This window comes from Lepidochelys olivacea (genome assembly GCF_965140295.1).
Source record: "Lepidochelys olivacea isolate rLepOli2 genome assembly, chromosome: 2".
NCBI lineage: Eukaryota > Metazoa > Chordata > Testudines > Cheloniidae > Lepidochelys > Lepidochelys olivacea.
The window spans coordinates 263,767,765-263,911,943 of NC_140412.1; the positions used below are offsets into that span (position 1 = coordinate 263,767,765).

General features: G+C 46.8%; 1 protein-coding gene and 1 pseudogene across 2 annotated transcripts; both read left to right on the forward strand.

Moving 5' to 3' along the window:
- The first annotated feature begins 33,365 nt into the window (after positions 1-33,365).
- Positions 33,366-101,786, forward strand: WNT9A (Wnt family member 9A). Its single transcript, XM_084621044.1, has 4 exons — positions 33,366-33,482; positions 79,377-79,636; positions 88,104-88,366; positions 101,100-101,786. Exons 1-4 carry the CDS (start codon positions 33,388-33,390, stop codon positions 101,571-101,573), a joined length of 1,092 nt encoding a protein of 363 aa, XP_084477170.1. The 5' UTR covers positions 33,366-33,387; the 3' UTR covers positions 101,574-101,786.
- On the forward strand, positions 53,594-54,026 carry LOC311515668 (small ribosomal subunit protein uS12 pseudogene; annotated as a pseudogene). The gene has a single exon. The product of its transcript is annotated as a small ribosomal subunit protein uS12 pseudogene (transcript).
- Positions 101,787-144,179: the final 42,393 nt, after the last annotated feature.

A 144,179-nucleotide genomic window follows, 5' to 3' on the forward strand; every position in this document is an offset into this window, starting at 1 on the left:
GTACAAAAAGGTGGGCAGGGGAAGAGGGAAACAGGAAGATGTGTAAAATTTTTATATTATGAGTGTAATAGTACATCTTATGTTCCGGCATCAGGCAGATTACACAGCCATGTCTACTCAGCCGCATAGCATACTCAATATTTGTTCTAAGCATGTTTGCCTTTAGAGCTCATTGAAGCCAGTCTCCCCTCACTCTTTCTGGGTCTCAGGAACTTGGTGACTTGGCCCTCCAACCAACTGAAGAGTCCTTCCCTTCCGGGGAGGAACAAGAACCCAAACCATAAAACGATCCTTCTGCCCTTCCCAGACAAGATCCTCCTTCCTGCTTGGTTGCTGGGGAGGAAGTGTGTCCTTCCTCCCACCCTCTCTGGAAATCCAAGTCCAGGGCCCTTAAACAAGAACGGAGACATGCTCAAGGCAAGTCCCACACTGTTATTTTATCAATCCAGGCCTTTTCTTTCACACCTCCCCAGGGTCATTCTCCATCCTGTCTCCAGGCCTTACAAGCTTCTTCAACCCATCCCCTCCGAGGCTCTGCTCCCATCAGGAAGGTACCTACTAGGTCCTGAACCCTTGGGGGCTTTCAGCATCAAGCCATCACTATAGCTTTTTCACCAAGACTTCCCTACCCCTAACTCCATCCTAACTAAAACTCTATTACACTTTTCATTGCTCTTCTGCTGCTTGTGTTTTATAGCGAAGCAGACCCACTTGCTGAGTCTATGACTGCCAAGCACTGAACACCATATATAATTCAGCAATGAAAGTCTTTCACAGTATTCTTAATGCATTGAAAAATTGCTTTTTTAAAAAAATAGGGCCCCATTTTCCTGATGCTCTTACTAGGTGTTCAAACAAAATTTTTGATAATTTAAGGCCTCAGAGTCTTTCATATAAATACCCCTTTTCAATGGTAAATGCTTGACCCTGCCACAGGAGATGATCAGTTGTTTCCTGGACCTTGCACGTCCCACATAATCCACCTTTATGTTTATTAGAAATATATTACTATTCAATCCACAATGGCCAGTTAAATTCTAAATATAGCCATTTCAATCTTCTCTCAGGGCCTTGGAGTATAACAGCATTTTCAACTCTTGGGCATATTTAATGGATCCTTTTCCCCTTTGTTTCTTTTGCCCATATTTCCTGCCATTCCTGTCCTAACTCGTTTTTCAATTAGATTTTTAAACTCCAGTTTACTGAAAGGGATTTCTAAATCAACTTGCTCATGTTTGTGAGCATATTTTTTGCCACTTCATCTGCCAACTCATTGCTCACTACCCTCCATTGTTCTAAGCCACAGGCAACTCTTTTATAGCCTGGCCCCCTTTCCCATCAGGCTTTGCTGTAGTTTACAATCATGGGATTCCTCCAGGGAACCACAAGTCCCAAAATGCCCGTCCTTAAAGGGCCAGAATTTAGAGCAGAGGTAGGTTCACCCGAGGGCTAGTCCATCCAGTGACAATGCAAATATACATTTGCAGGTTTTAAAAGCGCATCACACATAGATAAAATAAGAGAAAGCTGTTTTTATCTGCCCCGAGACCAGGGCTGATTGAAATATATTTTCTATGGAAGGTGGGCTTTTCAACAGCATTAAATTTTTCATGGAAAGTCTCTTCTTCCCTTGAGAATTTTTGATTTTTTTTGGAAAACTGAAAATTTCCAACTGCAAAAAACTGAAAGGGTTGAGTGAAAACAAAACGAAAAAAAAAAAAAGAAAATCAATTTTTTAAAATAAACAAAAGTTGATTTTCTGTGGCAGATAAAAATTATTCAACCATCTCTGCCCAGGGCATGGGGTCTGTTAATTAGCTATGCCAAGGGGAAGATTTGTCCCAATTGATGATGGATGCTTTCCACCCACATAAAGACACAACGTTTGCCCCATTCAGTTGCCCCTTTACTGCAAGTGATACCCCTGCGGATGGTCCTAAATAAGGGTTAGATCCTGTAAACTCTTTCTCATGCAGGTAATTCCACTGAAGTCAACAGGATGCACTAGAATAAAGATTTTTCTCCCTTCTTGCACTGATAAATTTTGCAGACCTCATATTCCACGAAGAATGTGAATTGTTTTCGCTAATGTAGAAGGGTTGTTACCCATCAACTAAAACTATTTCCCGTGGTTAATTAATCTTGGGATAACAGTGGAGCACCATGTCTACAACATACCCTTCCTTATGCTCTTTGGGCCAGAGTCTCCTTTACAACAAAGAATTGGGAGGATAATCAAGTAACTAAACCATTTAACTGGTGTCAGGAAAACAAACTTTCTGATTGTTATGAAAAGATACATCTGGAAGCTGCAGGTCCCCACTGTCCCTCCCAAATTGCCAAGGCCTGGATGGGGGTGCAGGGCGTGGCAACCACCCAAAATTGGGGACACACAAAAGTTACTCATGCAGGAAGTTTAAAAAGCTGTGTGGTTCCTTCCTTTAATGTACATGTCCCTTTATCTCACGTCAGTTTCCTAGCACCCTAGTAGCTCTGCACCTCACAATCTCTAAGGTATTTATCCTCACAACATCCCTATTGAGTAGGAAAATACCCTTCTCTCCATTTTACAGATAGGAAACTGAGGTACACAGATAAATGAGTTGCCTAAGGTCACACACAAAGTCTATAGTAAAGCAAGACACTGAACCTACCCCCCCCCCCCGACCCCAACACATAAGACCGAGCAGGACTAGAACATGGGACCATGAGGGTTCTCTGCTGTTGATGTGGCTGTTTTCTGCATTGCCAGGGGAAGTTTAAGCTAGGTTTCTGTGTGGGGGGACCCTCTGAAGCTAGACACTACAGAACGTACCGCCCAGCAGAGCCTGAGTGGCAGACTTTATTTGGGAGACTCTCAAGATTGTTTGAACAGTTTATGTTATTAAACCAGCCCCTGAGTGAGGGTATGGTTAGCCCCAAGAGAGACTCTGTGGCATGCTTAAGGGGCCTGCAAAAGGCGGCTCACAGGGGCAGGATACCTGAAAAGCATCTCCTGGCCACGAAGGGATGCTCAGTAAGCTGCCATCCTGGTACACCCCCTTTTCCTTACTGCTGCCCAAATTGATAGCACAGAAAGGTTCAAATTTAAAATTAACAAGCCCAGTCCCCAGACACGCTCTGCATCCTATCTTGTTGCATGAGGGTAGTTGTGTGAGGCAAATGTAGGGTGACCGGAGGGCAAGAGTGAAAAATCGGGACGGGGGGTAGGGGGTAATACGTGCCTATATAAGAAAAAGCTCCCCAAACCAGGACTGTCCCTATAAAATTGGGACATCTGGTCATCCTAGGCAAATGTACAGCTGGCAGGAAATGGAATTTCCATTCCACATGAAATTCTGACCCTTGACATTTGTGTTTGTTCCAACCTGGGACCAAAACCACCAAACACAACCCCTAAAAGAACAACTTCTTGTAGACTTGAAATTTAAAAAAAAAAGTCCATTTCATTTTGAGATGGTAGAGGCATTCTGATAATAAAATATTTATTTTAGTGTAATATTCCACTAGCTAGAAGTCAAGATGAAATGAATCAAAAGGATAAAGTCAAAATAAAACATTTGTGTTGTACTGGTTTGAAATGAAACAGGTTGATGCTCTTGAAACGAGGAGGTCAGAACAATTTGTTTTGAATTGCTCCAAAAGGTCAGACAAATTGTCGCGTTTCTGCATCTGGGTTCAGTTTTGATGAAATGACAGTTTCGGACGGCACGCGGTTCTGCTGGAAGTTTTTCAACCAGCTCTAGTCAAATGCATTTTGGATCCTACAGCTTCAGAACTAGGTAAGCAGCAGGGATTTCCTTTGGATTGCTCTGCAGGGGCAGCGGAGGGTGTAAATCAGGGCTATGATGCCACGTTTGAGAGGGGATGCTTCATTAGTTAGTCCCTGAACTGTGGCCTAATATGTGTGTGCATTGACAATGATTTACAGGCTATGGGTGGTTGGTGCACACACAAACAAACGCACACGCACTGACAGACACCTCCCCCAACACACATAATGGGATCCAGCGACAGAGGGAACCCGGGCTCTGGGTCTATGTGGCTTTGCCCCTAGCGCAGTCACTTAGGGATGTGCAACGTGGCCAGATCATTTTACACTGACTTGGCCCTGGTGCAAATGACAACACGAGCAGGAGGCCGGTGGAGAATCAGGCCCAGGATGGTTTTGGGGTGAAACTCATCCCAGGGCAGAGGATTTGTGAAAGCCTGAAGCCCCTTTTTAACACTGGAATGTGGGGTCTAGGAGGTACAGAACACCCTGAGAAGGGATAAATTCCACCCTTAGTTCAAAAATATCGGCATCGGGCTCAACCTCACACCTGTTTGGCACCCTTTTATTTATTTTGCCATAGTGGTGAGGAGCCCCGGCCATGGACCAGCGCCCCATTGCGCTAGGTGCTGTACAAACACAGAATGGGAAGATGGCCCTTGCTCCGAAGCGAAGTACCTTCAGGGCTGCTCTACTTGGCATCAGGTACGTCGGCCCTCGGCACTGAAACACAAGGGTGCTCCTTTCCCCGGCTCTGTACTGAGGACTGTGAATGGGAGGTGATGTGGACCCAGCCATGCCGGCTCTCCCCCAGCTGGGAACTCCAGTGCCAGGGATATCTGGTCATTCTGGCTTCATGGGACCATTCCTTTGGTAGGGACCTGCCCAGTTCCAGGCAGCACCCACGGTTTTCACTGGGGAGCTTCACGCTAGCTGCAGGAAGAAGTTGGCCCATTATCACTGGGAAAGGATTTCAGTTCACCACTGAGAGTGCAGGTATGGTAACCCTTTCAATACTAGTACTTCAGACGAAGAGACAGAGGGCCAAGGCTCTTTCCATTTATACTGCTTCTGACTGGAATAACTCCATGGACTTCCCTGAAGACTGTTGTGAGGAATAGCCACAGTGAAGTGGTGCCTAATGGCTAGAGCACTGGACTGGGACTTGAGACTCTGGCTTCTATTCCTGGCTCTGCCACTGGCCTGTTGAGTGACCGTGGCCAAATCACTTCCTCTCTGTGCCTCAATTTCCCCATCTGCAAAGTGGGGCTACTAATACTGACCTTTGTAAAGTGCTTTGTGAACTACTGATGAAAAGCATCATATAAGAATTAGGTTTCATTATTAGTGTGACCTGGCAAAGATTTGTGCTTATTTTTTCCCCTCATCTGGGATGTCATTTTCCTTTGAGTGGTGGGCAGGAGCGGGGGAAATGAGAGTCCCACAGGGGGAAAAATTGTCCAGTGTGAAAGTCAGAACGCCGGACAAACATTTCCCCCACCGAACCAGCAGCCCTGTGAGACTATACACACAGCTAGTGTTGTCGTGTGACCCTGTTACCGGGCAACCCCTTGGACTAGGGCACCGTCGCTCATTGTCTGCGGTGTATGCATCAGAAAGTGTTCCTAACTCCATGCCTACAGGCAGCCCGACATTGGACTGAAAAGGCAAATATAGGAAGGACAGAACTGAAAGTCAACTGTGAGCTACATACCAACTCTCTCCTCCCCCTCGGAGAGAAGAAATAGTAAGAGAGTGGGAGTCTGTGTGTTGTGGCACAGACTAAGGGACAAGACAGTTATGAGAGCTGGCTGCGGGGTGGCAATTCTGTCTGGCAGTAACTTGTGAGCGGTCAACATTGGTCTTCATGCCACACTGGAAGACAAACGAAACCTTTCCCTCGCTAATCGAACAGTCAGGGTATAGAGTTTGGATCAAAATCTGAGCTTTGCAATGCAGGAAGTTTCTTGGGGTCCAGGGTTCCCTGGCCACTTTTCATATCTGTGTGTGTGAGAGAGAGATTCTCACACTCTATAGCAGGGGTGGCCAACCTGAGCCGGAGGAGGAGCCAGAATTTACCAATGCACATTGCCAAAGAGCCACAGTAATATGTCAGCAGCCCCCCATCAGCTCCCAACCCCGCTCCCAGTGCCTCTCGCCCACCGGCAGCCCCCACCAGGCAATGCCTCCCCCTCCCTCCCTGCACCCCCCAATCAGCTGTTTTGTGTCATGCAGGAGGCTCAGAGGGGTAGGGGGAGGAGTGAGGGTAGGGCAGGCTCAGGGGAGGGGGCGGGAAGGGGTGGAGTGGGGGCAGGGTCTGTGGCAGAGCCGGGGGTTGAGCAGTGAGCACCCCCGGCACATGGGAAAGTTGGCACCTGTAGATCCAGCCCCGGAGTCGGTGCCTAGACAAGGAGCCGCATGTTAAGGTCTGAAGAGCCGCATGTGGCTCTGGAGCCCCAGGTTGGCCACCCCTGCTCTATAGTCTGGTGGTGAAAGCATTGTCTGGGCACACCCAGCTTCAAGTCCCTACTCTACCCCATTCAGAGCAGAGCTCTCCGCCGCCCCTTTGAAACGGGCAAAGCAGGGACTTGAATATAGGTCTCCCATGCCAGTAGCCTCCCTCAGACAGGGCCACAGAGCCCTAGACCCAGGAATCCTTCCAGATGAAAACTTAATCAAAACTGCACCCCAGCGGGGTTCACACAGGCCAGTCAATGTAGACACCTGCTGGTGCGAAGGCACCATATAGACTAGGTGACTTGCCCAAGGTCACACAAAGTTTGAGAGAGAGCTTCAACTCCCAACTGTGCCCCTTAATCCCAAGACCACTGGCCTCTCTCTAAACACCAGTGGTTTATAATGAGGTTTTGCTTTCTAAAGTGACTATTTAAGAGTGTCATCATCTTAGCCTGCAGATATGAATGGACAGGGGCCAGATTACGGACTAGTTTTAGCACTCCAGCAATGGCAGAAGTAGCTGGACTTTATTAATTTGTGTGCATCATCAATCGCATTGTTTCATGCTAAAGACAAGGTGGTTGCAATAGGGTTTATGTGGGAGGGGGACAGGGGATGACTGGAGACAATGGGGTGTAACGGAGGGCTTATTTTGGTCTGCAGTGTCTTTACTGGTGATGGTGAATGAGAAAGAAAGAACCAGGCTTGACTCAAAGCCCAGCTGAATTTGCCAGGACCACAGTTTTGTTTCTTAACTAACAAGACATGGTTTTATTTGTAAAAAGAGCTTTTAGGTTGGTGGGGGGGGGGGGAATCACTGAAACAGTTATCGTGGAACTCCAAAATGCTACTTTTACAAAGTCACAATTCAGAATAAAACCCACAGTTTAAAGGAACACTGTCAGCTCCAACCTTTGTCTGAAACTTCTACTTACAATTATTTTGAGTAGCACCTACAATCAGTAGAACTAGGCTTGGCAGAATTTGATTTTCTTACAATTTCATTAGATAACATTGCCCTTTATTTTTTAAATTATTTCAGTTTTCAAGTTGGGCAAAGTTATGGGTTTTAAGCAATTCCCCTCCTCCCCAGTTTTAAATCACTGGAAATTTTCAGTTATGGGGGTGACTGACAATTACTTTTAGTGACCATAGATGTTGGGATTCAAAAAGTTAAAGCTTGCTAATGGTTAAGGCACAAATTGTCATCATATGTCCACATATATCAAGTAAATAACTTTAAAATCACACTAATGAGTTCAAGCATTTTTCTTACTTTGCCTATCTGTAAATTTCTATTGTCACTGGAAATATTTTCTCATAGTCTGTGCGTACAGTGAAATCAATGTTTACTGATAAAAATCTAACCTTTCCAAGCCTAAGTATAATGGAGAGACCATGGTTTACTGGGTGCATTGAACAGCTTGTGTCTTCTCAGTTTCCTGGTTTCCCCTGTCTTTGCAACAGAGAAAATGGGATTGTAAAACAATTTTCTTATTTTTTTTTAAAGCACAAAAATGTCAGAGGACTCAAAGGCAGGCATAGTACCTAAATCTACATTAACTCATTATTTACAACAGCCTCCACTTCAACTTAGTGTCTCCCTTTTAAGGGCACATCTTCCTTGGGATGAAGTTAAATTCTTATCTCTATTTACCTAACAGGAGTTAAACATCCTAATAAAGAGAAGGCAGTTTGCAGTTTTCACTTGAATTAAACTCTAAGGGAGTCAAGGGTTTAAACCTTATCTACTATTCATATTCAGACTACAGACTGCCTTATCATCACTGGGATTTTAACTCAAACTAACAGCACACCTTCCCCCCCCTGCACACCCCGCAGAGAAGACAAGGGCTAAAAAATTTCTCAAGCTTTGTGGCTTCCATCTCTGATCCTTTGCTCTCATCTCAAGACCATGTTCTTTCCCTGTCCCCTTGCAGAGAGAAAACTCACTGCTTGACAACAAAGAAAGCTGGGGAGGCCAAGTTGTTAGCTTCCCTCTCCAACCCTGAAGGAGACATTCACTTCAAAGTTTGCCACCTGCCCTCTAAAATGCTAGAAGCACTTCCCTGTGACAGAGGATTTGCAGCTCAGGAACAAACACTCTGTCTTTATAGAACGCTCTGGAGTGCCAATGCTAACTTTGTGTGTGCCGACATTCAGCCAGTGGGATCAGTGAACTATTGTGCCGGAGCAGACTTGAAGTGTGACTGTATGGAGACCCAAGTGTTTCGAGATTTCCTCTGAATATTTGTCATCCGGTACTATCTGCCTTTATTGTCTGAGACATGTCTTCACTTTTCACTTGGTGGCAATGTCTGATGCCTCGGTGTTTCCTGGGTGTAGTTTGAGAAGATCACCACGGAGCTGACAGGACAGTCATTGAATATACCAAGTGGAGAGAAGTCAGAGAAAAGGGTTGAGTTTAATTTTCATGGCATAAGAGGTTCCCACAAACCATATATTTATGTGATAATCGTCGGGTAAAAATCTTCAACCACACCTGGTGTGGTTAAGAGTCCAAGTCCCATTTTCAGAAATGAACTTGGGTGCAGATCTTCAGAAGGTATTTAGGCACCTAACTCCCACTGAAATCCAGTGGGAGTCAGACACCTAAATACCTTTGAGGAACTGACCCTTGGGCACATAGAAGCCTGAATGGAATTTAAGTTCCTATACGGCTAAGTCACTTTTAAAAATAGGTCTTTGGAACCTAAGTCACTTAGATAGTACAATTTTAGCCCTGGTCTACACTAGGACTTTAGGTCGAATTTAGCAGCGTTAAATTGATGTAAACCTGCACCCGTCCACACGATGAAGCCCTTTTTTTTGACTTAAAGGGCTCTTAAAATCGATTTCCTTACTCCACTCCTGACAAGTGGATTAGCGCTTAAATCGGCCTTGCCGGGTCGAATTTGGGGTACTGTGGACACAATTTGACAGTATTGGCCTCCGGGAGCTATCCCAGAGTGTTCCATTGTGACCGCTCTGGACAGCACTCTCAATTCAGATGCACTGGCCAGGTAGACAGGAAAAGAACCGCGAACTTTTGAATCTCATTTCCTCAAGAAAAAAGGCGCGAAACGATTGTCTGCTGCTGCTTTCACGGAGGGAGGGAGGGAGGGAGGGAGGGAGGGAACGGGGGCCTGACGATATGTGCCCAGAACCACCCGAGACAATGTTTTAGCCCCATCAGGCATTGGGATCTCAACCCAGAATTCCAATGGGCAGCGGAGACTGCGGGAACTGTGGGATAGCTACCCACAGTGCAACACTCTGGAAGTCGACGCTTGCCTCGGTACTATGGAAGCACTCCGCCGAGTTAATGCACTTAGAGCATTTTCTGTGGGGACACACACACTCGAATATATAAAAACGATTTCTAAAAAACCGACTTCTATAAATTCAACCTAATTTCGTAGTGTAGACATACCCTTAGTTACCTGATATTTCTTAGTTATAGGGCAAAGATAGATCAAAATGAACAGAGACAAGTTTGGCTCACAACCATGGCTGTACTTCATTAGTGTCACTGGATGTACTGATTGAGAGAACATCTTTTAGAAAGTCACCCAATCTTTATTTAAAGTAATGGCGAATCCTCCACATCCCCGTGTAGCTGTTAAAATGGCTAATTAAGTGACTTACCCAAGGTCACACTAAAAGTCAACGGCATTTAGGATTAGCACTCAGGTCCCCTGACTCCCAGTCCCATATCCCACTGCTGGATCAAACTGCAGTACAGCTATTCAAAAGTTAAGGGGCCTGTGTTTTGAATCTTGCCCCTTCTGACAACCGTTGAGTCCAAACAGTCACAACAAGAGGTACTGACTGACAGATATGGCAATTTACTGCAGTATCTTTGGGAGATCTTATTCAATAGATTTTATTTTTCGAGTCCATTGTGTTAAATGCAACGATTATGTAGTATTGTGGACCTGCATGATCAAAGGCATAAACTGAACATTGTGGTAGATTAGAATGAACTCTTGGGACAACACCTGCCAAGTGAATTTCCTGGGAATTATCTACAGGGAGGTGAATACAAGCACCTCCCCTCCCCCCCGCCCACCGCCAGTTATGCAAAAACCCAGCCCTTTGAAGCTACAGTCTGAAAGGAGGATGATTGTCTGTTAATTATCTGTTCTCAGGGTCCCAACACCAAAGATCCAAATGGCATAAAGAAATGACACTCAGATTCATGGGGGTGCTTGTTTTGAACTTAACAAGTGTTACGAGCTTTTAACCACAGAAAACCTGCTGTGTGGGGTTTGAAGGACGGATCACCTGCTGAAGCCCTGCCTGGAGTGGAGTGATCTCTGGTAAGATCACTCGCATGCCTGCAGGTTCCGTTATTGTTTAATATATTTTCTCTGTTATGCTTTCACCTTAAAAATAAATGCACTGAGAAAGGGCAGTGTGATTACGTCTAACCACGGGCATTTACACTGTTCTTAGCTTCTGAGGAGAAAGCAAAGCAGGCCTGCTTAGGCAGTCTGACTTGCTGGGGAATTCACAGTGTAGTCAGGGAACTATGCAGCCTGGAGAAACCACAGTCAGAAGAGAGAGAGACACAGGTTTCTGTTGAGGAGCTGGGAGCCTGGAGAGCCCTCCCTTGCTGGACCACAAAGGGGAAAGACAGGTGTAGTTGCCCTGAACTGTGACACTGACAAAGACCATGAATTCCTGAACTGCTATGAAATCATGACCCATCTCCACAGCTAGTCAGTTACAAGTGGTTGGAATGAAGGTTCCAAGCTAATATGCAGACACACATTTGGGTGGTATTAGATGGGCCAGTGGAAATAGAACAGCTTGATCTTACTTTGCATTTAGGAAAATGGTTTGCCATTGTCTGCGTGTAATTATATAAATAAGTTCTCCAGATGTTTCCACCATTAAAAAAAAAAGTCTGATTTTTTTATCCTCTTATTCTCACTGTCTCAATCACCTTCTCTGATCCCAGCTGTGAATTCAATCTCACATGCTTTGCAGGCACAGAACATTATCTGAGTGGGTTTACTTGTTTAACAATGCAGGTAAATGATTAACCATTAAAGCAACACAGTTTGCTGACCCATTAACCAAAGAGGAAGGACTTCTAGTTTGCTAGACAATGGGTTTAATACAAAAAAGGCACCCCAAGTTTTCCATCTGATGTCACTACATGTCCCAACCCATGCAATTGTTACATTGGTCAACACGACTGTTAGCCAGTCAGATGCTGGTATGCTCGCTTCCACGCATTTTCCTAAATATTCCAGAGGATCAAAATCAGGCTGCGATTTAAAAATTGGTGAAAACATCTGGAACATTTATATATAAATTGACTTTGTCACTGAAGTGGCTCTTGCTGGATTTAGGTCCAATTTTTCCCTAGCTTATTCACAACTGTCACCCAGTATACACCCCACATTTACAGTCAGTCAATGATGGTGCAGTGTCACTGATACGAGCAAACGTTGTATCTATTGTTTAGTTATTGAGGCTGAACATGTACCACGACTGAACTGAGCAATCTCAAAAGAGAGTTGACCCCTGCTCTTTTAAGGTCACTGCAAAAACTCCCATTGGGCCTTGTGTGGCCAAGTTAATCACTCCACTCCAAGGCAGGCTAGTATTACTGAGCCAGTTGGAAATGTATCAAAGCAGTTTTAGATGAAAAATACATTTTTGCAAAAATTGAAGTATGTCAATCTCACTTTGGAAAATGTCCAAAAAAAAAAAAAATTGACCCAAGCATTTTGATGATGTCAAAGTGAAAGTTCAACATTTTGATTTTTTGAAGATGGCTTTTCACAGTGAAATTCACGGAGATGTTCATTTTTAAGAAAGCCGGAGTCAAAACTGAAGATTTCAATTTGATTGAAGAGTAGTGTTTCAAGTGACACAACATGAATTTTTGAAATTTGGTTTAGTGAGAATTTTGAAGTGGTTTTCATTCTGCTTCAGGGTCAATTTTTTTTTCAAAGCCACAGTATTTCCCACAAAACAGAATAGCCAATTCCTGCCCAACTCTGGTAACTAGCCATACTCTGCTGATCTAGGACCTCCATGATTTCTTCCTTTGCCTTCTCTGTCAAACTTACTCCCAGTCAATCAACTGGCCTTGTCCCCTTACTCTGTGCATACTCAATTATCTTGTGCTTATTACTATGACCCTGCCGTCTATCTCTGAGCCTAGCATTGGAAACCACAGGTAACTGGAGTTGTCACCTCTGAAGATAGATTTATGACACCACCACAATGTGTGCGACTCAAGGACCTCCCCTCGGTTCACCAAGTTCTCTAATGAAAGTCTGTGTCACACTGGGTCATCGTAATCCTTGCAAGATGTACGTACAGAAAATACATGAAGAGTTGTGTGTATATCCACACACACACTAAAGATTACATACTCTAGGTCTGTGAGTTAAGACAGGTCCCCAAAAGATAATCTGCATACCTCTTGGCAGGCAGAGGGGAAGAGATGCTTATCTCACTCTGGCTGGTCATATGCCAATTGAGCATTGTATGGTTTACAACGGACACTCATTTACTGTCTGAACGAAATACTAATCAATCCATGAAAGGGGCTGGAGAAAAAAACACACAGCAGGAGTTAATCCTATTTAGTGGTAAGAATGAACTTTTGAACTATACTTTGGGTACAGATCAACCCCTCATTATTCCTTCACTCTGTGATGATAGGTTGCTAGTGGGCTTGATCTTATGAGACGGGGTCTCAACCAAACAAGTTCAAAATGCTGGGGAAAGCTTTCCCACAAGCTAGAACTTGGGGCAGACAGGCGAATGCCATGTTAGTTAAGTTTAGGCTCTAGAAAGCACATTGTGATTTTGTTTTACATGTCACCCTTTGTTTCCATTGTCCTTACTCACTAACTTGAATCTCTGTCCCTTGCTAAACTTGTATCCATATCCTGGACAGAATAATAAGGACGGGGGGTTAAGCAAAGTGATGCTCCAGAGTTGAATCTTACAAGTTTGGGTGTACTCTTCCTTTGGCAGTAATGGATCAAAGAGTTCTGAGAGTGTCCAGTGGAACAGGGGCTGGACCCTGCTGCTGGGGCAGAGGGTCACTCGGAGGTCTCAGGGGTTGGAGAGTGCTTATCGCTAACCTGTACAGAGAGAGTGAGGCCCGCAGAGGCCTGGCAGGCAGTGCTTGTGTTGCCAGAGACCAGTGGCTTCAGGGACCAGATCCACAGCAGGCACAGACAAGACTCCCTAATGCTAAGGGCAGGTGGTAGTGCGGTGCCTCACAACCCTGGGTACCCCTAGGAAGTGTCGCACTAGGTTGTGTCAACATGTCACGACACCATGCAATGACCAGCCAACATGACAGCAAGGCAACCCAGCTGTGTTTCATGGGGCCCCCTGAAATTATGTTAGGGTGTGACTGTCCTGCACGTGGGATGTGGGATCTTAAGAACATCCTGGCGGTCCTGATAATATTGGACCACTGAGTAACCCTAGGTGGAACAATCAGACCCTTCATTACAGTATGTGTTACTCAAAAGGTCTTACAGCCAGAGTTTCAAAAGTATTTAGGCACCTAGAGATGCAGATAAGCACTTCTGAAAAATCTCACTAGGTGCCTAACTCTCATGGACTTAAAAAAGTCCCACCGCCCACTGAAATCAATAGGCATTAGGTGCTTTTGAAAATGTCACTTAAGCACCTAGAGACCTGTGAATACTTGGCCTTAAGAACAAAATGTCTATTTTGGATGGATTACTCAGCGCTGAGCAAGACCAAGCTACAAACTACCACAGCTAGGAGGGCCTAAGCCTAATCTTTGGAACCCATGGGACAGTCCTCTCTACTATGACCTAATTTCTAGAGCTGGGAATTTCAAAGGCTCTGCGTTGGCTTAACCATTCTCCTGTTTTAGTCAATGGTAGGATTCCCTTTGACTTCAATAGAATCAGAGGTGGGCTCAAATCCTTAAGAGGTATTTAGAGGCCAGACTCCCATTGAGATAGTGGGTCTAACTGAGATCAGCTATACGCTAGTGCTTTTCCACTGAGGTTGGTTGAATTATTCCTACTTACCATATACCAAGTTTTAGCTTAGCCTGGAATTATTATAATTTTGATTTATTACAACAGCACCTAGAGGCCTACACAGAGAATAGGGGCCTATTGGGCCAAGTACTGTACAGACACATAGCAAGAGACCATCCTTCTCCCGAAGGACTTGCAATCTAAATAGGCAAGACAGAATCAACATCCCATTTTACAGACAGGAAACCAAGGCAAGAGGTATGACCAAGGTTAGAGGAACTTTGTAGTAGAACTGGGAATTGAAGCCAGGTCTCCCAAGCTGAAGACTTAACCCACAAGACCATGCCCCCTCTTCCCTCAAACTTGTTTACTAACCCTTGCTCTGGGTTTGTATTTATTAGTATTCCAACCGGACAACTGATTCCAAACATCTACAAATACATACAAACAGCCTCTGCAGATGGCTTTAGTGTCTTTTCAGTCAATGGGCTATCCTTTTCCTTCCATCAAAGGATGACCTCTCTTTATTTTAGTAAGCCTTTTGACATATTCCCACATGATAGTCTCCTAAGCAAGCTAGGGAAGTGTGGGGTACATGAAGTTACTGTAAGGTGGATGCACAACTGATTGAAAGATCATACTCAAGAAGTAGTTATCAATGGTTCACTAACAAAATGGGATGGTGTATCTAGTGAGGTCCCACAGGGGTCAATCCTGGATCCAGTACTAGTCAGTGTTTTCATTAACGACTTAGATAATGGAGTGGAGAGTACGCTTATAACATTTAAGGATACCACCAAGGTGGGATGGGCTGCAATCATTTTGGGGGACAGCAACAGAATTCAAAACAACCTTGACAAATGGAAAGTGGGTCTGAAATCAAAAAGATGAAATTCAATAAAGACCAGTGCAAAGTACTTCACTTGAGAAGGGGGGAAAAAAATCAACTGCACAACTGCAAAATGGGGACCAAATGTCTAGGTGATAGCACTGCTGAAGAGGATCTGGTGGATCACAAATTGATTATGAGTCAATGTGATGCAGTTGCTGAAGAGGCTAATATTCCGGGGTGCATTAACTGGACTGTTGAATGCAAGACATAGGAGGTAATCATTGGAAATATTCAGCACAGGTGAAGGCTCAGATGCAGTACTGTGTCCAATTCTGGGTGCCACACTGCAGGAAAGATGTGGACAAATTGGAGACAGTCCAGAGGAGAGTAACAAAAATTATCAAAGGTTTAGAAACCTGACCTCTGAGGAAAGACTAAAATAATTGGGCATATTTAGTCTTGAGAAAAGGAGATTGAGGGGGGACTTGATAATAGCCTTCAGATATGTAAAGGGCTGTTATAGAGGATGGTGATCCGTTGTTTTCTATGTCCACTGAAGGTAGGACAAGTAATGGGCTTGATCTTCAGCAAGGAAGATTTCAGTTAGATAGCAGGAAAATCTTAACTATAAAGGGTAGTTAAGCACTGGAACAGGTAACAAGAGAGGTTGTGGAATCCTCATCACTGGAGGTTTTTAAGAACAGGTTGGACAAACACCTGTCAGGATGATCTAGGTTTACTTAGTTCTGCCTCAGCACAGGAGCTGGAGTAGATGACCTCTTGAGGTCCCTTCCAGTCCTCCATTTCTGATTCTAAGCCTGCTGGCCTTTTTTCCTAGGTTCATTTCACTGTCTGTTATTCCTTTGAGTCATCTCATTGCCACTGAACGTTTTCTTAATTTGTTTAATTTCAAAGCTAGAGGAGGGCTGGAGAAAGTCACCAGACTGGAGGCCTTGGAGGGAAGAGAAAAGGTCTCAGTCCCCTGCCTATGGCAGATACAGCACCCACAGTGGCAGTACCAGCTTCCTCCAGACTAGAGTTGGGGCAAAGAGAAAAATAAGGTCATGAAATATCTGGTATTTCATTGTCTCAATTCTGCTGGAATCAAAGTGCAACTCTTCCTCCTGCCCCCGCAACACATGTTGAATTTTCAGAATTAAATGTTCCCCCTTTTTGCTACTGCATAAAGTGACCACCACCCAGGGTCCTCTCCTCCGCTCCTTCCCATTCTGTAACTTCTCAAAGGTTCTTTAACTTTGTGAATGTGCTGCTTTGTCACTTTTCCAGAGTTAAGGAAGTTTTGAAGAGTTACAGAGTGGAAACAATGAAAAAAGGGATATAAACAATACTTTTAGGCAGTATCTACTCCACAGCATTCAGCACCAGGAAAGGCAAGGGGGGGCGGAGAACAAGTTTCCCAGTTTTCAAAAAACTTAATAGTTTCAATTCAAATCAAAACAAAAGTTCTCACTTTGATTCATTTCAAGATTTCCCTTTAACAGCACCAGCTACCCCATCTGGCTACCGGCTAACCATGGCCTTATGTTTCTCCTCTGTCAGCCCAGACCCGCTGCTGGCCTTCTATTCTGGTTTGGGTGGAGAAATAACTAGGCCCTCTGGCTAAATCATCAAAAGAAAACCTCAAAATAAACATGGAACACAAAAGTCTTCCACTCCAATCTCAAACTGGTCACAGCCCCCAAGGGTATGTGTTCTCATGTCAGTCCTGCCTGGGCTTCTTTGACGTGCTCCTTACATGCTATCAAGCTGTAACTCTCAAGGCTTTCTACCTGGAGTTATTTGTCACCCTCCGAGTTCTCCACAGGCTTCTCCTAGCTACCCTTCAATGGCCTGATTTAACCACATGATCTGCCTGTTATGTGACATTGCTCATTTTCTCCACCTGGGGAGGTGAGCTAAGTGTATCACAGGTATGTCTGGACCCAGTTCTCTTTGAAGGGCCAGCCACCCTATCAGCTTTTCATTGAGAATTACAACCCTCTCTCCCCAGTTTTTGGTTGAAAAGTTTCAACCAACTCTACACCCCTCAATGATCCACACATGTGCCTCAAACCTCATCTGAAAAGCCCATCTGTAGGGATGAGAGGTTAACGGGGCTCTGTGCTCACTCATTCTTTGGCCTCTCTACTTAGACTGCCGATAGTAGAGGGGGTTTGTGGCATGGACACCTGCCCCATGACAACTAGTTGGAGACCAACTCGTTTAATGTACGACACCAAACCCCCCCCAAACTGTCAGTCAGTTTTGGTCTCTACCAATTTGAGCCGATCCCTTCATATCCCCTTAACACAGCCAAAGTCTGAGTTGCCTCCCATTTGCTAGCCTGTTTTTTTACACACTTATGGTGGATTTCCAAGATCAGAATCTGGCCCCAAGTCTTCTTCGCTTGTTGCAAGTTTATTCATTGACTTTGATCAATCAAGTTCAGGAACACAGGGTTCTTTTTAGAAAGCTAGAAAGCTGGGCAGACTTCCCCAGAGACTTGCAATGGGGATTTGTTATGTAAGGAAATGTGCTTACCCATGCAAGGGGAAAACAGTGCCCAGTAATACTCAATGCGTGTGAAAGTCACAGCTTGCATTGTATGCCTCGGTGTATATCACCATTCCCCTTGCAGATGGCTGCTGCCTCCTGACATGACACTGCTGGGTTCTAAAGCAGAAGACAGGGTCCATAGGTAATACAAGGACCCATTAATCTGGAGGGACTCGCTAATGACCCAAAGGTAACTCACTGCTCTGTGAGCCGCCTGTTATTCTCAGTGGATCAGGCACAAAGTGACCATTACAGCTGCCAGCAAGCAAAAGTAAATCTTTACCTCAAGCTATAGAAGCTTATGCTCTTAGTTCTTGAAGGCCTGAGCTCAGCCCTTACCCCGTAATGGAAAAGTAGGTGCAAGACTGCATCCCACTGACAGCTTGAAGTGTTGCTGTTTCAACCTCAAGTCAAGCTTCCTCTGTCCAGTGCGGTTAGGAAACCCTACTGTTATAGAGGTTAAGTGTACCCCTTTGTGCCTCAGCCACAGGCAATGCAGCTGCTGCATGTGGAAGCTAGAAACTTGGCCCTTTGCTCTACGTGGTAGCAGCTTGAGTTCTCCCTCTGGAGATGCTGAGCTCAATCCCCAGAGAGGATGGTTGCTGTAGGCATCAGCTTTGAAGCACCTACACTAAGCCCCAAGGTGCTGGATGCCTAATTATTCCTTCAAGTGGCCATTGTGACACCTGCCCTCTTGCCTGACTCACTGGGAACATCCAGACCAAGAAGCATGAGCTGCTTGAGCGTGAGAGCCCTGTCTAGGGATGTAAGAGACTCATCCTCTGTGGATCGGCACAGGAGGAGACGTGTAACACACAGAAGTGTAGGATAGTGTTAATACCAACATGAATTACTGCCTGTCTAGTTCCTGTTAGAACTCTTTTCACCTTGGTCACCAAACACACAGCTGGAAGCTTCCAGTCACTAGCCACCCTAGGCTGGGATAGAACTGGGGATTTCCCTAAATATCCTCTTCCTTATTTTCCCTTGCTTTGATTGAATTAAAAAGCCCACCTGGGAAGCAGGGAGTCTAAAAGAGATTTGGGGGCCATGGTGGATAATCAGCTGAACGTGAGTTCCCAGTGTGATGCTGTGTCCAAAAGAGCTAATGGGATTCTTGGAGGCATCACCAGGGGATTCTTGAGAGGTTGTTTTACCTCTGTAATGGGCACTGGTGTGATCACAGCTGGCACACTGTGTCCAGTTCTGGTGCCCACCATGCAAGAAAAATGTTGATACATTGGAGAGGGTTCAGAGAAGAGCCACAAGAATGATTAAAGGATTAGAAAATGCCTTATAGTGACAGACTCCAGGGGCTCAAGCCATTGGATTTAACAAAAGAAAAAGTTATTGGGTGATGTAATTCATCTGTTAAATATTTGTTCCCTGTGTGGATGCTTATAATAGTGCCTTCAATCTAGAAGTTGAAGCTAGACAAGTTCAGACTGGAAATACTCGATCAAAAATTTATGCCTTAACCACTGGAACAATTTACCAAGGGTCGTGGTGGATTCTCCAGGATTCGCAACTTTTCAGTCAAGATCCAATAACTTTCTAAGACATATCCTCTAGTTCAAACAATTTAATTCAAGGAAGTCCTGTGGCCTGTGTTATACAGACTAGATGGTCACAGTGGTCCCTTCGGAATTGATAAGAAATGAATATTCAGATCTGGTGTTCGAGACTTAAATGCTACAGATCAAAAGGCCAGAACACCAAATCTGGCTTTATAATAAATCAATATTCAGAAGCGATCACTGTGACCATCTAGTCTGACCTCTGGCATAACACAGGCCACCAACACCACCCAGCACTGGCATGCTGACCCCCCCAAATCAAAACTAGACCAAACTATCACAGCCCAAAGGGTACTAGACTGTTAGGCATCCACAGTCAGAGATCAGGAGGGACCAAGGTGCCAGAATGCCTGAGGCCCCTGCAACGGGAGGAATTGATTAAGTGCAATTCTCCTGGTGACAAAGGAACTGGTGGCAGAGATTGGATCCAGAACAGAGCTTCCCCAAAGTTCAGATGGGATAAGGGTTTGTTTTGGGTCCATTTCTCCCTCTGGGCTTAATGGTGGCTGCAGCCAGAGGACAAGTGAAGATAGAGCTGCATGAGGAGCTCAGGGAGCCGCTACAACCTCTGGAGCACCCTGGCATGCTTTGGGGGCTATGGTATGCGTGGTTGGCTCTCTCTTGGGAGCACCTAAGCCCAGGAGAGCATTAGCAGGGCATCATCGTTGTACCCAAAGAGGAGGGGTGGTGCAGAGGCTGGTTTGTACAAGAATGGGTGGGGACTGATTCTATCCTTGGAGTGGGCAGGCATTATCTGTCCCTCTGATATTAGATTTGGGATTGGCACACAGTCAATGGACTACATTGACTAGGACCCATGCAATTCACACACTCAGCATAGGACTGGTGCATCCCAGACATGTGTATGTTTCACGCCCACTTAAAACAAGCCCACTGAAGAGCAGCTTGTTTAGCCCAGAAGGGATGGAGAGAAACAACATGACCGAAATTGCCCTCTCTCTGAGAATGAAGAGTTTTCAGCAGTCCTGGAAAATACTCGACACATATTCGGTGGGTGGGCTTGATAGTGTGACAGCAAAAATATTTTTCCTCAGTTTGTTTCTGGCTCTTTTGCAGCCGACCAGAAGCCAGATCTCTTGGCTGGGTCCGGTAGACCTCAGGATGTGTAGGACAGGCCTGCTAGCTAAGCCAGCTGACGTGAACAGAAGCAGTGGATGCGGGAAGTTCTGCTACAAGCATTTCAACTTAATTTGGTTGCTTTTAAACACAGTTTCAGAGAAGGAGCTGCCCCGGAGCTCCTTGAAAGACATCCCAGGGCTCCTCCTTCTGGGCGCTGAAGTTTGAAGCAGGCTGTTGGGGAGTGCAGGGGGAACTAGGGAGGGGCAGTTTCCCCCTTGTTCAAATAAATGCACCTATTTAACATGCAGAACATGGAAGGAAGGGGAGATCCCCTAATGAAGTGGTTGCCATCTGAGCCCTGACTCAGAGCGCTTTCTGAGAGTTCTCTAGGCTCCCCTCTCACAAGTCAGTTCAGCTAATCAAAGCTCACCACTCCCGGACCAACACACATTCCAGTCTCCCTCACTCCTCCACATACATATACAAATCACGACTGGTCTATAGATGGTAAATCAGGTACTGCCACCTGCCCTTTCTCATGGCACCAGTACAAGAGGCCATCCAATGAAAGTGAGGTAAGAAAATAAGAACTGATTTTAAAAAAGAGTGTGTTTCCTTGTTTTACATGGTGCATAATTAACCAAGGGAACTTGCCTCACCGTGAAAATACTGTGGCAGAGACCTCAGAAGAATTCAATGTTTCTATGTGTTTCTCATCAGTGCGGGGGGCAGGGGGAGGAATAGCTCAGTGGTTTGAGCATTGGCCTGCTAAACCTAGAGTTGTGAGTTCAATCCTTGAGGGGGCCATTTAGGGGTTTCTGGGGCAAAATTGGGGATGGGCCCTGCTTTGAGCAGGGGGGTTGGACTAGATGACCTCCTGAGGTCCCTTCCAACCTTGATATTCTATGAATCTATGACAAACGAAAGCTTCCACAATTCTACTAGATTGGATCAAAAATGTACATAAACCCACATTACATGGCATAATGCAGCTAACTTACCAGCAATATGAAGGAACTTCTCCTGTGGGTGGAGGGGGCAAAATTGCTGCCCTCATCTGACTGGCGGTGGAACTTTGACTCAGTTTCCCCCATCTTCTTTTGACCTACTCCAGCCATAAGAGTGTCCAACCAGACCACGTTAGTGGCCAGCCCCTTCCAGGGTCATAGAGTCCTTTGTGAAAGTCCAGCAAAAACAGACACAAACTAAACCTTCAGCCTGGCTGGGCTCAGGGCAGGTGTGTGTAGATTGCTCCTGCTGCATTTCCTGCCCTGTGGTTTGATCATCCCAGGAGCTGCACGCTACTCCTCTTACTCAGGCTTTCCAGATGGCTCTAACTTGTCAGGATCCCTCTCTCAGACAGGCTTCCAGATCACCCCTGGAGGAGCATCTCTGGTCTTTTCCCCCCTTTTCCCTCTTTGTTTCCTTTCAGGTTGCTTTCTAGAGAGAGGGCACTTCCCACCTTCTCCTTCCCGGGTCCTTTCCTCACTGGGCCTCACCCAGCTGAGCTTTATTTCTAATTAGGGTTGCCAACTTTCTAATCGCACAAAAAAACCGAACACCCCTGCTCCGACCCCTGCCCCTGCCCTGCCCCTTCTCTGAGGCCCCACCCCCTGCTCACTTCATCCCCCCTCCCTCCATTGCTCACTCTCCCCGACTCTCACTCGCTCATTTTTATCAGGCTGGGGCAGGGGGTTAGGGTGCAGGAGGAGGCGAGGGCTTCAGGTGGGGGTGCGGGCTCTGGGGTGGGGCTGGACATGAGGGGTTTGGAGTGCAGAAGTGGGCTCTGGGCTCGGGCCAAGGGGTTCAGAATGTGGAGGTGTGAGGGCTCTGGCTGAGGGTGCAGGCTCTGGGGTGGGGCTGGGGATGAGGAGGGGGCTTTGAGCTGGGACGGGGTTGGGGTGTGGGCTCCGGGTGGTGCTTACCTCAGGCAGCTCCCAGGAAGCAGCTGGCATGTCCTTTTGGCTCCGCATGCTGCCCCTGCCTGCAGGCACCACCCCACAGCTCCCGTTGGCCATAGATCCCAGCCAATGGGACCTGCAGAGCCAACGCTAGGGCCAGGGACAGTACTTGGGGCCCCTATGGCCACCCCTGCGCCTAGGAGCTGGACATGCCAGATGCTTCTGGGAGCCCCACTGCGCTGCCAACCGGACTTTTCACGGCCTGATCAGCAGTACTGACCGGAGTCACCAGGGTTACTCTTCGACCAGGTATTCCAGTCAAAAACCGGACACCTGGCAACCCTATTTCCAATTAGGCCTGGCCCACCCTCCAGGTGCACCCAGGCTGGTGAATTGGCCTCTCGGGCCCATATTAACCCCATCACTGCAGGTTATTCCATTATGGGGTTTCTTGCTCCTCAGTCTGAAGCGTCTGCTGCTGCCCACTGTCGGAGACGGGATAACGGACAAGCTGGACCATGTATCTCACCCAGTCTGGTAATTCCTTTTCTTTTGGTTGGTTTTTTAAAATTTATTTATTGCTCTCCCTTCTCCACCCTGCCACTCATTTTTCCACTTCTCTTTTCCTTTGTGGGGCCCTGGCATGTCCTTCACTTAGCTTGTTTCATACATTTTCAAGGTCAGTGACCCCTGCCTTGGTCATGCTATCAATAACAGATATACAGGTAAGGTGGGTGACCTTAAGATAGAGGTACAAGTTGCCAGGGGCAACTGTCACTCTTGTGGGTGTGTTAAGCAATGGGCATCCTTAGAAACTTGCCTGTAAATATGTGTTTTATTTTTATTGGGCTGGAACAGAAACACATTAAGGCCCCCGTCCCCTTACTTGCTTAACTGTTTGGCTGGATTGGAACCGCCAAGGCCCCGGGAGGCTTTCTAGAATGAATAAAACACGATTTCCTCCAATCACCAGATACGACAAAGCTAATCAGGACCCTATCTTGCTATGAGGCTAATCACAGTAGTAAGCATGCTGGGCTAGATTTTTAAAGGTATTAAGGTGCCTAACTCCCATGGGAGTTAACTCCCTATGTCTAATAAGGGCTGTTTGAAGGTTTGAGCCCATAGAAAGTGCTAATTAAGACCCCCCTAGTCCTGCAAAGACTTGTGCACCTATTGAACTTTAAAAACAGGTGTAGTCTCGCTGACTTCACTGGGCTTACCCAGGTGCTTGACCATAAGAGTGGTCATACTGGGTCAGACCGAAGGTCCATCTAGCCCAGTTCCCATCTTCCGACAGTGGCCAGTGCCAGGTGCCCCAGAGAGAATGAACAGAACAGGGAATCATCAAGTTATCCATTCCTTGTCGCCCAGGCATGGGTCACTTGATGTTTGCCTGTTCTATTCATTCCCTCTGGGGCATGAGTTAAGCATGAGCATAAGTCTTCAGAAGATCAGGGCCCAAATCAATAAACGACCTATCTGAGCTCATCCAAGTGAACAGGGGTCTCTGCAACGGGCTTTGGATCAGCTCGCTATCGTCCACCACAGTCAAAGGACAGACTCCTGGTGATGTCTGTGGGACATGGATCCAGGCTGAAGAGGCCAGGGTTCGGTAAAGTGTTTAGGCAGCTGCTTAACTCTGAGCATGTGCTGCAGTGCTGTGCGACATGCATCTGGAACAGGATGTTCTGCCGCTTTCGGAGCCTGGGGCCAGCCAGCCCTGTTCAGAGGTAGATAGCCCTGTTAAGAATAGGTTGGGGGCTGCTAGTTTGCAAGGGGTCAAGTGCTGAGCACCTGATTCCTGCAAAGGCTGAAAGCTCAAGTGAGGGGAAGAGCTGTTAAGAACCATGGAGACTCTGGCAAGGAAGCCCTGGGGCAGGAGAATTGTTTAGCTGTTGGATCGATGTTGAACTGTTTTGTTTTGGAGTTTGACTGAAAACTGATGAGGCATTAAAGAAGTGGTCTGGACAGACTGGTTCTTTGCTGGGCTGGGAGGACAGCCAGGCAGCCTGCAGGGACCAAACACAACGGCTTGTGGCAGGTCACAAGGATCAGAAGTGAAACTGGCTAGAGATCATCACAGACTAAACGAGTTCAGGTTTGTAATTCACTTTGATCTACATAGGTGCAAAGTACTGTTAGGGTTATTACTGCAGATCAGCCTGCACCCTGAGTGAATACCTAGTGTAAACCAGACTAATGGCGAAAAGTCAACTAGAGCTTTAAAATTTGTTCGCTTTTAGTAAACTAAGGTCCATAGTAATACACTGTGATAATAGTTAACAAGACACTAACTAAAATCAGATTTCTGTGTCAAAATATCTTGCCTTCTGCTGTTACCAGTACTGCAAAAGGCTCTGATCCTGTAGCTGGCTTTGATAGCGTAGACTCCTGTACAAATGTGAAGTTCAATTGACTGAATTGTGGCTGCAGGAGCATAGGGGCCCATGCTAGGGGATCTCATGTAGGATCAGGGCTTATAATAACTGAAAGGTATTAGAGGAAAAAAATCTATCCTCTACTTTTTTTACCTGTTTACTTTGTACATTTGACAGGCCATCAGTGTTTGCCTGCTTCCCTGCCCTTTCAGCAGGTGTTGACCTTGCTGGGAAGCATTAAGTGTATACTGCTGGCTCACAATTGCAGATGGCTCCATTTCCCCACTTGGCTATAAGGGAGATGGGGAATAGATCTCTAGAAGGAGAGGACCTAGGGTGTGAGCTGAGCAGTCCTTGAGGAGGACCCCTGGAAGCAGCTAAGCCTTGGGATGGATTTTGTGTTCCTTCCTTTGGAGCCTGTGTACACCCAGGGAAAGGTGCAGGATGACCCAAACTCATTAAAAAGCGAAAAACCCAACTGATAAATTTTCAAGCTGATGGTCTCATCTTAAGACACATGATGCACACGACTGTCCTTAAGGTGGAGAACTATCCTTCCCGGGATATAGCTGATATGAAAGGTTAGAAACCAGGATGGAGGAGCTGAGCATTCTCAAAGGTCATACTCCCCTCAGCCCAGACTCCATGAATGCAAGGCGTGAGCCATTCCAGAGCTTCTTTGGGGAATCCAGTAACACCCCCCTCTCAGTTCCTCTCTGTGGTACATCTGGAAAACAACATTGTAAACAGCTGTTCACAAATCATGAGTCAGGCCATCACCCCCCACCCCCGAAAATGAGATTGGCTTAAAAATCATGAGCCTAAAAACTTTTGGGTTCTCTCTACTTGCCTCCAGGTTCACATTTTCAAGCCTTTCTCTGCAACCATGAGAATAGGAACTTTCGGACACTAAAAAGACCCGGAAACCTCACCTCACTGTCTGACTCCAGGAACTGGGGCTTTAAGAAAAACCCTAATGGTCGGGAGACTTGGGATAGAATGGAGAGAGCTTGCAACACTGGGAAGGGATCTGAGATAGTCCATTATGGTGACGAGGAATAGTGATTGCTTGTCAGCAACATTTAATGAGGTTTAACAACTGTGGAACAGACACTCATTTAGGAGTGTCACCCAGTTGTTAAGCCTCTTTGGATGTATCCTAATATTCACCCAGTAACAGCTGCTGTAACACATGTTGATGGTCAAGGAGGTGGGTCAGCCCCCTCTGAGCGTGGCTGGTAAGGAGAGAGAAAGTGGTTCCATGGCGCAAATTAGGGATGGTCAAACCTCTGGTGCTTTGAGGTTGTGTGAATGAGGCCCTTGCAAAATGACTTAGACTCCATGTAGCTTTGTCCCTGTTATGTACATCTGATAGGCCTGATCCCACTTACAGGAGACTCACTTACACCTGTGCAGGTGAGATCAGCTCAGGCTCTGTGCCTTGTTACTAGAGGCAGAAGAACAAGCCAAAAAGCTGGGTTGACACAACTGGAGGATCAGATTGTGCCCTCTGGATTGGCTTTGGCAGGGTTCCCTGGGGTCCCCTCCCCAGGCGAAAAGAGCATGGGGGATCCTGGAATTTGCACAGAAGGTGACATTCACTCCTGTGTGGAGGGCTTGCATAAAGCCCAATGCACCGCTTAAAGTCCTTAAAAGAGGGGGTTTTAAGTGCTGCATGATGGTGAATTTCAATGGGAGGAGTGAGAGCGGGGAGTGAAGAGGTTGGAGCATCTGGGGAAGGTGATGTGAGGTAGCCATTTACAGCTCCCTGATTCACAGGGCAGATATGCAACATCTTCAGCCCGGGCATAGGCTAGAAAAGCTTGGCTCCTACTCTAATTTACCCCCACCGGCAATGGTCCCTTAGGGACAGTACACCAGATGGGTATAACTGGAGTACAGCACATTCTGACCGGGTCCCTCCTCAGACCCCCCTACCCTTGGCCCTGAGTGCGTATACAGGGAGGTGGAGCCCAGAAGTGTGATATGCTGGCTTTGCGCCAGCTCAGAGCTCCCTGCACTGGGGAAATTCTTAGCTATGCAGATCTGGCTGATTGCTGCTGGAAAAGAACAGAGAACCTTTCTCCCATCAATACCTGTCTATGAATATTTGAATAGTGGAAACACCCTGGAGGGAGCAATTGTTCAGGGTTATGAGCAGGCGTCACGGGGTGAAAATAAGCAAACAGATATAAGATGAAGATCAGGGAGAAAATTCCTAACTGCGAGCTCCATTAGATTGTGGAATAAACACTAATAACTTTAAAATAATTACTCATTTGGCACCTATGGGCTCATTGACACCTCAAACACAGCATGAACGCTCTCTGAGGTAGATAACTGATCTCTATTTTCCAGCTGGGGAAACTGAGGAAGGGAAGTGTGAGTGATTTGTCTCAGAGGGAATCTGTGTCAGGGCAGGAATGATAGCTCAGGGCTTCTTGGGATAACTAGCCCTCTCCATCCCTCACTAGACCGCACCGCTAAAGTCATTGCAAACTGGAACCTAATGCTAAATATACTGTAGGAAATCTTACTGGATTGGCAACCAGGGATGAACGACGTGACCTCATAGGTATTTCCCTTTTCTCTGACTTCTATGACTCAACCCCCCCACTCCCCCCATTGAGCTGTAGTCATTGAATCAGTGAGGTTTGGTTCACGCTGTCAGAGCTCTGGCTGAGTGGCCACTTGTAAGAGCTGAGTGGTTGGCACTTTGGTTTCTGCCAGGAAATGCCTTCAGAAAGAGAGAATGTTTTGGGGGAGCTCGATGAAAAATAAACCAAGGGGAAAGGAACGAAACAGGAAGTGAAAATAAAAGGATGGAAGTTCAAGCTAATGTTTAAAAATGGTAGACCAGTTCAAGTTTCATGCAGTAAAAGAGAGCAAGTCAAGGGTTCATTTAGTAAAAGAGACAAGATGGAAAGAAAAATTGCTTCGATCCTGCAACTGGCTCTACACTGGCTGAGCCAGGAGCCTGAGAGCTGACTCACAAGTCACAGAGAGGGAAAACTTGAAGTCACCCTGGTCATTCCCTGTGATCTAATGGGGCTCCTATAGGCACAGGGCGTGTGAAGCAGCTGCTGGTGTTGTGTAAGGACATGGTTGCAGAGATCAAAGCTCACCCCCCCCCATTTTGGAAGGCGAAGTCTGGCCTACAAGGGGCAGATGTGACAATGGCTTATCCTCTTCGGGGCAAACCTCTAAACAGCAATCACAAACAATTGAAAAGAGCTGCCATTCCATTCCATCCAGTGGAGGGCCATAAGATATGTGCTCTGTGAAGTAGGAAGTGAGACCAAAGGTGTGGGTAGGGGAAGATTCTAGGCAGAAGCATGACTAGAAACAGGGTCGCTTCCCGGACAGGACTGTTTTCTTGTTACTAATATAGTTCCTTGTTCAGTGTCAGAAGAAAGTGACTCTGTGATTCTTCACCATTGTTATATGACAGGCAGAAGCATGTATACACACACACACACAACACACACACACACACACACTAGCTAGCTAGCACATTACAAATGAATTCATCACTGGTGAGTGGACCACGTTCCATGCCTTGGTCCCCAGTCATTCTCCACGGAGCCTTCCAGCTCCAGTCCGTTATTCCAATGATAAAGGACTGTCTCTTTATCTTACAATTCCCTAGCAGCACCACTCGCAGGTTTAGCTGTGGTTGTAAGTGTGTGGGGGTTGTTTTTTTTTAAATGCTCTTTCTTGAAATGCGGAGTGCTTGTTTGCTCAGTCTATTCGTTTCGGGCAAGCTATTGCGTGCCCACTGAAATTCTGCAAAACACAATCAATTAAAAGGCTTTTTAAAAATGGCTGTGGGTTGTTTTAATGGCTGGTAACACCTCTATTAACGCTGCGCGGTATGTCTAGGCAGCGGTGCCCCCTTCTGGGTGGAACGTCAGACCTGCTCAAATGAGTGTCCCATAGGTGCTGAGCTGGGAACAGGAAGACCTGCATTTAGCTTTGGACTGCGACTTTCTAGGGCAGTGATACTTTGAAAATCCTGGTTAGCCACAGGTCTGTTTCAGAATGGCACCATTCATGCTCTATATGTGTGGTGCATACAATGCACCCTAACTGTATTCGTCCATGGTTAGACTCACCAGATATAATGCTGTAACACTGTTATGTGCTATATTGAAGTCATTATATACTTCCTTTTTTAATAAGGGAAAGGGATCCGATAGATGGCTTATGTTAGCAAATGATCATGAGAACAATGCACATCCACCACCTAAACATTCAGCAGAGTATTTAGTCAGGAAACACATTAGTTTGGGCAAAGTTGTAGACACCTTGCATGTGCTTTACATCTGCCTCCCGAAAGAAGAAATCTTCTTGTCAGCCCCTGTTTTGCAACTCCTGAAAATGCCCTGTATTGTCTCATTCATAAAAGAATCACGTGCAGTCTGGACTTCAAAGTGAATTAGCTTCATTTCCCTACTCAGCTTCAAGAGCGAGGAAACAGCGAGATGTTATGGCCACTCCACCTTTCCAAGCACTCTTGCTATTTGCACTGACTGGCCATGTAGATTATCATTCCTTTCCACTATCAGAATCTCTCTCAAACACACAAGCCTGTTGCCTTATTCTTGCTCCTATTTGGGATGAAGATGGAGGATGGGTTTTAAAGCATCTTGTCCATCAGTTGAAGGATTTGTGCCAACCCTCCCAAAGAGGCATTTGCAACCCCACTCGTAGTTTTTAAAATGTCATCTATTTTGTGCAGATCTCTCTCATTGAAACGGTGAGAGGTCAGCAGGCTCATGCAGTATTTCCCAACCACTTATGGGTGCCACCAGCACTGGCTTTCCTTAAGAAACAACTCCCTGCTGGGGCCCAGAATGAAACTGCTGCCTGCTTCTGCATTCAGTTCTGCACATTGCAATTAGCTGGGGAATCTGGGCTGCCCTGAATTTGTCCAGGTAGAACCGGAGCGGGGTAGAGTTCAGCTGGGTGGCAGCTGTCTTGAGTTTCTTTAGTTAACCAGAGGAGATGGAACCCTGGGCCATGGAAGGCTCCATGACACGTTGGAAATATTTTTTGCTCTCTGTGATGTCTCCAGCTAGGTGAAATGCAGTCTGAACTTGATCTTCTCTGAAAGTCACCGGACAACTAGCTGAGATCTGCAAAGCTGGGCTGGTGCTAGGAAAAGCTCAAAACCCGGAAGGGGTGTGTGTGTAGATTCCTAGGTGGAAATGACAAATGGGTATAATCAATAGGAAGGGAGAGTGAGCCTGATTAGCGCCTGAATCTGCCAAGGGGACTGCCCTGGGATTAAATTGCCCCTGAAGACTTTCCCCACTTATCTGCCTCTGAGTGGATGAGGTTCTGACCTAGCCTGTCTGCTGGGGACAAGCTTCCTTTGTCCAGAGGAGGTATGTAATCTTGGCCAGTATATTACGTGTCCTCATCTGTGTCTGATCCACAGACAATATGGGTTATATGCAGCTGATCTGGCATACTGGTACCTTTTTCATATTGCCTTTTTATTCTCCAGTATTTAATTTCATTGTACCAAAAAGTATCTAGCTGCTGAAAGAGCCTTGAAAACATGAGCTGCATGGAACTGACACAGTGACGTCTGCCTGCGTTTGAAGAACCTGAAACAATAGCTGAGAAGCATGATCGGCACCCTTTATCTCAGTGGGTTCTAACTCAGATATGTGATGCTAACATTGTTGGCCCTTAAAGGATTAACTATTTCACTGCTCATCCAAGCAGGTAAAGAAGGAGAATTGGGGATTATAGTTTGAAAATTCATACAAGAGCATGCATAATCATAGCCTGAACACCTACATCATCTACTGGAGGTGGTACCTGGAGGCTGAATCTGATTTTGTGGGTGGAGCTTGGAAATGTACTCCCCCCCCCCCCAAACTCAAGCTGTAGAGATGTGCTTTTTCAGCTCTGGAGGTCCCTGGTTCAATCCTTGGTGTATTGTACAAAATGGCAGCCATCATGTGAGCCCTACAAAGAGCTATAAATGGAGGCAAGGTTGGTTGCTGTGGTGAATGCTATGTCGAAGCTGCTTGCTCTTTAAAACCCTCTTCTTGAGTCCCTGTGGAGGCAGGATTTGGCTGGCCGTTAGTATGTGTGGTTTGCATGGAAATGGTTCCCTCTAGGCTCACACTCTGCCAGCTCCCTCTTCAAAGCACCTGTCTTCATGGTAACACCCCCAAAGGGCACTCCAGAGCAGAACTAAGGTCAAGGGTATACAGTGCAGGCTTCGGGGGCCAGATTTGCCCACAGAGAGTGGCTGAGGCATGAGAGGAGAGGGAAAGGGACAGAGTGGAATCCCCTTGCCAGCAGTTGTGTGGGGAGCCCCTCACTCCCCACCGGAAACATACATGCTCCCATGGCACGGGAGAAGAAGCAAAACTTTTCTCAATGAAGTTCCAATTCAGAAATCTCATGACAGATAAATCTCAGGGTTTGGGAGTTTTGTCTGTCTTCTGTTTTTCAGGTTAACAATACTGCAAATCACACTCTGGAAGTGAAGGGGTTGGTTAAACTGCTCGACACTACTGGATATGAGGTGGGCATTAGCTGGCACAGCAAGTATTTAATGTAGAGCTATACAATTTCCTAGAAAGTTTCCCGCTCCTTTACTATATAGCAGTTTGTGCACATATACACACACTTGTGTGCAGGCTGTCTCATATACACTCATAAACATAAATTCATAAGTGGTAAAATTTTCAGATGACACAAAAATTGGGGGAGTGGTAAATAATGAAGAGGCTAGGTCCGATCTGTATCACTTGATAAACTGTGAGAAAGCAAACAACATGCCTTCTAAAACAGCTAAATGTAAATGCATACATGTAGGTACAAAGAATGAGGTCCATACTTACAGGGTTGGGGGACTCTATCCTGGGAAGCAGTGGCTCTGAAAAAGATTTAGGGTTTTGGGGCTCATGGTGGATAATCAGTGGAACATGTGTTCCCAGTGTAACTCTGTGGCCAAAGGAGCTAATCTGATCCTGGGATGCACATACAGGAGAATCTGGAGTAGGAGTAGAGAGGTTATTTTACCTCTGTATTTGGCACTGGTGTGCCTGCTGCTGGAATATTGTGTCCAGCGCTGGTGCTCACAATTCAAGAAGGAGGTTGATAAATTGGAGAGGGTTCAGAGAAGACCTGCAGAATGATTAAAGGATTAGAAAACATGCTTTATAGTGATAGACTCCAAGAGCTCAATCTAGTTAGCATAACAAAGAGAAGATTAAGAGGTGACTTGATTTTAGTCTATTAGTATCTACAAGGGGAACAAATATTTAATAATGGGCTCTTCAATCTAGCAGAGAAAGATATAACACAATCCAGTAGCCGGAAGCTGAAGATAGACAAATTCAGACTGGAAATAAGGTGTACATTTTTAACAGTGAAAGTAATGAACCACTGGCACAATTGACCTAGGGTTGTGGCAGATTCCCCATCACTGGCCATTTTTAAATCAAGCTTGGATGTTTTTCTAAATGATCTGCTCTAGGAATTGTTTTGGGGAAGTTCTCTGGCCTGTGTTATGCAGGAGGTCAGACTATATGATCACAATGGTCCCTTCTGACTTTGGACTCTATGAATCGATATAGGATCAAGATTTTAGTCTGGTTAAATGGGTCTTGCGGCCCAAAAAAGTTGGGAATGCCAGAAAGATTTTTCTATTTTGGCCTCAAGGAATTTCTTTTTAATTGACATGTTAACAATTTTATGATTATTTTATTTTGATAGTTTTTATAACATATGCGCCTGGAGGTTGCACTGGGTGCATTTTACACATGGAAAAATGAATCCATTGAAGTATAACCCCCATGTCCCTGGACTTTATACTTCTTACTACACCAAAACATTCATTCACATACATGTGTTCATTCTTTGTCTCTCATTCACACACATCCACCACACACTCCTGGTCATTCATGTCTATTCACATTCGCACATTTCCTTTGACTCTCACTTAGTCACACACTTCATACTCACGTTCATGCACACTGTATACACTCGCATGTCCACGAACTCACACATCCCATTCATTCAGGCACGACAGACACACAGGCACAGTGAAGCTCCCGCACAAGTTCCACGTGCTCATGCTCACAATCATGCAAGCTCAGTCACACTTTCACCTGTCTCTCTCACTCCTGCAGTCACACTCAAGCATAGATGCACACTTCCGCACTCTCATGCGCACAATCATGCAAGCTCAGTCACACTTTCACCTGTCTCTCTCACTCCTGCAGTCACACTCAAGCATAGATGCACACTCCGCACTCTCATGCGCACAGTCATGCTCATGCAGCTGATTCTCACGCTCATGCACACAATTCTCACGCTTATGCGCTCGATCGCAGTCATGCTCCCCATTCTCACGCTCACGTGCACAATCACGCTCACACAACTGATTCTCACACTCACGCACAGTCTCTCCCTTACACACACACACACACACTCCGTGCCTCGATCACTCCCCTCCCTCCCAGCCCGCTATATCTGCCGGCCTCTTTCCCAGGGAGCTCCCGCCTGCCCCGTTGCAGCTGCTCCCAGCCCGCCCCTCACAGTCCCATGTGCCGGCCTCTGCTGGGGGCGGAGCCTGAGCCCCTAACCCCGCCCCCTCCTCAGTCGTCCCCGCCCCTCCCCGCAGAGCCCTCACGGCGTGTGGGCGGGGCCTGTGGGCGGGGCCGGCCCCCGCGGCCCCGCCCCGCTCCCGGCTGGGCACTCGCTGCCTCCCCGGCTATAAGAAGGCGGCTCGGGCAGCCGGAGCCTCAGCGGGCTCTGCGGGGAAACGAGATGATCAGCCCTAGCGCTGCAGCAAAATGCTGGATGGACACCTCCTTCTGGGATGGCTCTCCTCCTGCGCGCTCCTAGTGCTGCTCGGCGGCGCCCCGGGACCCTCCGCCGCCTACTTCGGGTAGGTCCGCCGGGCGCCCCGGCCCCAACGCCGCACCCCCGCTTCCCCCCCCAGGGCAGCTCCCCCTGCACCCCCGCTTCCCCCCCAGGGCAGCTCCCCCTGCACCCCCGCTTCCCCCCCAGGGCAGCTCCCCCTGCACCCCAATGTAGCTTCCCCTGCACCCTCACTTCCCCCAGGTCAGCTTCATCCGGCACCCCACCTCCGCTCCCCCTGTACCCCCATTTCCCCAAGGCAGCTCCCCCGGCACCCCACCTCCGCTCCCCCTGCACCCCATTTCCCCAAGGCAGCTCCCCCGGCACCCCCATGTAGCTTCCGCCACTTCCGCGCGCCCTGCACCCCCGCTTGCCCCCAAGGCAGCTCCAACCTGCACCCTCGCCTCAGTGAGGCCAGCGCCCCCCCTTCCCCCAGGCTGCATTCCGCCGCCCCTCCCCTGCACCCTTTCGGTGCCCCTGGCGCTCGCAGCCCTGCACCCACCGTCTCGCAAATAGCCCGTGAGCTCCCCCCGCTGCACCTTGCGCCCCCCCCAGCTCAGCGGCGCCCCGGGACCCTCCCGTCTCCTCCCCCGGGCCGGTCAGCCGGGGCGCCTCCCTCCATGGTCTAGTCCCCCGCACCCTCTGCAACTGCCCCCTGGACCAGGCGGGGGGCGCGCCGCCCTGGGCGTGCTGGGGCTGGCTGCAAAGGGCTTGGCTTGCGCCGGTCGTACTCGGGGGGTGCGGGGGTCGCCAAGGTGTCTCTCTGCCCCTCCAGGGCGGGGATGCTCCTTCTCTTGCCTGGTGCGAGGACTGTCAATGCCCCCCCCCACAACCCCTTACTGTGGCTGACCCACCCTGCGAGTTCTTGTAGCTGGCCTCAGCTGGCCGGGGTGAGCCGGGGGCCAGCCCTGGGAGCCGGCGGAGTGTGTCCGCGTAGGCACAGAACAGCGGGGGGAGCAGTCGGGTGGGTGGGTGTGGAAGGGACACAGACCGGACCCAGCCTCTCCTCCCCAATTCACCCCGCTCTCGGCTGACTCTCACCCGGCTCCGGGAGCCTTGCTCGTTGTCAAACCTCTGGAAACCGGGCGCAGGACGTTGCTCGTCGTCTTGCATTTCCAGGTTGTCCTTAATCCCCGGGAGTCTAGAAGCTGCAGGTTGTTGCTTGGGAGCTGTTTGTTTGTGGGATTCTCCCTCCCCCCCGCCCCCATTTCTCATAGCAATTTACAGCACTGAGTTGTATTCATGGCTCTTGTATTTGGCGTCTGCTTTGAATCTCTCCCTGTAGCCTGGGCAGACTGGCTGAGATCATTTGAACTGGGGTTTATTTAAAAATAAATAAATAGTGCTGATTCTGGAGTCTTATTTTGTCTTTCCTGTAATGTTTAGTGGAGGGTAGCACTGCAGTCTCCAAGCTGATATTTTGCTTATGTTTGTGGTCCACCCTCCCCCACCCCCTTCCCTCTCTGCATACAGTGCAACTTCAGGGCACGACTTATACAATGGCAAAAGGCACGTTGGTGGGTCTGTCCTAGGGATCCAGCTGCTCCTGACTCCAGAGCTCTTCTGTTTAGGGGTCATGTAGCTTTGAAATCAAGTTACTCTTTGGTTTCACAAACAAAATGTGACTTCCAAAAATTGGCAGTAGCTGGGAAAACTCTCTGTGTATGAGAGGGAGTGATTTGCTTTGGGATCTAGAGGATGGAGAAGGGATTTGCACACTCAGCGAGGTGTGGTTTTGTTGTTCAGTTGTCTAAACTTGCAGTACATCATGGGAAGCCCCCTTGAGGGATAAAAGCTCCTCTGTTCTTTTCCCCTCCCCCCCCAAGAAAATGACCATAAAACACACTGGCAAAATCCAGATGTTTACAAACTGTTTTATAGAAAAATAACTCACTCTAATTGTTTTTTTTTTCCCCTGGTTCGCTGTTCTGTTGAAAGTGTCAGATCATTGCTATTATGCACCTCCTTTGATTTCCTGCCCCAGAAAGCACAGTTACAGAACAAGTTTTTCTTCCTGTATCTCGAGACCCTCTTGTCTCGAAGTGTTCATGTGGGTTTTTAAATGTAGCTTTTGAATTGGTATTTGTTTCTGGCTGGAACACCCCAGATTGGTCTGGTTCAGTGATTCTGGGTCTAATTTCCCAGCTTTTTCTCAAAGGAAGTGGAGTGACAATTGCACTCTGATTGGTGCGTGTATACCAAAGACCAGTCTGCTTGCTAGTGCTAGCAGAACCCTTTCTAGTCTGCAGGTAAAGAACAGTGAGACGTAAAGTGTGGGGGTTTTGGTTGGAGGTTTGCAGCTTTCACTGGTCTTGCATGCAGCTTAGGTGGCTTAGCGCTTACAAAGCTCAAGACTGGTTCCTGTTCTGCAGATTCCCCTGTAACAGCAAGCTCTCCTGGAATACACCTTTTCCTTGGCTACATGGCGCCTCTTGGCCCCCTCTCCTGCAGTGTGAATTTGGTGTGCGGCTAGCATGGGTGGACCCCCGACTTCCCTGCTCTTGTCACCTGTCACGCCTTCCCCAAGTTTTGCAGAGGGTGCTTTGCGTGCAGTTTCACAGTTCCACCAGCAGAGGGTTCCGTCAACCCATGAATGGAGCTGTGGAGTTGGAGGGGCATTGACTGGCGGAGGCTTGCAGGTGTATCCTGTTCTCAAAGAAAATTAAATATTTTCATGGGAAAGCTTGCTTGGGGGGGGGGTCTTCTCTGGGAGGATCCATTCTCTCAATACTCTGAATTGGGGTCTAAAGCTAATCATATGTAAGGAGGAAAAAGTACATTTCCCTCCCCCACCCCCCCATCTGCTTTCTTCTCCTGCTTTACCTCTGCGTCCTCCTGAAGACCTGGCTTTCCCTTTTAGCAATAGATCTCTCTGTAATTCTTCCCATGTCAGTCACTGGGCTAAAACCTCAGTGGCAAGATCAACTGGTCTCGGTAGAGAAATTTGAATTCAGACACCGAAGCAGTCGGGGCAGTTCAAGTCTTTTATGCTCTGTTAATCCTGGTATAGTTGCACTGCCGGTGGCTGGGGGAAGCATTGTGGGGTTATTTCTTGTCTTTTTCAAAGAATCTGTTTTGAAATGGGATCAGCTTGCAATGGGTAGAAGGAGCAGGATGGAGTGCAATCAGGAGAGCCAGTCCAGTAAACCAACATGAAATCTAATAGTGAGTCTAGCTTCTGTCTCTGGGGTTTGTATACTCCATCACCTTGAGCTACACAATCCCCAGTGAGTGGTTTCCTAATGGAGCTGAGATTTCCTCTTCCAGTAAGACATGTCTATTGTCTTGCTCTGTGGTCTGGCAAACTTCTCAAAACACTGCTGCTTGCCTGCTGCCTTCCCAAACCCATGCTGTTTAACTTTTTGCTCCTGGGCTAGCTTCGTGAGGTAGGCCCTCTCCTTTTGTGATGGTTTCGTGGTAAGGGTCCTGCAGTCCCGCGAGCACACTGAAGTTTGTGCCTTCTGCAAACTACATCACGCAGCATCTAAAATATCAGACAACGCTAAGCATTTGCAGTCTGGCTCTAATCTCTATGCTGACTGGGGATTGTTCCGAGATCTGTTTAAACCATGCCGTGCTAATGCTGTAGTGGAACAGGTAGTCTATTGCAGCTGTCAGGAGTAGCCTTTCCTAAAGTCTGCCTCCAATGGCCAGTTTAGATTATAGGCACTTCAAAACTAATAGTCTGGGTCAAGAGAAGGGCACAGTGAACATTGCACCTGACTTAATTCCAGATTCCCTTCTTGGTCTCAGGGAATTTCTTGCATTGCTGAGCAGAGGGGCTGTTTGTGTTGCTACTTGAATTCTCCAGACTGGGCTTGATTATTCTTAAGCATCTTGCAGGGTAGGTTGGGGAGGAAATGCTGGCTGTTTTACCTACTAGGTGAGCATCCCGTTTTGCTGTGCAAAATGAAGTTTGCTTATGTTAATTAAGCATCTTTTCTGTTTGGTTAGAGCCCTGCAAATGATTAGCATCTGCTGCTAATACCTTCTTCTTTAAGAGGACTAAAGCAGAGATCATGCTCACTGAGCCTTCTCACACACCAGAATATTCAATAACTGGGTTCATGGTCCCTGTTAATCCACAACAATACATGATTTACAGAGTGTGCGTGGAAGGTATACTTGAGTGTGCTGCACTCTTTAGTATGGGGACCCCTAAGGTTGCAAATGGCAGAGCTTCTGCTTTACAAGCCAGAATCAGGGTGAAAAGACAAGCCACAGGGCACTAGGTGGCTCTGACAAACATGAATGTGATCAATTTGCCCCTGCCAGGCAGCATGGGCTGTGTTTGACTCCCCTTGGCCCGAGTTGGAAAGCTGATCACCTCCCTTGCAAAGGTCTCCTGTGAGATTCTTTACTTAGGTATGAGACTAAAGTGAAAACTGCACTAAGGACCTAATCTCCAGGGAAATGCTGAGTCAATTCTGCTCCTAGATCTCTACCGGATTAACTAACATATACCCTCTTTCAGCATACTTGGGATTTACACCAGAGCAAAATCTGCCTCAGCTTGTTGTTAGCACCTGCTTTTAAAGCACCAAGATGTCTAGTGTGACTCTAGCTTGGCCTCCAGCACCCACCCCTAAGTGGCAATGCTTCTCTTTTGGCTGTTAAAACTGACTTCACTTCTTTGTGGAGCCTTTCCTAGGAGACGTAAACATCTCAGCAGTGATTCTTTAAAGTCTCCATGCAGAGAGGGGTGAACTGCAGGTGGCCGTGTTAAACAGATGTCACCCGGGAGCTCCCAACTTGGCTGCTCCGTTCCGCAGTCCAAAAAGGAATTGAGACAGCTGTGGATGATGCCTTCTCTTCCCTCTTCCTCTCTTCTCCCCCCCCTGCATTCCACCCAAACGAATCGTTTCAGGGAAAGAATTCGGTGTTTCCAAATGGGTGGCCTACCCAGTAATTAGTGCCACTGGGACAGAAATTGTGCATGGTTACATGTTAACAAGATTGTGTCAGCAGGCAGTAGTGCTGGTGTCTGCTCGCCTGCAAAGGAGAGACTGCAGAAGTAGCAGGATGGTCTAGCAAGGCTGAAGAGTGTCCCTCTAGAATGTAGAATTCAGGTTGATGGTATGAACACAATGGGGGGGGGGGCTCCTTAATTTTCTTCTCTGGATTCCTGAAGGCCCCTCTCTTGAGACCGATCCACTGGGAATTGTAGAGTACCTGAAAAGTGGTGAAGGAGGGAGAAAATATAGCCTGTTTTTCCTTATCTTAGTTCATCAAAGTTCCTTGCTTTGTGTACATGCTATATTGTAGAAGACTCTCTTAATTACTAGAATCACACAAGACCGTGTTTGTAGTCCTCTGGTTATACCGTGTTCTGTCCATGAAACTCAAAGAGCTTTACAAAGGCGGGTCAACATTATCCTGTAACAGAAAGAAAAGGCATAAGCTGTTTTGCCTGACGTTGGACTACCAATCTGTAGCAGATTGGGACTTGGATCTCATGACTCCTGTCCCTTTAATCCTAAATCTCTTCTTCCACTTGGGGGAGGAGAAGCAGGTGTTTTGTCAACTGATGTGCTTAGTGTAATATTAGATTGGAAGTGACTGGTCACAAATGTTGTTCCTGGAGTGATGGTGAAGGTGTGGTGCCCAAACAAGTCTGAATTCAGGCACTAGAGATGGAAAGAATATATGGTGGTGGCCCAAGGAAGCCTAACAAGCTTATTCCAAGAGTACTAAAGTGTATTTAAATGGAATACTCTAATCTGTGCTGATAGGGCCTCAGCTGGAGTATTGTGTCCAGTTTTGGGTGCCACATTCCAGGAAAGATGTGGACAAACTGGAGGAAGTCCAGAGAAGAACAACAAAAATGATTAAAGGTCTAGAAAACATGAACACCCCGCCCCCCAAGGAAAGATTGGAAAAAATGGGTTTAAGTCTAGAGCAGAGAAGACTAGGGCGGGGGGGGGGGCATGATAGTGCCTTTTCAAGGACATAAAAGGCTGCTCCAAGGAGATGGGTGAAAAATTGTTCTTAATGTCTGAGGATAGGACAAGAGGCAATAGACTTAAATTGCAGCAAGGGAGGTTTTGGTTGGACTTTCCAACTGTCGGGGTGATGAAGCACTGGAACAAATTGCTTAGGGAGGTTGTGGAATCTGTCACTGGAGGCTCTTAAGAGCAGGTTAGACAAACACCTGTCAGGGGTGGTCTAGATAATACTTAGTCGTGCCATGAGAGCAGGGGACTGGAGTAGATGACCTCTTGAGGTCCCTTCCAATCCTATGGTTCTATGAACACTGGGTAGGGGAGAAAGACCTGTGATGACAGAAGAGGAGTCTGCCAAGGGAAGTGTGTGTGTGTGGGGGGGGAGGGAATCTTCCTCCCTTGTGTCTGTATGACTGACTTCATGAAGTCTAGAGCAGTGGTTCTCAACTCAATGGGGTGACTGATCATTAAGGCCAGTCATGTGTGCCACGCTACTATAGGTGAGTAGGAAGCAGAGGTGGCTGTTAGGCCCTGGTGTGTGTTTTGGTTCTGAGATCAGCTAGGGTTTTTCTGCCAATAGTCTGTCATCAGATCTGTCCCACTGCAAACACTTGACAAGGCAAGGTAATAACATTCAATAACAGTTGTGTTAGTGGTGTCCATCTTGACAGACCCCAATGTTCTTCGCAAACCTCACTGACCTGTACTCTACACATGGATTGCTATAGCTACCTCTGGGGTCAGGGCAGGCTGGCTGGGTTAGAGGCCAGCACAACAAGCACTTGCTGCTCAGGAATGCCTTCTCTGGCCCCAGATGCAGGCTGACTCTCCTTCCACATCCCAGGGGATGTCCTATACCCACCTTTGGTGCTTCTCCTGCATCTGCAATGTGGAGTGACTTCCCCTACCCCGGTTCACTCCAATGTTCAGAACTACTTACTGGTCCATAAGCAATTTCTGTCCTGGCAGGCCAAGAAACACTTGCCCTTTTAGTTTGGGTATTGCCTGGTACTGGTACTCTTACCAAGTGGTCCCACAGAAGTCATGAGACTGTCTGGATACCTGCATACTTCTGTCCATTATAGCACCTTGGGTAATAAACAAAATTAAGGATTCTATTTCTTTGTCTACAGTTGCCAAAGTCAATGTAAACATACTCTAAATATCCTAATTACCTTTCCATTTAGGGAATTTCTGTAGCTGACATTGGATGGTGGTGTGATCTAGGGAAAGTGGTGCATAGACTGAAGGTGTTACCTATGCTGCAGGTTCTTGAACTGTGGTATAGACTATGGACTAGTTATAACACACTCAGGCCTGTACTTTTGACAAGTACCATAGGCTCTTTCATCTTTCTCCAGAGTGAAACGCAGCAGCTGTTTAGAAAAATGAGCTATGATGGCAAGTGAGGAATACTGTATCCAGTTGAAACTACAGCTGGAATTTATATAGGCAGAATGTAATTCCCCAAATTGGAATCTGGCCAGGAATGTGGGTCTAACACCCCTCAATGCTGTTTAATGCTTCTATGGAACTCTTTAATGGTCCCAGTGGTCCATACAGAGGTCTCAATCCTCCAGACCCAAATGTGTGGTCTTGGAATCCAAACAAGGACAACACGCAAAAGTAGTACAAGAGGGAACTGGGAAAGGGTGAGAGATTCTCTAGTCCCTTTACTACATGGGACATCGGTTCAAGACTTTGCCTTTCCTCACATTTACTCCCATGAAGTACAAGGAAGAAGCATTTGGTTTGGTCCTGAGCTGGAATAGTAGTTTCTTCACCCCTTTTAAAATGAGTGAGGTGCATGTATGGGCTTTTTTATGGATATGATCAACAAACCATGATCTCCAGCTTCCAAATTGTAGGCCTTGACCTGGGTGAATTCAAGAAGCTGCTTTTAACGACCCCCCCGCAGAGGGAACCACTTACACAGGAGCAGATGATGAAGATGGAATCATTTACATTTTAGCCTACCTAACAGGAGTACTGGACTGTATTTGCAAAGTGCCCTGAAGGTGGAGCTGATTGGGGTGGGGGGCTGCTGACCTATTCCTGTGGCTCTTTGGCAGTGTACACTGGTCAATTCTGGCCCCTTCTCACCCCAGGCTTGGAGGGCAGCTCTTGCCCATAGACCTGATGGAGTCTGACCTTAATGGACTTGCTGTTGCCACAGCAGCACGTGAAGGCCAGTGTTTTCAGACCTGGATGCACAAATCCACATGTGGGTGCTTAACTTCCTGGGATCTCAGCTCCCTCTGACAGAAGTGTGCAAGGCGATCTGGGAAAGGTTGCCCTACAGCCTTGGGAGAGGAAGGATGGCCCTGCACTTCAGGAGGCCTGGGTTCAATTCCTGGATCTACCACTTTTTTATTGCCTCAATTTCCCTTCTGTAGATGGGGGGCTAATGCTTTTTCCTCTTACCCTGATGTTCAGCACCTGAGTAGGTAACCTTGCTTACAGCACCTAGTACAACCAGGCACCAAATTGGCTGGGGCTTCTAGGTGCAACTGTCCTCCACTCCTTAAGGAGGAGATCATCAGCTCTGAGGAGTTTAGTGTCTGACTCAGCAGGGTCTTTTCTTTCATGGAACTGGCTATGCAGAACTTGACACTTGAAATCTTTAGGACTCTGGTCTCCTGGTGGAGGGCCAGGTCAATGATTAACTTGCTTTTTGGAAGCTGCTAATCACAATTAAAGGAAGTCCAGTTTGCAGCCTTACAACCCCAATTCAGAAAGCTCATGTGTGTAATTATTAAAGGGCTCATGCTTTATCACCACATAACCAAGTTGCCTAAAACTTATTCAGTGGCTGGTAATTGAATTAAGTTGCAGGGTGGGTTGGTGGGGCTGTGAACAGAAGGGGCTTGAACTGAACAAAGACAAACCTGATACATTCAGAATGGGGAACTATCGTGCCAGACTCTAGGTCATGTCAACATTTGCTTGTCCCCCTCCCATTCCCATCAGTTCATTGCTAGCTCAAGGAAAACACTTTGTAGCACAGGATGCTCTGCTGGGCTAACCAACATCAGTGATGCCCTTTTAGGGCAGAAGGGAGGAAAATTGGGGGTACTTCTAGGATAGATTTCTTTCTCCTGTATTTGAGGAGATGGTGAGACTGGAAAAGCAACTGGGGTAGAAGGTAGAAGTGCATTGATCAAACTCCCAGTGCAATGCTTTGGCCAAAAGGGCTGTTACAGTACTTGGCTGTATAACTTGGAGTACTAAGCATGAAGAGGTGAGATTCCCATCATACATGGCATGGAGGATTCCACTACTACAATCTTTGCAGTTCTGACATCTACCCTAAATAGGATGGTAAATAAGGAAAGGATCAGGGAAGAGTAGCACACAAGATTCATAGTCTGGAAAATGCCCCCCATCACAACTAAGAGCTCAAGCTTCTGCAATAATCAGAGAAGGTTAAAAGGTGGGTCGATCAGTCCAGACAGTATCTACGCAGGGAGAAGACCTCCTCAAAGTTGAGGATGCTCTAACCTAGCAGACATAAGAGCCGATGGATGGATGGCTTCACCTGCCAGCCAAATTGGAAGTACAGTGCAGACTTTTCAGTGTGGGTAATTAACACTGTAGCAGCTTCCCAAAGGATGGGGTGAATTCAGTTACTGAACTTGAGGCAGGAATTGCTGGGTGAAGTTGTGGGCTTGGTCATGCCGCCACATCATGGTCCCTCTTAGCCTTTAAATCTACAGCTCTCAGCATAAGCATCTTTAGCTATTGTCACAGTGCAGTAAGTGAGGCTGTCTCCCCCTGAATGGAGATGACACCAATCAACCTTGAGACTTCTAGGGACTGACCCCAAAGTCACTTGAAAAGCTCCCATTCACTTGTGTGCTTGCATGAGACCCCTAATGAACATGAGTCTCATGAAAGACTCCATAGATCACCTTATATTCTGCTCCAATTTAGTGTGGTACAAGCCAGCAGAGCTAACTATGACTCTTAAATGGAGTGACAGAATCTCACCAGTCAAATCCAATGTGGGGAGCAGGCATTCACGTTTGTGCTACCTCTCCCTCCCCCTCATAGTAATAGTGATGTATAAACACAAAGGGAGGAAACCATTTTTTAACCCTCCCTGCCCATGTTAAGCATCTGATCTTAATTCTCAACTGAGATGGAAAACTTGATCTAAAGGCTTGGAACTGCTTATGAAGAAGCACCCTTCCCCATGTCGCCTGAGGCTTGTTTATTGCTAGTATCCTGCTAATACCACATGCCACCGTCTGAATCTGCAAGCAAAACCGTCCAGAAATGCACATCAGTGGGTGGCCCTTAGGTTCCAAGTGGGGCAGCTGGGTCAGACACTGTAGGACAAGATAGTATCTAGAAGCTTGTGATCTAAAGCTACATCTTAGACCACATGGTGGCAGACCCTGTGATGTGCTCTGAAGACTGTACCCCTACCAAATACTGAGCATTGGGTAGCCCTGGTTGTAACCAGCCAATATACACGTGTCCACTTACTCATCCTGATCTGTCAGATCCCACTGCTGGAGAACTAGTCCAAGTCAAATGACAGGTTTCAGAGTAGCAGCTGTGTTAGTCTGTATTCACAAAAAGAAAAGGAGTACTTGTGCTTTTCTTTTTGCAAATACAGACTTACACGGCTGCTACTCTGAAACCTGTCATTATGCAAGGCACTGAATTTAGCCATATGGAGTGGAAATCTATCAACTTCATGAAAAAACTCAAGGTGCCACAAGTACTCCTTTTCTTTCTCCAATTCCAGTGGAACCCAAGCCAGTGAACTGTGAGATAAAAGCTAAATATCTTAAATGCAACTGTCTTTGTTTAAAACAAACCTTCATTTGGGAGGTTGGGGAGTAGGAGGATAAAACCTTTAAGGCAGAATTTTGATTTTCGTTGGAAGGGGTAAAGTGTTAGCCTACGTACTTCTTTTAGACCAGGATTTTCAAAGGAGTCTATGGGAGCTAGACTGGCTTGAAAATCCTGACGACAAAGTCCAAAAAAAGTTCCTAGCTCTTTAGAGCTTTACGTGTTTTTGTTTAATATAGATCATAAGAAAGTCATAAAAGCCAAGTGCTAAGGAACCATTCCAGTGTCTAAAATAGATCAAGATACACAGAACTAAATGATTTCTGACTAGGTTATCTCATCCTTTTTTAATGTCAAAGATGCTACAAAATGAGCTGTCATGTTTCTACAAAATTTAGTTCTGTCACAACTCCCTTTTTACTTCTAAAACTAGACGGCAAAATAAACTATTTGACTTCATATTCATGCAGTCCCCAAGCGCAATCTAGATCCAGAATCTGACCTTTGCTGGATGAAAAGCTGATCTTGGTTAAAATCTCAGACCTTTTTAATCTACCACAGTAAGCTCTACTCCTTATGGTAGCAGCACAGTGCAAAGTAGTAACTAGAACGGAGTATTTCATGACTTTACACAGATAAACATATTGGCTAAACTCAAGGGAATTGCTCTGGCATATGGAAAAATCAGAGTAGCTTTTTATATAGTGTTACAAACAACTTCATATTTGAAATGGTCAAAACAACTTTCTGACATGTGTAGTTCTTTGCTTTTGCTTCCAGTATTAAATCATTTTTCCAGAAGAGTCAAGGGTGGGGAGCTATCTTTACAAAAACTTGAGGTGAGGGGAATAATTTAAAAAATATACTTGCACTTTCCCAAGGGTTGCAAATAGGCAAAGATACATAGTAGATATTCTCTGAGCATGTCTAAACTGGAATAGATCTGGTGTTAAAGCTCTTAGTTTGTACGTACTTGGAATGCAAACACCACATCACTTTTCATGATGAGACAGATCCTTATGGTATTACTACACAGATCCCAAGTCAACCCTCTTTATATTAAGACTAACACTTCTTCATTAGAAGTCTAGATTGCTCATTCACCAGCTCTTACAGGATGAGACTGGAAGAAAAGTCACACTGGTCTGGTTTTTATTGACCTAACCATCCAGCAGAGCTACAAGATCATTGATAAGTATCTAGGGAAGACTGGAATAAAAACTCCTTTTGACAATGAGTAGCTGCTGCAAAAATGCTTCCTTAAACTGGGGGGGAGGTGGTGACAGAAGGCTTCAAAAACTGAAGTTATTTAGTTACACTATACCTAGTGGGTGGCTATGTAACAACTGTCCCGCCACTGTTGTGGAAGGATATGAGAAACTGTGCATTGACCTTCAAGGATGGAGCATTCAGGAGCTTAGAATGGGCACATTGTCTCCTGGGTCCTTCAAAGAACTGTAGAATGTGTACTATAGCCCATCTCTCAAGGGAAGTAGACCTAGGCTGTGGGGTTCTGGCATTCTGGACTAGAAAATATCTGAGAGGGAGCACTTTCATTGGGGGCGGCAGCAGGTGAATTAAGTGGCTTTTCCCTTCTCTACTGTGAATCCACCCACATAATCCTTGCTCCTTCCATGGAGCACCAATGAGTTTATCACTTGGGTACCTTAGTCCACTCTAAGGAATAACATTCTCACTAATTCTGATCCAGTGAAGATCTCACTGCTTGGAGAAGGCTTCATTAAATTTTTAAGGGAGAAACTTTCTAACGTGCCTCCATGATTTTAGCCACAAGTCCTCTTGTGAATCTGTGGGATTTGTGCTCCTATATCTTAAACATTCCTGAAATATTTCACCCACCCCAGTATCCTCACCTCAATCTGTTGGTCATTCTAACCTGGTGTAAGCAGAGGCTCTCATTGATTTCAGCTGTTTTGTAAACTTGTGCCAGGATAGGTTTGAGATGAGCCAATTCATTCTTAGGAGCCCTGTTAGGGTAAGCACCAGTCAGACACCTCAAGCTCCATCTTCATGAGGTGCCTTATTTATGGCTGTTTCTGTTGCCAATCAGCTGCATAAAAGATTCCTGAATTTAAAATTCCACAGCTGTGTGAGACCCATATGAGGGGAGATTAAGACTGAGACTTCATCTTGGAAAAGAGACCACTAAGGGGGGATATGATGGTCTCTAAAATCATGACTGGTGTGGAGAAAGTAAATGAAGTGTTCTTTACTTCTTGCCATAACACAAGAACCAGGGGTCACCCAATGCAATTAATAAGCAGTAGGTTTAAACCAAACAAAAGGAAGTATTTCATCATACAAAGCAGTCAACCTCTGGAACTCCTTGCTAGAGGATATTGTGAAGGCCAAGATTATAACTGAGTGCAAAAAGGAACTAGATAAGTTCATGGAGGATAGGTCCATCAGTGGCTATTAGCCAGGATGGGCAGGGATGGTGTCCCTAGCCTCTGTTTGCTAGAAGCCAGGAATGGGCGATGGGATGGATCACTTGCTTACCTGTTCTGTTCATTCCCTCTGAAGCCCCTGGTGTTGGCCACTGTCGAAGACTGGATATTGGGCTAGAAGGACCTTTGGTCTGACCCAGTATGGCCGTTCTTATGGTGCATTTGTTGAAATGAACAAGTGGTATCTGATGCCCAACAGGGAAATGGAGTAGGAACATATACAAGACTATTGCCCATAAGAGTGCTTAGTCGTTGTCTCCTGGACTTGGCACACACACAGTCCAGGTTGTACCAAGTTGTTTTCAGCATCTTGCAAAAATCCAGCTGTAACTTAAGACTCTGGTCTCCACCGCTTTTACTACATCCTTGACTTGCACGTGCAAGTCGATATTGATTCTGCTCTGTGAACCCTTCTAGGTCAGTTTCTGGTTCGTCAGCCATGCCTTGAAGGAGTGGGTGCTCCATGCAAACAAGTGTTGCAGGTTTTTTTTTTTTTTTTTTTTTTAAAAAAAGCTTCCTGGTTGTGCCTCTCCTTCAGGCAGATCTATTCCTAATGCTCAAATAAAAGGCCAGGTCTCTAAAGACCCATCCAACTAACCAGCCTGATTCTAGTCCCACAGCCCTGTGCGCATGGCTTTTTCATAACTGCAGGCAGATCCCAGACAGCCCACAGGCAACATAACCCCTCCCAATACACCACCCTGACTTGGCCCACCAAGATCCCTTCTATAAGACGCAGCTGTTGCATTCAGGCTCATAGGTAGCATGGCATCAAGTTGGCATGTGCTTCCCTGGCTTCGCTTGAATAGGCACTACCAGCTTCCAGTCTTGTATGTTGGCCCTAGGGATCCAAAATCTCATTAGACTGGGTCTGTGTGGGCCAGGACCGAGGTGAAAACCCTTCTAGGGAGAGCATAAGATGGACCAAACAAGGGTTTGAGTGGGTTGGTCTCAGTGCAGTGTAACTTCTCCTGCATCCTTCTCGTTTCTCCCCAGCTAGTCCTCCAGTCCAGTGTACTACAAATTGCCCAGGGTGAAGAACCCAATGAGAGCATATACCCTTGAGGAAATCTAGTCTCCTGACTGGTTAGGTACCATCCCACAGGCTTGGGTGGAGGCAAGGTTCTCAGAGCTAGGGGAAAGGAGCAGGCTGCAACTTGCGTTCTTGCACAGACTAGTCTCAAAACTCAGGCACATAGCAAGTATGCGTCTCTAAAGGAATCGAACACTGATCTTGTAGGCACTTACTCGGCACAGATGCCTACATTAGTGACTGCTTCTTGTTGTGTACACACCAACTCTACTGGTACCTGAAACTTTTGGGTCTTGGTATTCTGAGGGGTAAATTCTGCCCTTATCTACCATATGCCCATGCAGCTCCCACTTATGTCAATGGGAGTTGTGGGTGTAGCCAAGGTTAGCACTTTGCTCTCACACACGTTTAAAGACAACTGCAAGACCAGCAATGGTGTCACCAAGTGTATTAAAATCAGCCTGCTCTCTGCAATGAGTGCAGAAACGCTCCCATGTGGAGGGTACTGACCAGGAGGAGGAAATGGGGATGGTTGAGATGGTAGGTGTGGTCTGGAGAGCTGACCACTGAGCTCTTATGCTCAATCACAGAGAACTTGCTCAAGACTGTCTCCAGAAATTACTGCTTGGCTCTCTTCTGGAAGAAGCCCCACCACATGTTAGGCTACTAGACTTGCTGTTCTAGACCTAGATTCATAGATGGTTTGGGGTTGCTTAAGGTTGAAAAGACTAGATCACCACAACGGGTCTGATCTTCTGCATAACACAGGCCCTAGGAGTAAATTCAGGGAAGTCCTATGTGAACTAAAGTGATCTCTTTGGAAATTTTAAATCAAGATTGGATTTTTTCTAATGGTGGACTTGATGGCATCTGGACAAGAGGATGCAGCATTAAAATTCTTGATCAGTGTCATGAACTGGTTCCACTTATTCCTGAAGTCACTTGCCTATGCTTTATTCCAAGCATGGAGCTGCAGATGGGTTCCAGAATGACAACCCACAACATACCTGTCTCTGTGGCTTTTGTTTGCTATTCCTGTTTTGTATTTACAGTAGCACCTGGAAGCTTTGGCTGTGATCAGTTCTGACTGCAAGGCAAAGTAGTCTTCACCCCAAAGAGTTTGCAATCTAAATAGACAAGCTCGATATAGAGAGGGGACATGGAAGCACTGGAGTTAACTACCTGACACTAAAAATAGGTCCACAGCATTGCTGGGAACAAAACCAGGTCTTCTGATGACCAGTGCCAGAGGGAATGAACAGAACAGGTAATCCTCAAATGATCCATCCTCTGTCACCCATTTCCCAGCTTCTGGCAAACAGAGGCTAGGGACACCATTCCTGCCCATCTTGGCTAATAGCCATTGATGGACATATCCTCCATGAATTTATCTAGTTTTGTTGAACCCTGTTATGGTCTTGGCCTTCCTAGCATCCTCTGGCAAGGAGTTCCACAAGTTGACTGTGCGTTGTGACTATCTACTACCTATGCAGCCCTCCTCTTAGTGCATGGTAATATGGGATTATATTTCATTGCATGAGCCCCTGCTGTGGATTGGGCAGATTGGATCCACAGTCAGCTGCCCTCATTCTGCCACAAGAGGGCACACTCAGATACATAAAGAGCAACTAGACTGGAATCCCCATCTCTGGCATGCTTTTGTTCTCAGGCATGTGGATTGCCAATGTGTAATAAAGCTTGCACTGAAGTCTGAGGAATGGGGCTGAAGGAGGAGGTGACATGGAGCTAAATGATGGCTTTGAAGCCTCAAACTCCTTCTGAAGACCTGAAGCCACATGGGCTGGCTAGCTAAATCCCCAGTGATCTTCTACATTCCTGGCCAGGTGCCTCTTGTGGCCTGGACCTTCAGTGAAGCACCTCACAATAGTATGTGGCTATAGAATGAGGAGCAGTCAAAAGCAGTCCAGAGGTCTAGGAGGGGAGCAGGGGTAGAATTTGCTTTGAAGTGCCCCTCCTCCCCAATCAGTAAAGAATTCCAAGACCAGTAACCACAGATCAGGCTTCCAATGGGTCTAAGTGCTGCTTGGCATGAATGCATTGCAGGCTAGAGCAAAAACAGTCTCCTGCAGCAAGAATAAATCCTGCACTTGTTCTGTAGGACAGCATTGTCTCAGCTTGTTACTGCCTTGCACCAGCTGTCATTTTTGTCCTCCACAAAGGCAGTATTTAGCAATCAGACTGCTTGAGCCCTCCTGCTGTCTGACCAGGTGACACTCTAAGACCCCAGAAGATATGTGCGTGCATGCTTGCCCTGTTGGTCTTTTTATGGGACTGTTGCTGGTGGGTTGTACTTGGTCAATTGTTGACCGATCTAAACTTGCCTTCCCTAAAACCAAGTGAGATTAGACCTCTGACTGTCCTTCCTCATTTAAGACCCTGCATTGGGACTCTGGAGATCTGGGTTTAGTTCCTGGCTCTGACACAGTCTGTGACCTCTGGCAAGTTACTTAGAATTCTTGTTTTACAAGAGTTTCTTGTGTACTGAAGACTTTAAGCCCTCCTGATCAGGAACTCCTATTAAGCATATCTAATGCTCCTTGCACAGAGCTCTGATCTTCATTGAGACTTCTGAGTGCTACTGGAATATAAATGTCTTGCTGGTCATAGTTCTCCCTCTCCCCCCTGCAAAACAGAAGCCTGCTGCTTGCAGACTGGAGCTACTGTTCCCATTGCAGCATCTAAAGGAATGCCAAGAAACACCAAAAGAATGATCGATTGATCATGTAGCCTAAGCCAACAAAGCTGGAATCTTCCCCCAGCGTTGTCCCAAGGTGTTTGGCCTTGCATCAAGTCTGATGCTTAGAGCTTCATCTGCTGGGGTGTAGCAATGTACCTACTGTGACAAAGTTCCTCCTCCTACCTTGGTGGGTCTTGCGCTTATTGGCAGATTTTTGCTCACCTTGGAGCTTCACAGCATCCCTCAGTTTGGCCATTTTCATGAACCCACGGTCCAGGTCAACTCCTCCAGTGTCTCCCCAGGAGTTGGGGGGGAACCCGGGCCCACCCTCTACTCTGGGTTCCAGCCCAGGGCCCTGTGGAATGCAGCTGTCTAGAGTGCCTCCTGAAACAGCTGTGTGACAGATGCAACTCCCTAGGCTACTTCCCCATGGCCTCCTCCCAACACCACCTTTATCCTCACCATAGGACCTTCCTCCTGGTGTCTGATAATGCTTGTACTCCTCAGTCCTCCAACAGTCCACATTCTCACTCTCAGCTCCTAGTGCCTCTTGCTCCCCACCCCTCACTCACACCACAAACTGAAGTGAGCTCCTTTTTAAACCCAGGTGCCCTGATTAGCCTGCCTTAATTGATTCTAACAGCTTCTTGATTGGCTGCAGGTGTTTGTCTTGTCTCCAGAAGGTTCCTGATACCTTACCCAGGGAAAAGGGACCTACTTAACCTGTGGCTAATATATCTGCCTTCTATTACTCTCCTGTAGCCATCTGGCTCGACCCTGTCACATTACTTACAGCACAACATATGGCTGCAATGATGGAGATGAATGTCCAGTGTGCCTGGTGCTAAAACAAGCCTTGGCTTAGGCAAGAGCTACTGTCCACTGCCTGAGCTCCTTTATTTAGATATCTTAAATTTGAAGGATGGAGAATGAAGAAATCTGACCAATGCAATGGAAACCTTCAATTCTCTTCAGTCCCATGAGGAGAATAATAGTTTCAGACTGTAGCTAGGAATGAACTTCAGTTGTACACTGCCTAGCCCAGCCAGGAATTCTAGCCAGGAAAAATATCAACAGTTCCATTAAAAAGTCTGCTGGTTTGCTAAAGTAGTGAAATAAACATACCTGTAGGCACAACAGGCTGAACCACACAGGAAACTTTAACTAGAATGAACAGACACAGATGTACTCCTTCTTTCCCTGAATATCTACCAGATAAAAACACTGGGCTTGAGTGGTAATATGTAGATCAAACAGCAGCCATGTGGATTATTAGTAGTGGAAGAACTCGTTCAGATCAAAATGAGAAGGGCTCAAATGCACACTCTAGAAGCAAAACTAAAACTCAGTCTAGTTTTGTTACCTTCCAGCTTCATGCTACTGTATTTGGCAAATTCCATCTGGAACTAGAAGGGCCATAATGACCAGCAAGAGGCTTTAGGTAACTGGTTTTCTGGCACAGAGTTTTACTAACTTGGTGGTGGTCTAAATTGGATTTTGCAGTTTAGGTCCATCTGGGCAGTATTTCCAGCCCAATTCTGTAGAGTTGGGACTTCAAAAGCACTTTCAGTGGCCATAAAGATTTGGTATCTTGTTCTATCTTACCTCTGCTGCTAGGCAGTAATGCCCAATGTGTTTCTAGAGCATTCCCTATTTACTGGGCATGTGCAGGGCTGAATTCTTCCAGTTCCATCACAGTTTGGGTCTAGGTTTGTCGAAGGCTTGAACCTTGCTTCATTTTAAAGGCTGTAGGTGGAACCTGCAATCCTACAAATGCAGCAGGCAGTCTCTGAAATTTGGACCAGTCCTCCGCTTGAGGGTTGGTAGACAAGTCAGGCATGAGGGACAAAAGAGATGGGAATTTCTCTGAAAGAAAACCAGCCAGCACAAATCTAGCATCCAAATGACTGGCCTGTGGGGTAGAGAATAACGTGTACTCTGCAAGTGAGTAGTTTCGATCTCCTGGAGCCTGTAACCCCCTAAGATTTTTGTGGGGAGGGAGTTTTCATAGAACTACTGCTACCCTCATGGAGGGGGATGACCTACCGAAGGCTGCATTGCAAATGTGTCCTGCATGGAGGAGAGGCTAAAGCAGTAGTGAAATAAGCTCCCATGAAGTTCCCAACCCCCAAGCAGACTTGTGTATAACATTACAGGCAAAGTGATCTACCTACTGCAAGTTCAGTAGATTTCCTCCTCTTCAACCCCCTCACCCCCCTTCATACACCTCTAGATGTGGACAATGTCATCAGATTTGTTCAGCTAGGAAATCTTTCTACAAACGTGATGCCTAATGAGTTAAATGTCGCCATACCAAAGCAGTGCCTAAAAATTAAATGGGGGTGTGGTGTGGGTTTTTTGGAGGTGTTCAGTCTCCTCTTGCATTCCCATGTTATTACATTCTTGTCTTTTTCTTCTCTCCCCCCTCCCCCAACCCTGCATGCATCCTTTTGGCCATGCTACTTGCTTTTTCACTTAAATCCAGGGCAGCAGGACAGTGTCACTTTTCTCTGCGGCTTTAACCCACTGGAGTACAGTGAGCAGCTCCAATAACCACACCGGGCCCCTCATGAGCTAGGTATCCCAAATAAACTGCAAGTGGCGGTACCATGAAAAGGAACCCTCCTCACTTGTTAGTGGTTAGCCCTTGTTGTGGTTTACTCTGGTTCTTTGCTTCAGACAGCTGGAGTGAGGGAATGAGACTTCATTCCCCAGTCTTTCAGTAAGATTTAAGGGGGGCTGGGAGAGAGAATCCTGTCAGGCATGGGGCAAGTTAATGTCCACTTTTCTGGGGTCTAACTTCACCTGTCCCAAACCAACCTCCAGTATTAACACCCCCTCAAAAAAAAGTGTCTATGGAAACCTGAACTCCTCTCAATCTGGGAGAGGTGTTGGCACATGATGTGGGAGACTTTTTTCTCTTCCTAATCTTGGCATGGGTTTAAATTCAGAAGCCTCTTCTGAGATGCAGGTCTGAAGTCTCAAGAGACAAACCATGTCCCTTAAGTTGATGGCTGTGATGTGAAGGGCAAGAGTGAAAGACTGAGGTTTTCAGAGCAGCCCTCTTCATAAGGAGGCTTAGTTTCCTGATGTCTGCCATTGCAAAATATGGGATCTTACTTAAAAATCCAGCCACCCACCTCCCCTGTGCTCTAGAGACAGCTGCCTGGGTAGAACAGCCTGCCCGGCAGCACAATGGGTAAGTGCCGGGGGCTTCATCCCACTAGTAAGCTTTGCTGCCACCAACAGGATCAGAAATGGCACGACCCACAATACAAGAAGGCCCACTTGAGTACTGCCCTGAAAGCCAACCCCTTTGGAGGAGCTTCCCATGCAAAGGGAATTGTTCTTGGAAAAAGCTGGTGTAGAGACTAAGCAGCCCAATTCAGCCATCAGGAAATGTGTCAGAGTCCAGCTGATCAAGAACAGCAAGAAACTAGCAGCCTTTGTTCCTAATGACAGTTGCTTGAACCTCAATGAGGAAACTACTGAAGTTCTGGTTGCCAGCTTTGGCCGGAAGGGATTCCCAGTGTCCGCTTCAAGGTTGTCAAAGTAGCCAGTGTTTCTCTTAGCCTTGTACAAAGGCAAGGAAGAGACCACGGTCATGAATTCCTGTCATGCCATCTAAGCTACTAATAAACTTCAGGTTGATTTTAAAAAACGAACAACCAAAACATTGAAAATTCCTTGCAGGTGGGCTGTTCTGGGAACAGCCCGTGAGGTTATTCATAGCACTCTGCCTTGTTTCGATGTTCAAAGGGTAGGTGGCAGCAAAGCAGTTGAGAAAGTGTTAAAACCTGTGACTGAAATGTCTGCAATCCTCATTGCTACTGTTCCTTCAGCCTGCCAGAACTAGGGTGACCAGACGTCTTGTTTTTTAAAGGGGTGGTTCCATATTTAAGCCCTCCTGCAGGTGTCCTGACTTTTTCTTTAAAAAGGGGAAATTGTTCCATATTTTCTTTCCCCCTCTTCTTCTCTTCCCCCCTCCCCCATCAGTACTAGCAGGTCCTGCTGCTGGTCAGATCCCTGCTCGCCAGTTGCCCACGCACCAGCGCGGGGGCTGAGGGGTGTGTGTGTGTGTGTGTGTGTGTGTGCAAGGCTGGTGGCGACACAAAGATGCAGGGCCAGCCGCTCCCCATACTGGTCCGTCAGCACAGCCCCTGCTGCGTGCTGGCTCTTGGCCAGCAGGGCCCCATCCTGTTTCCAACCAGCATGAGCTGCGGTGGCTGGTAAGGGCAGGAGACAGCCAGTTACATGTCGCCTCTTCTGCCCCCACACTGGCCCTTTATGTGCTCCCCCTTCTCGCTGTCCTCTCCCTTCTTTGCCCCTTCACCCGCCCCACTACTCCTCCATATTCTCCCCCCGCCCCCCACAGGTGCATCCTGCTCCCAGCACACTGCAGAGAACCAGCCCCAGGTCAGAGCACTTCCTCCCCCCACCCCCCCGCCTCTAGCCGGAGCTACACTCTGGGGGTGGTGGTAGGGGGAAGCTATTTCCAGTCAGTTTGTGCCTCTCTTCCTCCCCTGCTGAGCCACCTCTCTGGCTGGGTTCACGGAAGCCCCTGCAGTCCAGTTCCTTGGGCCCTGGTGCACAGTGCATCTTGGGGCTTAACCCCTTCCTGCCCACGCTGTAGCCAGGGCACAAGAGGCAGCTGTTGGGTTACATCTGTGGCCAGCAGCAGCCTGGAGTTGTTAGCTGCCTTTTGACATTGTGCAGGCAGGAAGGGACAAGCCGCTTCCAGCCATAGGGGAGCAGAGTGAGGGGGGTGACTGGGAGGGGAGAAGAGATGAGCTCTGCAAAGACACTGGCCAGGTCCTCCCTCCCCTGCAGCTGGAAGCAGGTCCTGGCCCTTCCCTCCCGCAAAGTGCTGAAAGGCTGCTGCTGGTCACATTCTGGTGTGAACCCTGGCAGAAATCTGGGGAGGAGGGTATGTGCCCACTGCCCCGCACCACACATGTTGCCTTGAAGATGTGGTACCAGGAGAGGCAAGTCTGTCCCAGGGGCCTAGCCAGGCATGGAGGGCAGAGAGCACCGGGCAGGGAGGGTTGGGTCAGTCAGTCACCCCTGGTGTGTGTCCTCTCCCTGTGCAAACCATAAAGCCTTAAAGATAAGAAGGTAAATAAAAAATGAATCCAACTACACAGGATTTCTTTTTAACACTGGCTCAGTCAACTTAATGTTAGTTTAAATGTTTGTACTGCATAGTTCTGATTTTTTGCTGTTGAACTCGCTTAATATGAGTAATCTGACCAGGTGGCCCATATTCAGCATGGGGAAATAAGGTCCCCCTAGCCAGAACTGAGGTTTATTTCGCCAGTAGTTCTGTCGCCTTCCAATTTCCCATCTCTTCCCTCCTATCTCAATTCCTGTACTTGGTTCAGCACTATTTAAGAAATACATGGACCATTTGGGTGCTCATAGGAGCAGTTGACCATTTCACAGGCTCTTTCTGGGAACAAACCTACAGTTTGCTTTGCTCAAACTTTTCATCTTTCTAAAGAGCCTGCTGTGGGCATGACATGCCAGAGAGACTGTAACAGACCTTGAACAAGTAAGTCAAACATTCCATTGTTACCCTCTCCTGGAGCCTTGAGTTGCCTCTACATGGTGGTCTTTGCAAAGCAATGACTCTAATCTTTTGAGGAATCTGCTACATGACCACCATTGAGGTGTTGCTTATTCAGATGGAGGGGTGGATGAGGTTACATTATGGGCGGTCTCTTTATTCAGGCTTCAAGAATTGTTCTGATTCTGGCCAACCTCTTGCTATGGAAGTTCTTGTAACTTTTTGTCAATTTTCTTGACCATGTGCATAGCATGACTTAAGAAGCTTTTGGCTTCAGGGGGTTGAAATTCCTTGGTGGGACTCGTCAGTACAGAAATGGGTGGGTAAACATGGTCATGTACGTACATAGCTGCCTGGGTGGGTGACTATGTGTTTTTGTTGGTTGTGTTCAAAGCTTCTGAAGCTCTTCAGTTACTATAAACAATAGTACCACAAATGTTCATTTTGCAGCATTGTTGTAGCTGTGTTCTCTCATATGCTGGGACCAAGGTGGGTGAAGTAATATCTCTTACTGGACCAACTTCTTGGTCAAAGAGACAAGCTTTTGAGCACCACAGCACTCGAGGCTTCTAATCTGTCCCATAGGGTTAGATTTACATGGATCTCCTACCTACAGGCCACCACAACAGGTGGAAACCCAGGGGCAAAGATTGATGCTCCTTGCAAGCAACAGACTGATGCTTGGCCTTTCATTCCCAGCTCCCAAGTTGTCCAGTCTTAGCAACCAGCTCCCAGGTAGGCACCTCCAGCCTGCTGCTCCTGTGCAGTCAGCCTCCGTTCCCTCCTGAGCCAAGCCCTCCTACAATACTCAAGAGCTTATGAAGGGAGAGGCAGCCATTTCAATTGATACTCCTTGCATAGCAGGGAGAAAACTGAACCATTTGTGTCTGGAGATGGCCCTGCCAGAGCTGAAGCAGAGCAGTGGAGCAATATGGGGACATCTTAAGCAGCAGTGTCTACTGTGCAAGACAGGAGTGATGGTGTACAGAACCTTGTGGCTGACTCCTTAATTTATGGCATGGGGTTCACTGCTTAAGCACATGCAAGCTGACATCTGCCTGCTCCCACTAGAGATGGTGAAAGGCTGTCTTCTTGTAAGCAGGGGAATAGTCCCGCTATTGTGGGGAACTTTCCTGGCTTCTGCACTACACCAGTGAAATGGGCTAGCAAAAGGATCTGAGGACTCCCCTTCCACTCTCCTGTCTGGCAGAGTCCTCATAACCCCAACAAGGCTGGGCCCAGGATTCCTGGGGGGCTTGACCCCCAACCCTGCTGTGGTCACCTAGGACAGGGGCTAGGGTGTCACCGCTCCAGGGTACTCTCTCTGCACTAGGCCCTTCTCTGACCATTACATGCAAGTTAAAGCAAATGCAAGTTATTTAATCAACAATTAATTTTAAAAAGAATAAGGAATGAGATAGGTTAAAGGAAACCCATCACACCGCTCTGTGGCAGGGAACATCACAAACAGTGTCTCTGGAAAATCCAGGCAGTTCAGTCTGTTTCTTGTAAGTCCCAGGTCTTCTGCTCCGGCCCTGGCTGTGCTGCAGGGATGCCGTGGGTTGGACACTTGCTCTGGTGGTGGCCACACACTCTCAGGCTCCAAGTGGTAGGACTCTTCTTCCCAGTGTCACCCCCACCCTGTCAGAGTTACGATCCAAGCCTGGCCTGCAGAGCCTCTTGGCTGAGGCGTCTCCCTGTGCTGGGCCCACTGCCCAGGGTCCCCCCTCGCTCTCCCCAGCTGCTCACCGCACCCAGCTCCGGACTGCTCCAGCCCCAGCTGCACCACTCGGTCTCTGCACAGCTGCTGCTCTGCCTCCAGCTCCCTGGGCTGCTTCTCTGGCCCCTCTGCCTCTGGTTGCCGCAGCTCTTCTCCCAGGACAGATCTGCTCTGCAGGCTGCTTCTGTGACTCTGCTCCCAGCACTGACCTGCTTCCTGGGCTGCTTTCCTGGCCCCTCTGGCTCTGGTTGCTGCAGCTCTCCTCCCAGGGCAAGTCTGCTCTCTCTGGGCTGTGCCTCTGGCTTTGGGGCTGCAGCTCTGCTCCCAGGACCGGGTCTGCTCTCACTGGATCTGGCACAGCTCTGCTCCCCAGCTCAGCTTGCACCCCTGCTTTCTCCTTAGCTCAGCTCCACTCTTGTCTAACCCAGGCAAATCCAGCTCACACAGGACAGGACCTCCCTGGCCTCCTGACTCTCTGATTAGCCTGCTTGCCCGGTCATTCAGGCTGACCTGGAGCATTGGCCTCTCCCCATTGTTCCTGGGGGCTGTCTGTCTCAGGGTCCTGATTCCCCATCAACCCTTCCCTCTTTTTTTAGTACTGGGAGCTAGCAACTAAAACACCCCCCACTGAATGTTAGTAAGGGGGGAAACAGTCCCCTTACATTCTGCAGGTTGACACACTCCAGTAGCTGCTAGCTAGCAAGCTGTGGTCTCTGGTTGCATTACCATGCAACAGCACATGTATTACATGGCGGGAGGTGCATCCCTGTCTCAACACTGTGCTAAAGCCAATGAGGTGGTCAAACTGAAGTTGGCACAAGAGCCCTGGGAGAGAGGAGTTGCTTTCTGGGCTCCAGGCACCTCACGTGGATCATGGTTACAAAGGACCAGAACATCTGCTGTTTGGTAGTTCCCGTGCTGTTCTTAGCACCGCAGCCTGGGCTCTAGTCCGAGACTTGGTGCTGTGGGTTTTTTGTTGCAATATAAAGTACCCTCAGTGTCTTGGGATCCTTCCTTACCAAAGGGTGGAATCTCTTTAGAGCAGGGACTTTCTTGGTTCTTTACCTAACAGAACAGGCCCACCAGTCCTGATTGCACTAGAAGTAAAACCTTGTAGCTAGGAATTTGTGTGCTCAAACTTCACTCTAAGCTAACACAAATTTTTAAGAACTCTATTTCCTGTCTTCCTGACACTACTGCTGGAGGCAGTGGCTGACTCCTGCAACCCCTTGGGATATGCATGCACAGAAATGATCCGTGATCTTGAGGTTACCTCCTGAGTGTAGCTGGAGTAAGACTCTATTTCTCCCCCTTCCCCCTAACTCCAGAGACATCTAGTGGGTAGCCACGTGCCAGTCATCACTCTTCTGACCCCGCCCCCAGCACCTCCTTTCCATCTTTAGCACCTGTCACCAACCCAGCTCCATAGGGACTGCTGTGAAATAGCTTGACTATGGTATGTGGGGTGGGGTGGAGGAAACAAAGTGGAATAGAATCTTTGTTGGGTTGGAGTGTTAGGTTTACAAGCACTGGACTAATGGAGTGATTCACCTAGCATCTATGTAGATAGCAGTCTGGATTCCTTTTTGTACACTATACTTGCAGTGAGGGTGAAGGGGGACACTTGTACTTTGAGATGAAGCTGCAATCTGACTGGGAATACTAACTAAACTGTGGCTCCTCTTACTTCATAGGGTATGTCCTGTTGTCCCACTACTGACCTCAACTCCAGCTGCAAAATGACCTGCTTTTTGCAAGAAAGGAGCAGGCTGGAATCCATAGAGTTCAGGTGGGGACTCCTTAATGATGTGCAGATGGCTTAGTGAGTGAGAGGAAAGCCTGACCCCATTCAGGTCCTTTCATCCCAGGCTCTTGACCTCTCCCACCTTGGGGAGACGTGGTGAGGGGGGACAACCTGTAAATGGTTTGGTTTGCTCTCCAGAGGATGTGACCCTCCTCCTTTGTCATGCACTGGAATAAGACAACCCTGAAGAATAACAAGATATTGAGATCTACCACTACCAAGCCTTCTGAAGACAAGCTTACGGCAGCAACAGCCTTTCTCTAGAAAGGCTTCTGGAGTGGGACTTTCAGATTCTGCAACTTAAATGGATAATAGCAAGACCACTGAACATGAAACCTTCTGCCTTTTTAGGGCTTGTCTCAACTTGAAGTACTGCAGCTGTATCAATGTAGTACTTCAGTGTGGACCTTCACTATGCCAATGGGAGGGGTTTTTCCACTGCTGTAGAAAATCCACTGCCCCTGAGAGAGAGTGGCTAGGTTGACAGAGGATCCTTCCATCAGCCTAGCTCTGTTTACACCAGGGGTTTGGTTTGCTTAACTACACCTCTCAAGGGTGTAGATATTTCCACACCCCTGAGTGATGCAGATTGGTCAATCTGACTCTTGAGTGAAGACCAGGCCTTAAAGTGTCACCCTACCTTCAGTTTCAATAACGCAACTTATTTTCTACTATTTACCTCTTTCTGGAGGCTTACTTAAGCGAAGGTCCTGTAACAGTTCCTTGATGTCCATTCAGAACAGTGGAATTAATTGGCAACCACTGTGTAAATCCTACTGGTTTTTTTGGCTTACGAACATACAGGCTGCAGATTAGTGTGTTTCCTGGTTGCACAGGGCCCTTTCATAGCTGTTTGAATTCTCAGTGGGCCATACCAAGCTAGACCGACATCAGGAATTATAAGAATTTGTCCTCAATAGAGTCCACCTTTCTCCCACCCACTAAAAAAGTTGGGACATATAGAATTAAAGAAGAAACATTTGACAGTTTATTTTAAGGCTCCTGAGGTCCCTTCCAACCCTGATATTCTATGATTCTAACCCCTGAATAACTTGATCAAGTAGGACCTCCCACCCCTGCCCTACTAGGAAAACCTTGGAAGTAGGTTAATGTGCACCACAAACTCTGGCTTTCCCAATTATCATGCAATGAAAACTTTTTTTAAACTCTACTTAGCTTCAGCAGGGACCTTCTAATGATCTGTGTGAATGGCAGAGCTGAACAGAGAAATTTTCAGGTGAGAATTTTTCCCATATTGGGACAAAATTGTGACCCTCTGAGCTTTTTGGAGGAAAAAGGCTGCAGGGCTGGGTCTCCATCTCCCACTGGTCAGTCGCTTGCCCAGGATGAGACACCCAGGTTCGAGGCTCTGCTCTGAATCTGGCAGAGCAGGGGCTCAGACCTGGGTGTCTCTCATCCCAAGTGAATTCCCTAACTCCTAAAATTTGTTTTATTTCCGAATAGCTGAGTTACTTCTGGTCAGCAGGTATTTTCTGCTCTTCACATGTATCCAATTAAAATGAAAAGGCGTACTTGTGGCATCTTGGAGACTAACAGATTTATTTGGAATGCATCCAATGAAGTGAGCTGTAGCTCACAAAAGCTTATGCTCAAATTTGTTAGTCTGTATTTGCAAAAAGAAAAGGAGGACTTGTGGCACCTTAGACTAACACAGCTGCTGCTCTGACACCGATTAAAATGGTTTCTCCCAGGGTGGGAAGGTGCCCCCCATGCATGCACACCTATTTTACTGTACAATTAGATGAAAGTGTTGCTCTTGAGGCTTCATATAAAGGCAAAAAGTGCTGGCACCTTCCCCCTGAAGTATCTGGTGCAGGCCAGCATAGAAGACCTTTACCCAGTAGGAGTAGCAAACTAGCTTGATGGTCCACAAGGCAGTTTATTTGCAGGCTGCAAGATGACCTCACCATGGTCTTTAGTCCAATGCTTATCTTATGTCTAAATGGTCGTGTCCATACCCTATTGCAAGTTTCCTGGTATAGTGTCTCCTTTGACTGGGGTAGTCAATAGGCAGACAGTGAGCCAAATCCCAACTGCCAGATGCTTTTGAACAGACCCCAAAATATTTGTATTTATTATGAATTGGTTTTTCTCTGGAGTCTGGACCTTCACTATTCCTTGACAAAGAAATTTGGAACTCGAAGGAAAAAATTGACTGCCCCTGCCTTAGCCACTGAGTAGAAGTTTGCTTTGTACATAACCCTCTGCATTAGATATTGTGTTATAGGAAACCCTGAGTGTTTACACACAACTCAGCTGAACCACATGCAAGACTTTTTTTTCTTTTTCTGGTTTTGTGGTGTAGCTCTTCTATAATTTGCACATACTTCAGGTTGAACTTTATTTTTAAGCTGTACCCTCCAGTTTTATCATTTTGAAATACTCTGGAAATGTAGTCACTTTATTTAGTTGGAATTTCCCTCCAACTTAAAGAAACTTTCAACTTGGCTAATGTTCTTGCTTAACTCAGAAGCTATAATAGATGGCTCCTTTCATCTCTAGAGTTAGGTGTCCTGATTCTCCTTTATTAAACCCATGTTAGTTCAGTGAAGTTGCTCCCACTTCTCTTCCATGCAAGTGAGAACAGAATTGCTGATTCATTGTTGAAGGTGGCAACACTAAATAAACTTGGATATCCTTCGCCTGAAAAATTGTAGTGGGGAGGGAAATCACAATTCTAAGGGGTTATCTTTTTTGTTTTGTGCTTAAATTAACTGATGGTGGGGGAATAGATTTGTATAGACTTGCCATTCATTCAGGAGATGCATGAATGGTAATCCAATAGCAGTAAGCTTCTGCTGTGATGGTCCCTGGAAAACCAACATCACTGGCAGATAGCAAATGGTCAAAGTGCTTGGTTGAGGTGCTGCTGTGCTTGATCTGTGATTGCAAGGGTGGGTTACACATACAGTGCTTTGAGGTGGTAAGACTTGCAGCTTAACTCTCTCTAGCTTGGGGAGCAGGGTAAAGAATGTTGGAGGACTTCTTAGCCTCTGTGTAAGAGGCACCTGATGAGTTATCTTCCTTGGAAGACCCAAGCAATTCCAAGAACTACTTCAGAAAGGAGAAACAAAGATGGCACTGATTCACTGAACTCCAGTTGGACTGGAAAGTATATATCCATCACTAGTCACCTTCGGTCTTAGAGTCAGAGGAGAAGCTCTTGGTGCTAAAAGAGCATTGTAATGAAACTTCACTGTGGAGCATCAACTTCTTGAAGTAAATAGGTACACTATTTCCTAGCAGTTTGTCTTAAGACAATGAAGCTTCCACCACTTCCTTGGCCTTTGTATAAACTCTCAGTATCCTCCGCCTGGATTTTGTTTAGCTAAAATTTGTCCAGTTTCTAAATTTCTCCCTCCATCTGTATTTACATGCTTGCTCTGCCATTATGCTAGCAACACCCTCCTAACTCATCAGTTAGCCAGCTGTACATATAGTTAAGCCTTCCCTGCAGATCTCCAGCCCCTTGACCTCTTTCCTCTGAATACTCTAGTGTCTGTCTTTTTTTTTTTGTTTTGTTTTGTTCTGGTGATGAACTGAATGTTATGTTCCAGGTCTTGTCATCCTAGTCCATGCAGGAGGATAGATTTGTTTTTAGGAGGGGGATTGTTTCACTGCTTTCAATTTGTTATGGCTTCTAACTTACTGGCATTACAGCTTTCCAGGTTTTTCCCTCTTTTTTACATTTATGTCCCTAGATGCACGGTAGAATTTAATCTGAATTCCTGCCACTGTCTCCAGCCTTCCCAGATTCCTTGTCATTTGTCCCTTACTAGTTTAGGGAAGGGGTGGGGGAATTCTACCTTCCACACAACTGAAAGGAGGGGGAATGTTGGTAGCTGTCCAACAGCACACAGCAGCGACCAGTTCCGAAGACCAGTGAAATGCCATATCCGATGGCAGTAGCTGACTGGACTACTGTAGCTGCACAGAGTATCTGTTGTAGAGCTGGGTATTGGAGAAATGGCATCCACTGTAACCCACCCAAATCCAGTTTAGTTCCTTGTCTCCCTCTGGCAGTAGAGTGACAAGCTTGTTTGCTACCATCTCTTGAGCTGTAGAACCATTTGCTGGAGCAGTCAAAGTTCATGCTTTTATATCCATGGTCCCCAGTTAATCTCTACAAACCTCTTATGGGCAATGATACCCTGGTCAGGCTCAGGAAGGAGGCGAGAGTTCTCATTTTATGCAGAAGATGGGATTAACTAGCTCAGGAGGTCTCCTCTTGGCTTGTTGACAATGGGCCAAATGCTAACCTTTTGTAAGAGTGTGTACACCTCCAATGACTTCACTGGGAGTTGCACACCTGTACTGAGGTTCAGAATCTGACACCAGGTGTATAAATCCCTCTCCTTCCTTTGACATGGCCACTCCTTGAAATCCTAGTAGCTTTTTGGCCCACCTTCTAAATGGGGGGTGAGTGGGGCTGGGGGAAGTGTTCTAAAGCTGTACTGTTTTTAAGAATGTTCTAGGTTTGTTTCCCCAGGGCTTATAACTAAAAACAGAAGTCCTTCGTGGGACATGGGGCACTTCTCAAGAAAGCTATTGGACTGGACACATATATATTTTAAAAGGCAGTTTCTGAAAAGTCTCTGTAGAAATGGAGTTGTGTGGTTTCATGTTTGCTGGGTCTCCTGGATTTCTAAATCAAAATTCTATAGGCAATATGTGCCAAGTGTTTTTGGTTTTTTTTTGATCTATCAATGATAATAGTGTGACCTGTGGGCCCAAGATGTGTCTGCACAGGTGTCCTGGAAGGCATGACTTTTAAGGCAGTGAGGTAACATGGATGTAGCCAGAGGCCTAGTTTGGCCTGCTGAGCACCTCTAGATAGAGGTGTGATGGCAGGGACCCAATTTGGTGCATTTATGGGGCTGGCAACTGCAGGGGCAGAGTCTTGCAAAGTGACTGAGAGAAATATGGACTCCCACAATCCAGGTTGCTGGCTTTTTTTTTTCTTGGAGGGGGAAGCTGGTTTCTTTAGGGTAGAAACTCTCTGTAAGATATGTGGCAGAAGAACCATATTGTAAACTGGTTCCAGACCACTATAGGGAACAATCCTGTGTTGGAGTAGATCATGGGTAACATTGTGATAGGGCTTTCTCATCTGCAGTCTCACCCCTTCCAGTTGACACACAGCCCATTCAATTCATAATCTTGATGTAACAAAACCACCTTGTGGCCTCTGTATTTGGGTTGATCTAATTTGGGATGGCAACCATTCCTGAATCAACAGCTTTGGGTTATTTTAGGTGGTGAAAATCTGCCATTGGCACCACTGAAGGAATTTACCAGTAGCAAGCTAATTGTGTAAAATGTCCACTTAAGATCTTAAAGTTTTTCCCTAGTCTGATTGGAATTTGCTATGTTTAATACTCGGTTGATTCTGTTTTTGGGGGTGGAGGTTTAACTTAATATATTGGATACATAATCAATACAGGAAGGAAATGCTTCTCTTAATACACCAGTCTGACTTTTGGAGAATAGATCTTTTTTATTTTGACCACTCTGTGTAAAGTACTGTGCAACTGCTAAGCGTGGAGAGACTCATCAGCATCAATTTGTTCATTCCACTCTCAGGCCTCAATTGAAACTGGGGCTCTTTGTACAAACATGCCAAGTAAGCCACAGCCCCTGCCCCCAAAGAGGTCTCTGAGACCAAAGGTAAGAAAGGGACTGTTTTCCCTATCTTACACGTGGTGGTGTCTAGGAATGATGCACAGCAGCTCCCATTGAAGTCCATGACCAGCCCAGCTGCAACCACTCACCACCTCTTGAAAATCCTACTCTAGGTGACATGTCCAAGGTTGCACAGAAAATATCAACACTTCAGACACATTCCTTGCTTTCACTCTTTTCTCCTCGGGTAAGAAGGGCAGGAGTGGTTTCTTGTGGTGACAGGCAGGGGTCTGGAGGACTCCCCTGTTTTCTACTAAGGCTTATCATGGACTTGGTCAAGGGGCCTCAGCAAACTTTCACCTCCCTTTGCCTTCTAGGCATGGAACTCGGTCAAGTCAGTGGAGCTACTGGCATGCGTGAAGCTGGGCATGTACTCAAGCACCTTGGCTGAATCAGGGTCTTGGTGTTGCCTTGCATCCATCTGTTTTGGCTGCGCAAGACTCAACATAAGCTGAGGTCTGGATCCAATTTGGTCTCCCTCTAGTTGTGTGTACTCATGGGATCATGGCAATCCATGTTTCTCTAGCTCAATCAGTAGATCTATACGAACATCACTGCCCTTCTACACAGGTGATGATCCTTGCTAAAGCTGCAAATGTGCTTCTTTCTAAGCTGTTCAGTTCCATCACACTCTTGGGGAGGCAGGATGTCACTGTCCTACGTTTTGCTGCTATTTAGGATTGGGAGCAGTAGCTAGGATTCCCTCTGAGGAGCTGCTGAACTCCACATCCATCACTTGGAAGGAAGACTGCATGCAACACAAAGCACTTGCTTTCCTCCTTCCTCCCACAAGGTATCAACACCAAAAGTTAAACCACAGGGCAGTTCAAGAGCCACTTATCCATTGCTCTTCTCCCTGGCTCATACTGACTCCCCAGCTACTTCTCCAGAAGGCTGCCAATGGATTTGTATATCTGTTATTACATCACCCTCATGACCAGAGGAGGTGAGCACCTTCCAGTAGCAGATTAAGGACTGTGGTGAATATCTTATTGCATTGTTTGCAGTGTGGCTGTAGCTGTGTTGGTCCCAGGATGCTCTATAGACGAGGTGGGTGAGAATTTTTTTTCCTTATTGGACCAACTTCTGTTGGTGAAAGACGTGCTTTTGATGGAGCCCTTCAGCTCTGTGTAGCTCAGAAGCATGTCTTTAACTAATAGAAGTTGTCAAATAAAAGAGATCACATCACCCACCTTCTCTCTAGTCTATCAGAGTTCATATTTTCTCTCCTTATCCTCCTATGGGGAGAGGGGTGTGTGCACTGAAGTGGTACCTTGATAGGGTTTTCAGTGTAATGCCACACTCTTTGTTAGAGCTTGGAGCCAAAAGTGGGGAGGGCTGCAGTGGTCCTTAGTTCCTGAGTGAGTTCATTCCACAATCCAGGACTGGTCCCAAGAAGGCTCTGCCTCCTGCACAGATACTTAACCTAACGAGGGAATCTCTTAGAGCAGTGGGCCAGGTCTTCAGTTGGTATAAATTTGTAGCTCCATTGACTAGCTGGGCTTTGCTTACACAGTGCTTGCCCAGAAACAGTAGGGTGCATATCACTTGTTAATTACAATTGTTATTAATAAGAAAAGGAATACTTGTGGCACCTTAGCGACTAAATTGGTTAGTCTCTAAGGTGCCACAAGTACTCATTTTCTTTTTGCAAATACAGACTAACACGGCTGTTACTCTGAAAATTGTTAGTAATAACACTTCCACTGATTCGCTTCAAAAGCATGTAAATACCCCAGTCTCCCTTGAAGGAGTATCTTAATTGCCTCCTCTCCTAACTTACTAAGGACAGAACCAGCCACTGCCCTTCTTGGGTTCAGTAAGAAAAGCCTATACCATCCCAGAGGCATAATCCCCATTCATGCATCCTGGTTTCTCCAGTGCCCCATAGGTTTTGTTTTTTCACCTGTTCAGTTTTTAAACCTGCCTCCAGGATAATATGACACTAAAGCCAGTGGCTGAGTGAAATAGCTATCGCTGCTGTGCGGCAGAGGAATTGCAGAGCTGTAAACTGCTCCCGAAATAGAGCAGATGATGTGTCAAACTGCTCAACCATCCAAATGCTCTATGATCTGATCACCCATCCCCATTTTACCGTCCACAGCGAACTGTTTGGAGGAGCTGGGATGGAAACTCATGCACCTTCTGCTCAGCTGTGCACAGCTCAAGGCTAAAGCCTCTTCTGACGGTTCCCAAATGTTTGGGTGAACCCTGCTGAGTCTTATCTCCACCTGTGGCACACAAGTGCCGAATACAAGGAGAGAGGCTGTTCCAGAAGTATTTCTGGCCCCCCCAAAACCAGGGGTACTATGTTAGAAATAGGAGCTTTCTATCTAACTTTGCTTTTGTGGAAGGCTCAAATAAGCATAGAGAGCCAAAGCTTGAGACTTCCATTAAACCCTTATCGTATTTAAACTATTGTGCTCTAAACACGCTACTTAATATCTCTGGGCCATTAGGGAAACTGTTGCCTTTTGCCACAAGGAGTCTTCCTTCTGTAAATCTTTGTTGGCTGAGCCAGGGCTAGAAAACTCTCTGCGTCTGAACGAAAGCAGGATTTCTAGGACCTGCAGGATTGGGGGAGCGTGGAAAGGGAGAGGCCAGTGCTTTGCATGACGTCCATCACGGAGCTGTTTAAATTTGGGAGGCGAGGCTTAACAAAAGGCTGGCTGAGGTGTTAGGGAGACAAATGAGTGATTCATTACAAAGTCAGATGTGTTTTTTGGCACTGGAGCGGACAGACGAGACTGACATTAACACATGGCATGCTGCAAGGATTATTGGAGCTGTGCCACAAATGCCCATGTCCTGAAGAATTGAGGGCTAGCTTGACTCCTAGAAAGAACAGGAGTACTTGTGGCACCTTAGAGACTGACAAATTTATTTGAGCAGAAGCTTTCATGGGCTACAGCTCACTTCATTGGATGGAACATATAGTAAGAATAAACTTTTATAGTGGTGATCAAGATGGCCCATTTAGACAGTTGAAAAGAAGGTGTGAGGATACTTAGGGAAATATATTCAATATGTGTAATGACCCAGCCACTCCCAGTCTCTATTCAAACCCAAGTTAATGGTATCTAGTTTGCATATTAATTCAAAAGCTCAGCAGTTTCTCTTTGGAGTCTGTTTTTGAAGCTTTTCCGTTGCAAAATTGCCACCCTTAAATCTTTTACTGAGTGGCCAGAGAGTTTGAAGTGTTCTCCTACCGGTTTTTGAATGTTATGATTTGTGTCCATTTATTCTTCTGCATAGAGATCTTTTGGAAAGAGCAGAACTGTCACCATTCTAGTATCTAAATCCAGTGGATTGTGTAATCCAAGTAGAAGTGACTCCCCTATAAACTTATGTCCTAATAGCAGCAGGGTCCTAATAACCAAAAACCCTTTTGGATGTGCTCTAATATTGCTTATTAACAGGAGGGCCACGTGAAAATAACCATAGGCAACACCTAGCACCTTGGTAGGTGACTAAAGTGGGGACGACTCATTTATAGATGGGCCAGAGATGCTGGGTGCAGACCTGGATAGGGTGGGGGTTGGATTTTGATGCCTCTCTAAAGGACCTTATACCCTTGCTCATGTCCTTTGTACCTGCTGTGTCCTTTGTAGCCACTTTGGAGAATTGGAATTTTGAGTGCCTTTTATTTTACACATGAAACTACTAAGCATGGAAAGCTCTTAGGCTAAAATCTCTAGTGCACTATATTGATGTAATTCTGTTTGTCAATGGAGCAGCACTGGCTTATGCCAACAGATAACATAGCCCATGGCTGTACGCTGTTGCTGTAATGACTACCCATTCTTGTGAGTAAGATCTCTGGTCACAACCCTCACATCAGCCTTGCCTTCTCTTGCTGACTCAAAGGTGGGAGGAGGGGATGTCTATTACTTGAACTGTCGAACTTGTAGCTGTCTCTTAGCTGCTGTTTTCAGCAAACCAAGTAGGGGGTGGGAGATGTCCTAGCTTCTGCTGCAGCTAATTCTGGAGCCTCTGTCCCAAACAGTGGGGCACTGAAGGGGTTAAACTCCCCCTCCCTCAGCCTATTGCTTCTCCTTCCACTACTTTCTTCTTATGCCTCCCTGTACCAACACTCCACAGCTACGCTTTGCCTGCGATCTAGTGGGATCCACGCCAGAAGGAATAACCTTAAGCCAAAAAAAGTATCACTAGAATAATTAACAGTTCTGGGTTGCTAAGAATTCTCCAGGAGGGTGGAGAGGGGGTTGTCCATGGAGCTGGCCAACCAATGCGGATGAGGGAAAAGACTGAGGCGAGAATATAACTCCTGGCACAAACTGCAGAGGGTGAAGCTAATGCTGTCTTAAATTTGTGAGTGAAAGCTCCCTGGCCCACGCATTCCACTGGCACCAGAGTTCACCAGCAGGTTTTAAGTTGAGTAAAAATCCTCCATAAATCTAGCTGATGGTTGTCTCATTCCTGAGAGGATGAAGGGCGGGGGGGGCAAAACCCTACTCGCTTACAAACAAAATGGGTTGTTCCAGGGGAATTAGGTCACTGGGAGCGTGGGGTGCCAAGCTACCCAGAAGCTCCCAAACAAGGGAGTGAATGTAATCATCGAAAAACAAAAAACTGAAGAATGCGGCAGTGGTTCCAAAGCTGACATGTGGCAGGGAACTGGTCAACCTTCTGGTATGAGCCATGCTACAAGCAAGAGAATGTTGAAAAGACCAGTTGAGCTGGAGTCTAGATGTGCACATTTCTCACATTTCCATGCTGGTAAATCTCTGCTCTGCAACCAAAAATCCCAGCCTTAGTTAAAATAAAGACTTGGGGTGGGGATGGGGGAAGCAGCCCTGGAAGCTTCCAGAACAAGCTGCCTTGTGAGGAATAGAAGGCTTGGGGGCCTAGTCTACACTTAGACTTTAGATCAACACATTGCTGAGGGGTGTGGCGTTTGGGTATCAGTCTACCTAACCCTTGGTGTAGACACAGCTAGGTCAATGGAATAATGCTTCCATCCACCTAGCTACTGTTGCTTGGGGAGGTGGCTTTCCTACAACAATGGGAAAACACTTTTTGTTGTAGTAAGCAGTCTATGCTATGGGCTGTAGCTATGCCACTGGAGCTTCTCTCGAGTGGATGAGCCCATAGCCTTGTGATTAAGGTCAAGTACTGGAACTAGCTGACCTGGGTTTGGTTCCTTGCTCTGCTGTTGAGTATCTGCATACATGGGCTTGTATCTTCCCCTTCTGTAAAAGGGTGGTACTGCCCTACCTGAAAGTAGTGCTGTCAGGCTTAACTTATTATTTGTAAAGCTCTTTTGAGGGCTATGGAAGCTTAAAATGTTTACTTCTGGTTGGCAGGAGGCAAAAATAGCCTTGCTGTATGTATTTTGGTACTACGGGTCCTATACAGGAATGCACCGTAATGAGAACTCTTCCAACTGGTCTTCACCATCTCACTGAAGCCAAGTCATGAATTCCCAAAGTTCAAAGCAAAAGTTCAGCATTATCAGCTCATGCTGTGAAGCATCTACACTTCAGGGGCAAAATTAACCCACCATCATATGCCAGCCATGAACTTCAGGAGAGGGCAAAGACTGAGGGAATCATATGGAAGTGGACAGGCCAGCAGGGGAGAGGTGGATTTGACAGGCCTCAATGTAAAGATGGCTGAGGGCACCCAAAAGGATAACCTGATGGGAAGTAAAAGAAGAGGAGGGCAAGGATGCGGCCCTATGGGCCCCTCATAGAGAATGCAGGAAGGAGGACCCTCTGAACAAAAGAGCACTGAGGAAGATAACTAAGGGAAAATGAAGTTGCAAAAACCAGCCCCCAGAGGGGATGATGATCATCGATGTCAGAGGGGGGCCACTGACCTTGAGGATGGAGTTGGCTCAGACTTATCTATCCTGAATTGACTCTGAATTCAGTATCTTACTGGTTAAATGCTGTATATTGCTAGCACATGACACGAATGTTCCATGATGTGCATGTAGATGCACAGGAAGTTTTTGGAAAGCGTAGGGGACAATTTTCTGGTGCAAGTGCTAGAGGAGCCAACTGGGGGGGGGCGCTTTTCTTGACCTGCTGCTCACAAACCAGGTAGAATTAGTGGGGGAAGCAAAAGTGGATGGGAATCTGGGAGGCAGTGACCATGAGTTGGTTGAGTTCAGGATCCTGACGCAGGGAAGAAAGGTAAGCAGCACGATACGGACCCTGGACTTCAGGAAAGCAGACTTCGACTCCCTCAGGGAACGGATGGCCAGGATCCCCTGGGGGACTAACTTGAAGGGGAAAGCAGTCCAGGAGAGCTGGCTGTATTTCAAGGAATCCCTGTTGAGGTTACAGGGACAAACCATCCCAATGAGTCAAAAGAATAGTAAATATGGCAGGCGACCAGCTTGGCTTAATGGTGAAATCCTAGCGGATCTTAAACATAAAAAAGAAGCTTACAAGAAGTGGAAGGTTGGACATATGACCAGGGAAGAGTATAAAAATATTGCTCGGGCATGTAGGAATGATATCAGGAGGGCCAAATCGCACCTGGAGCTGCAGCTAGCCAGAGATGTCAAGAGTAACAAGAAGGGTTTCTTCAGGTATGTTGGCAACAAGAAGAAAGCCAAGGAATGTGTGGGCCCCTTACTGAATGAGGGAGGCAACCTAGTGACAGAGGATGTGGAAAAAGCTAATGTACTCAATGCTTTTTTTGCCTCTGTTTTCACTAACAAGGTCAGCTCCCAGACTGCTGCGCTGAGCATCACAAAATGGGGAAGAGATGGCCAGCCCTCTGTGGAGATAGAGGTGGTTAGGGACTATTTAGAAAAGCTGGACGTGCACAAGTCCATGGGGCCGGACGAGTTGCATCCGAGAGTGCTGAAGGAATTGGCAGCTGTGATTGCAGCGCCATTGGCCATTATCTTTGAAAACTCGTGGCGAACCGGGGAAGTCCCGGATGACTGGAAAAAGGCTAATGTAGTGCCAATCCTTAAAGGGAAGAAGGAGGATCCTGGGAACTACAGGCCAGTCAGCCTCACCTCAGTCCCTGGAAAAATCATGGAGCAGGTCCTCAAAGAATCAATCCTGAAGCACTTGCATGAGAGGAAAGTGATCAGGAACAGCCAGCATGGATTCACCAAGGGCAAGTCATGCCTGCCTAATCTAATTGCCTTTTATGATGAGATTACTGGTTCTGTGGATGAAGGGAAAGCAGTGGATGTATTGTTTCTTGACTTTAGCAAAGCTTTTGACACAGTCTCCCACAGTATTCTTGTCAGCAAGTTAAGGAAGTATGGGCTGGATGAATGCACTACAAGGTGGGTAGAAAGCTGGCTAGATTGTCGGGCTCAACGGGTAGTGATCAATGGCTCCATATCTAGTTGGCAGCCGGTATCAAGTGGAGTACCCCAAGGGTCGGTCCTGGGGCCGGTTTTGTTCAATATCTTCATAAATGATCTGGAGGATGGTGTGGATTGCACTCTCAGCAAATTTGCGGATGATACTAAACTGGGAGGAGTGGTAGATATGCTGGAGGGGAGGGATAGGATACAGAAAGACCTAGACAAATTGGAGGATTGGGCCAAAAGAAATCTGATGAGGTTCAATAAGGATAAGTGCAGGGTCCTGCACTTAGGACGGAAGAACCCAATGCACAGCTACAGACTAGGGACCGAATGGCTAGGCAGCAGTTCTGCGGAAAAGGACCTAGGGGTGACTGTGGACGAGAAGCTGGATATGAGTCAGCAGTGTGCCCTTGTTGCCAAGAAGGCCAATGGCATTTTGGGATGTATAAGTAGGGGCATAGCGAGCAGATCGAGGGACGTGATCGTTCCCCTCTATTCGACATTGGTGAGGCCTCATCTGGAGTAGTGTGGCCAGTTTTGGGCCCCACACTTCAAGAAGGATGTGGATAAATTGGAGAGAGTCCAGCGAAGGGCAACAAAAATGATTAGGGGACTGGAACACGAGTTATGAGGGGAGGCTGAGGGAGCTGGGATTGTTTAGCCTGCAGAAGAGAAGAATGAGGGGGGATTTGATAGCTGCTTTCAACTACCTGAAAGGGGGTTCCAAAGAGGATGGCTCTAGACTGTTCTCAATGGTAGCAGATGACAGAATGAGGAGTAATGGTCTCAAGTTGCAGTGGGGGAGGTTTAGATTGGATATTAGGAAAAACTTTTTCACTAAGAGGGTGGTGAAACACTGGAATGCGTTACCTAGGGAGGTGGTAGAATCTCCTTCCTTAGAGGTTTTTAAGGTCAGGTTTGACAAAGCCCTGGCTGGGATGATTTAACTGGGAATTGGTCCTGCTTTGAGCAGGGGATTGGACTAGATGACCTTCTGGGGTCCCTTCCAACCCTGATTCTATGCCTGTTAGTTTCCAGATAGAGGAGATTGTGTTAGGTGTTTCAGAGGCCCAAACCAAAGTGGTGTGGGATCTGTCTACCTGCAATGCCCCCTTCTGTGGTGGTGTGACACAGGGAGAAATCAATAGGGGCTTTCCACCTAGCTCTCCCTTAATTTATAACGGAGGGAGCTGCTGACAGGATGTTCTTGAGGGGCAAGGTGCTTGACTTGCACTGAGACACCCAGAAGGCCAACAAATCTGGGCTGAGGTTTGGAGGGAATCTTATTGTGGCATGGGGGTAAGTGGTGGGTGGGGTTTTTTTGTGGTAGCCAAAGTGTGTGTGGGGGGGATTTCAGTTTTGTGCTGAAGTTCAGAGAATGGTGGAAGTTTGCTACTTTTTTTTTATGGTGATGGACTTCTTGATGGCTTTTTGGATCAATTTGGATTGCGCATTGAAAGTCTGGTATAAGCATCTCCTGTTCTGTAAGTTGGAATCTATTGAACATACTAGCTGGATGGCTACTTCGGGAAACCTGAAATAACTTAAGGGAGGTTCCCCATGACTTGTATTGGTAAAATCAAAAATCTCTTCAGTTTACCTCTCATGTCTACAACAGAGCTATATGCTGTATTCCTCTTACAGACAACTAAATAGCTAGTTACAATTCACTGGTGTAGTATTTTCTGTAAGCACTGGACTAGTGAAAACAACTGTGGTGAATGCTTCATGAATTACTGGCCTTCAAAGACTAGGCCGGGCATCAAACAGATGTCCAGATTAATCTCCATTGAAGTCCATGTAATTGTCCCAGAGAGAAATTGGACCCATTAAACTAAGTAGTGTTTCTACTTTGTAGAAGGGGGTATGATGTGGGCCCAAGTTAGGAAAGTTATTGGGAGGAGGGGAAAATCCCAATCTGGAATTGCTGGAAAGCTGAAAGGAAAAGACATCAGATCTGTTCCACATGGTCCAGTCTGAACTAGTGTCTGGCTTCCTTCACTTGAGTCACTGGGCTATGTTGTGTGCTCTGCAGAGTCATTGGGCTGTGACATACATTCATACTGGATACAACAGAGTTGCCTCTCAAAGCCTTTTTGGGAGAAAGGAGAAGGTCAGAAGGAAGAGGGGTTGGCATAGGCAGTAGAACTGCCGGCAAAGTAGTCAAGTAAAAAGGAAAGATATCCACTGGGGGAGGGGGGGTGTCGTGCAGATTTACCATGCAGAAATCCTGTGGAAGCGGAGAGTGGACTGCTGGATTTCACCAGGCCTGGCATTCCAGGCAGATATAGCCAAGCAGTTTTCTTGCAGTGATGTGGCTCTGCTTGGCTCAGGCAACTCTCGATTTATGTCAAACTGGGAGTGCACTCACTGGCTTCTGCCTCTCTCGTCCCGCTTGGACTGATCACCAACAAATCCTCTTGCTAGGCAGAGAACTAAAGCTTTAGCTTAGAGCCTGTCTAAAACCAGGGCTCATTGGGGAGTAGCATCTATCTAGAAGTTCAGGCAAATCCATATTGCCACAAATACATAGCTGTCTAGGGACTTTGCCACTGTCTGTGTGAGGCACGCTATGGTAAGCTGGAAGTTTCAAGATCCAGCCCTGTGCGCATGCTTGCGCGCTCTCTCTCTGAATATTAGAGCATGGATCACTGCAATTTGATATTAGAGGGGAAACCTTTTAGCATTGTAGGGCTGGGCACAACTGAGCATCCAGGGTAGTACCACTTGCCAACAGTTTATTGCAATATTGAAAGCAGATATAATGCCAGTGTCTCTTTAAAAAGAGATGAGACTAACTTTAATGATTCCCAACTAAGCACTGCATTTTGCAGTAAGATGCAGACTGAATGGTGAAACATGACTAATATAAATCCACAGTCACTATTAGAAACTGTTCCCACTAACAACCACCTCCTGGGGGGGAGCTGGGATTGTTCCGGGAACACCTCTACCGTCAAATGCATCCTAGACTTTTCGCTGAAATTATCTGTAGTGTCCAGAGGTCACATCCAAGATCAGGGCCCCATTGTGCCAGGTGCTGGGGGGAGAGATGCATAGTAAGAGTCTTGTCTAAAAAGACTACAAGACCGGCAAAGGGTGGGATGGGGCACAGTAGGGTGAAGTGTCTTGCTCAGTGTCACAGCAGGCAGTGGGGAATAGAACCCAGGTCTCTGACATCCAGTCCAGTGCCTGACCCACTAGCCCACTCTCCCTCTTAAGGACCAAAAGTAATTTTTCTTAGAGCCACCTGATTGATAAACAAGCAGTTGGGCTCAGTCCAGGACTTAATGGAAGGGCATTTTCCCCCTCAAGTCAAAATAACACCATTGCATGTAGCCTCCTAGGTGGCAGTTTAATCACCAAAGCTGAGGATTTTTTTCCCACAGGGGGAGCATACATGAACTTCCTTCACCCCGACAGAGCCCCGGACTCCTGGGCAGGAACAGCTCAGCCTCTGTGCAGAGCCCAGAGGGCATCTGACTTGGACACCATGGCCTCACAAGACCTCACTCAGCCTAGGTTGCGTAAAAGGACTAGATGGATTATAAGGGTTCCTTGCCGTGGCAGCCCTAAGCTAGCATTTCAGGCACCGGCACTGACATTCCCTGGCGCGGGGGGGGGGGTGTTGGTGGCACTCTTTTGAAAATGCCACCTCAGCCCTTGGAACGGTCACAGTAAAGTCCTGATACTGCTAGGGTGGCACCCCCTGCTGGAATGGGCATAGATTTCATGCCACAGATGCATATTACTCTGCATCGTTTGTTCCCCAGGAGTCCTTCGCCTGGAAGATGGGCTCTGTGTAACAGCTAGGAGAGGCGCACACTTCATTTTACTGTTTGTTTTTTTTTTTTTTCCTCCCCCCGCCGCCTCATTTCTTGGTTTGGTTTTTCTGAATGGGACGACAGGCCTTTGGTCAAGTAGCAGCAACTGCTACTGACCCTGTAAACTTGCTTTGGTCACGAGACCCCTTTTTATAACTTGTTCTCTTGCTTTGGCCTCAAGCAGACCTCAACAAAAAAGCCATGAAGCTGGGTTGGGTGATAAGTGTCCATTATCATGCTCGTTGGATGGGTCTTTTCTCACTGAACTGAGCAAAACAGGAGGTTTTTTTTCTGAAGCTTCGGCGTGGTCATCACTTACATTTTAAGTCAGCGTAGCTATGGCACTCAAGAATGTGGAGAAAAATCTATACCCCCAGAACCCTGTGGCTCTGCCCAGCTAACCCCAGATGTAGACCTAGCTTCCCTTGACCTAGCTACCATTGCTTAAGAAGGTGGAGTTACATGCTTTTTTCCAGAACTGGAGTATGCCGCAGGGTTCTAGCTACAGTGCTGCAATAGCCCCTGGAGTGTAGACCAGCTTTTAAGGTCCGAAGTTACTTCTGAAGGATATGGAGGAAGTGATGCCAAACCCTAGGCTGCTGAGCAAAGAGAAGGGCCGGCAAGCAGGCTGAAATCCAAAGAGTGGACTTGAATGATTTTTTTTTTTTTTTTTTTTTTTCCCCCTACTCACTAGTCAGGACTCTGAGCTAATGAGCTGTTAGACTTTCATGGTAGTCAAGTTCCATCTTTGGAGATGTCATTCAGGCACCTTTCTGTAAAATTTTATTAAGGGGGTGAGCAGGAACCGGTGGCAAGGGTGGAAACCTACAAACTAGAGTTGTCCTATCACCTTGGCTATCAACCACAAGCCCCCATGGTCAATCCTGGAAGCATCCTGCAAAGACTCTTTGCACAGAGCACTTAAAACATTCAGGTTACCACTGATCCATTTAATGCTTTGATATTTTACCATTTCTCTGGCTTTCCAAACACTAATCCCAAGCAACTGCTAAAGGCCTGAACTGACTGAGGGTTTTGGAGTGTTGCTATCTCTGTACTGTCTTTAAAGCCTGAGCTTTTTGATTAGTGACTAATTTCAGGAGCCGGGTGTGTGTGTGTTTTTTCCACCCCCCCCCCCCCTTTCAACTAGGCACCTTGAATGGGCCTTATTTTCAGAAGATGCTGAGCACCTGCCCTCTGAAAATCTGCTCCCTTTAAGGAGTCCTTTTGGGCACTGGAAAACTGAGGCACCAAAAATCATCAGTCACTTTATAAAATCTTAGCCATATTGTCCATGTAGATGTATGTCCCCCTCATCTGTCGTATCCGACTGCTGCACAATCCTGGTGGTGTACATCTTCTGGAATATTGCAGTGAGTGGTCCCAGATCAAGTAGATGAGTCACTGGAGGCTGACTTGATTTACAAAATATGCCCTCCCCCCCCATATTTTTCTTTTCTTAGATTTGCATGTGCCTCCTAAGTTAGCTGTAGAAATGTCAAGGAACAAACCGTTCAGGCAATTGTGCTGATGGGTACACATGGTGAATGGCCCACCGAATTTGCTGCAGCACATAAATATTGCGTGTTCATGTCAAGTAGCCCTGCCTCAGTGAGGTTGGATGCCCCTTTTCCTTAGTAAGTAAAGGGCCCGGAGCATGTGTTGTATCCACATCCCATTTACAAAGAGGTTTAAAAATTACCTTTTTTGAAAAGTCTTTGGGGAAAATGGCTAGTTTTTTGGAATACTTTCACTCAGTTGTTCACTCTTTGATTTTTTTTTTTCACTTATCAGTGCCTCCCCCTTATTTCTTTTTGTCCCCTTTTCCTTCAGTCATTTAAAAAACAAACAAACAAATACTTCAAAAGTGGCCAAGAGGTGGGGGAGAACCTTAAACAAAATCAGCAAAACAATTTTGGAGAAACAATGGGTCCCTTTTTTTTTTTAATCCCACAGAACAACATGGACTTCTATGAAGTGGCTTTTAATGTTTCAGTCAACTCAGCTGGGTGTGGGGGCTCAGATCAGGACTTGGAATACAAATTTGTTTGTAAAGAAATATCTTGGCATTCCAGCTATTGGCTGGGGATTGATTGCCTGCTTGGTAGGGAGAATCCCTATGTTTAACATGAAATTCCTCCTAAATATTAAAACAAAAGGATAACTTTTTAAGGTTCTAGAACCTTATTTTTAACTCAAAGTTGTCCATTTCCCCCTCCCCTTCTTCCTGCCCTGTCTTTGCTGCCCTCCCCCCATATTGGGCCCTGTTAGGGGTCTGCAAGTTCTGAAACCAACAGAGTATGCTTCAGTGAAGGTGAACGCCCAGCCCCGCACTTGCTCTGTGTGTGTCTGTCCAGGGCTGAAACGTTCCAGTAAGCTTTTTAATTCTGGCTTTAGCAATTCTTCCTTTTTGGCTGGGGGGAAATGCATCTTCAGGTCCCTCAAAACCCTGTATAGTGATTCCCATTGACTGACTACACTGGCACCTGGCCGGAAGAGGGCAGAGCCAGGAGAGCTGGCTACTGTTAGAAAAACCAACAAACTGCTCATGCTTCCAGCAGATGTTCCTGCAGCTTCTTTACTCCCTGGGGCCGCTGCCAGCCTGGTCAGCGTCCAGCAGCCAGTCACTCGACACCAGGAACAGTATGCTAGCTTCTTTTGTTGCACATTGTACAAGTCAAGGACCTTGTGCTTGAAGGGGATGGGACACCTATTTCCCCCCCACCCCCCCAAGCTCCCAAATCACTTAACTTAGAGGAACAAACTTGAAAACTAAAGCCTCTTGGTGGCATAACCTGAACCGAGGCCTGAAGGTGGGTGAGTTATGAGAGCAGGGGGGGTCATTGCATAGAACCCAATGACTGCAGAGCCATAATGCAGTACATGTGCTGTGTGTCTCTCTCCTTTTCACCCCCAACTCCGTGAGGCAGGGTCTCCAGCCAGTGGCTGGCACCAACTGGAGATGCTAGAATGTACTTTGAGCATGGTAGCTGTTTTTCTGACTAGTCCATTCTCTTTTGTCACTCCCCAACCTTGTGCCCCGGTCTCTTCACAGGCTGACTGGGAATGAACCTCTGACCATCCTCCCTCTGACTTCAGAAATGGAGGAAGCTGCCGTCAAGGCCCATTACAAAGTGTGCGACCGCCTGAAGCTGGAGAAGAAGCAGCGCAGGATGTGCAGGCGGGATCCAGGGGTGGCCGAGACCCTCGTGGAGGCCATCAGCATGAGCGCCCTGGAATGCCAGTACCAGTTCCGCTTCGAACGGTGGAACTGCACCCTTGAGGGGCGCTACAGAGCCAGTCTGCTGAAGAGAGGTAAGTGGGGGGGGGGGACCAGTGGGGGATTTGCTCAGCCTTCTAGAGCAGTAGTTCTCAACCAGGGTACATAAGGTGGATAGAAAGACTGTCTAGATTGTCAGGCTCAACGGCTAGTGATCAATGGCTCCATGTCTAGTTGGCAGCCGGTATCAAGTGGAGTGCCCCAAGGGTCAGTCCTGGGGCCGGTTTTGTTCAATATCTTCATAAATGATCTGGAGGATGGTGTGGATTGCACCCTCAGCAAGTTTGCAGATGACGCTAAACTGGGAGGAGTGGTAGATCTGCTGGAGGGTAGGAATAGGATACAGAGGGCCCTAGACAAATTAGAGGATTGGACCAAAAGAAATCTGAGATTCAACAAGGACAAGTGCAGAGTCCTGCACTTAGGAGAGAAGAATCCCATCCCCCGCTACAGACTAGGGACCGAGTGGCTAAGCAGCAGTTCTGCAGAAAAGGACCTAGGGGTGACAGTGGGCAAGAAGCTGGATATGAGTCGACAGTGTGCCCTTGTTGCCAAGAAGGCCAATAGCATTTTGGGATATATAAGTAGGGGCATTGCCAGCAGATCGAGAGACGTGATCATTCCCCTCTATTCAACATTGGTGAGACCTCATCTGGAGTAGTGTGGGGCCCAAAACTGGACACAGTACAAGGATGTGGAAAAATTGGAAGACATCCAGCAAAGGGCAACAAAAATGATTAGGGGACTGGAACGCATGACTTATGAGGAGAAGCTGAGGGAACTGGGATTGTTTAGTCTGTGGAAGAGAAGAATAAGGGAGGATTTGATAGCTGCTTTCAACTACCTGAAAGGAGGTTCCAAAGAGGATGGATCTAGACTGTTCTCAGTGGTAGATGACAGAACGAGGAGTAATGGTCTCAAGTTGCAGTGGAGGAGATTTAGGTTATCTATTAGGAAAAGCTTTTTCACCAGGAGGGTGGAGAAACACTGGAATGCGTTACCTAGGGAGGTGGTGGAATCTCCTTCTTCCTTAAAAGTTTTTAAGGTCCAGCTTGAGACAGCCCTGGCTGGGATGATTTAGTTGGGGATTGGCCCTGCTTTGAGCAGGGGGTTGGACTAGATGACCTCCTGAGGTCCCTTCCAACCCTGATATTCTATGATTCTACATCTAGATCTCTAGAAGACCTTTTCAAGCCACCAGGGGTACAACTCCTCCTCTAGATATGTAGCCTGTTGTAAAACTAGGCCAATAAAAAGTACTAGCAAAGTCAGTACAAACAAATTTTGTACAGACAATGACTTGTTCATACTGTTCTCTATGCCATACCTTGAAATGTAAGTACAGTAATTACATTCCAATTTCTCATATGGTAAAAATGAGAAAGTTAGCAATTTTTCAGTAGTAATTTGCTGGGACACTTTTGTAATTTTATGCCTGCTTTTGTGATCAAGTAGTTTTGAAGTGAGGTGAAACTTGTGGGTATTTAAGACAAATCAGACAGTTACAGCAGTCTAGAAAGGTTGAGAGCACTGTTCTCTAGAACACAGTGGACCCCCAAAGTGGGGTGTGGTAACAATGGATCCAGTAGTATACTCACATACACGCCAGCTACCAATTGACTTCAGTGGAGTTTCACAGATGGACTCAATAGGCCAAATTATCTGCCCTCTGTTCTGTCTCTAAATGCAAGAGTTTTAACAGAGGGTAGAATTTGCCCCAATCCACCCCCCAGACTTTTCTTTTAAGGTAAAAAACGCTTTTAATAAACCATGAAACAGAGTGGTGCCTAAAGAGTACACCACTTTCAGACCAAAATGCTTTGAATCTTCTCCTCCTTAAAATGAAGGCATAAAGCAGGATGTGCCCAGCTGCTTTATTTTGTGAAAGGGAAACAAAGCACAAATGAAGGGGCATAGAGGATATGCTGAGTCAGCTTTTGCCAGGTCCTAGTGCAAAGTAAACGTTGCAAAAGCTTCATTTCATTCAGCCCTACTTGTCCTGGCCTGGAATGGCTCCAGGTCAAGGACAATATGGATGGTTAATTTACACTGTCTCTGTGAGCCGCTCTGGAGAGCAGAAGAGGGCAGTGAATATTGGTGGCGAGTCTTGTAAGTCACATAACCTTGTGTGAAGGGAGGGAACTAAGTCTCACTAATACTGCATACAAATGAAGCTAGTTGGAAGAGGCAAAAACCCACTTCCTGTTTTCCCTAATGGAAAATAAGATGGTGTTTTGGCAAAGTGCTTAGAGATTCCCTGGTTGAAAGGGGGGGGCTCTGGAAAGGCAAAAACTAACTTTAGACTCTCTCTCCATCCCCTTTGAGATGGCCGAGTAATGCTATACCCCTCTTCCAGACTGAGACCCAAGAGACATAAAGGGAAAGTCATCCCATCAGTGAGAGCTGGGAATGGAACCCAGGTGTCCTGACACAAACACTTGCTCGGTGGCATGCTGTGACATTTTGAGTCAGGCATGCAACTGTACACTTGCTTGCAAAATGGCCTTGCACGTACAGTGCATGTGAAGTCTCTCTGTGCAGAGGCTGTCATTTTGTTCAGGGAGTAGATGGAATCGTTCTGTGGGTCTGGCTGGTCATGGGGCATACAACATGTGTCATTCACGTATGCACGGCACAGTACTGCCTCTGCTCTGACCATGAGACACTCCTTCCTCTCTGCACCTATCTTCAGGTAGTACAAAATTTAATCACTTGACGTGTTGGGTCTAAACGGATGGCCTGTCCTTGACTGTGTGGAACAAGGGAAGTCCTATGAAACCCTAGACTCTGAACCTGAGCTATAAGACGTTTAAAAATATCTCCGCTTGCCAGAACTACCCCTGGTTAATGGAGCTTACAGAGTACAGGCTCTTTCTTATACTGACACCTGGAGGCCACAGTCTGTTCCTTCCAGCTGAGAGCTGGCTTGATGGACAGCCATTACCACATTAAAGGTGCTCGAATTTTAGCTGCCTAAAAACATGGCTTGTCATAACAAATGACAGCCCTGCAGGTTCCAGTAGTCTGCCTGCTGCCTCGTTGTTCCATGTTTTATTTCTTTGGCATTCTCTGCCCTCCAGAGGCTGTAAATCCTGCCGATATTGTGCCGGTAGCATAATATGCTGCCCTTGGAATCTTTCACTTCTCTACAAGGGGAGTTCTTGGTTCCTGTCTCGGCACTGCAAGAGCCATTACCCTGGGGCAAAGGGGAAGGTGTTATCTAGTAATCTGCAGTTACTCAAATGTGCCAGCATGGAGATAGCCGCCCCCCAACTTTCTTTGAGCTACTGCACCTTTTGAAGGAGGAGAGAAACTTGCCTGTCTTCTCTGTATCTTGCATTTGGTCACCAAAAGTGCCTGATCACTGGGTTGTAACTTCCAGATAAGTGCTCCTTTTTAACGATTTTTTTAAAAAAAATCCCTTTAACTGTATGTATTATCCTCTTTGGATGCCGTTTTTGGAGACTTGCAAGTGATCTGGAAATGGCTGAAACTGGATCACCGTAGATGGCAGGCTCTCCAGACACTTGAGGTTAGAATGCCTGCATTGATTTAGAGTCTATTATCTTGTTACAAAATATCTTGGTGCAATCAAATAGTGCACTGCAGAGATGGCTCTAATTCTGGCCAGAGCCAAATGTCACATGAACTTGACTGAACTGGCTGAGCTGCCGGAGAGAGATGATACGCAGGCCGGTGGGCATTGGGAATCTAAGCCTCAAAGGATGGAGGAGGGAGAAGTGGAGAACAAGCTTTTATACCTTTATGGGCTGGTTGTGAAATCAACCTAAGAGGAGCAAGCTTACATTGAAGTTTTGCCACTAAGCAGTGCCGTGGCAGCATGCCAGCCAAATGATCCCTTCTCACCAAATTAATTTTCAGGCTGTGTTTTGATACGCCCCCTGCAGTGCACAGAGCCTGGGCTATTTTATCTGGGGCCTGTTGCGCTCCCTGTGTATCCAGGGTAGCATTGTATTGACAAGGCCAAGAACCCAGATGCAAAAATGCCTGTTGCCTTTTTCTAGCACATCTGTTGCTGGCTGTTTCACATTGATGGCTGATGGCGTTTCCTTCAGGATCTCTAGCCACATAGTGTATTTTTGATCTCCTGTTCCAATATCATGCTTTATATTGTAAGCAGGGTCTGAAGGAATGCTTCCTTGACAGCTAGCTGGGAGGAGAAGAGACTGTATTTACATAAACACACCCACAGTTTGCTCCTGCTCTTTTTCCATATTCATCATTTACAGCTGTGTCAAAGGATCAACTTTGGCTGGTGTTGGGTACAAATGACCTTCGTACTGAATGGTAACCATATTTCAGCACCCCAGCAATGTTGTAATTTATTGTAGGAATACAGGAAAGCAGGACTGTGCTTAACCTGTCCCAAATGAAGGGGGGCACCCTCCATCGAAAAAACCTTGTTAAGCAGGGGCTTGAATGTCAGAGCCCTGTGAAAGTAAAAGGGGGTGGGAACAGGAGTTGTGGTGTCCTGGTCAGGAGGCTGCACTGCCCTGCGTCGCACGCCCCCCCCCTTCCCAAGGGGTCCTCTCTAGACTGGCTTAACCTGCTTTTCTCCTAAAAGGAATAGAGCTAAATAGGGTTCATTAGGAGTCTCTTTTGAGCAATTAAAACAAATCAGAGCTGAAATCACTTGATGAGGCAATGTTTCTGCCCAGCATGCAAAAGAGCTGCAAATCACTGAGACTGATGTGCAGAGGTCCCCCCACATCCACACTAACACCCAGGGTGGGAGGTGAACTCTGCAGATGCACCTCTGAACTCTGGGTCTGCACTGACCAAGAGCAGCAACTGTGAGTGAGGTGCAGAAAAGGCTCAAGCATGTAAAAGGGACTTTTGGGTTGCTGGACTTAAGAACCTGAGGGGAAAAGGGCACTGCCCAACCTACTTGGGAGTTGGTCTTTTTCTCATGGTTTGTGTTTATGAACCCTGTTTGTGGTGGTTTCCCAAATTAATGCCAAGTTACTTCCCTCCTTTTATTAAGTTTCTTGTCTACACTCAGACTGTGTGCTTGCAAGAGGGGAAGTATTGCCTCTCAGAGGCGCCCGGGGTGGTATATTTCAGACTAACAGCCGTGTTAGTCTGTATTTGCAGAAAGAAAAGGAGGACTTGTGGCACCTTAAAGACTAACCAATTTATTTGGGCATAAGCTTTTGTGAGCTACAGCTCACTTCATCGGTTGCATCCGATGAAGTGAGCTGTAGCTCACGAAAGCTTATGCCCAAATAAATTGGTTAGTCTCTAAGGTGCCACAAGTCCTCCTTTTCTTCAGGGGTGGTATGTAATTTTCCCAGGTTACTAGGTGGGAACTTGAGCCGGTTCTGTGTTGGATCGATGGAAAGGAACCCCAGCTCTGGCTGCCGCTGGCTCCACCTGGCAGAAGGGTTACAACATGGTTGCAAATTCTCATTTCTGTACTTTATAGTGTAGACCCTGGCCGTCAGCAGGTGGGATCGAATCTGGGACCTCTTAGAGACTGACAGCCTTGGCTAAGTGGTCTCAGTTCCACTAGATGGGACAGAGCACCACGCCCAGGAGATGTGTGCATTACAATAGCACTCGCAGCAGCAGAGAGACCAGTGTCCTGCTCCAAAAGCACTCACCTCTATCCCTATCTAAAGATTACCACCTCTAGCTATATGGAGCTTATGACACACACCTGAGCAGTTTGGAATCCCTCCAGTGGAGCACACTGCTTCACCCTACAAATCTAGGAATCTCTCTGCCAAATCCAGTTTCTTCTCTGTTCTGTTCGCATCCAAAAGTTAGCAGGAGAAAGTTGCCACAAACCAATGTTGGCGTGTTGAATGCTCCCATTGATTTTGACATTTGTCAGTGGCCGCTCTATAATACACAATCTGTCCTGTGTGACGGGGATCACTTATGGCAACTGAGCACCCCTGCCATGTTTGGAGCAAGTCTGCAACTCTAATAGAGGTTTGCCTGCTTGAGATGGGCCAAATCATGGGGTTGTGTGATGATTATGTGGCATGGGCAACAGTCACCTTCAGCCACTGCCCTTTGAATGTTGGGTTTTGTAACACCTTTAGAGTCTAGCCTGTCTGGTACCAAGATAAGAAACAGCCAACGAATGCTGCAGTGGGTGGAATTGGGGATTTTCGTAGGGGCCATGCCTCTCTGCATTCATATTGGGTGTGTGGGTGGAATGACCCTGTGTAGAGATGTTTAGCTCTGTGTGGCCTGCAGTAAATGAGGGGTGATGGGGGGGGGGGGTTCACCCACCCCAAGGGCACCTCCTCCTGGCTAGGCATGGCACAGCAGCGTTCTTGTCATATGGTGCCCCCTGCTGATGGCCACTCTACTGTGGTGGTGGTCTCTTCCCATAATTCAGTGCTCTCTTCAGAGCTCAGCCCTCTGTTTAGGTCACTCCATGGTCCCCACTTCCAGAATATCAGCCTCACACAGGACCAACTGTATGGAGGGCACCTCCAGCAGTTCTGTGCCACTTCCCAGTGGCTGGTAGGGGAATCCCAGGCCCACCCTCTACACTGGGTTCCAGCCAGGAACCCTATAATCAGCAGCCAACCCCAACAGTTTCCTTCCTGCCGTTTCCTTGGGCTTCTTCCTACCCTGCCTTCTCAGGCAAGGCATTCTTTCCCCACAGGGGTTGACCCTTCTTCCGGGGCTCATTCTTCCCCCTGAGCTTCCTCCTTCCCACCTGGTCTCTCTGACGGCAGACTGGTGTCCCTGCAGCCTTCTCCTGCTACTACAGCTTCTCCCCCAGCTGGGCTTCATCAGCAATTAGTATTTATAAATCCCTGGGCCTCCTGTCCAGAGGCTTCTGGGCCACCTTAACCCCTTCAGGGCTGGTGTGGGCTCAACACCCCATCACATTGGGCTATGACAATATAATGCCCAGCTCCTAGACAGAGCCTTCCATCAGCAGATCTCTGTGTTTCACAATCTCTTGTGTTTATCCTCCCAACACCCCAGTGATGTAGGGCAGTGCAGTTATCCTCATTGTTCAGATGGGGAACTGAGGCAGAGAGGCCAAGCGGCATGCCCAAGGTCACACAGGAAGTCTGTAGTAAAGCAGGAAATGGAACCTGCGTCTCCCAAGTTCAGACTTCCAGTAGGCCCTTGCTGTCAACATGACTCTTACATAGTGCTGTGTCCCTAGAAATCCATGGATCTGGGAATGCCCTGCAATGCTAAAACTGGTGCTGGCCCAGCACCATGTAATCTCACTCCTGAAACGACTGCTTTGCATGGCCACTGCCCGATCCCCTCTAGCAGTGTGAACCTTCATGTCTTTGGGTGACCGACTGACAGACACCAGCCACTGTCTCACCCTTTGCTTGAGTGATTCACAAGATAGGGATTCTTGAGTCTGATCCAGAACGGAATTCTGGGATCGGATCTCAAACATGCAGTAGCTTTGTCTTGATAGTAGGGGACCTAGGAACCATTTCTGTCTTCATCAGCTCCTTGCGTAATCTTGATCCAAGTCACTTAACCTGTCTGTGCCTCAGTTTAATTAACTGTAAAATGGGTACAGTCGCTACGTTGTGTGGGGGTGTGCATGCACACGACACTTGTCAAATGTGACCGTGCCTTTTGGTAATGGGCCAGCTGCTGTGTAGGTCGCTCTCCTCCCTGCTCAACTCTTTGGATATTTATAAGGAATAATAACATACCTAGTTCCTTGAGCTCATGTGCTTCTGGAGCAGAAAGTCTTGTTCATATTCCCCATTGTAACCATTTAACTGCAAGTGGTTCTGCTGTGCAACACTGTCATGGTCATGAAGCTCTTGCTGACCTCAAATTTGTTGTTTGTGGATTACTTAATGAGGATTTTGACTTGTTCCTCTGCTGGTTTTGGAGGCTGGGGATCTTCACAGATGCCATCCCACCCTCCCCCCCCCAAAAAAAAACCCCAACACTTTCCCTCCTCCTTCCCCTCTGATTCAGGTATGGGCCTGGTCTATACTAACAATTCCTAACCATCATACCTATGCTGGTATGAGTGGTTTTTCTTTGTTTTAACTGGCATAGCTATGCCAGTTAAAAAGCCCTACTGTAGATATAGTTTATAGCAGTATAAGTGTCTTTGCCAGCATAGCTTCTTTCCTAGGGAACTGGAGTGAGCTATGCCAGTAGAAGCCCTTTTTATGCCAGTATAAACTGCGTCTACACTAGGAGGGTTTGCTGGAGTAGCTACACTAGGAGGGTTTGCTGGAGTAGCTACACCAGCAGGTTTCCTCGTGTAAACAAGGCCTTAGCCACACATAGGATGAGAGCTGCAGGTTGAGTGCTGATCTGTCCTTTCTCTCCTCACTTCTCTGCCACAGAAAGATTGTTCTTTTATATTCTCCAATATTTCACTCTGTCATATAACCCTGTGTGGAGTAATGCTTTTGGCAATAACTTAATCCCGTCAGTCAAGTCCATTGGAGATAACTGTGTCCAGCAAGGCAGTCCTGCCACAAAGTAACACTGTCCTTTTTCTTCCTCTCCTAGGTTTTAAGGAAACAGCCTTCCTTTATGCTATTTCCTCGGCCGGGCTCACCCACGCCATGGCCAAGGCCTGCAGCGCTGGGCGCATGGAGCGCTGCACCTGCGACGAGGCCCCCGATTTGGAAAACCGAGAGGCCTGGCAGTGGGGCGGTTGTGGTGACAACCTCAAGTACAGCAACAAGTTTGTCAAGGAGTTCCTAGGGAAGAAATCCAACAAGGACCTGCGAGCCAGGGTGGACTTTCACAACAACCTTGTGGGCATGAAGGTGAGAGACTGCTCCTTCCAGCCACCCAATCTGGCTCCTGTGGAAATCGGCTCTTGGGGGAGTTAAGGGATGGTCTGGGTTAATTCACTTTGCCTTTCACCTCCCTACAGTTGGGTCTGAAATGGAATCAGAGGAAGTCTCCCCTCCCCATCTTCTGGACTTGATCACATCTGGTTACCTCTTGATAATACCATGGCCACTGCCAGGGTGCATGAGCACCTCCCCTCAGGAGGAGCAGAATTGCACGCTGTTGCTGTCAGGACTAAGATGCCTCCTGCGGAGCTTTTGAGAAGCTTCCCACCTTCTGCAGCAAGAGAGACTTGGATTAGATATTCAGATAAATATTCTGTAAACTCTGGAATAGGCTTCCCAGGGAAGGTGTGGAATCCCCATCAATGGAGGATTTTTAAGAACAGTTTGGACAAACCTGTCAGGGATGGTCTAGGTATACTTGGTCCTGCCTGCATGTAGCTTAACATAGCCAGGATAGTTTGCCCCATCATCATTCAATGATAACTAAAGATGCAGACAAGAGGCTGTTGTGTTTGACCTGGCTTTGTTCACTCTGGCTGGCGAAGCAATGCTACCCCTGGGTTGGCCACAATAAGAGCTAAACACTACTAAAACCTGGTGGCTAAACCTATTGGTATGGTGTGGCTGTAGCTGTTCTTTGGGTAGAATAAGAAGCGTTCCTTGTAACCTGTTTTTTTCCTTGTGTCCATCTTGTCACTTGAACATGGAGCTGAGCATTAATTCCCAGGGATAACAAGGAGAGCTAGGTGCGCATGTCAAGGGAAGTGTGGGAACCCTCTGCTTTGGCAGCCTCTCTAGCCCGATACCTTCATGGAGGGGGATGCCAATAAAGGGTTAATTAATCCAGTTCAAGGTCACGTTTCTTGGCAACCTCCTTTTCTTTTCCTAAAGAAACTGGACCTGGCTTCTTGTGCTCCAGCTTCTCCAACCATTGACTAGCACCAAAAGCTAAATTGATAGCTGTGATGGGAGGGCTGCTCGAAAACCAGCTGGTGCCTTGACTTTTTTTAACTAAATGGGGGAATCTACCCTGTTTCAAAATAGCTAACTCTTAATCTGAGTTAGCACAAACCAACTTGAGAGACTGCAATAGAGCTCCCTTTTAATATCTAAGGTACCTGTAGGACCCCTGTTACTGTCATATCTGAGCATCTCCCAGTCTTTAATGTAGTTATCCCCTCACAACACTCATCTGAGGTGTGATCCCCATTTTACAGATTGGAAAGCCAGTGACTTGCCCAGGGTCACGTAGGAAGTCTATGGCTGAGCAGGGAATTCAACTTTAGGGCTCTAGCCTGGGACTTGGAGCCTGAACACTGGGCCACAACTGTCCACGTTAGGGGTTGCCCTGGCTTAAAGGCATCCGTTTAGTTAAACTAGTGTGGACCAGATGCATCCATGTAGTGCACCGTAGAGTCTGCTTTGGGTTGGCTTGGGGGTGGGCAAGAAGACTCCTCCCTCCCATAGCTTGCCTTCAAGAGAGCCCTACCCAGATGCTCTCTCCACCCCTGCCATGGACCGACACTGGAACAATCTGGTAAAGGTGCACCCCAATTTTGGGTGGTCTCTCCCTGCTTCTCAGCAGCATGGATTGCCCCTCCCGCCCCGCACACTACTCCCCAACCCTGGCAGAATGTGTCACGGGTGCCTGAGATACAGCAGAAGGGAACTGCACCTAATTCACTGGGCTGGCAACAAACTCTAGTCTCCTTCCAGTCAACAGAGCAACTTCTCCATGGACAAAGGCTATTAAATGTGCCATGTATTCCTAGGTGGTGGTATTATTCTACCCCATCCATTTAAAAAAATAAAATAAAACCAAAAACCCTAGTTTTGCCTCTGGTAGAGGTTCTGACTTCACTTCTTGACACCATTGATGTGTCAACTGTAACTTCCCGCAAAGACTGAAATCCTCACTGAGTTGGTTATGCCCGTTCGGCCTTGCAAAGTGCTTCCCATATGACCTCAATTGCTAATGAAAGGGCAAGCTTGTCTGGCGTGAGGATGAGGTAATTAGACTTTGGACCTCTCCAGCATCCTCTTTATTGTGAAGCATGAGCTCTGAATAGCCCACTTATTAAAAAAGCAATTTCCCTTCCTCTGCCAAATCTACTTGAGCTCACTCAGCTATTCTCCCCACACACCACCCCCTGCTGAAAGAAGTCAACGCCACAAAGCTCCATGGCTGGCAGCAAAGTGGAAGAGGCTCAGTTATATTACAAAGCGAGGCTGGACGCTATTCCACCACCCTCTTCACCCCCTCTTTTGTAACCCATTAATGAAAAGTCAGAATGTTAGCACACTCAATTAGTTCCACTGGGCTTGAGTAAGTGATGTTTTAATTAAATTTCCTCCATGTTTCTCAGCGAAGTATCATTAAACGTGACTTTGCAACTGTCTCTCTGGAGCGTTGCTAAATTCCTGTAATCCCACAAAGGCCTGACCTTTTCCCTGAGGCATGTTTGGTCAAGCATGCCTTACCAGTCTGAGGGGCACTACGAGAGGGGATGCAGCTACCCAGGAAGGACCATTGTTCCCAGCCCTCTCTCCCTTCCTCCCAGTCAGCTGAAGGGGACAGGAACGTGGGTGACTGTCAGCTGCCTCTGCAGGGTGGTGCATTCAAAGGCCTGTTCCACCAGGGAGGATGAGGGTGTAGAGCAAAGGAGGCAGAAAAACTGCAAAGCAGCGAATTCCCACTGCCCAGTCTCTTGAGACCATAAATCCATCAGAAGTTGTTCCCCCTCATGCAGTAATTAAGTTTCCTTGCTTTATTTTGGAGTAACCTGAAAGGCCAGTTGAGGGGTTTTGGCCTGCTGAGATTATGTACAACTACTAAAGGCCTGTTCCCAAGCCAGCTGCTGAAGGCTATAAAATGGATCCAGCTTATTTCAGGTCTCTGCATCAGTGGGGTGTTTCTTTTTTTCCCAAGCTCATGTTTGTAAGGGCAGGAATAGGAGGGAGAATCCTACTAGAGCACTGGTTCCCAAACTGTGGGGCATGCCCCCTAGGGGACATGGAGGAACATTTTGGGAGTGGGGGAGAGATCAGGGCAGGAGCACCAGCCAGCCATGGTTCTTCGCCTGGTCCTAGCCTCGGCCACTGGCCATGGCTCGGTTCTTGGCCCCGTTTCCCATGTCCGTGCCATGCCCCTCCCTCCCCCCCCCCAGGAGCTGTGGCCCTGTTCCTGGGATGGGGGTGCACAATCAGGGTAAGGACGGGGGCACGACCATGAAAAGTTTGGGGACTGCTGTACTAGAAGTGGCTTTAGCAGCAGGTGACTCTTCCCTTCGAGGCCCACAGGGTATGTCGGACCCCAGTTGGTAACAACTAGGGATAGCCGGGCTTTGGCTTTCAGCACCCAGAGTGTGGTTGGGCCCCATTGTAACTGCCAAAAAAGAGGAATTTGGTTGGTGTCCATAGGGAGCTCTCAGACTGAATGGTCTGGCTGGTCAGCTCTCCTGCCCCTGGAGGTGACCTCTCCATATGAGGCCTGAGGTGGAAGTCTAGCCTGTCCCTCTCTGGGGTACTGTCCCTGGCCGCAATCACTGGAGTGTCAAACTATCTGACCAGAATGCACTTTAAGGGGGAAGTGCTAATATCCCCATCTGTAAGGTAACTGAGGCATAGTGACTTATCCAAGGTCACATAGGACCTCTCCTAGAGCAGGGACTCGAACCTAGGACTCCCACAGCCCAGATCGCTACACAATCCTTCCTTTTTCTACCTGTCTTTATTCCCTGCAGACAAGGAGATTTCATCTCCAGAGCTGTCGGGCAGGGTTTCTAAGGCTAAATGCACGCAAGGATGTGTAATGATCACTCCTTTCAACAAGTCAAAGCATAAGACACAAGCATGTTGCATATGCAATTCTTTAGGGGTACATATGGCTGCAAATTGTACCTGCATTTTTCCATCCGCAGCAAATTGCTCCTGCAAAATACTGGCATCTGGAGGGTCAATTACCTGACCTATACCTACAAATCAAATGGCTAGCAAGGCAACTGCAGGTAGAAAGATACAGGCATACGTTTTATTTTTCCAGGTTCAGATCTGCCTTGCAAAAGCCATTCTGAAAAGGAAGGCCTGACCATGAACTTGCCCCTGGAATTCTTTCCAAGTTAACCCATCAGGAAAAATACTTATCCCTCACAAAGTGCTTACAAACATTAACCAAATCAGGAAGAATCTTGAAGCTAAAGTTTCCGTGCAAAACACTGCTTTAAAGCTGGGTTACATTCTTCTAAATATCATTATTTAGATTTTTTTTATTATTCAATTTAAAAGCGGATAGGGGAGGAAACAGATGCAGTTATTGTTTCTAGAATGACCATCTAAAGGGAAGTTCTGTTAGCATATACCTCTTGGATTTTTCTTTCCCTGTTCTGAACACGTGTCTGAATCCACACCTGGAAAAGTGTGAGGAGCAGGTTATTGATCTGAGTTAGAGAGCTGCAGGCTGAGCTCTAAGAATAAAACAGTCTAAATTCCCATGACTATGTGCCCAGCTCCTGAGTTTAGACAATTCCAGGAACTGGTTTAAAACCATTCAACGGTTGATTGCCTAGTGGGGGGCGAATGGGGATCTGTGCTCAGCGTTTTGGCTAAAACTGCAAGCTTGTTTGCAGAATGTCCAAAACTCTAATTTTTTTTTTTAGACTGGACTTTAGCTGGCGACCAAGCGTAGGCTACAGGTGCTGCTGTTGTGGGAAGGATTATGCCACTGCATTGCAGAGTGGTGCTCTGCTGTGATCCCTCTTCCCCGAGTGTGTGTCAGAAGTGGGGTCCTCCAGTGCTGGATAATCAGTTAGCTGCTGTGTGAACAGATGAGAGGCAGAGAGTCCTGTGGTACCTTATAGACTAACAGATGTATTGGAGCATAAGCTTTCATGGGTGAATACCCACTTCTTCGGAGGCATATAGTGGAAATTTCCAGAGGCAGGTATAAATATGCAAGCAAGAATCAGGCTAGGGATAACGAGGTTAGCTCAATCAGGGAGGATGAGACCCTCTTCTAGCAGTTGAGGTGTGAACAGTAAGGGAGGAGAAACTGCTTTTGTGGTTGGCTAGCCATTCAGTCTTTGTTTAATCCAGAGCAACAGAGATGCTCCAAATTCTTGAAGTGGTGTTGTACCCTAATCCTCTTCCCATGCATCCTTAAAGGGGATTAAGTGAGAGACGCCCAGATAATCCTGGCAAGTGACCCGCATCCACACGCTGCAGAGGAAGGCAAAAGTCACATGGCCTCTCCAGTCTGACCTGGGAGAGAATTCCTTCCTGATCCCACATAGGGTGGTGCATCCGATGAAGTGAGCTGTAGCTCACGAAAGCTTATGCTCAAATAAACTGGTTAGTGTCTGAGGTGCCACTAGTCCTCCTTTTCCATTAGACCCTGAGCATGTGAGCAAGAACCAGCCAGCGAAGCACTAGAGAGAGAGAGACTATGCTCTGCCACCTCAGAGCCCTGGCCTGCTCAGTGTCCCATCTCCAGCTGTGACCATCCCTGATGATTTAGAGGACAGAGAAAACTCTATTTAAAAGAAGTTCTCTTCCCCCGTAAATCCAGTGGTGTTGAAGGCAGTGTGGTCGAGTGCATCAAGCAAAGGCCTGGGCATAGAGCAACCAGGCTTCTGTTCCTGGTTCTGCCCCAACCTGCTGTGCGAACTTGCATCACCTTAGTATCACAGCTGAAATATTTCTGATGTAAAAGGACCCCAGTGGTAGATGCAAGATCAGAGTAAGTCTGTGAGAGATGGGGGCAAAGCGGGTAACTCTGCTCCCCATGGGCTTCCGCTCAACTAGCTAGTATGTGTTCCAATCGACACTCCCTTCTCTAAACTAGAAAGTGTGAGGTAACCTGACCTAACACGCTGCAGAAATCCTATTCAAGCCACACGTGCCATCCCCCTTCTCTCCCCTCCCACCGTCAAGTTACAGCAACCGGCCTGAATGAGCTGGCATTGCTACTGCTCCTTCTTGGCTACGCTTCTGTCCCAGGGGCCTTGGCACTGGAATCCATTCTCCAGCACCGCGCAGACCTGTCCACCAGCAGGTGCCCTCTCCTGGCTGCCTCTCTCTTGCAATGTGGTGAGACCCCCAAGCCATGGCTTTCCATGGAAGACTTCCATGAGGTGTGACTGATTGGCAGTGAGGGAGGGTGGCTGCGAGAGGAAGCTCACTAGGATTTTCACTGTAGCCACCTCGTAAGATTCTTGAATCTTCACGAGCCCCAGAAGAAATTTTATGGGGAGCTTGGTATGTGTCCCTGTTATGCACCAGCACTGTAAATGCACCCTTCTGGAATAGAGGAACTGGTACGCTCGTTAAAAATAGGGGAGTAGAAACTTGATGCTCAGTTCCACCCTGTGCCAGGGCTGAGTAGTCCTGGCTGTGGGTAACCGTGGGGCTGGCAGGGAGATCAGGACAATGTTGCCAGGTTTGTCTGGTGGTTTCAATACTTATAGTTCATAAACTGCCATGTTTCTTCTCCAACAGACCCACCTCCATCAAACACAAAAACCTCAGCCAGACACGATAAATCTCCACTCACCTTTGGCCCTGCAGTGAAGGCTTGCACCCATAAAGCCTTGCAGCCTGCATTCTTTGCACTTGCCTGCCCTCTAGGGGGTGCCATAGGGTCTTGCGTTTCCTCCAGTGCTGCTGGCATACCTGCAGAGATGGGCCAAGGTGGTCAAATTGTCCATCCCGTCTGATACTGGAAGAGTGTCCAACAAGCATCTTTTAAATGGATCTGAATACATCTGGCACAATCACATTATACAGGATCCTACTCACCAGCCGAGTCAACAGTGGGGTGCCAGAGGTAGATAATCTCACGCACTGGGTTGCTTGCCGGAGCACAAGGGAGTGGGTTGTAGGAGTGAGGAGGAGAACCAGCAGCCTCAGGAGTTTGCTCCAGGAGCGTGAAGTGACTGCAGTACAGACCTTATGCAAGCCTCTCTCGTCAGCTTTGCCCAGCACACTGGTGGTCTGGGCATGAAGTCAGGTATAAGAACTTGTTTCAGTTTTCGCTGGGGGAGTGGGGTGTGGGGGGAGAACCAGTTTGAAGTGACTGCAGGAGAGCAAGCATAGGGGCTCTCTCTTAGTGTTTTGAAATGTGTTCTGTGTGCTCTTGTCTAACGTTGTGGGATTTCTTGCGGAGTTGGCTAGACAGTTTGGCACATAGCGTGTAACAGCTTCTGACCAAGCTGGCCCAGCTGAGCACTGTAAGCAGTAACACATCGCTCTCTGTAACCCGTCACTTGTTTGAATGCTACTGTGTATTATTGGATTGCATTTGAGAAGGTCTTGGCTGTCACAGGAATGAAGTGTGACCATTGGCTGGGGTTTGCTTAAGGCCATACGATGCGAAGCATCTTTCTAAAAATGACTGTAATATCAGGATTGGGCCAGGCCCCAGCTCCCAAGTCCATGACCTATTGCAGATTTGCATGTGGTGGATTCATGCCGCCAAGTAACTAAGAACCCGTTGGTCGGGGAAATGGATTTAAGCCAGTCATCTGCTGTTGTGGGGCTATAACGTAGGCTGACACCGTCATGGGTGGGAGGGGGGCGTGAAGGTTGATTTCAAGACACTGAGTAAAGCCAGATGGCCCAAAGGAAGAGTGCTCAGCAGTGGTACCTTTTACAGGAGGGAGCTTATAAAACAGACTGTGTTCTGCTTTGCTGTTTTAAGGGATGGTTATAGCTTGTCCGTTTAAAGTAAAAACAAAGCCTCTCTCGTGGAAAATATGGAGCTGGGCGTTTTATTGCCCTCTGGGGTAGGGGGGAAGAACCAGAACTATAAAAAGATTATTCCAATCCATGAAAAGTACAGGCTACCCACGACTGTCCAATTAAGGTGTCCTCTTGGTTTTCCCAGCAGCTACAAAGTAGTTGCAGGGCTCAACCCCCCTGTGGAGAGGGATGGGTGGAGTAGGTTACCTAGCCCTTTCTAAGGGGGATGGGCTCCAGCAATAAGAAGTCTCTCTGGGACAGTCTGGTAAATAATGCCTTCAAATTGGACCAGATCCTCCACTCGGCTAAATCAGTCAGTGGAGCAATGGCGCTTTGTTCCAGCTGAGAACTTGGCCTGTATTCCCCTCTCCTTGCAGTCACCTAGTGCTGGCCGCCTCCGGCTTCCTCTATTAAACCAGGCGACTTCTGCAGCAACCTCCTTTCCTGCAGCACTGGGCCTCCCTGCGTCCTGCCATCTTCCCTCCCATACCTCCTATCTCCTGCGAAAACACATTCCTTCCATTGCCCAGCCCCTGCTCCTCCTGAGTTCCAAATTATTTCGACGTGCAGTAAGTAAGAACAGCCTGTGTACAAATTAAAGCTGTAACGGGAAGAACTCCCTAGGTTGACTGGTGTGTGTACACCTTGGAAATAGATACTGTCGGTCTTTCCATTCCCGCCCCAGCCCTTCTCCAAAATCACATCCTGCTTCGGATGTCTCCATCCCCTGACATCAGCCTTTCCGCAGCCACAGAATGCGATAGTGGAAGACTGAGGACGCTCGAGTAAAGAAATAAACACCTCGCCTCCAGGCCAGACGCTACCCTTGCAGCCCCACAGAAGTCGATGGGTTTAAACAAGAGCAGAATCTGACACGAGACCCCGTACAAAGGTGTCAGTTTTGGTTTCAATTTGCAGGGCTTCCCAGCGTCCTTCAAACTCAAAGCTGGGGGTGGGAAGGAGAAGGACTCAAGTGGAACTGCCCCTCCTTTGTGTGGGGGGGGGCTTGAAATCGTGCAACTGTGGCCTCTTTGAAAAGCAGTTGGTTTTCCCACCCCCAGGGTTGTGACCCACTGAGGAGACCTGGGTTGTTCCTGGCTCTGCCAGTGGCCTGCTGGGTGACTTGGATAAGTAATTTCACCTCCCTGCCTCAGTTTCCCCATCTGTACAGTGGGGATAATTATGAGGATCCTGACCTTTTTGTCACAAGATTGTGTAGGCTCGCTCTGTAACATACTGTGCTGAAAGAGGGGAGGGATAGCTCAGTGGTTTGAGCATTGACCTGCTAAAGCAAGGGTTGTGAGTTCAATTCTTGAAGGGGCCATTTAGGGATCTTGGAGGGAAAAAAAATTGGGGATTAGTCCTGCTTTGAGCAGGGGGTTGGACTAGTTGACCTCCTGAGGTCCCTTCCAACCCTGAGATTCTCTGATTCCAAAAGGCTCCAAGATTTGCCCAACTAGCATGCCTTGGAGGGAAGCAGGAGATGGGAGAATAAAAATGGCCAAAGAGGCCACATGAGTCACTGGTGTGCTGAAGTTTTCCGCAAACCTGCATAGTGTGCTCATGGCTCTGCCGCTCCGCCATAGACTCTTTGCAAACTAGTGGGCTTTGATTCCCGGCCTCACTTGCCATCGCACTCTGGGTCACATCCTACCCCTGGAAGGGCCAGAAGAGCTTAAACTGTGGCTCTACTGTGGAATGGAGGCAAAATACCATAAAGGCTGGTCTTTCTTAAATGCAGCCACCTGGGGCTTTTCTTGCAGCCACAGCTTCCTGGGCTGTGATGGGGAGGGCAAAATAGTGCCCCCCTCCCCAGATGCACTACCTTAGTGTTGGTTGCTGGGGCTGCCAGCAGGGGTTGGGGCCCTGTCCCCCTCTGTAGTCACCTGGGGTACAACACTGGAGGAGCAGGCAGCCGGTGCGTTCCCCACCTTTCCAGGGGTGGTGGGGCTCAGGCTTCTGGCTTGGGCTTCAGCTCAGGAGTGGCTGGCAGGGGGCAGCAGGCTGTGGCTTCTGGATCCAGCCCTGGGCACTGGCTCTGTGGCGGCAGGGTCCAGCCATATGGCTTCTGACTCCATCCATGGGCCCCAGCTGCAGGACTTTGGGTTCTGGCTTCAGGCCTCACTAACTCCCCCACCCATGTCCCCTGGCCCTCCCCCAGGGTTTAATTTGTCCCCAGGCTTGCCTGGGCTGAGTAAGTCTGCTGTGGAAAGTGATACTTGTATGTTTGCTAATCTCTCACTTTTCACAACAGACTTACTAGCTGTCAGTAAATAAATGACAAAGATTGCGATGTGCATATTTGATTTTTCCTAAGCTACTTAAGTGTTTTAGGAAAAAGGGCAAGAGCGGCCACCAGCCAGAGTTGGTGGCCATACTCTGAGGCCACCAAAAAATTTGTCCTGAGAACCCCTGGTATAGGCCCTGTGTATCCTGCATCCCACTGAGATCTGTAATGGGCCTCTCTGTGCTATGGGATAGGAATGGAAGTGCTCATCATGATGGGTCTTTCCACATGACTACAATGTGCCTAGAGAACAAGTAGCTGTCTCCATTAATATGCCTCTTATATGAAGCCACAGGCTTCTACCCCCACTGAACTTCCTCATAGTTCCCACTCTTTTGGATCACTCAGACTGAGGCTTGGACCCCTCAAGCCTCTTACATCAACTGGATTTTGAGAACGCCATTGAGGTCTCTGGAGTACCATACACTATATAATTGGGAGGGAATCTGACCCTGCACAGGTAATGACCTATAGCCTAGTGACGTATGCAGAATTGCTTCTGAAGGCTCCAGGTTTTTAAAGACTTCGTCCTTGCCTGTAGCATTGAATAGGGGAATTATTAACCCCAGGTGGTGACTCGGGCTAGGTGAAACCTTTTTTCACTGAAAAATGCTGATTTGAGTTGACTGAAACATTTTGCCAATTGGTGTCTATTTTGGAAAACTGCTTCAGCCCAGGGGGCCGGTTCAGAAATCTTGAAATGGTTTAGTCCTTTCCACAACAATGTTTTGCCCCCCCCCCCTGCTTTTTGGACTAAACTCATAAGGGGTTGTAGGAGCCATTCACAAAGTGGTGATGGCCCCCTATCCCGGTGGTTAACAGTTTCCAGTTCTTACTCCAGAGCAGGGATTCAAACTGGGTCTTGCATCCCAGGCAAATACCCAAGAGCCCAGTGGTTACAGGTATGGGGGTGGGGGGACATCTCCTTCTCCCTTTTGTTAATGGTGCTTACTTCCTCTGTGAATCTAGCCCTTTGCTTCCTTCCCCAAAAATGTTGGTTTCAGCTTGACACAAAGCAAACTTTTTTAAAAACTGCCAGTGAACCAAAAAATCAGTTATTAGCCCAGCTCTGCAGCTGACACAATGAGATCATTGTGTTCACATACGTGAATGTGTTCCATCCTTTCCCATCTGAACCTCTCCTTTTGGAGAGGAGAGAACAAAGGAGCGTCCTGGATTTTCATAGCAAATTACAGCATGGTTCATTAAGCCTCCACTTGGCCAGTGAGCAGTGATACTTTGTGAGAACCTGTGCCCACTCACTGTAAGTTCTGGCAGCTCTTTGGATGAGCTGTCGATCTGTAGAATAGGATAATGAACTGGAGGGAACCCTCGATCTTGGTTGTATGCAAAGGTGTCCTGTTGATGTACTCAACTGACTGGTGTCTGTATGCTGTTGGCATCTGCTCGCTGGAGTCTGAACTGCTCAACTGTGTTTCCATAGGTGCTGCCCTGTGATGCGGGTTCTGTGCCCTCATGTGATAGGGACCCTATGCTTTCTGGAGCAGGAAGGTTGTGGCAGAGGTGGAATTCCAGTCATGAAGTTTTGAGTAGAGCGTAATGACAGCTGTGAGGTTCTACAGGGCTACTGATTTTACAGTAGCTTTCTCCTGCTTCCTCTCTTACCCTGCTTCAAAACACAGTAACTCGTTCTCCGTATGCTCAACCTGAGAATAGACACTTAAATCCCTCTAGAACCTCATGCCTACCAGTAGGACAGTGTGTAGTATGGTCTGAAACCTAGTGAGCTGCTTCTCTGGTGTTCCTAGATGCTGCCAATTTGGAATCTAGCATCCTTGTGCACTCGCGCGTGCTCTCTCCCCCCCCCCCCCAGCATCGTCGCACTAAAATTACTGTAAGTGACGCATCTGAAATTGGCCTAATAGGCTCAAACTTTTTTCGAAGTGTAGCCCGCAACTCCTGTGGGTGCTCCCCCTCTATTCATGATTGCTTATCTGCCTGTGATTAGATGGGGGAAGTGTTTAGCTGTCTTTAATTGCAATGTAGTTACTGGAAATGGAGGAAAGCCTGCACAATGTGACCAGCAAGTATCATGCAAACCACTGGTGGTCTATGGACCAGCACTGTAGAAAGACTGAACTCTAGAATCCAACAGGGGGCTACTACAGGTATGAATCTAAGACTTGTAACAAAGGATTACATTTAACCTACCCAAATGAGTCTTAGAAATACTTTTTTGCTTAACCACTAGTAGTTGTTGGTAACTTACCATGGAAGGGCAAATGGTAAAAATGATAAGCAAGGTGAACATTATAGTTATTCATGGACACAGGAATGATCCCACTGCAATATACAACTTCTGATTCATCCCAGCTTGAAAAGTCTACCTGTGCAAATATAATGGGTAACAAGAAACTCCAGGTTAGTACTGCAGGATCTCTAACCACTTCAGATATTAACTAGCCAAGCATTGCAACTCACCTGGGAGGCCAGGGAAACTGAGATACAGAAGAGTTAAATGACTTGTCTAAAATCAGTGTGACAGAACCAGGGAAAGAACTGTATGCCCCCAGTTTCCTGCTCCAGCCAGGAGATCGCTCTTGAATTGCCATGGTTTCACAGGGTAGCCTGTAGACTGTTTGCTCGCTCTGTGGTTACATTTCTTGTGCTCCCATAAGTGACTGACTTTCTCTTTTGACTGCATTCTTCTATTTGCAGGTCATCAAAGCTGGCGTGGAGACTACTTGTAAGTGCCATGGTGTGTCCGGATCCTGCACTGTCCGAACTTGTTGGCGGCAGCTCTCTCCGTTCCATGAGATCGGCAAGCAGCTGAAGCAGAAGTATGAGACGTCCCTCAAAGTGGGCAGTACCACCAACGAGGCCACGGGGGAAGGGGACATCTCGCCACCCAAGAAATCCACCCCTGGCCACAGCGATCAAATCCCAAGGACTACAGATCTCGTCTACATTGACGATTCCCCCAGTTTCTGTCTGATGAGCAGGTATTCACCTGGGACTTCAGGAAGGAAATGTTACAAGGACAAGAACTGCGAGAGCATTTGCTGTGGCCGAGGTCACAACACACAGAGCAGGGTGGTCACGCGGCCATGCCAGTGCCAGGTTCGCTGGTGCTGCTACGTTGAGTGCAAGCAGTGTACTCAACGAGAAGAAGTTTATACCTGCAAAGACTAATGCATGCTCTGCCTAATGGATGTCCTCTGTGGTGGGAGATCGTGATCTATGAGAACTACACATGGAGACAAACAGGGTTTGACTGACGTTCTAGGATCTGAAAGCTATGTTGAGACATAAGCACTTTGTAGGGTACAGGTGACCCAGCTGTGTTGCTGTTTTTTGTTTTTTTTATTGTTTTTTTTTTTTTCCTGTAGACTGAATTTTAACCATGAGGTCCAACCGTGTGGAAATAAGTGCCTGTCACCATTGGGGTTAGGTACCAGTAGACCCTCACCAAAGCTGTCCATGAACCCATCAGCTTGATAGATCACTCACTTACCTTGAGGTGTTGATTATTTCACCAGTCCTCTGCAAAACTCCTGGAAATCTACCCGACTGTCCAGACAGCCAAGCAAATGAACGAGAGAAACTGACTTAGGATCTTTTTGCCTTGAAAAGTTGTGGTCAAGGTAGTAGTGGCTTTCTAAAGATAGGGGGTGGGTAAAGCATAGAGAGTACCAATTGTTCCTCTAGTGGAATTTCTGCAGATCTAGCATACGAAGCTCAGACCCACTTTTGAGGGTAGCTCTTTGTCCATCTTAACTCTGGCTCCATATCAGTGTTTTTTGATCAGTGAACATAGCTTCAGAAATGTTGAGGTCCCTCCAGCTTGCCATGTTGCAGACAACAAAAAATTTGGGAAGAGTTCCAAGACACACTCGCCCCCTTCAGTCTGATCAGACACTCGTCCTCTTCACATGTTCTTCAGATGCAGGTTTTTAGCACTATCACTGTCTTTATTGAAAAAATAAAACCACTAGCAGACCTTTCACTTTTCATTTTGTATAGGGTTAATTTCTCTTTCACTGCTTGTTGATTAGACTCACCCTGTGGCAGCTGCTTCAAAAACCCAAATGAGGACTCTTTAGCCTTTATCTAGGCTGAATTGGAACTTATTTTGTTTTGATAGTCAGCTTATGACCATATCAATTCCGTTGCATCTCAGAAGGCAAGGCTGACTTGATTCTGGACTGGATCGGACCTTTTGGCGAAGATTTTATTTTACTAGTCAGCATTCCATTTATTCTAGAACATGGCACAAGCTATATATAAGACCCCATGACTTTAAGCTTTTTTTTAACCACTAGATTGAGAACCATATTTTTAAAGGTAACAAACCATGGGATTCCAAATGCCGAGTGAACATATGGTTCTACCCAACGGCGGACAAAGAAACAAGCCAAATGCAATGGCCGAGAGCTCCAATGCTGTGAACTAGATGACAACCGTCCCCTTTTTTTTTAAAGAGGATACTTACAACCTAGTACTTGATGTGGCAATGTTCTTCGGTCATATAACACTGCTGGGATCAGAAGTGGCTGGTAAATGCCTTAACGAAGCTTTCTAAGGAAACACTGGAGAGTGGAGGGCATTTTTGTCTGTGTGGTGTGTTTTTTTTTTTTTTTTTTTTTTTTTTTTTGGTAGCAGTCTTTGTCTAGTAGTAGTGATTGTCACTAGTTTTATAACCCATATCTGGCTTTCAAGGGAGGAAGGCTGACTGGCTAATTTTTTTTTTCCTTGGCTTTCAAGGATAAATAGATGGTTGTGTAACAAGAGCCATGTGACCTTCCAGGAAGGACTATCATTGGAGCGTCTTCTCAAATAGTAGCCACTAATATTTAAGGTGTTCATGTGCATCTACTGGGAAGGGATCTTTTCCTAATCAACAGATAACTACCGTCCAGCCTGGCCTGTTGGCATACTTTTCTTCTGGGTGGGTGGGTGAGCGGTGGGGTGGGGAACAGTGCGGGAGGGAAGGTGTTTTTTTCCCCTCTTTTTTTTTTTTTAAATAGCTTTACGATCCTGCAAAGCAAAACATACTAGCTCTTTCTTTGTACACTTCTGGAGACTGGGTGCACTGGGGAGGGTGGTGGGTAGTTCTGGGGCACCACCTGTCCTTTCTGGTGACCTCTGTATGGCAAATGCACATCGACGCATTGAATGCGAGGTATAAGGAGGATTCCGCGACTTCTGCCAGATGTGCCAGTTCGAAAGTCGCACACAAGCAGTTTACCTGGTGGGTTTTTTTTTAAATAGACTGAACAGAAACCTATTAGTCAGTGTGGATATATATGCATAATTATATATAAATATTGAACGAACATTTATTTATTGTAAAGCCTTTCAGAAGGACCTTGTGGTTTCAATGTGGTATTATGTCCAATCTCTCTCTGACACAAACTCATTGCAGTAATATTTTCAGATCACCTTTTTCCCCAAAAGAGGCTTAAACCCAGATCCAAACATACCCCAAACTTGAGGAATTTTAGATTTCAGTGGCTGGGTCCAGACCCCTCTCTACTCTCAGCAGGACAGTTACATGCTGGATTTCATTTAGTTTTTTGTAACGGTGGGGCCTGATTTCCCCTCTCCTCCCCCAATCCTTTTTAACCTGTGTATCCGTATGCATTGACCTGTCTGGGGTAACACCACACTTTTGTCAATGCCAGAGGACAATGAAGCCCTATATATGTATGAAGAGCTATATATATATGGCACTGACACTGAGTTTGGGGGTTGTGGATGGGACACATCAAATAGGGTAGCTTGCACATGGTGTATATTTCCAAGCAATGTGTTTGACAACGGAGAGAGAGAGGCTGGGGCAATAAGGCAAACTAAACGATCACAGAGAGGTAAAAGGCAAAGAGTGAATGAACTACTGAGTGAAAGAGCTCTTCTGTGTATTATAATTCACGCACTGAAGCCTGGATGCTTTCTGTAAGTATTTAAAAACAAATTGTATTTATGTTAATTTGGATATATTACTTTCCTGTTATATATTGTAAATAGTAAGGTTTATTCTCCTGTGGTTAAGCAAAACTATAAATAACTAAAATAGTAGCGAGGCACATGCATTAAATGTATAGGCAGTGTATAAAATATACTAACACCCTGAAATCAGAACTTGCCTTTTTGACCTAAGGAGGTATAACATACACACTTGGTTTTGTTTTTTAAATCCCAGGGGTTTCCAATATTTGCCTTATTTTTGGAAAATAAATGGATTGGGGGGAAATTAGGTCTCTCCCTTGTGGGAAGATCCTATAGAACTTAATTAAGATGGATCCAGTAGTGTCTTTACAGAAATGCCTCTGAACGCTAAAGAGAATTATAAAAGTTCCTAACTCTTCTCTCTAGGTTTTTTTTAAAATGATCTTATGGAATTTACCAGAGAATTTATATCCCTGCTGGTAGCTCAAAAAACCCTGTAGAAGACATAAAGATAAGCATCTGGAGGTTGCTCTAAAAACATCTATTGACTTCATCCATATTAAGTTCTAGTTTTCCATAAGGGCTGGTTTTGCTGTCACTTATGCCAGTGTAACTCCATTGCAATTACTCATTATATAAAGCTGGTATGAGAGTGGAATTGGACCCTGACTCTGTCATGGTGCCATTTTACAAGGAAAGCAAAGCTTAAGCTTTTTTTTCTTTCTAAAATGGACTCTTGCAGCAGATAGAACTGGAGAGGGATGGCAGGGTGTGTATGGGGAGCTTTCTGCTGTCCCCTCCCCCTCCAGTGTTTATGGGCTGGTTCTCCTTTATCTGATCCAGCAAGACTTGGAAGGTAGTGGGAGGGTGCAACCATTATTTATATAATTTTATTGTAATTTTTTATAATAAAGAAGTTAGCCGATGAAAAAATACTTTTTTGAGCAGTGCGTTTAGCTATGTCAGAAATATAAAAATATCTTTTGTAAACCAGGCAAACTGAAAACGTTTGTTTTATATTAGATTTTTCTATTAAATAATAAATCCCACAAGAATAATTGTTGCACCCATCATCTCTTTAACAAGCTTCTGAACTCTGCAACTGACTTCCATATATTGGATGTGAAGAAGTGCAAAACCAATCCTAAATGTTACAGTACTGTTCTCTTCCAACTTCAGAGGCCTTACCTTGGCAAACCAAGTAGTATTTACCTTAAGGTGACGACCGTGTTTGTCCATCCGTTCCTTCCCTCACACTGAAATGAGAATTTCTGATCAGAGGTGGAGGGAAGCAGAAGTTTACAGTAAAGATGCCCATACCTAAAATTTGTCAGCTGAACTTCTAAGATCTGCTCTGTATCGGGTGGAATATAACGAATCCAGGGCCAAAACCACTGTCCCTGAAATGAATGAGGCTTTTGCCAATGATTTTTTCAGTTGGAGCTGCAGAGGTGGCTATTAGGAAAGCAATGGGGAGTGAGAGGGGAGGAATGAGAACACATGGAAGGGTTTAAACAAGCAGGACCTAATTCTGGCCTCCATCACACACCGCTCTCGCTGACTTCAGTTCAGTAGTTGTTGCATGCGAATGTGAGGCTGGAATTGTCCATTGCAGCTAAGGATGCTTGGCAGTCCTCCTTGGAGGCAAAGGATAGAGTTGAGGACCTGTTGTCAAAAGCCATGACTTACTGTAGCTGGCTACTTTGGAAAGGAACGTGAAGGGGATGAGGGAGACTTAACACCTGTCATGTCCTCGGCCAGCCATCTACACTCCTTCCTGTAAGGAAATACCAGGAGGGTGGGGGCCTGCAAACTTACTCTTTCATTGGCTCCACTTTTGCCATGGGCATTAGCCATTTCTCCACCTTTTTGCCAAGTATCAAGAGTACAAGCTTGATGAGGGAAAACCTTTCTAAAGGGTCACTGCTTGGAAGGGAGCATTTAGAGGGGAATGGTCATTTGCAAACACTACTTTTAATGCTCGTGAAATGTTCCCAGCAGACATCCCAGGAGAGTTGAGGCCTTTCTGTAGCCCATAGAACAGCTGCAGGCCGGGCAATGCCATTGCTAGCTTCTTTCCCTGCCTGTTCATTTCCAGCAGCTACATAGTTAATGCAGAAAATCTCTAGTTTCCCTCACCCGTTCAGTCCTTGGGTTATGCATTGTGGGTGGCTTTGTAAAATGGGTTTCACCTGAGAGGTGCTGAGTGCCTTCCTCTCCTATTGATGTCAGTGTGAGGTGGAGGATGCTCATACCTTGCAGGATTGAGCCTGTAGACATCTCTCCATGAGGACCTGGGCTGAGACAGTAATTTACTTCCCTGCAAGTTGCCAGAAGATCGCTGAATTGGTGACTGGATTTAGAGTGCAATGTGGGGCTAGAATTGGATCAGCCCCCCTAGAGGGAAAAGGGTCCATAATACAGAACACTTGAATCTCCAGTCACTTCTCAGCCTAATGCTAATGATTAAAGCAGAAAGAGTATCTCTGATGGGAAGTTCTATAGCTCCAAAGCTTGTAGGAAAGAGTAGAACAGAAATGCAAACAGCACCTTCACTTGGGTGCCATTTTATGCTAGCTCTTACTTTAAAGGGATCATGCTAAGTGGAAAACTGAAGTTAATGAAATACTGAAATAATGGAAATGCAGTTCAATTGGATCCCCCCGCCCCCATCCTTTGTGTTCAAATGCACATGGCTCAATGTTTTCTGAGAGCCAAGCTTTGAAAAGTCACTTTCTTACCACAACCCACTCTCCCATTGCGCATGCTGTATTCATAGGGGTTGTGCTGGGCTGGGCTGGCCTCCATTCAGTAATGAGTGTAGAAGCACTTAGTCTCTAAGGAGTTGGAGAAATGCACTTAAATCACACAATTTGCAAAGAGGTATGAACAGGAAGCTGGGTTGCCTGTTGCATTTATCCCAGCCTTGCCAGCTCTCCTTTTTTTTTTTTTTAAATTAACCCAACCCAAACTAGCCTTTTCATACTCTGCACGTGACCCTCCCTTTCCATTTTGCTACAGTTCCCTGTGTGGTCTGAATGTGGAGTCTAGGATTTGTTTTGTGCACTTGAGAATGGCATTTCCTTTTGCAATGGAGATGGGGGACTGAACACTAACATATGAAAGATTAGTATTTTCTTTGGGTTTTTTAATGTCTTATGGGAGCCTAAGTTATTTTTCTCTACCTCATATGTACAGCTTGTAGGTATAAATCTGATTCTGAGTGACTGTTGAGAATGTATTTAAGTTATTTAACATCTTTGTATAACAAAAGCCAGAACAAATGAAACAATAAATGTATTTTAAATTATGACGTCTGTTCCCCTTTCTTCGCCTGTGCTGGCTGGTGTCTGATGCAAACTCCTCTAGGGCAGTGGTGTCTGATCCTTTCAAAAGAGATCAAGTGGCCACAACCCATCCTTTGGGGTAGCTTCTGGACTATTTCCCACTCGTTTCAGGCTGCCCTTGCCATGTAATGGATGGGCATCAGGGGGAGCTGTGGAAAAGCCGCATCAAGGAAGGGGCAGTAGTTATGTGGTGCTCCCTGCTCATGTCAGAGCTGCTCCTGGGGCTGGAGGGGTGGGATGGAGTTTAGGAGGCCCTACTCCATCTCTGGAATGATGGGGCTGAGCCAAACATTTCAGTTTAGAAATCTGAGGGGTTTTTTTAAATACAGTAGCCCTCAAAAGCAACAATTTATAACCTCAAGGACCACAGGCTGGATGCCCCTCCTCTAGCACGTCAGAAGACATAAGGGGCTATTAAGGCTTAACCCTGTACTCCCACCCATTTGAGCAAACGTGTGCGAGTTAAGGTTGTGCAGGGTGATATTAGCTTTGGACTTCTGTTTAACTTTTGGTAAGATGCCAATACACATGAGCTAAAGTATAGCAAAGCCTCGTACAGGCAGATACTCCCAACCAAGCTCTCACCTGAGATGGTTCCCTCTCCTGTTTGCCTTTGTCTTGCCCTAAATCCCTCCAAGCCAAGTGAATAATGCACAACAATCCTGCTCATTTTATTTAGAGATATGGAAGTGCGTACTTGAAACACATGGCATAAAAGTCAGCAGAAATAAGAGTATATGTGTCTATGGATTCACTGATAACTTGCAGGAAGACCATGAGACTAAGTCTGGAGGGCTGGCCACTACTAAAGGTACAGAAGTTCAAGTAGCTTGGGTTAATAGTACAGGACAAGCTGGGAGCTCAAGCAAAAATTTACAAGCAGAACAGAAAAGTCTTGGAGAGAAGCAAGCGGAGTGATCTGTGCTAGGAGAATGCCTATCCAACGGAAAAGTAAGATCTACAAGACTATAGCTAGAATCAGGCAATAGTGCAGGCCACTGAGGAAGAGATGAGTGCAGCTCTTGGATAGAGTGGAAATGAAAATGTTTGCAATGAATGAATTAGGGGAAACATTGAAGGAGGTACCCATTGTAGAACCTGAGGGAACTTGGGTTAGATGGTTTGGGCATGTGAAAAGGACATAGGAAGAATATATTGGAAACGGGGTGTTACCCTCCCCTTCTAAGTTTAAGAGAAGGGTTGGAAGAGCCAAAACTAGATGGCACACAAGGATTTGATTAGCTGCAGAGCTTCTGGGGAACTGCTTCAAGACAGACTGAATGGAGAGGGACTTGAAAAGCTGGTCCCACTAAGGCTAGGAAAAGAACTTGTAACTCATTCTGCTGCTGCTGTGTTAGCAGATTATCTGCTGGTTGAGGACCCTTTTTCCATAACACATTTGTCAGTTTGTGGGGTTCCTCAGCCAGACTTCTAAAGCTAGCCTTACTAGCCTGGCACTAAATGCCAACTTCTGAATGTTCTACCCCAATGGGATTTAGGCCTTGAAGAGGAGGCTCTCAACCTTTAATGGCTCTGAGACTCAGGTGCACAAAGGATGACTGCATTCATGGTATTTCCCAGCACAATACAAACTGGAGGAATGGCACCCTGTGAACTGGTTGCTATGGGGGTGTTAAAATGGAGATAAATACTAGTTTTGGTGGTATAGCATCCCTACCTGATGCCCAAAGATTGCGGTCTTGTGATTTGCTAGTTCTGATACCTATCTAAGGTACGTCATATGTCTCCCATTCCCACAGCATCTGACCACCTCAACATTTATAGCGTGTATGCTCACAACACTCCTGTGCAAGAGGGCAGTGCTAGGCTCATCCTACAGATGAGGTGGAGCAGTTAAGTGACTTTCCCAAGCTCACCCAGGAAGACTGTGGCAGAGCAAGGAATGGCACTCACGAATCCTAAGCAAGTGACTTAACCACTGGGCCATCTTTCCCTCTACACTAATACTGTACTGTGTGCACTTTAATGCTGTACGAACTGTGGGACTATTAAAAGCCCTAGAAGTTCTTCAGGGTTGCCAGTGCAGGGCCTAAACGATAAGGATGTTTCTACACTGCAGTTAGACACCTGTGGTTGGCCCATGTCAGTTGACTTGGGCTTGCGACACTTGGGTTACAGGAGTGGCACTCAACATTTGCAGACTACTGTCCCCCTTTCAGCCGTCTGATTTGTCTTGCACACCCCCAAGTTTCACCTCACTTAAAACCTACTTGCTTTACAAAATCAGACATAAAATACAAAAGTGTCCCAACACACAATTACTGAAAAATTGCTTCCTTTCTCATTTTTACCATATAGTTGATAAAATAAATCAATTGGAATATTCATATTGTACTTTCAATGGTGAGTTTATAGAGCAGTATAAACAAGTCATTGTCTGTCTGTCTGAAAGTTTAGTTTGTACTCGCTTTGCTAGTACTTTTTGTGTAGCCTGTTGTAAAACTAGGCAAATATCTAGATAAGCTGATGTACCTCCTGGAAGACCTAAGAACCACTGGGCTACAGGACTGTCAGATTGTAGTGTAGACTTTCAGGTTTGGGCTAGAGGCCAGGCTCCTCTCTCATGGGGCCGCAGAGCTTCAGCTCTGCCTTCAGCCTGAACTTCTGTGCCCTGATTTTACAGTCTTGTAGCCCACACCTGCATCAGCTGACACGGGCTGCCTACAGGTGTCTGTCTAGAGTCTTAGGGTATGTAATGTCTACACTGCAAAGAAACTCAGCAGGCATGTGGACATGACACTAAATTTTTGAGAAGCGCTTTTAAAAAGAATTCAAGTCGTCTCTCCCAGGACTTTTCTCCAAATGCCCTTTCCTTTCAGATCTGTGGCATGCAGGGCTTCATTTGTAATGAAAGAGGTGCTGGTGCTGTAAGCCATTCTTTCTTTAAACTTTCAAAACTGATGCATAAGGCTACGTCTTAGTCACTGGTATGTTTAGTAAAAATCATGGACAGGTCACCAGGCAAAACAAAAATTCATGGCCCGGTGACCTGTCCATGACTTGTACTATATACCCCTGACTAAATCTTGGGAATGCTGTGGGTGCTCGTGGGGGGACCACGGGTGCTGAGGGGTCAGCCTGGGAAGGGAGGGTGCCGTGAGTGCTGGGGGGGGTGGTGGTCTGGGGTGCACTGCAGGTACTTGGGGCCTGGGACCCCTGCAGCTGCTTGGGGTGGGGGTGGGGGAGGAGAGTTGGCAGAGCTGGCAGGTTCCTGACCTGGCTTCTCGGAAGCAGTGACATGTCCCTCCCGAGCTCCTAGCTCTGCCCACTGCCAACTCCGCAGCTCCCATTGACCGGGAGCTGTGGCCAATGGGAGCTGCATGGGTGGCGCCTGTGGGCGGAGGCAGCGAACGGAGCGAGGAGCTGAGGGAGGCACACATTGCCACTTCTGGGGGGAGCCCCACCAAAGTAAGCGCTGCCCTGAGCCCCCTCTCAAACCTAAACTCCTGCTGCTGTGGGGAGGGAGGGGGATTGAGGGTGGTGTCCCGAGCCTACCCCGGCACCAGCCGCTGCGACTGGCCCAGCAGCTGCCTGAGCTGATCGGGCGGCCCCGGAGCCAGCCACACCGGCCTCTGCAGAAGTCACGGAATCCGTGACTTCCGTGACACTGGCAGCCTTACTGATGCACCGAGCCTAGAGGTGCTGGGCTATGAATGGCCAAGCCTCCAGTTGCTGGTGCTCAGCCCTGGCACAGATTAAGCGCTGGTGGCATGCAAATGCCCAAAACTCTCATAGGTCACCCTTGCAAGAGTGGGGGCCTTTAGCACTCTTGCAGGGGGCACAGTGGGCTGCAGGGGTGTGTGGCAAAGTCTCCCAAGGGAAATGGTGAAAGCCCAGTGGTTTGAGATGTTAAAAAAACAAACCAAAAAACCAGGACTAGGCAGAGCTTGTACTGCAAGGCATTCTCACAGGCTCCATGCCCTGCTGGAGAGAGAGGTCCCAAGAATTGCTATGCTTCACCGCAGCAATCAACAGCACAACTCCCATCAAAAGATCTGTGGGTGAGCAGGATACAGGGAGCTTTATGCCAAACACAGGTCTGAACTTGGGGCTGCTCCCATGGTCCAGTTGTTGCAGGGCCATGCTTGGATTTTAATACGGATGCTGTTGTAGGAAGCGCTGTGACAGCCTGTTTGTTCCCCCCTGTGGCTGGGGAAAGGGTTTATTCGGAGAAGGCAATGTTGTCTGAACGAGCCATACGTTTTTCACCTTCCTCTGCAGCATGAGGCACGGGTCACTTGCAGGTTCAAACTAGGGCAAATGGTGGATTCTCTGTCACTCAAACTCAGCCAGAGGTTAGGGGTCTATCACAGGAGTGGGTGGGTGAGGTGCTGTAGCCTCTGACATGCAGGAAGTCAGATTAGATCATGATGATGATCCCTTCTGGCCTTAGTCTAGGAGCCTTGTCCGTATCATTTTGGTTTCCATTCATGAGTGAGGCCTCTGGGTGTGGAAGATGTTTGCAGTGAAGGGCTAGCCTAGGGCAAACTACAGGCCAGGAGCAAATCCCTCACATTACAAACCACTCCACGGAAACACGATGTCTGTGCACTGACCTACCCCTTTGCCCCATAGGTGCAGTGTACCTATGGCTTAACAGGTGAGCCTGCTTCTTCCAGCCTGAAAAACCTCGCTGTATTCTGCAGAAGTCACCAGACTCTAGGATTTTTTTTAATTAGCAGATACAAAACTGGACAGCACACAGATCCATAGCCAGTGTGTAGAAAGAGGCAGAATGCCCTGGGGGTGGCTGTCCAGGTTTTTCTGCTTGCCCCCCCTTTGAGTCTTGCAGGTTACGCTCTAAGGCAGAGAACTGACGCTATCCAGTTGTGGAGACTGTAAGGGCTGCATCAGCAGTGGATTAAACTAAGTGAAGCTCTTCTGTGTATGTCTGGTATTTCTAGGTTACTCGTCACTGTAGTCTCTAAAGGGAGGGGGGAGGTTTCTCAGGTGCTCAGTATCCTGCTTTGGGGCTAGATATCTTGTTTTTTTTTCTATATACCTTAAGCGGTGGCTTTCTCTGAGCCTTTTACAATGAGTAGGAATACCACAAGAGGTTCTATGATGAAAGATGGTCAACATCCCATCTAGCCTGCAAGCCACATGGAGCCACATTTTCCATTTCTTTCAAACCAGACTGGCACTGTGATCCATTGGATTATTAGTGAATGCCAGCTGTGCCCAGTAATTGGTCAATAGTAAGTTAATAATTAACGGGCTGGGGCCCAGCCGTCTTTCCCCGCACCTCCTTCGCGGGCAGAAACAGCAACAGCATTGAGATAAGACTTCCTAACTTCTAAGCTCCGGCTGGTGTTGTGTAAGGAAGTCCTGGACAGTTGTCTTCTGTTTCCCTCCGTCACTGTAGGCCCTGTGCACGTGCCAAGCATTTAAAAATAGAAATCATAATTTCCTTCTCGCTTTCTCCCTTCACTGGCTGCAGGAGAAATAGTTGGATTAGCTTGGATGTTTCCAGTTTGCGCGGGAGAGGGCATGTTTGTGCGTCTGCCTGCGTGCATGAGGACCGTTCATTGAGGGAAAGCCAGGCTGAAATGAGGTTCTTGCCTTTCATTCTGAAGGTGGTTTAGGTCCACAGTCGTTCTTGTTTCACATGTCAGGGAGCCCTGTAGTCTAGATCAGGCTCTGGTGAAAGCTCTGTGTCCTGTACTCCCTTGCTAATTGACCGTTTTGTGGTTTTGGCGGCATGTAGCTATTGTCTGAAGCCAGGGTTGCGGAACTAGAGGCTATTACTCAAATGGCTCCAGTCAGTTTCATGGAAGGTTTTGAATATCTGGACTGAGACCTCGAACTGTACTCTAGTTCGAGGAGAGCAGGGCAGAGACCAGAGCCCTGGGTAGATGGGCTCATGGTGACCTTTGTTGCTCAGCAGAAGGACTTGCTGTGTGGGTCCACCAGCTGCATTGTTTTCCAGGGCATGTGGATATAATGAGTTGCAGTAGTGTAGTCTGGAGGTCACGTGAATGGATCATGGTAGCCAGGTTGGAGTCCAACAGCTGGAGAGGGTAGCCATCTGGCTAGTCAAAGATGAAAGTGGGTTTGGGTTTTTTTTTGGCCACCATGACTGTGTGGGTATCCAGTAGGATTTGGGATTGCAAGGCAAGACCCCCAAGACTGTGGAGTGAGTTAGCAATCTGAGGGCAGATGTTCCTAATGGAGAGATGGCAAATCCTTGGAAACACTTTCCTCTTCCTGCCAGCATCGGTCCTGCCTGCATCCAGCTGCAGCCAGCTGTCTTGCATCCAGATGTTGATCTCAGCTAGGCATTGAGAGAGCTGGGAGATGGCTCTGTTTTACGTTGGATGTAGAGTGGGGTGTTGTCTTTGCTGGCTCTTCAACCTGACCAGCTCTCCCCGTGGCTTCATATAGATATGAATACCATGCAAGAGATGAGCTCTGGAGGTGGAAGACAGTTGCATGTAATGACCATTCTGGGTTCAGTCTGAGAGGAAGGACTTGAGCCATTTCAGGGTGTTTCTATTCTGCAGCTTCCTGCCTGATGGATAGCATTGCCTGGTGCTCAGGGGTATGGAATGCTGCAGAGAGGTCCAGCAAGGCTTGCACTTGACTCATCAGCGAACAGGAGACCACCCACCAGGGCAACATGTGTTGTCTCTGTACCATGCTCTGAAGCCTGACAGAGGGATCCAGGACACTGGCAGCTGACAGGTGGCATTGGAGAGGTTGTGCTTTGCTGGCTTAATAAAGGGAGGCCAGACTGCAGGTGGTGGATTCTGGGAGCTCTTGGATTGAGCAATGGTATTGGTGGAGCTGGTGCATGTTTTAGGATGGGTGGTAGATTCCTCTCATCAAAGGAGATGTGAACAGTCCCGGTTAGTGGAGGGCCTCAGATGTTCTTGTCTCCCCTTTACGGTGCAGGAAGGGCCAGGGACTGGGTCACAGGAGATGTCGTGGAGGCCCTGAGAGCAACCAGAGACCACATCACATGCCAGTGGACCATGTACATGGAAGGAGGGTGTTGCATTTCTGCCCCAAGCCCCTCTTCTCCATTCCCTATCCGCTGCCAGGCTCCATGCAGGGGGCTGAGGCAGGGAAAAGGAAGCTCCCTGCTTACTCCATTGGCTCCCGGTGCTTGGTGGCCCTGCAGAGCAGACATTGATGCCATTACACTGGGGCTTTTCCATTGTTTGCACCAGCCCTGGGTTAGGCTTGGCACAGTGAAGGCTGATGCCAAATGCGGGGTGGATTCCATGGGAAGGTCATGAGCTTCACTGCTCATTATGCATGCGTCCTGTTAGACCCTCTTGGGTTCTGGTTTGTTCAGGGGCTAAGGCACTGGAGTTAGGGACTGTGGGACATGCCAGGGGGTGTGTGTGGTGGGAGGTTGGCACTGGAAGGAGGCTGACTGGAATCAGTGATTGTTGAGGGCAAGGTGGCTAATCTGGGCATGGGTATGGCATGGGAGGGAGCACAGAGACAGAAATGAACAGAGCATTGTGGCGCAGAGGAGACAGCAGGGGAAGGGAGGTAAAGTGAAGGCACGGGGTGAGCTGTGACAAGGCCCTGAGGAACTGGAGCAGAAGTATGGCTGGAGAGTGTTTGGCCAGCCTCGAGAAGGGAAGGGTGTAGGCGGTGTGATCCGAGCTGGAGACCCCATGGGGCTAGCTCCGGGCTGCCTCCTGCCAGACCTGCCACATACCTTTGGTGCTTCCCTTCTGACCTTACGTTACACTTCCTGCCAGTTGGGGAATGAGAAATTGCAGGCTAAAACCTCACAGCCAGTCTCTGCCAGACCCTTAAAGAGCTGCTAATGTGAGTCGTAAAGCCGCAGTAGCCTCGCATCCAGCCACGTTTTGACAGCTGTTCCAGCAGCGGAAGGAGGCAAAGCTAGAACACATATTGTAAAAATTTGGGATTTAAAAAAAAAACCAAAACACAGAATGAGAGAGTCCGTCTCTCTCTCTCTCTCTCAAAATAAAATAATTAAAGCCAAGGCTCAGCCCATCTGCCTGAGGCCTCACTGAGCCCTAACGTGTGGGGTGGCAGATCTGCTGAGAACAAGTGGAGCCCAGTATAACTGGGACATGACACTTAAAATGCAAGGACCTGGCATTGGTGCGTCACACGCTCTTACCCATGCAGCCCTCTAGGGTTCTCAAACTGATATGATCTCTCCCTACTTCTTTCTGTCTGTAGTAGTTTATGCCCCTCCCCCCACCACACAGGTACATATACCAATTAAAAAAAATCAACATGAAACTCTCACTAAATATTAAAAACAACAAGGCCTTGATTAACAGAGCTCCGTCAGAATGCACAGCGCCATCGGAGGACCTGATTAGTCTGGTGGAATCAGCGTTGCTAATTATTCATTGCTGGGGCCCTACTAAATTCACACCCATGGAAAGCGCATCATGGACTGTGAAATCTGGTCTTTTGTTTGCTTTTCCCCTATACTATACAGATTTTTATGGAGGGACCAGCGTTTCTGTAATTGGGGGTCCTGACCCAAAAGGAATTTGAACGGGGGTCATGAGGTTATTTTAGGGGGGGTCATGGTATTGCCACCCTCACTTCTGTGCTGCCTTCAGAGCTGGACAACCGAAGAGAGGCGGCTGTTGACTGGGCGCCCAGCTCAAAGAGTACAGAGTGGGGTGGTGTCGTCTTATCCTGGCTACAGGGTTTCTTTCTCTAGTCTACAGCAACCTTCTCCCCAGCCCACGTACACCAGATCTCAACAGCCACAGGCTTAGGCGGGGTTTGTGGAACCCACACCAGGATCCGATCTGACTTTTGAGGCTGGCAACTTTCAATAAAAATCTAAAGCCCAGGGCATGCTCCAACAGCCATTGAAGTCAACAGAAAGACCTCCATGGGCATTGGATGGTGAGTGAGTGCAGTTCCAGGTCCAGATCTCTGAGTTCAGGCAAGTCTCTCAACCTCTATTATTATCATTAATTATTTCTATACAGTAGCACCTAGAGCTCCGAACATTATCAAGGCCCCGCAGTGCTGGGAGCTAGGAGCAAAAGTCCCTCTCCTGCCGAGGCTGCAATCTAAATAGAGAAGACAGAGGCACAGACTTGCCCAAGGTCACATAAAAGGGCAGGAGCAGAGACAGAATTGGAGCCTGGATCTGCTGAGGCCTTGTCCACTAGACCATGTTCTTCCAGTCTTTAATCATCTCCCAAACTTCTGTTCCCTTCCTAAGGACTTTTGACAAAGCAGGAGAATGATGTTTCTGCTCTGGCAACATTTTAGGTTGTTGTCTTGTCAGCTTCCCTGGTCAGTGTTATCTTTTGAGGTGTAAATTACAGGAACATGTGTTGTGAACTGTCCCTCACTGCTCCCGCTCCTTAAAAGAGAAGCACACGAGGGCTAGTCTAATTAAAACAGGACCCTTCTCTTCCAAGCCATGTCACTGTCAGCAGAATTGTAGAGCTGTGCTGGGAGTTCTGACAGATGAAGCTCAGAAGGAAAATGGGGGGTGGGGTGGGGAAAGGTCAGCTCTGGAGCCCTCCTGAGCGCCACTGGGGTCTTCAAACTTGATTTGGAAACCTTGTGATTCTTCTCTCCTTTGATTTCAAAGCTTTATTACTATCCTTATTTATTGTCATTGGGGAAGTGGGAGTGGTTTACAGGCTGAGAAGAAAAGTCCTTCCATGCAACCTAAATAGCACTATATTGACAGGAAAGAAATGTCTAAGTTGTTTGACTGGGGTGACATTGCATGGCCTCTTTATAGCACCTGGTTTGGTTTGGAAGATGAAGGTGGATTGATTGATTGATTGGAATTGGGTGGCCCAGGAAGAAGTGCTAATGTGGCCATTGGGCTAAATGGGAATGCTGGATGTAGAGAATATGGGAAAGGAAAGAGAGTGAACAGTTAAACTTGATACTGATCTTAGAGAGAGAGAGAGAGAGAGAGAGAGAGAGAAGGTGGGTGAGGTAATATCTTTTGTTGGACTGACTTCTGTTCGTGAGAGAGACCAGCTTTCGAGCTTACAGAGTTAAACAGAAGTTGGTCCAATAAAAGATATTACCTCCCCCACCTTGTCTCTCTAATATCCTGGGACCGATATGGCTTCAACAACAATGCTTACATGGTACTAATCTTGTGAATTCCAAGGGGGCTTTTAGTTAGTGTTGTTGTGGGTTTAAATTGCAATGCCATCTGATAATACCGGGGAAGCACCTAGTGTGGGGGAGAGCTGAGTTTTTAGTCATGTGAAGGAAGAAACTTTTTAATTCCACTTCCACTTATGGCTTGGGGCTGCAAGAATGGAAACTAAATAACATTTTATTTCTCAGGTTTTGGAATTTCCTCGAGCTTTGTAAAGATTTGGCAGGAGAAAAGGCCTGGGGATTGTAATTGTATCAGAATGGATCTGATGGCCATGCTAGCTCCCAGAGCTGACTGGAAAATGGGTTTTTTTCACTATGGATAATTTAAATTTTTTTTTAATGAAAAATTTAAAACCAAACTCTTTCCATTTGGATATGAGCTGTGGTACCTCATGGAAACTGTAGTTTGTGTGCCTAATCCTCCTATTCTCCTCTATGGACTGGGCTCCCTGCATCTCCCATGACTACATCTCCCATGATGCACCACACTGTCCATCTTGGTGCACCATGGCAGTCCCTTCATCATGGGATATGAAGTTTGGCTGGGGAGCCCAGACCACAGAGGAGAATGGGGACATGAGACACTTGAACTAAAGCTCCCTTGAGGCACCATGGTGACATATCTAAATTAAAATATTTTGGCTTTCAGGTGTTCATAATTTTTCTGAAAAATCAAAATTTTCTGCAAAAACAGACTCTGTTCTTGAAAAACGCCATTTAGTTGAAAACCAAACTTCCCACTGATGGAAAAAATTTGACTAACTCATGGTGGCTCCATTCTGGTATGTGTGATGTCCTGGAAAGATTCCCTGTGTAATAGCATAGACTCCTGTTTTCAGTGCCTTGCCTCCCACCACCTGAAACTGCCCCCTGCCCTCCAGATCCTGGATGACTACCTGCTTCGGTTTTCCATCTCATCCCCAAAAGATAGCACTATGCTGGGGCACTGGCTCAGAGCAAAGTGTATCTCCTGTTGAATCTCCATCACTTCCTGAAGGGCTGTGTTTTTTATTAGTAGTAGTTGTTTTCTAGTGACACTAAAAGGCCCCAGTGAGAGGTTGAGGCCCCATTGTCCTAGGTGCTGTTCATACCTATAACAAAAACACAGTACCTGTCCCAGAGAGCTTACAATCTAAATACCAGAGGAAAGATAACAGGCTCTTCCTGGCAAGGTTCCCCTCCTAGCAGACATCAAGCCAAATGCTGCTTAGGTGTAAGAAGTGACAAGACCACAGCTTATGGTGCCTGAGATTCTATTGGTTCGTGCCGGCTCCACATTGCTTCTTTGCAAGCATTTCAGCTGGTTCTGGAGTTGGGGGATGACGACTCCCTTTTGGTTGGAAACGCCCTTTGCATGATTTTTCCCCCCCACAGCAAGAGGGGGCAAATGTTGGGTAAAACGCAGTGTTTGCATTGTCATCTCTGGACTCCCCTAGGGACCAGCCCCAGTGGGTGGAGGACAGTCGGCAGCAAACTGGCACTACTTTACTGGTGGGTGGAGGTTAGATTAGGACAACATCTGCCTTTCTGACCTGTGTTTGCCAACAAATTCCAGGCACACATGATCTGGCTTTTTTGTTAATATGTGTTTGGGCCGCTTATGGAATTCTGATGGGTTGGAACCTCCTGCATAAGTTGGCAGGGGTGAGGTTTTTTGCAGGTGGTTGTTTTTTTTCTTTTTTCCTTCTAAAGCGGCATCAGAATGTTTTGGAATTAGGTCTCAGGCTTGCTGTGCATGGAGCTTCCGCCAAACATTTCCCCCCTCCGGACTCAAAGCTTCTCCTACAGGTACCCTCTACTCCAGAGTGAATAGGTTTTGAATGCTTGGAATAAGATCTGTGCTGGTGTTTGGTGGGTGAGGCAAGAGCCCTTAATAGAGTTGAACATACCCTTATGAGAGCGTTTCCAGCAACCACAAATGTCAGTGCTGGTATTTGTAAGTAGCTTTATGTAAAAATCCATGGCATTTGGAGTTTAGGTTTGCGCCCATCTTAGTTAGCTAGCTAGCTACCAGAGCTGGTCAGATTTTTTGCTCATATTTTTATATCCAGAAAAAAATTGAGAGAATTTTTCGTAACGTTTTCTCCTTGTTTTTTTCAGCAGCTGTGGAGCTGGTCCATTTTTTTAAGTTTTAAAATTACAGAGCCCTATCTGTATAATGGGATGGTAACACTTCCTTGGTCTGTCTTGTCTGTTTGGACTATGAGGCCTTAGCTGGAGTAGTGTGTCCAGTTCTGGGAACCACAATTTAGGACTGAAGTGGAAAAACTGGAAGAATCCAGAGGAGAGCCAAAAAAAAAAAAAAATAAAAGGTTTGGAAAACCTGACCTATGAGACCTGCTACAGACTATGGACCAAATGGCTAGGCAGCAGTTCTGCAGAAAAGGACCTAGAGGTTATAATGGATGAGAGTGGGTGGGTGAGATTCTGTGGCCTGCGTTGTGCTGGAGGTCAGACTAGATGATCATAATGGTCCCTTCTGACCTTAGTATCTATGAATCTATAAGCTGGATATGAGTCAACAGTGTGCCCTTGTTGCCAAGAAGGCTAATGGCATTTTGGGCTGTATAAGTAGGGGCATTGCCAGCAGATTGAGGGATGTGATCATTCCACTCTATTTAACATTGGCGAGGCCTCATCTGGAGTACTGTGTCTGGTTTTGGGCCCCACACTATAAGAAGGATGTGGAAAAATTAGAAAGAGTCCAGCGGAGGGCAACAAAAATGATTTTGTTTGAGGCTGGAGCAAGAGGAGAGGCTGAGGGAACTGGAATTATTTAGTCTGCAGAAGAGAAGAATGAGGGGGGACTTGATAGCTGCTTTCAACTACCTGAAAGGGGGTTCCAAAGAGGATGGATCTAGACTGTTCTCAGTAGTACCAGATGACAGAACAAGGAGTAATTGTCTCAAGTTGCAATGGGGGAGGTTTAGGTTGGATGTTAGGAAAAACGTTTTCACTAGGAGGGTGGTGAAGCACTGGAATGGGTTACTGAGGGAGGTGGTGGAATCTCCATCCTTAGAGGTTTTCAAGGCTTGGCTTGACAAAGCCCTGGCTGGGATGATTTAGTTGGGGATTGGTCCTGCTTTGAGCAGGAGGTTGGACTAGATGACCTCCTGGGGTCCCTTCCAACCCTGATATTCTGTGAAAAGGTTGAAAAAACTGGGCATGTTTAGTTTTAAGAAAAGAAGACGGAGGAGCACCCAACAGTCTTCCAATATTGTAAGGACTGTTATAAAGAGGACTGTGATCAATTGTTTTCTATGTCCACTGAAGGTAGGACAAGAAGTATTGGGCTTAATCTGCAGCAAGGGAGATGTAGGTTAGATAGTAGGAAAAACTTTCTAACTATCAAGGTAGTTAAGCTCTTTGGAATAGGCTTCCATGGGAAGTTATGGAGTCTCCATTATTGGAAGCGTTTAAAGCCAAGTTGGACAAACACCTGTCGGGGAGGGTCTAAGTTTACTTGGTCCTGCCTCAGCACAGGGGGCTGAATTTGATGACTTCTCAAGGTCCCTTCCTGCCCTACGATTCTGCAATTCTGACCCTAGCTCACCCCACTGAGAAAAACATAAATTGGACACCAGGGTCTATTTTGTTCCACCAACTTACGAGAAGTTATAAGATAAACAAATAAGATAAACACTGGGCCTGATCCAATTTCTATAGAAGTCTATAGAAAGACTCCCATTAACTTTGTCATTTATCCGGTTCCTTGGCCATCCAATTATTAGTCTCCTGAATTTCGGGCATGGAACATGTCATCGGGTCCAACCACTGCCTAAGAAGACTTTCTCAGTGTCTTTGGAGGTCAGGAGGGTCTCAGGCTAGACAGAAGAAGTACACAGAAGGGGCAGCCAGCTCCAGACCCTCTCTGCTGTCTCACAGCACTCTCTGATTCCTCTCCATTACTATTATCATGATAGCTCCTAGAGGCACTAGCTGAGATCAGTGCTAGGTGCAGTACAAAAACCTAGCAAGAGACAGTCTCTGCCCCAGAGAGTTTACAGTCTAAGGAGACACGACAGACAAAGGAAGGATTTTTATCCCCATATTACAGATGAGGAACTGAGGCCCAAAGGGGGAGTGGCAGAGCTAGAAACTGAACCCCGATATCTCCTGAGACCCAATTCAGTGCCTAAACCCCAAGTGTATCCTTCCTCTCCACCACTAGATGGCGCTACAGGAGAAGGACATGATTGTCTTTTAAAGGGCCAGCGCGCTACCTCCTCAGATTATTACAAAATCCATGTATCTGACTCTGAGAAGTTAATTATAGGGATTGTCAAACAGCCGCACGGAAGTGACCCTTGCCTTTGGGAAAGCAGCAGAATCATTTTCTTCTTCTTGTTAAGAAAAAATCTTAGAAACAAAAGTCAGGTTTGGTCTTGTTTTCAAACAATTCTGTTCAGCTGAGGTGTAAATCTTTTCTTGGAAACCAGGTAATCCACCTGCACTTCAAAGGCAGACCATCACGGGGAAGGGAAAGCTAAAGCCACATTATTATTATTCCTGTTTATTTTGTGCATTTGATAGAAGGTTTCATGCCAAGTATGGCAGGTAAGGTAAGCTGAGGCTGTGTTAATGAAAAGAAAATAACGCCTGAGTTTGGCGTTCAGATAAATTAATAGGGAGAAAAAGGCTTCCTGCAGCATTGTTCTTTATTTACTTAATTTGTTATTGCAAACAACGGTTTTATGCCCATCACCCTGGTAACTAGGCACATGATACGACTCTTGGAGTATCAATAAGAGAGCTCTCATACCTCCAATTTTACCAGTAAGTAGGAGAGCAACATTTTGCATTAGTTGGGAAGGCCTGGGCTTGGAGTTGCTTCCGAAGGTGGCCAGGGTAGCGTCGAATATTATTATGCTTCTTCGTGTTCTCCTCATGGATGGATCATCCCAAGCAGGCAGTGGTCCTCCAAATAATGACACAGGCACAAGCTCAGTAAACAACAGAACAGCATCTGTTTGTTACTGAAAAAGGGTACAGAGGTGCCAGCCCCAAGCACTAAAAAATTGAGTCAGATTCCCCCCCTAGATCATGAGATTGGTTTAACAATCATGAGATTTAAAAATTAAAAAAGAATGGGGCTCTTTTTATTTGATCTCTGACCATTGGGTTGCTCTCGCTTCATGTTTTCAAGCTTTTTATAGAATCATAGAATATCAGGGTTGGAAGGGACCCCTGAAGGTCATCTAGTCCAACCCCCTGCTCGAAGCAGGACCAATTCCCAGTTAAATCATCCCAGCCAGGGCTTTGTTTTCTTTGCAACAGCAAGGGCTAGACATTTACTTTATTAAAAAAAAAAAAAAAGGGGTGGGGTGGGGTGGGGAGATTCTCATACAAAGTCCTGATTTCAACAATTGCCCTTTAAGAAACGCTAAATACTGTGAGATTCAGGAGCGTTGGTGACACTGCAGAGGTAGCTCCTCTCCTGTTGCTGCTGTTGATGTAGAAAAGAGTCTGGCTTTCTCCTCCACCGCCCCCCTTCAGGAAGAACAAACGCACCCCCCACCCCAAACTTCCTCAGACCAGGGCCTTTTTCTTCTGGGTGAAGCCCACCCCCTTTTGGGGCCATCTGTGGGTGTGCTTCTTTCACTGCCGGCACAGAAACGCTTGCAACAAATATTTCTGCAGCAAGGGTGTTCCTGTGAGTGCTTCCCTCTTGGGACATTCATTTCTAATGGTTGGTTTGGTCTGGTTCCAGCATGGGGACAACGGTTTTCATCGTTACTTATCCAAACTGGTTCTCCCAGCCCAGATTATACTCTGCTGGATGAGCTGTGGGCACAGACTCCATTCTCCTCTAACGAACGCAACTTGATGTGTTGGTATTATTTTAACCTGGACGTCACCCCATGTGCTCTTGTTTTCACCTCTCATCGAAAGAATCCCCTCCCTGTTTTTCCCCTTGCAGCAAGATTCAGTGGCTTCCCTTTTGTTTTATTTAGTGATATTTAATATTTATATTGGTTCAAAGACTTTTGTTCAACTCTCTTCCAGCTCACAGATGCTCTGGGTGAGAAGAGCTACGAAAAAGGCAACTCCGCTGTTTCAAAGCTCTGAAGGGTGGGTTTAGTCTGGAAAGTAACTGTCTGCGTCTCTGTTTGCTTTGTCTCTCCCCGGTTCCAGATTGCATGTGCTCATTGGTGTTTATATTTTGCATTGCAGCTGTGCCTCGGGGTTGAGATCAGGAGCACATGGAGCTAGGCGCTATGCAAACACATCTCAAAAGGACAATGCCTGCCCTGAAGAGCTTAGCTGTGTTCTCTTCACTGCCAGCCTTGCAAACACATCTGCTTATCAGGCTGGGTTCTTTCCATCTCATGCCTCGTGGGAATACAGGAAATACCAAAATGGATCAGAGCGGGGATCTAGTTAGTCTAATATCCCATTTCTGTTGGATTCTTTTTATTTGCCTCATGATTTTTGAGCCTTTAAGTTACACTAAGGAGCATAAAGAAAAGGAGTACTTGTGGCACCTTAGAGACTAACCAGTTCATTTGAGCATAAGCTTTCGTGAGCTACGAAAGCTTATGCTCAAATAAATCGGTTAGTCTCTAAGGTGCCACAAGTACTCCTTTTCTTTTTGCGAATACAGACTAACATGGCTGTTACTCTGAAACTAAGGAGCATGTTTTCAAGCTTTTCTCTGCAACCATGAGTAAAACTGGGCAGAAAATGATCATCAAAACAGGTTTCCATCAGAAAATGCCGATTATTTGAAAAAATTTTATAGATTTCCACAAAACTTCCCACAAAACAGAAATTCCAACCATTTTGAACCACGAGGGCTAGAAACGTACTTAGGAAAAAAAGAAAAAACACTGAGATGCTCAGGAAATCACTTTTGTATTCAGGAGCTGCGACTTTCAGAAAAATATCAAATATGAGAGTCTTGGTTGGGGCCTGTATGTGCTGCTTAGAATAAAACTAATAAATAGCTGGAATTAGACTGTCTCCATCCAAATCCCAGAGTTGCTTTTGTTGTTTTAGTGGTGGGCCTGTTTTTGACCAATTTGATCAGAGTGGTGGAGGCCGGGGGTTTAGAGCCTTTTACCCACACGCATGGCACAGGTGGTAATAAGAGAGTGCTGGTATTTCAGGTATAATATGACACACAATCCGATTGGGCTGCTCTGCATGTCCATATCTGGTCTTGGTGATTAAAGTTACTTAGATGCTAATGCACAGCTCTCTTCTTTACATCTTCTAACTACAGCTATTTATTATCAGCGTCTACAGGCCCCACCCAAGATCCAGGCTCTGTTCTGCTAGGTATTGTAGGCACATATAGTGAGAGACAGTCCCTGCCTCTAAGAGCTTACAACCTAGCTGGACAATGAAAACAGAGGCACTGAATGGTGAGGTGATTTGCCCACGGTCAATGATGGAGCTGGAAACAGAACCTAGCTCTCCTGATCTCCAGTCCATTTTCCTATCCACTGGACCATTCACAGTGGGCTGGCTGTGAATGTTGGTTGGTCTTGCCTGTGAAGTTCTTCAATGTTGCAGAACAGAATAGGGGGTTCATGCACCAGTCCAACCCATATTCAATAGCGAGGGCTGAAAATGTTCCACCGTGACCGTTCTCTTTTGGAAAATGCTCATTAGAAGGAATCGACGCATTTGGTGGGAACGGACAGATTTCATCGAAATGTTTTGTTTCGACGATACCCTTTCATTCTGACTTCATCGTTTTGATATTTGTTATGTGATAGAACATAAAATTTGAAACATTACAATATAAATGGTTGAAATGATCAGTTCTGATATTTTGACTTTTCATCCAATTTTGGGACAAAACCAAATCTTGAAATCTAGGGATTTCCCCCCAGCTCCACCCCCAGTCAGTGCTAGTATTGGTAATGGTTTATTGCCATCTTTGTTCAAGGTGAGCAGGATTTGTGGGCAAACTCAGTCTTGTGCCGAAGATCTATACTTTGTGAACTTATGTGGGAAGTAGCGCCTGGACCTTGGGCAGACCACCTGCAGGAGGGATGCATTTCACCCTTGATGAGCAAGGGATGATAAGTCGTTGCAGGGTGGGTGGTTTAGCAGTATCCCTAAAGGGAGAGGAACCTCAGGGCAGGGAAATCCACACCTTCCCCCACTCATCCCCCTCCAGTTGAACGCAGTATTTCATTAGAAGACAGTGAGAAATTTTTATTGGAATACTTTGTTGAATTCTTTGAAACAGAGTAAAATTAAGACAACTGGGGACTTAGGCACAACCCGTCCATCCCTCCCCCTCATCCTACCCTCCATGCTGTGTCCCCACCCCTTCTTGGTGAGGCGGCAGGTTTCAGATTTAAGATATATAGGACAGTTCACACCTCTTGGAGTTATAGGTTCAGGCTCTTTGCAAACTCGAGCAGGCATCAGTTACACTTAGGTCAGTGTTTTCAAATTTTCCTTTGCTTCTATGAGTGTTAGGAACAGAGGGTAAGATTTTCAAAAGCCCAAGTGACTTAGATGCCTAAATGACATTGAAAATCAGACTTTTGAAAATGTAATCTATTTGTTGTCATTTTGTAATTAACACGGCGATTCTGATCTCACTTGACTGCAGGAGCTCAGCCCTAAGCCTCTAGTGTCTATGCCTTATCCCAGCCTTGATTTGAAATCACAGAATCATAGAATATCAGGGTTGGAAGGAACCTCAGGACGTCGTCTAGTCCAACCCCCTGCTCAAAGCAGGACCAATCCCCAGCTAAATCATCCCAGCCAGGGCTTTTTCAAGCTGGGCCTTAGAAACCTCTGAGGAAGGAGATTCGACCACCTCCTTAGGTAACCCAGTGCTTCACCACCCTCCTAGTGAAATAGTGTTTCCTAATATCCAACCTAGACCTCCCCACTGCAACTAGAGACCATTACTCCTTGTTCTGTCATCTGGTACCACGGAGAACAGTCTAGATCCATCCTCTTTGGAGCCCCCTTTCAGGTAGTTGAAAGCAGCTATCAAATCCCCCCTCATTCTTCTCTTCTGCAGACTAAATAATTCCAGTTCCCTCAGCCTCTCCTCTTGCTCCAGCCTCAAACAAAATCATTTTTGTTGCCCTCCGCTGGACTCTTTCCAATTTTTCCACATTCTTCTTGTAGTGTGGGGCACAAAACTGGACACAGTACTCCAGATGAGGCCTCAGCAATGCCGAATAGAGAGGAATAGCTAAAAAGCATTCCCAGAGGTTCCGTCCTTCTGCCATGTTAACGATGGCCCCTTTTTTCGCAAATAGGTCTTGTATGCAAACAGATGGGCATTCATGGGAGTACCATGCTGTGCCAGCAATCATGCACATCTTAGTAATGAGGAGCAGAGCTTTAGTTGCCCCACCTCAGTCTCAATTATACCCAGTGGGCAAATGATGCTGAGTGTAAGGGAAAGAACCATATTTCTTCCCCCCACTGCTCAGTATTTACACACAACCAGGTTGCTTCTGGTGGTTTTTTCCTTTCACCCAGCTGTGCCATCCAGCCTCACACTGCTTTTATTTCTTTTCCATACTGTATGCATTCTTCCCAAGCCCTCTGGAAAAGGCTCTGGGGGCTAACACGGAGGTAGTGTAGGTAATAAAGTAGACATCATCAAATGCTGTGCAAACAAGTTATGTCACACTGTTTAGTAAATCTGTTTTTTTCTCCCTGACTGTGGAAAGAACCTGCCCTTTCAGAATGCTGGAAAGTCTAACGTCGGCCTTGTTTTCATGTTTGTATTTCGTTGAGCTAGCCTCCCCCTCCTCGATTTCTCGATCCTTTGCGAGGAGCCCACTGTATCTATCCTTGGTACGGACTGTGGTTGGGTAACTGAGGATTGGTATCTCTGTGAACAGAGCACAAATCTCCCATCCCCGTCCCCCCGCAATGCACCCATCCTTAGCACCAGAAAAAATCTCTGATTGCTAACGTGAGCTCTATTTTCGTTGGTGTCTGGCAGACATGGAAATGCCTAGTTTTCCCTTGAAGACCAATTATAAATCAATACCAAACAGCTGACTTTGCAAGCAACTGCTATATGCAGAATACTTATTAATCAGTGCCAGAAAGCTTAGCCTGCAAAGGATGGTGCAGTGGGCCCTTCATGTAAGATGGGAACCAATGAGATTGCAGAGTGAATGCGTTCTCAATGGTAGTATCCGGCACATAGGCAGGGGAGGACATGGTCTAGAAACAGACAAATGCCTGTTTCATTGATAAGACGGTGAATACAGAGCACATGTGTCTCTGTGTTGATATCCACCTACCCGGGGCCTGATCAAAAGCCCATTGAAGTCAGCAGAAAAGATTCCCATTAACCTCAATAGGCTTTGGGTCAGGCTCCAAGTCAAGTGAGGTTTTTGGGCCCTGATTCAGAAACTCAGTTAATCACATACTAGGATGACCAAATGTCCCGATTTTATAGGGACATTCCCGATTTTGGGGTCTTCTTCTTATATAGGCTCCTATTACCCCTCCCCCACTCCCTGTCCTGATTTTTAACATTTGCTTTCTGGACACCCTACTACATACTTACTTACTTTAAGGACCTGAGTAACCCAAATTATGTACTGACTACTCACTTGCTTAAAGTTAGCAGACAGCTAAGAGCTTTGCTGAGTGTATAGGGACTGTAGGAAACCTTGATGCAAGTATAAAAGCCTAAAACCGGCAGTATATAAAACCGGAGGAGAACTGGAGGAGTCAGCTATATAAGGAGTACTGAATGCACCCATTAAAATGGACAATACGTTTTTATTAAAAAGGCATCCTTCAATGGCACTACAGGCATTCTCTCCTATGAAACGCATTTCCTAATATATCAATAGTTGAGTAGCTTAAGTCCCTGGAGCAATGCAAAAACAAAAGGCGAATTCTTAGCTGTATATTACATCGGTACTTATACATGCCTTTAATTTCTGGCTATGCAGTGTAGTTGTAGCAGTGTCAAATGAAAGTCCCAGGATATTAGAGAGTTCGCCAGATAAAAGATATTACCTCACCCACTTTCTCTTTAATTTATGGTGCGTATTTGATAAGGGCATAAGAAAAAGATTTTGAAATAGACTTTCCAGGAAGGTGGCAGAACTTCCCATTGTTTAACACATTTAAAAGTTGGTTTGACAAAGACCTGGAGAATATACTCTGGAGCACAATCTGACACTGGCAGGCAAATGGACAAGTTGTTGACCTAAGAGGTCTTTGATATGATTCCATGAAAGGAGGACAAAATGCTTATTTTGGTTTCAGGGTTTAATAGACTTGGAGATATTTCAAGCTACTGGAGGCTCCAAAACTGGATTGAGAGTGCTTCCCTTTTTCAGAGGCTCTAGACTGGTCTGGAAGGAGGAACAACATCACTGAGTTAAACAAAGCCTTTCCCACGTTACCTTTGGGCCTAGGGTCATGTTTTCAGCTGAAGGCTGCATCCTTTATTTTATTGCTTTTCCTTCTCCCCTGCCCTGCTACCGAATCCTGCCGGTCCACTGAATGCCATTAAGCACCAGGCCAGTGTGACGAAGATAATGTAGAATAAAAGAGAAATTAGGCTCCTAAAATAACATGAATTGTCTTGTTTGTTGCTGTCTTTCACCAGGCTCACGTCTTGTGTATATTTAGGTTTTTCCCTTCTCTCCTTTGTTTGCACTGGCTGTTGACACTTTCCCCAGTGCTCTGCAATCAGCTGTATTTTCTTGTAACTCCAAAGACTTCACTTTCTTAGTTTTCCGAGGGCATGTCAGGAAGCCAGAGTTCTTGGAAATGTCGACTCAGAGGGGAAACAGGTGATGTGAACTAGCCATGAGTAAGGCTGGAGCAGTGGCGGGAGAAGTGTTGGATTCCGAGTGTTCTGTGTAAATATAGAGCTCTTGGAGAACAGCTCATCTTCACCTCCTTTCATTGTGTGTGTCCTTTTTATTACCCAGTGAGGCTGTGTGTTTTGGATGGCACTCTCCTGCTACAGGACACAAAGACGGGTCCACCAAAGAACATTAAGAGAGCAGATAAACCTTGGGAAACCTCTGAATCCAAGCATGAGTCATCACAAGAGTTGATTTGAAAGGGCAGCTGTACTAACATTGACTAAGATGCCTATTAAAAATATTGGCAGCCAAAGAAGGCTCCCTTGCTATTTGATCATTCATTCTGGAAATTAGCAAAACAATCTGTAGAGATTCTGAATAATATTTTCATGTTAAGATAAGGACTTTTCATTTTTCATATTTTATGATTTTGTCTTTATTTTACTCAGGAAACAGTACGCATTTGAAACACTCCTCCTTAGCTCAGACGAACTTTTTATTTTTTTTTAAACAAACAAACAAAAAATCCTACATCCCTACCTATGACACTTCCTCAAAACCTCATTATTTTCCCCTTTCCAGTTGTTCTCTGTGCCCTTGTAGTAGGGGGCTAGTGCACGGGCTGGTTCTAAAGTTGCCAAGTTTTTAATCGCACAAAACCAAACACTCCTGCCCTGCCCCAAGGCCCCGCCTCTTCTCCTTGGCTCCACCCCTGCTGGCTCCATCCCCCTCTCCCTCTGTCGCTTGCTCTCCCACACCCTCACTCACTTTCACCAGACTGGGGCAGGGGGTTGGGGAGCGGGCTCCGGCTGGGCTCTGGGGTGAGGCTGGGGATGAGAGGTTTGGGGTGTGGGAAAGGGCTCTGGGCTGGGGATGCAGGCTCCAGGTAGGGCCAGAAATGAGAGGTTTCAGGGTGCGGAAGAGGGCTCCGGGCTGGGGAAGGAAACTGGGGTGGGTGAGGGCTCCAGCTGGGGGTGTGGGCTCTGGGGTGGGGCCGGGAATGAGGAGTTTGGGGTGAAGGAGGGGGCTCAGGGCTGGGACAGAGGGGTGGGATTTGAGGGGGTGAGGGCTCCAGCTGGGGGTGCAGGCTCTGGGATGGGGGCTGGGGATGAGGGGCTTGAGGTGCAGAAGGGGGCTCAGAGCTGGGGCAGGGGGTTGGGCTGCGGGAGGGGGTGCGGGGTCCCAGCAGCGCTTACTGCGGCTCCCAGGAAGTGGCCACCAGATCCCTGCGGCCCCTAGGTACATGGGTGGCCAGTGAGGCGCCGCGTGCTGCCCTCGCTTCTGCAGGCGTTGCCCCCACAGCATCCATTGATTGCGGTTCCCAGCCAATGGGAGCTGCGGAGCCAGCACTCGGGGCGCGAGCAGTGCGTAGAGCCTCCCTGGCCACCTAGGGGCCGCAGGGACCCGGCGGCCGCTTCCAGGAGCTGCGTGGAGCTAGGGCAGGCTGGGAGCCTGTCTGAGCCCTGGGTCCCCGCTGCACCGCCGACCAGAGCTGCTGCACCGAAAACCGGACGCCTGGCAACCCTACCTGGTGCTGGTAAATGAAGGGCTAGATCCAGCCCTCCTTGGGCCCACCTAATGGCTGTCCCAGGGTCTCTTTGTGCCAGTGATGCAGAGGGGCTACTGGGCACCTGCTAGGGCCTCTGGGGCATAGCCCCAGCAGCAGAATTGCTTTGGTTGGCTGTGCTCCACCTTCACAGGAGTCCCCCCATGTAGGGGCACGCCTGGAAGGACCAGGTGTCTGCCTGCAGCAGCACCAGTCTCTGGGCCACCTCATGAGCGCAGCTGGCCCATGGTAGGCTGCCTGGTTGCCCATAGGGCCCGATTGGCTGACCAGCGCTGTAGCCCAGCTGTAGCAGCAGTTTGGTTGAAGCCTTTGCCCTGGGCTGTGATCAGGGCCGGATTTACACCTTACGTGCCCTTAGGCACAGCATCTTCAGCGCCCCTCCACCCACAGACTCCCTACTGCCCAGCACCCCCTGCACAGACCCACCACCAGAACTGCCCAGTGCCGCACACAGACTGCCCAGCGCCCCAACACGTGCAGACCTCCCCCCCCTCCCAGCACCCCCACAAGCCCGTTACTTCCCAGCACCCCCACCCCCGGCTGCCCAGAGGCCCCCCACATCTCCCCCCAGAGACCCACTCTCCCGTGTCCTGCCCCGCTGGGAGGTGCTCATGTACACAGGGCTGAGCTGGCGGCCAGTCGGGGGTCGCTCTGGCCCCTTGGGAGAGGTGTGATCAGCCAGGCTGGAGCAGGAGTGGGGCTTGCCCGGGCCAGGCTCCCTCAGGACCCGCTTGCTGGCAGGGCCCCCAGCGTTGGACTTCTTCTGAGCTCTTCCCCTGCCACAGGGAGCTGCTCCGCCTTTCCTGCTGGCAGGAGTGCTCCAGCAGGGCTGTGTGGGGCAGTCTCCCCCTCAGCTAATCCCACCCCTTGCCGGGATCTGGGAGCGGCGAGACTTTGAATTTTTTTTTAGCATGCGGCTGGGCCGCCCGCAGCTGTGTGCTTATTGGGCTGCATGCAGCCCGCAAGCTGAGAACTGCTGGCCTGTGTATGAACTTTTTAACTTTTAACCCACTTTTAACTTTTAGGCACCCTTAGAATACAGGCGCCCCATGGCACGTGCCTACGGTGCCTAATTGGAAATCCGGCCCTGGCTGTGATATCTCCTGTTTGTTCCCAGTCCTGTTCCAGCCCTGTTCATGCTTCGCCCGAAGGCCTGTTCCTGCTCTGGGCCCAGCCTTGCCTCGTTCTAGGTCAGTTTTTCCTCAAACTTTTGTACTGGTGACCCCTTTCACATAGCAAGCCTCTGAGTGTGACCCCCCTAATAAATTAAAAACACTTTTTAATATATTTAACACTATTATAAATGCTGGAGGCAAAGTGGAGTTTGGGATGGAGGCTGACAGCTCATGACACCCCCCCCCCCATGTAATAACCTTGCGACCCCTTGAGGGGTCCCGACCCCCAGTTTAAGAACCCCTGTTCTAGGTAATCCGCCTCTGTCCCTTGGCTCCAATTCCTGACTTCAGCTCTGACCCTTGGCTCTGGCATCTGGCCTCCGGCTCTGGCTATGACCCTGGGATCTGATTAGTGACTACCAACTCCTGCTCTAACCATTAGGCATGGCTGTCCAAGGCACTGTGTCCGAAATCATGGTGTGTTAGGGCTGGGCTAGGGGCAGGCAGACAAAGTCAGGGTGGACCCCCCAGATCCTTTCCCTGACTATATTTAGTTCCTGCCACCCCAATTTTTTTCCAGTGGGGAGAAAAATGAGGGCAATTCCCCTCTCTCCCACTCCGACCAAAACAAAATGAAATTTTATGTTGAAAAATGGAAAATTTCACAGCAAATGTCAAACATGAAAAAGCTCATTTATTTTATAATTTTTTGTCCCGCTAAATATACTAACCTTGCTTTCCTGTCCATCTGTAGTTGTGATCCTAAAAGCCATCCCAAAAGAACCCAGCTCTCCCATTTAATCATAACCTCAGCAGGATATGGACTAGACTCTGTCCAAGACCCGGTTTGGATGGGAATTGGGGGAATGGGGTGGGGGGTGACTTTAAGCTATCTTTGTGCTACATGGATTCTTCCTGCTTGGTATGGCTCCCAGAGTAAAATAGTAGAGTAGCTCATGAGGCCATAATGGCCAGACTGGGTCAGACCAGTGGTCCATGTAGCCCAGTATCCTGTCTCTGACAGTGGCTTGTGGCAGATGCTTCTGGCATTTGGAGGTTTAGGGACACCCAGAGCATGGGATTGCATCGCTGACCATCCTGGCTAGTAGCCACTGATGGGCCTATTCTCTTTGAACTCATCTAATTTGTTTTTTGAGCCCATTTGTACTTTTGGCCTTCACAACCTCCCCTGACAGCAAGTGCCACAGGCGGACTGTGTATGTTGTGAAGACGTACTGCCTTAAGTTTGTTTTAAACCTGCTGCTTCTTCATTTCATTGGGTCACGTTCCCCCCCCTCCCCGTTCTTGTGTTTTGTGAAGGGGTCAATAACACTTCCTTATCCACTTTCACCACACTATCCATGATTGTATAGACCTGCCCTCATAACTTATGGTAGTCTCTTGACACCTATCAGTGGGCTGTGCAGAGCTCAGGGTTATGACCACTCCATCTCCTGGTCCCAACTCCACCCCAAACATGCTTCCTACCTTGGGGCTGCAGGAAACTTACACTTACAACTATCCACTGACCTTACATAGCTCCAGAGGAACTCTCCTTTGGGCTGCCGTGATTTCTCCATGGCCCCTCTGTGCTACCAGAGTGATGTAAACTCTGGTTCTGTGTCCTGCTTCTCATGCTACATCTATTCATAGAATCATAGAATATCAGGGTTGGAAGGGACCTCAGGAGGTCATCTAGTCCAACCCCCTGCTCAAAGCAGGACCAATCCCCAATTTTTGCCCCGATTCCTAAATGGCCCCCTCAAGGATTGAACTCACAACCCTGGGTTTAGCAGGCCAATGCTCAAACCACTGAGCTATCCCTCCCCCCCATTATTAGTCTCTTAGTATTTTGACCTTTCCTCTCATCTTCCAGGCCAGGATCTGCTCAGGAACGAATGACCCCTCTGAACCGTCTGGTGATGCTTGTATTATCCTCCCCATTTTATGGATGGGGCAAACCAAGGCATGGAGAAACCCTCTATTCCAGTTGACTCCAGTGCTATTTGAGGGCACTTATCCACTCTCAAGAGGTGCTTAGTACCTCTTTGGTCAGATTTGCAAAAGCACGCACCACCCGGCAGCTCCAGTGAGCAAAATGGCGAATCTCTCCCCACTTTCCTCCCACTAAAGAACCATGGTAGGCTCTGAGGGAAGTACCTAAGGCAAAACAGGAAAACTCTGACAGATCCAGGGACAGAGAATCCAGATTTCTTTTCTCCTAGGGCTTTTGCTTTAGCCACAAGACCATCCTGTCCCTCTTTAACCAGGAGACATTTGATCTGACTTACTCTAAGATAATGATATGTTGTTCCATTGTGCTCATGATGACTATCAATTAGTGAAGGTTTTTGGGTAACCAGACATAAAGCTAGTGGCACCCTGATCTTTCCTGAAGGAACCAAATGCAAGAGTATCACCTAGCCAGCCAGAGCCCACCCAGCGAGTTGCAGTCTGGTGCGTTGACAAAATCCAGATTTTGAATCTTGGAGACTGGCCCTTTTAATGGATTAAACATTGTATTTTGTGGTTGCCACTTAAGAAAGTGGACCATTCAAAGAAGCAAAATTTGCCTGGCTGGTGTCTTCATCCTTCAGATTGGAGTCATTTGTCTTCCTCCTCCCCCCCCCTCGAGTATACAAAGAAGTAAATTTTGTCTCCGTGATACTTCCTTGGCTGAACATGACTCAATAGCTGGCACTGCAGTTGAGATAATCATAATAATCGTGTCCTTTTAATCCATTACATCGGTCCCAATGTTGTGTATTACATATATAGTTTAAGGTTTGGCTCATGTATCACTGACATACTTCAGGCCAGTGAAATATCAGGACTAGTGTCAGGAATAAAACAGCATTGTTAGTTGCCTGCTTTCATCCCATGCCAGACACCTGCAGCTCTCCTCAGGCCTCAAAGAAGAACTAGCTCTGTAGAAATGTTCTATCCAACAGGAGTTCTTTCTCGATGCTACATTATTAGAGGAAAGGGATTCATTAGGGAGAATGGTTCATGACTAGGTGTGTGTGGAGGGGAAGCAACTCAAAGAGGATTGGCTGATGTAAACTGGTGTCGCTCCATTGACATCAACAGAGCTACGCTGACCATTTACTCCACCAGAAGATTTGGAGTAGTGTCAGTGATATTCTTCATGATGTTCTGAAGCTTACCCCTCTCTGAATTTTGAGTATATTCGAAGTATGGCATACTCCATACCCTCAGAATTGACCTAATGGTGGTTTTCTGATGGAGGCTGCTGGATATTACAGATGGAAATGTAAAATAGCTGTAAGGGAACAGAATCAAAACCCCAGCAGTTGGCATAGGCTTAGTACAGATTAATGCTGGAGGCTAAAGCCCAGGGCTGGGAGTCAGGGGATCTAGGTTAGATCCCTGATTCTATCACTGACTGGCTGTTTGACCTTAAGCAAATCACATATGGCCAGTTTTTTCGAGAGAGCTCTCAATTTTGTCATGGTCCCATTGTTGGGTGCCCATCTTTAAACCCCTCTGGGCCTGGTTTTTAGAGGAACTGAGCACCCATTGACTTCAATATGGGTTCTGTGGGCGGTTGGCATTTCTGAAAACTGGATTGTAGCTGTCTCAGTTTGGGTACCCAGAAAAAAATGGAGGCACCCAAAATGACAGGCCACTTCGGAAAACCTGTGCCTCCCTTCCCTGCTTCTGTAAAATTGGGATACTAATGCCCATTGAGGTCAACATGAAAGAATTAACTTTTCCCCAGAGTGGCTGCATGACAATACCTGAGATTGTCATCATTCCCAATTCTAAGAACAGGCTTTGGGAAGCCAATATAGGCTCTTGGGATGAAACTGACTCAGAATTGTGAGGAAACCTCACTGAGAGGTTATGATGAACACAAAGGCCAAAAGTGGCACCTTCCAACTCACAATTTATTTGCCCAAAGAAATCCCCTATTAATTTTTATGGCACATAAATACCAGAAAACCAGACAGCCCCATGTTAATTAGTGACTGGTTTGGACCTTCACCTTCAATCCAAGCCAAACTAGAATCTTTTAAGAGGTTTGGGGGCGGGAATAAAATGTGGATAACCTGGTTTTGTTGCTTCTTATAATTTCCAAGTACCTCTGACTAGACATGATAATTCAGGATCTGATGTGCTGAACTATTCTGAGAAAGGCCAGGGTTCTGGCTACTTTAGAGACCAGGGATCAAGTCCAAACCTGGCTTAAACTGGCTCAATTCCCATTCCAATCGGCGGGCCCTGCTCTTGCTTTTGGGATGGTTGTTTAACTACCGCTCTCCCCCATGTGCCCTCTTGGCAGCTGAGAACAGCTGTAGTGCTCCAGTGAACGGTCTGCAGGTGCAGGTTCTTGGAGGCCAAAGTCTGGGAACTTTTGGTGCAGGACCTTTTAGAGCTTGAGCCGATGTCCGTAGAAGTCAATGGAGATGTCCCCACTGACTTCAGTAAGCAGATCCGGGCGCCACTGTGGAGCTGCCTTACTGGAGACCCGGTCACAAGGCCTACGATTCCATGTACGACATTCTTTCACCCCATCCCAGTCTGCTCTTCCAGGCCAGACAGAAGAGAGGAAGGCCCGTAGAAGGTGGGTCCAGAACTGATACACTGCTCTCAGGGTGCTCAAGCAGTTCCCACAGAACTCTGTCAGCACAGCCCCACGTGGTTACCGGGATGTGTCATCCCATCAACCACATCCCTGGAGTGCTGGAGTCCCCTGGAGCCTGTCATTATGGCTTATCCCTTTACAGAAAGCCTTTGGACAGAATTTGGGCAGGGCATGTCTTGAGCCAAACTCAGCCCTGGGATGTAAGGTAACTCTACAGGAGTCAGTGGACCTACCCCGAAAATTAACTTGACTCTTAGCACCCAGATGACTGATAGGGGAAGGTGTTTCCGAAGGCCTTTAAATCATGGGGGTTGTCAGTGATTAATCTTGGGATTATCTCTTTGCTATCAGTTGTTGGTAGGTTTTTTTACTCTTGTGTGGGTTGTTGTTTTTCAAGAGGCCTGTGTGATGGGTGCATGGCTGCAGATAATAAATTAGCTGGCAATCTGATATATGAAATAGTAAGATCTGACAGCAGATGAATCCAATGAATTATTGGCCATTGGAAAGGAAAAAGAGGTATTTCTCTGTGCATTGCACCTGCTAGTAAATCACATTGAGGTCCTGCTCCCAATCTTTTTAGGTGTTAAGAATGTGTCTTGGGCATTTTTTTACTTTGCTGCTGGGCTGTTTGTGATGGGTTGGATCACAGAAACCCCCTTGGGGCTGCCAACTGACTTGCCAAGACTACTTCTGCCCCTGCTTTCCCTGCCCTCCCAGCTTGGGACTTCAGTGCCCTGCCTGGCTGGAGCCAGACCTGCTAGCCTGCTGCAAACCCAGACCCAGGTCTGAACCACATCCCCTAACAGCTGTAGGCTTATCTGAAAGCAGAGTAAGAAGTGTTCCTGTCTCCAACACTCAGATGCCCAAGTCCCAATGGGGTCCAAACCCCAAATATATCCATTTAACCCTGTATAAAGCTTATGCAGGGTAAACTCATAAATTGTTTGCCTTCTATAACACTGATAGAGAGATATGCACAGCTGTTTGCCCTCCCCCCCCCCCGCCCCAGGTATTAATACATACTTTGGGTTAATTAATAAGTAAAAAGTGATTTTATTAAATACAGAAAGTAGGACGTAAGTGGTTCCAAGTACAGAACAGACCCGTTTACATGCGGATGTCGGGAGTCAAGCCATCATGACTGTGTGTTAATGGACCGCAGGTTAAGAGCGCCATGCTGAAAAAAGTGTCTATGATTCACTTAGAGAAAACGCCGTTATTTTCTGCTCTTTCTGGCTTGCATTTTTTTCTTTCTTATGAAGTCTGTCATTTGCCGCAGATGAATGATTTTGATATTTTCTGCATTTTGCTCCTCCATAAATCTTACAACAGTTTCTACAGCACTAAGGGCTTCTGTGGGCGAAATTTTGACCTTTTGAATGACATCCTCACCATCACTTTTGCGGTCTGACGTAGCCTCACAGCCCGTTAATATTTCTTCCTCAGACAGAAATTCTGAAGTCAGGCAATCTTCATCCATCTCCAGCCACTCGGTAATTATTTCCGGCGACGTATCCAAACTAAAACCTTTTATCATTTGAAAGAGAAGTTTACCTTTATCCTCTTTTGTCTGCGTGTGTGTCTGTAGGATGTCTTCTTCTGAAAATCCTTCAAAGCTTTCTTCTGAATCAGGGGCCACTGCTGGAGTTTTCCGAGTCTGAGCTGTCTTTGATAGAACAGGCATCACCGAGAGCCTTCATCCAGCAGTTTTCAATGGACTTTTGTTTTACTCTGTCCCAAGCTTTTTTTAACTAAATAAATAATTTTCTTCATGTTAAACTGTTTCAGGAATTCGGAAATGCCTGAAGACGTGCATGACACGATCGCTGAAATCAGCTCCCGTTGATAATTGTTTTTAAAATTCTGAATAATGCCCTGGTCTAAAGGTTGAATTTTTGATGTTGTGTTGAATGGTAGGTATAGCACTCGAATTTTTCCATCGCTCGATACCAGTGATTCGGCTGGAGAATGGGCTGGACAATTGTCAAGTAGCAAAAGTGCTTTGGCTTTGAGTTTTTTCAACCGCAGATGCTTACGAACAGCTGGAACAAAGCTGTTCTGGAACCAGTCATTGAAAATGTGTCTCGTCATCCAAGCAGTTTTGCGGTTAGCGTATATTACTGGCAGTTTGGCTCTACTGAGGTGATTAAAGCGGCGAGGGTTATGAAAGCAGCCAACAAGAAGAGGGGCAAGCTTATGGCTGTCCATCTTATTACTACAAAAAAGAACAGTCACACAATCTTTTATCTTTTTAAATCCATCTGTTATCTGTGTCTCGTAATTAAAGGCTAAAGTCTTATCAGGTAGCAGTTTTGCAAATAAAACTGTTTCATCACCATTATAAAGTTGTTCTTCGTGGTAGTCTTCATTTTGTAAAATAGATTTTAACTCAGCGGGAAATGCGTTCGCGGCTGATTCATCAGCTGATCAGCTTTCTCCAGAAAGCGATACCTGCTCTATGCCATGACGCTTTCAAAAACGACTCATAAACCCCTTGCGGGCTTGGAACGATTCATCCCTCATTACATTTCCAAATTTTGTCGCTTGGGCTTGAAACATTGGCCCACTGAGTGGCATTCCTTTCAGCCTTTCCTGAGCAAACGCCGTGCCCATGGCTTTGTCTATTGTGGGTTTTCCTGAATAACGCACACATTTTCCTTACGCCCCACAGCAGAATCGATATTTTGTACAAAGCTGTTCGGTTTAGATTCGGTTTTTAGCCATCCTCAGGGAGTAGATTCGGCAATCCCAATATCTTTTGAAACTTTGGCCTGGGTTTCTCTGCTATTTACTCCATCTATTGCAGCTAGCTTTTCTTCTACAGTGTAGGAACGCTGACAATTGCCCTCTGCCATTATATTAGGCCTATGGTTAAAATTTTCTCATGTAGTGTATATATATTACGATATAACTACTATATATTATCTCTCTCTCTAGCGTGACAATGACTAAGCGTGCACGATAAGTCTTTACCTATATCGGTAAAGACTTACAACTTGTTTCCGCTCTGCACTTCCTGTCGATTTCTAAGTCAGTGAGTTAGTGAGCAAATCTATAGCGCTACATAGCAAGTTTCTGTACCGCGTGTTCTTGAGTCTCGCGTGTTAAATAGGTAGCACTGGGAGGCATGGCGCTACTGCGCGTTAAGCGGATTCACGCGTAAATGAGTCTATACTGTAGTAACAGACAGAACAAAGTGAATTACCAAGAAAAATAAAATAGAACACGCAAGTCTACGTCTAATACAGTAAGAAAACTGAATACAGATAAAACCTCACCCTCAGAGGAGTTCCAGTAAGCTTCCTTTTACAGACTAGTTTCCTTCTAGTCTGGGTCCAGCAATCTCTCACACCCCCTGAAGACATCACAGTGTCTTGGTGGGCTGACTAGGGAAATGCATTCAGGGTCAAATTCTGGCTGCACTAAAGTCAAATAAAAACTCCCATTAACTTCATTGGAGCCCGGCTTTCCCCCTCCATGTAGTGGGGGCAAAGCACAGGGCAGGAAACCAATGGGCTATGGAGGAAGATCTCATTTTACCCTTTCCATGGTCGTGTAGTGCCTTTAATTCCCAGCACAGTCCCACTTGTTTAATTTCTCATCCCTCCCATGTAACAAAAATAAAACAGTGATGCAATCAATAAATCAACAAATCCAGGCAGGGTTTTCTCTCAGCCATCTTATTTTGGTTCAGTTCCATCGCACCAAGCCAAAGCACAAAGAGTAGAATTCTGGTCCATTCCTGCTCCTAGAATGATTCATGCTCCACCATGTTGTGAAAGCCATTTAGCGAGATGGGCTGCCTACTTAGGAAGGAGGGAAAATGTTAGGCCTAGGGTCATATCAATCTCTTTTGAATGGGGAGACTAAGCAAAATAGAATATCCAGGTGACTAGACCACAGAGCGGGAACAGTGAGGCAGACTGTAGGTAGCACAGTGGTAAATGATGTGTAAATAAACGCATGTCTTCCAGACTAGAGTGCACCTGTGGATCACAAAGGTAACTGCTGGTGTGGGTTGTGCTATTCTCTGCTGTGCTCATACCTATTAAGGGGTAGAAGACACCCTGACAGTGGTCTCTGCAGATGGTATGACCTGCATGCCCCGTACAAGTCTATACAACTTTAACATTGCACCTTTCCTGGGGAAAGGGAGTGTGTTTGAAGCAAGAACTCAACGGTAGGCTGAGGAATTTACCCTGCAGGGTTGGGAACGGAGCTAGTGGGGAATTTTTTATGAGATTTTTTTTTTGATAGGAAAATGCCAATTTGTTGAAACCTTTTGCAGAAGAGTTTATTTCAGCAAATCTGTTGGGATGGTCCCTAAGGTCCAGGATGAAATTTCTGGCCAGTGAGACCCCAGAATAGCCTTCTTGTTAGGGTACTCATGTGGGGAGGGGGCTGCAGAAGACCCAGATTCAAATCTTTCCTCTTGCAATAGGGACTTGAACCTGGGTCTCCTACATGCTAGGTGAGTCCCATAGCACCCAGCTATTGGCTAGTCTGGGTGGGGCTTTCGCACTGTTTGCAAAAAATGTCAAAAGGTCTCAGTTTTGTCTTGATACGAAGTGGGAATTTTTTGGAAATCTCAATTTTTTTCATAGGACGGGAAAACCATTTCCTGACCAGCTGTAGCAGCGCATCCCATGTGGGACAGAGAGAATTTTATGGGCTTGGGACTGTAGTGTATGGGATGGGTCTGGCCTTTATGTATGTAGCATGTTTGATTTTTATATATACACTAGTGGACGAGATTGTGCAGGACAAGGGGGAATTGCAACGTGGAGATTTAAATGGGCAGCCAAGGTTATGAATGGGAAGTTAGCAAGGGAGACCTGTCGCTGTGTGCATGGGAAGGGAGAATCCTGCTTTGGTTTTACATTTTGTGTGTGAGTATATATATATCTATTGATATTTATCGCTATCTATATGATGTGTATATAGAGACATACACACCGTCTTGAAAGAGATTGTACGCTGCGGTCCAGAATCTGCTTCAACTTAATCCTACCCATGCAGCGCCATGGCAATCTCTCTCTTTAGGTTTTTACATCTTAGCTTCTGAACACATTTGGTCCCCTGCTTCCAGAGGTATCTGATCAGCTACACACAGGTTGTGGTTTTTTAGCCACATTCTGTTCATGTTATTGTTACCTCCTCCTCCCCCACGTCTGTCACTCATGTGTTGTGTCCTGTCTGACATGTCGATTGAGAGCTCTGCAGGGCAGTGACAGTCTTTGTTACTTAGCTGTACAGCACCTAGCATGCATGGAGATCCTTGTCTGGGGGTTCCTAGCTGCCACCAAATACAATCAAATAATCCCTGTGGTGTGGCTGGGCTTGGTGTGTGTTGGGTCTAATTCTGGCTGTTGATGTAGGGGTGGTTGGATGGTGCTGGTGACCTGTGATATAGAGGAGGTCACCCAAGATGATCCTGTGGTCCCTTCTGGCTTTACACTCTATGACTATATTGGCCATTTAAAATTACCCAGTCCTACTACACTGGCAAGTCTTCCTAATGAAGAGAGCTTGGGATAAAGACCACTGAGGCAGTTGCTTTCATTTTGGGCATAAACCTGCAATGTTTTTAAAATCTTCTAAAATGCAGGATATTTGCTCTTGGTATTGCACCATTTTCCAAGGGAGGAATCCCAAACCCACTCCCCACACTTTTCTTTCTAAGTGCACCCCCAGCTCTTCACGTGTGGCACCCCTTCCCATTCCCCCACAAACCATTGCAGTTTGACTCCCTCCAGGGCTAGGGTCAGGTTCCATTCAGAAAGCTTGCCTGCAGTGCTTGTTGCAAGCTATTCATTAGCAAAGCAATGATCTTCTCCCACATGGTACCCACTCCTTGCTATTGCGGATATTTTGAAAAGCACTTTAAGGCATCGCTAACACACTTTTCCATGCTGCATATCTACTGCAAGAGGCAGGTGTAGGACCAGATTCCCAGCTGGCATAAATCAAAGTAGCTCCAATGAAGGTAATGGGGCAAGATCCCCAGCCAGTGTAAATCAGCGATTTACACTAGCTGAGGATTTGGTATCTGAGGTGGAACTGAGTTCAGCAAAACTGAAAACTTGTATCTGAACTTTGGTGAATTCAGTGTTTGCTTTGGAACAGAACCCAGCACCTGGACTGGAATGTTTAAGAACCTGGATCTGAATTGCCTTCTGGTTTTGGCTTTGCAAAATCAAAACCCTGGTCAGTGCATTAGGGAGATAGCTTCGGTTTTGTCCTAGCTAGACCTTGTTCTCTTCTCACTTACACTGGTGTAAATTAGGACTAACTCCAGTGAGGTGTCTGGAGTTACGCTGCTTTAAAACAGGTGTACATAAACAATCAGGCCCCTTTCATTCAAACAACGGGAGGTTGCTGTCCACTGAAAGCAGTTAAGTGAAAGAGACACAGAAATATGAATACAGAGGCATTTTATAGCAACGGGTAAAGCTCACAATATATCTGATTTGAATCAGTGCAGGCAACAGGCACTCAGATGCTACTGGAACGGGGACTGTATATTTATGGTAGGAAGGTGTGTCGATAGACAGGAATCGAGAGTTGCATGGGAACTGGAATTTCCATTTTGTGGGAAATTCTGCAATTTTGAAATTTGCTTCGATATGAATCCGAATGAAAATAAAGAATTTCAAAATTTCCCGTGAAGTGACATTTCTGGAAAAAATAAATCGACTCAGCTGAACTATTTCATTTGGATAAAAAATCAAAATCAATATTGACATTTTAAAAAAATTTGCAAAGCAATTGGAAAACAGCAAGGGGTTTCATAATGAAAAATCAAAACATTCCAGTTTGGTAATGTCAAAACACAATGTTGTTACTTTTCTCCCCTCCCCCCCTTTCTTTTCTGAAATGAAATGTCATCAAAATTGGCATGTTTCCACCGGAAGCTTTGATAAAATGGCATTTTCCATCAGAAAAACGTTCCATCTGAAAATTTCCAACCAGCTATCTAGGAACCTCGATCCTGGACACTCTTTGGGCCTGATTCTCCACTGCCTTGCACTGTACAGGGTTGGAAAGCAACCTTATCTGAACATTGATTCTGGTGCCCTGTGATTTTGCAGAATCAGTGTTCAGATAAGGTTGCTTTCAAACCTGGATTCTTTTTTCTTCTCCTCTTTGTGACAAAAGCTTTATTTACTATGTAGCTTTTCCCTTGCCAAACCCCCCTTCCTTCACAGCTCCCACCCTCCCATTGTGTGCTGGATGCATAGCAATATCTTTAAGTAAGCCTTGTATCATTCTGATGACCTTATTGCTCAGATACGTGTATCGCACTTGC

Coding starts and splice junctions, on each gene's coding strand:
- WNT9A (XM_084621044.1), top strand. CDS start 33,388: ATGCTGGATGGACACCTCCTTCTGGGATGGCTCTCCTCCTGCGCGCTC. Junction 79,637..88,103: donor AGCCAGTCTGCTGAAGAGAG/GTAAGTGGGGGG, acceptor TTCCTCTCCTAG/GTTTTAAGGAAACAGCCTTC. Junction 88,367..101,099: donor ACAACCTTGTGGGCATGAAG/GTGAGAGACTGC, acceptor TTCTATTTGCAG/GTCATCAAAGCTGGCGTGGA.